This window comes from Dasypus novemcinctus, chromosome 3 (genome assembly GCF_030445035.2).
Source record: "Dasypus novemcinctus isolate mDasNov1 chromosome 3, mDasNov1.1.hap2, whole genome shotgun sequence".
Classification (NCBI taxonomy): domain Eukaryota; kingdom Metazoa; phylum Chordata; class Mammalia; order Cingulata; family Dasypodidae; genus Dasypus; species Dasypus novemcinctus.
The window spans coordinates 123,966,395-124,110,573 of NC_080675.1; the positions used below are offsets into that span (position 1 = coordinate 123,966,395).

Consider the following 144,179-nt stretch of genomic DNA (forward strand, 5'->3'; position numbering starts at 1 on the left):
TGATTGCAAGATGGGGGAAGGAGGAATTGGGATTAACTACTAATAGGGGTGGAGTTTCTTTTTTGGATGATGGAAATGTTCTGGAATTTGTTGTGATAGTTGCACAATATAGTGGATATACTAAAATTGACTGTAGTGTACACTTTGAAGTGGTGACTTTTATGTTATGTGAATTATCTCAGTAAAAATGTTAATATATATTCTAGTCCTCAGAAAGAATGTCAACAATTTCAAATTTACTAACTATAAAATACAACACTGAAGAAGATTGTGGGCAACTTTAAGGAAAAAAATTTGATGACTTTTCCTTAATATTCTTCAGAAAAATACCAGTGACATGGTATAGTGAATTGAAAGAAAATAGGGGTTTTCACACTTTCCTATTATCTCAGCATCTCCAAAGTCAATAGCAATGTAAGGGACTTCTGCACTGTCATAATGCCTCAGGAGCTTAGGCCCTATCATTATGACCCTCAGTGACCACCCCTGACCCTGCTTATACAAGATAAACAGCTTCCCTCTCCTCCCTAGTTCCCACCTAGGCTTCCACCCCATAAAAGTCAAATACAAACTCCCTGATCCCCACTCTTGCTTGACCAACTGCTACAGCTTCATCCATATAACATTATAAAGGCATAGTCCCCAGGTCCACTGTAACGTTTACTCTCCACTTGCTTGGATGAGCCTATGCTCCTAATGTGTTCCCCATGTGACCCTGTGAGCACGCCACTCCTCTGTGTGCTAGGACTTGTGAGTACTAATTAACTTTTCTTTCATACATCTCTGGTGTCACTCATCCTTGCTGCACCTATCCCTGTAAAGATGCTTAGAATTCAGTTGGCGTGGTAGGCAAGATATGCTAAGTCATGGCAGTCGGGAGATTCCAGACATATCTCATACTGCTTCTGATTAAGAAGTCAGCTTTCTCGACTAGGTGAAACTATTTGGGTGGGCTCTCTGTCATGCTGGTGATCACACATGCTGCTTTGTGTTGCCATGACTTTCCACCCTAAACTGTACCATGCAAGTAACATTCCAAGAATTCTCAGCCTCACGTAGTGGAGTTCCTGGCTCGCAAGAGGAGAATCTTAAGTCCTATGGCTCCTCTCCAGAGTTCCTAGGCGCAGGCTGTTTGGCTATTTACTTGACAAGGGCGCCTGCAGTAGGTGGTATTCATCAACACTAGTGGGGTGAGGAGAGGACTACCTTCCCATGCCCACCCCATCCCCATTAGCAAAATGGCACCAGGACAGATGTCGAGTCATGTTCTTAGTGTGAGAGGAGGGCTGGGAGACCTTCTGTACACTGCCCTCCTTGTCTGAGGGTGACACTGGGTCTCAGAAGTTTGAGTTACACTTTCCTTTTAACACCATTCCCCTTCCCAAGCTTTTATCAGTGATGGGGTACCCCCTCCAGAGGAAATGTTATGTCACCTCGATAGGGGTGATACTGCCAGGGTCAGCCACCCTTCCCTTTGCTGTACCTCTTGTGTCTGTTGTTCTTCATCCCCCAACCCTATGGGTTATTGTGGATCCCATCATTGGTGATTGGTGAGCAAGAATTAATGCCCCAGAATGGGTAACAGCACAGCCTCCACAAAGTCCTGGAGGAGGTCAGTCAGTTGCTCTAGAAATAATGTAAGATGCCCTCAAAATGTGCTTGGTTTACTTAAGTGTAGCTTCATACCAACATGCAAAGGCACTCCTCAGATCCAGGGGGCTGAAGGCACCCCCTACAGATGGTCCAACCACCATAGTTCTGGTGCATGCAGACTCTTCTGAGGTCACTTAGGACACCCTAGAACAAGAGGCAGTGCCTACATACAGGGTGCACTGGAAGACACCTCATGACTGCTTCTGGTTACAATGCCCCCTGTTAAGATCACAGGAGACAAGGAGGAACTCCAAACCAAAACATGCAATTTTATAAGGCTGGAGATTAAAACCATTCTCAAAGATTTTTCACAAAAAGATGAGGGGAAGAGGAACAGATTGGTTACTGAGAGTCTTATCCCAGGAAATGAGGCAATTGACCAGTATCACTAAAGACTCCCAGCCCCTTTCCTATAGACCTGGATATTTATGGCATAGAAAAAGTCACACCCATCCATAGTGGTTACCACCACCAAACAGATGATCCACAGAGAGGATAAACCCTTCTCCCACTGCCACGTAACTACATAGGACCACTTCCCATTACCACCATGGCTGCCAGGTATGACTTGACTATAATTGACTCTTTTTTTTTTTAGGAAGAGGTATCTGTTTTTTATTATAAAGTAAAAACTAAAAGAACATTGATTATTAGTACCACCCTCACGATGGCCTTCCCCATGTGATATGCAGCCAGGGAAGCCACAATTCCTGTCCTCATCAATTATACCCTGGTTCCTTTTGGACCTCCTCATATTGTCAACTCAAATGGGAACCTATTTGCACTTCTTATTCTTGCATCAGTGGGGCTAAACAAGAAATCATTTAAAATTTTCACTTGCCCTACCACCCCCAGGTGGCAGGACTTGTCAAACAACACAGCTGCCTCCTCAAAGAACTCTTAAGTTGCTAAGTGGTAAACGAATGCCAAAGTGAGTTAAAGCTTCTTAAAATACCGCTGTTAGTCCTCTTAGGAAACCCAGCCCACTTTAAGGACAAGATGGCTATCTCCTCATCAAAGCAAAGAACACTTCTCCTTTCACTGTAACTTCTCGATTCCCCAACTCAATCAGGGGCGAATAGTGAAATGGGATTCTCTGGTAAATGACAGCCCAACAGGGCCACTGGAGGGGTTCATATTTAGACATATCCACCTAAAGGAAAATTCCCAGCTCCAGAAATCTTACCAGTGTAAGCGGGATGCAAACAAAGGACACTAAACCCTGGTTCTCCCAGTTCTACACAGGAGGTAGAAATTACAGCTACAAGACAGAGCAGATGTCCTGTGTGGATTAAATATGAGGTGAAAAAACTCCCCCTAGTGGAGGTTAGCCATATATGGATATGACACCACCAGGCCAAAGAGAAACGAAGAGTTGGAATGCATGCTCAAGTGGGGCTCCCTCCGTGTTCATTCTCAGCAAGACAGCGCTGGACTGGGAGCTATGGAGGTATTTAAGACCCATTACCTCTCCCTTGGTAGTGGTTCAGCTACGTCAAACTGCAGAGGCAAAGCACCAAAGCTGGTGAAATGTAAATACTTAACCTGGCTATGTCTTACATCCTTCTCAAGCCTGGCCCAGGTTACCGAGTTGCTGACTGACGCAGTGGGCCTAACCATAACAGGAAAAGGCTGCAGCAACCAACACAAGGGGCCCAACATTGTCCTCAGAATTGGACCAGCTGGACATGCTGCAAGCTACAATATATTATCTCAGGGTAGCATGCCACCAGGCATGGATAAATCCCAGCCTTAAGGAGTCTTTATTTAAAAAAAAAAGAAAAAAGATACAATGGCACTGATACCTAAGACACAGCGATCCAAATATTTATCTGATGAAGTGGCTACAGACTGACTACATGCCTACCCCCAACTCAGGCTACCCTGTTAACAAACCCTATGCTTCAGTGCCTCTGATGTTCGCAAGAGCAACCCTAGATTGTTCTTCTCTAAATACATCAAGCCACCATCAATGCAGCTTACAAAGGCACTAAGAAAATATATCAGCTAACATGGAGGTGAAGAAGGTCAACCACCACACCAGGGAGCCAAGAGTGCTTACAACTGAAAGCAAGAGAATTGCATCCAGCATCCATGTGGAATCTAAGCCCCCTCTTGATATAGATGTGGAGTGGATACAACCATTCCAAGGTGCACAGGATGGAGGAATAGAGTATGGAACAGAGTGGACTTACTGATATTATATTCATGAACTATTGTGATTAGTAATCGAAGAAAATGTGGCATTGGTGTGGAGAAAGTGACCATGGTGGCTGCTGGGGGTAGGGAATGGGAGGGAGATGAGATGTGGGGGCGTTTTCAGGACTTGGAGTTGTCCTGCATGGTGCTGCAGGGACAGTTACCGGACATTGTATGTCCTCCCATGGCCCACTGGGTGGAATGTGGGAGAGTGTAGGCTATGATGTGGACCATTGACCATGAGGTGCAGTGGTGCTCAGAGATGTATTCATCAAATGTAATGAATGTCTCATGATGATGGAGGAGATTGTTGTTATGGGGGAAGGAGTGGGTAGGGGGTATATGGGGACCTCATTTTTTTTAATGTAATATTAAAAAAATAAAGGAAAAAAAAAAGTGGCCCAGAGTTTCAATCAACATATCCCTAATTGTCCCAATACCCCAACAGAAATTTGTGAGTAAAGCAGCTACAGGATCTTTTGCAAACAAATCCTGGCCCTTGCAGCCCAAGAGTATGCTACTGGCCCAAACCCTCTTGCCCTTACCTTTCTCTGGTGGATAGTCACCTGGGAAGTCCACCCCCAGTGGGTCTGCCACCTCAGATGACATTGGTCCAGCCCAAGAGCTCATTCATGGAGATGATTAAGCCTCTCACTACGGGACCACCACCAACAGAGACTATACTCTCTCAGAACTTGCTTTTACCAGACAACTCTCACTTGTGCCCTGCTACCCTGATTCCTACCCCAACTCAGGTATCCACCAAGAGCTTCAGAGATGTCTTCACCAATATGATCCCCTGTGTTCCATTTCCCTGATATTGCTGTCTACCTTCAAACAAACAAAAAACCCAGCAGCTAAAATCATATTGCCAAATTGTAAGTGATAAGCCCCTCAGTTGTAACTTCAACCTGAAATGCACACAATCCCTATGGGAGACCAGACAATGCTTACAAAACCACACCATAGAGGGGGTCAGCATCACACAATGCTTTCCTCACTTTCCACCCCAACTCAGGTATCCACCAAGAGCTTCAGAGATGTCTTCACCAATATGATCCCCTGTGTTCCATTTCCCTGATATTGCTGTCTACCTTCAAACAAACAAAAAACCCAGCAGCTAAAATCATATTGCCAAATTGTAAGTGATAAGCCCCTCAGTTGTAACTTCAACCTGAAATGCACACAATCCCTATGGGAGACCAGACAATGCTTACAAAACCACACCATAGAGGGGGTCAGCATCACACAATGCTTTCCTCACTTTCCACCGACTTGTTCGTTCTATGTATTCTTCTACAAATCACCATGACTCCTGTTGGCCAAAACTTCCAGCCAACACACAAACACCCTTTACCTTTAACATCTTCCACAACACAAATAGCCAACATAATCAGTCCTAACATCTCTGATCTCAGGCATCACAGGGTTGATTGTAGTGAATTAAAATAAAATAGGGCTCTTCACAAAGTCATGCTGCCACTGTGGCCCTGTCCTTAGTAAGGTAAGGGGATTTTGCATTGGCAGAATGCTTCAGCATCAGAGCTATTGTTAGGTCCCTCAGTGGCCATCCCTATACAAGATAAACAGCATCTTCCTCTCCTCTTCTTGATCTTACCCAGTTCATGTCCCAGTATGAACTTCCCTATCCCCACTCTTGCTTTACCAACTGCTATGGCTTCACCCATATAACACTATAAAGGCATAGTCCCCAGGTCCACTGTAGCCTCTACTCCCTGCCTACTTGGTTAGGCCTATACTCCTGATGTGTTCCCCATGTGACCCTGTGGGGCATGCCACTCTTCTCCGTGCTAAGACCTGTAAGTACTAATTAACACATCTTTCATATATCTCTGACGTCACTCGTCCTCACCACACCTGAATATCCATGTGAAGATGCTTACAACACACTTGGTTTGGGGGACAAAAATGGCTACAAAATGTGAATATGTCCCAAGAATAATAATTCTGTGTATATTATTTTTAAATGACCAGATAATCAATATAAATTTTGCTTTGATGTAAGCAGATTTAAGTTTACATTCATTCTCAAAAGTGTCTTAGTTTTAACAATAAACTATATGGTCACCCTATTCAGTAAAAGAAGTAGTCCAGAGTAACCTAAATAGCTCCTTTCTACCCTGTTCCCAAATGTGGAAAAAATAAGGCATTACACAACCTTAATGAAGAGACCATCCTGTCTGAACACCCTGTGAGAACAGGGCTCCCACAGTTACCTGTCCCCATTCCTACTAGCAGAAGGTATTATCAGATAGTTCCTCCGAACTCGGAATTCTCCTAGGGCAAGGATCTAGCACTGTTGACTGACCTCCAAAAGGTGCTTAATTAATGGTGAGAGGAATGAAGGGCTAGAGGAAAAGAGGACAAGCAATTTTTCCGTTTGTCCACCGCTCGCTCTGTTCCTGCAGTTCCATCTCCCTGGGGCGTGTCCCCTTTGTTCCCCATTGTTAGGTCCTGGGAGAATGATGGAAAGTTTGATATAATAACTAGCACTTGCCCTTCCTCTCTGGGCTTCTGGGACAGGGCGGCTGCACCTCCCTGGACCAGACAGTAAGGCTGCATCTTGGCCCCACGGCCTGCCTGACCCAACTTCAGACACAGCCTCTAACAGCCAGCCCTGCCCCAGGACGAGGATGCCCTGAATTCCTGGGGCTCCTATCACACTGCGCTTTCTCCCACCACCTCGTGCAGGCGCTGAAGTTCTGATTATTCTACACAGTGCCGTGTTGGAGCCAGTCTTGGCACATTGGCTGGGAACTTTATACTGAGAGAGTCTCAGGTTGACGTGGCTGAAATTTGGAAAGATAATTTCACATATATAAGTAAAAGTTCATTTCAAGCATTATGTTTATTCCATTAAATATACATATGTATTAGATATGGTGGATTTATCTTCTTATCACTCATTTTGGGTGATAATTATTTCTAATACAACATAATAAAAATACTTGTGAATAATCAATCATCAATGATTAACTGGTTGAAAAGTTTTCCTGGCCTTTCAATTATCTGCTTCAATTAAATAAAATAATCACAACATTATTTAATTTAACTACCAAATTCATCTGAAATAAAACAAATTAAAATAACCTCTCAAATTTCTTTAGATTATCTGGACTTTCAGCATTCAGAATGACTTCAAATCTGCAAGTAACCAAAAAAGCAGAACATTTCTCTCTCTCCAGTAGAAAAAGAACCCTCCCTATGACAGGCTGTGACTTGTCAATCTGCTCACAGAAGTCATGGCAGCTTTCCCAAAAGGCCAGCTGCTTCTTAGCAAAGCCAAGAGGTGTGAGGGGAAAAAAGGGAAAATGAAATAAGAAAAAAGGCAGAAGATATTCAGGGAAGATCATAAATCCCAGTCCAAGTCCTGACTCTACAGCTGGATATCTGTGTGACCTTAAGCAAGTCATGTAAGTTCTTGAACCTGTTTCCTTATCAATAAAACAGGAAAATAATATTGGTATTACAGATTAAGCATGATAATGTTTAAAATAACTTCTGACCCAATGGTATTCAATAGATGTTTTCTTATTGGGATGAGGAACTACTTTTCCTTGGAGGCATTTTGGATTTAATTAGAGGTAGAGAGTCATGTAGCTAATGGGCAAATCAAATGGAGACATATCTGAGTTATACTTGCAATCTACAAGTTGGGACCCCTCTAATATGAGGAAGGGTAATGGTTATAAACTTATTATGCACTACTTAAGACAGGGAGGACAAATAGGTTTCATTTTGAGTGGCAACTCGGATTAACTAGTAATGGATACCTGAAGTGCTGGGTTAGGGAGAATTCTGAAGCCAAGTCTCGATCCAGGAGTAGGAGTGACATGCTAGACTGCAATGTCTGTCATTTAGAAAAGGAAGTGATGGCACATCTGCAATGACATTTGTAGCCAACTTCACAAGAGCAAGTAAGGCAACTATAGTTCTTAAACCAAGAATTAATTTAGTTGAGAATTATTCATTTTTAAAAATTGTCTAACAAAGGAAAATGTCATTACTGATAAGTTCCATGGTGTTATATTGACAACTCATGCTCCACTTGAATTCTGAGGAAGAGGAAGGAAGAGACTGTTGGCTGACAACAATTTCCAACACTTGTTAAGGTTGATGTCCATGGAAGGAAGTTTTATTTAAGAAGCAACAATCTTCCCCTACTAACCTCCCCCCCAAAAAAATTATTATGCAAACATTCAAATTATGAAGTTCAGAGCATTCTTCCACAAAGAGTATTTCCAACTCACAATGCCTTGGAGTGCTCCAGCAAAGGCCTCTGCACTGCACCCTCCGAACTCATCTGGCAGAGTCCTTTTTTTTTTAAACAGATTAAAAAAAAATTTAAGATACATAGATCATACAAAATGTTATGTTAAAAAATATAAGAGGATCCCATATACCCCCACTCCCCCCTCCCCAATCCTCCCACATCATCAAATCCTTTCATCAGTGTGGCACATTCATTGCATTTGATGAATACATTTTGGAGCACTGCTACACAGCAACAGTTCACATTGCACTGACAGTGTCCTTGATGGAAATCTTCAGAAGCTTTATTCTGATGGAAAGATTTAAGAATTCTTCTCCTACTCCATTGAGTTCTCTTAACCAACATTTAGCTGATACAATAAGGGGCTCTTCCTTTTGCTGCTAATTGTCTCCCTTAATTGCAGCTTCATTACCTTTAATAAGCTGGCCTAACACAAAACATACTGATGAGGGGTCTCTTGTCTACAGAGAATAACACATGCTTCTTCCTTCCAGATTCTATACTGAATTTGATCAAGTGCCTGTGGAATTCCTAGAATGGAGTCGGGAATGTCTCATTCATGAAATTAAAACCTGGTTAGAGCATTACCTCTTCTGGTAAAGATGGAGTAATAACACAAAACATACTGATGAGGGGTCTCTTGTCTACAGAGAATAACACATGCTTCTTCCTTCCAGATTCTATACTGAATTTGATCAAGTGCCTGTGGAATTCCTAGAATGGAGTCGGGAATGTCTCATTCATGAAATTAAAACCTGGTTAGAGCATTACCTCTTCTGGTAAAGATGGAGTAATAATGATACAATTTACCCTCCCACCTTAAACAACTAGAAAACTGGGCAAATTATATGAAATCATGGTTTTTGTACACCCAAAAACAACCAGCACAGGACTCTGATCTCCCTGAGGAAGGGGAAACAAAATCAAGGTAAGCTCTGAGACTCTCCAAGTTTACTGCCAGGAGGCTGCTTCCAGGCGGCACAGCACAGGGGGAAAAAAATCCTAAAAGAGCTTATTGGAGTTTGAAGATAACTCAGGGAAGTTATGGTGGCTAATATTTGGAAGGGAAACAGTTTATGTTTTCACCAGTCAACATGCTCTCATGATACAAAAGGACATCAGGTAGAATCCTCAGAAGGGTGTTGCCTTAGTGGGGATAAATTAACACTGGACTAAAACATTCTCTGGAACCAGTCTAATAAAGCATAAAAGCAAGTTTTCAAAGAATCTGATCCCACTGTAACAAATGTACCACACTCAGGTAAGACGTTATTAATAGGGGAAAATGTGAGAGGGGGAGGAGTTAGGGTATATGGGAATCCCCTATATTTTCGATGTAACTTTTCTGTAATCTAAAACTTCTTTAAAATAAAATAGGAAGAAAAAAAAAAAGGAATCTGCTTCCAAGAAAGAATCTGATTCAACTGTGCAAAAGAATAAAGTCCAACACTATGTAAAGAAATACAATAAAACCCAGAACTCAACAATTTTCTTATCTGGAAGCTAGTAAAAAATTACTAGCTGTGCAAAAAGCAGGAAAATATGAACAATAAACAGGAGAAAATGAAATCAATAGAAAGAGACACAGAAATGACAGAGATGATGGAGTTAAAACAGCTATTAAAAATGCAGTCCATATGCTTAAGAAAGTAAAGGAAAACAGGAGCATGATGAAAAAATAAATGGAATATATAAAAAAAAGACATACATGGAAGGAACCTCTAGAGAAGAAAAATGTATCTGAAATGAAAAATACACTGGATCAGAACAATATCATATTTGTAATAGATAAGTTAGATATAGAAGGGAGACAAGAAGAAAACAAATAAATATCAAATTCTTGTAGCAGTGGAGGAAAATTCTTTTAAGGCAAATGTGGCACTGGTGTGGCCATGGTGGCTGCTGGGGGTGGGGAATGGGAGGAAGAGATGAGATGTGGAGGTGTTTTCGGGACTTGGAATTGTCCCAGGTGATGCTGTGGGGACAGTTACCAGACATTGTATGTCCTCCCATGGCCCACTGGATGGAACGTGGGAGAGTGTGGGCTATGTGGACCATTGACCATGAGGTGCAGTGGTGCTCAGAGATGTATTCACCAAATGCAATGAATATCTCGTGATGATGGAGGAGATTGTTGCTATGGGGGGAGGAGTGGGGTGAGGGGGGTGGGAGGTATATGGGGACCTCATATTTTTTGAATGTAATATTAAAAAAATAAAGACAAAAAAAAATTCCCTCTGATTGTCATTAAAGTTTAAGGATAGTACATGTTGAAGGTTAGGATTAGCATCAAGGAAGGGACAGAACAGCCACTGATTGTTCTAGGTTTGACCTTTGTAAGACTATAAATTGAGATCTTGATCAAAAGGTATATCTAAACCAGTACTGTTCACTAGAAATATCGGGCAAGGTACATATGTAATTTTAAATGTTCTGGTAGCCACATTAAAAAAGAAAAAGAAACTGATGAAATCAGTTAATTTTTTTTTTTATTAGTTGTGGGTTCAAAAAATCATCATGCATAAAATACAAGATTCCCATATACCACCCTATTATTAACGTTTTGCATTGGTACGGACCATTTCTTAAAATTGGTGACAGCACATTTTTATAATTGATAATAGCACATTTGTACTATAAACTACAGTCCATGGTTCAACTTAAGGTTCACTGTGTTGTGTAATTCCATGGATTTTTTTTCTGTTACCATAATGTACAATCTAACATTTCTCCTTTTAACCAGATTCAAATATATATATTTTAGTACTGTTAATTCTGTTCACAATAATGTGCTACCATCACACCATCTATTAACAAAACATTTCCATCTTTCCAAATAGGAACTCTGTACATTTTAACTCTTAACTTCCCATTCCCCATCCTCACCCCATTCCCTCATAATTATTATGCTGGTTTGAGTCTTATGGACCCCAAAAATCCTGTTCTTAAAGCCAATCCAATCCCGTGGATGTAAACCTATTATACATGGGACATTTTGATTAGATTCCGTTAAGGGACCTTTCTTTTGATTAGATCACTTAAGTTAAGGGCCTTTGCTTAGCCAGGGTGGGTCTTACTCCTCTTACTGGAGTCCTTTTTAAACAGAGGAATAAAAAAAGCCACAGACACAGAAAAAGTGCCAGAGACAGAGAAGAACCACAAAGCTGAGAGAGAAGGCCCCAGGAACCAGAAACTTGAATCAATGGAAGACAACAGAACACAGAGGCTAAGAGGAAGCCACTTTAGCCATAAGCTGAGAGGTGAGGCCCAGAGGAGCAGACACTGCCATGTGCCAGATTGCCCACAGCTGCAACTTGGTGAAACAACATCTTGATGATGCCTTGATTTTGGACACTTCCATGACTCAGAATTGTTAGCTTTTAACCTAAGAAGTCCCACTGTAAAAACCAATTCATTTCTGGTATATTGCTCCCAGCAGCTTTTAGCAAACAAAAATACCTACATTCTAGATTCTGAGTTGCTTATTCTAATTATTTCAAATCCATAAAATCATGCAATAGTTGTCCTGTTGTGTGGGGCTTATTTCACTAAACATGATATCGTCAAGGTTCATCCATATTGTCACATCTCTCAGGACTTCATTCTTTTTTACACCTGAATAATATTCCATTGTGTCTACACATTTTATTTATCCATTCATCTGCTGATGGGCACTTGGGGTGCTTCCATCTTTTGGCAATTGTGAATAATACTGCTATGAACATTGGAGTGCAAATACCTATTCAAGTCCCTGCTTTCAGTTCTTCTGGGTATATACCCAGGAGTGGGATGGCCAGGTCATGGTAGTTCTATATTCACCTTTCTGAGGAACTGTCAAACTATCTTCCACAGTGGCTGCACCATTTTACATTGTCACCAGCAGTGAATGAGTATTCCTATTTCTCCATATCCTCTCCAACACTTATTTTCCACTTTTAAATAGCAGTCATTCTAATCATTGTGAAAAGTATTTCATTGTGGTTTTGATTTGCATTTCCCTGAGGCAAATGATGCTGAGCATTTTTTCATGTGCCTTCTGGCCATTTGTATATCTTTTTTGGAGAAATGTCTATTCAAGTGTTTCTATTCAAGTCTTTTGCCCATTCTATGTTAGGCTGTCTTTTTGTTGTTAAGCTAAAGGATTTTTAAATGTATTTTAGATATTAAACCTTTATCAGATATGTAGTTTCCAAATATTTTCTCCCATTGTGTAGGCTTTTTCACTAGCATGATAAAATCCTTTGATATACAAAAGTTTTTAATTTTGATGAGGTCCTATTCATCTTTTTTTTTTCTGCTGCTGCTTGTGCGTTGGGTGTAAAGTCTAAGAAAGCATTGCCTAACATAAGTTCCTGAAGATGCATCCCTATGTTTTCTTCTAGTAGTTTGATAGTTCTGGTTCTTGTATTTAGGTTTTTGAAACATTTTGAGTTAATTTTTGTATAAGGTGCGAGGTAGGAGTTCTCCTTCTTTTTGCAAATAGAGATCCAGTTTTCCAAGCACCATTTGTTGAAGAGACTATTCTTAGGTGTGGTCTTTGCCCCGTTGTCAAACATTAGTTGGCCATAGATATAAAGGTTGATTTCTGAGGTCTCAATTCTATTCCATTGGTCTATATATCTGTTCTTATGCCAGTACCATGCTTTTTTTAAATATCTGTGGCTTTATAATAAGTTTAAGATTGGGAAATCTGAGTCCTCCAACTTCATTCTTCTTTTTCAAGATGACTTTAGTTATAAAGGGCCCCTTACACTTCCATACAAAATTTTTCCCCCTATCTGGCTGCATCATCTTTTTGGTGTGTCACTTCACTGCATGGGGGCCTGCACCTCTCCACGCAGGTCTGGGATGCGTTTTTGTTTTTTTTTTTTTTCCCAGGAGATCCTGGGGGATTGAACCCAGGTCCTCCATATGGTAAGCAGGAGCTTGATTGCTTGAGCCACAGCTGCTTTCCCAGCCACACAAACTTTATAATTGGCTTTTCCATTTCTGCAAATGTTGTTGGAATTTTATTGGGATTACATTGAATCTATAAATTGCTTTTGGGTAGCATTGACATCTTAATGATAGTCTTCAGATGAATGAACACAGTATCAAATCATATTTTCCTAAAATTTCAGACATGTTTTTAATATTTGTTTGGGGCCCCTGCTTTTATTTTATTCTTTAGGGGCTCTTATAATCTTGCCTAACTTCAGTATTTGTCACTTTTTCTCAAAATTTTACCTTCTTTTTAAAAGTGTATTTAATCTCTTCTTTTTCACCATCTGTTTCTCTTAAGCATTATTTCTGTGTCTATTCACATTCGTGTTCCTGCTAATTTAGTCTTTAGTTCTAAAATTGTTTTTAATTCTCTATTTTTTACCTCAATTGTCACACCCCATTTCTGAATTTACCTAGCACCAACTTACATTGTTCTTTCACATCTGGCATCATTTTCTTAATTTCATTTAGCTTAATTTTCATTTAGCTATTCTGTAGGCATGTCATTCTAGTGTGCCTTTATTTTCTGTGGGGTGTTATTCTACTCCTTAATCTTTTTGCTTATATTTATATAAAATTCGTTTTTCTAAATATTTAGAAGGTGGTGTGATTCAGAATAGCTTTTCTAACTCTGTACAAAGTTCTCCTTTGGGTGTTTCTCTCTACTCACCCACCCCCAGTGTTCAAATGTATAGCAACTTGCTTTCTGATATTTACTGGCTCTGTTGCACTTCCCCTTTTTTTTCTGGACCTCCTCTTTCTTTCATCTTTACTGTCCCAACCTGCTCTTTTTTTTTTCTTTCTTTCTCATAACAGTGTTAATAAATGGATACAAGAAACGGATAGCTCATGGTTATATGAATCATTACATGTATGGTCTCATTTCACAATAATTCTACAAGGCAAGTATTATCATTATCCTCATTATGCAGATGATAAACTGGGGCACAGAGTGGTTAAGTAATCTGTCCAAGGGCACAAAGTAAGCAGTAGAGCCAGAAATAAAAATTTGAACAATCTGACACCAGAGACTACATATCCTACTCGGTTTTGATTCCTCTTCCAGCAGTTCCTCTTCAATGTTTTCCTTTTCTGGAAGGGGATCTTGACTAGTCAGTTTTAAGAATTCATATCAAATAGAAAAAAAAAAGAAAAAAAATTCATATCAGCTATACCATTTCAGATCTTATTGTGCCCCTTGTACTCACTATGGATTGTGCAAAACCCCTCCCAGTTCAGCTGCCACTCTCAAATTGACCCATGGTGCTTCTAGAAAGCTCTTGGCTATTCTGAAGTAGTCCTAGCCTCAGTTCTATTAAGACAATTGTTGCATCCTTTTGCTTCCTTATGCAGACACACAGATAGCATGTACATTATTCTGGCTGTGGTGATTTGTCCTTACCTGCTTGTATTTGATGATTCATGGAGTTATCTTATTGCCTAGTTTTGTTGTAAACATTGTCCATGGGGTTTTGGTTTTGCTCTTTAGTTTCTGTGCCCATTTTTACATAAAGATTGAGGAAAATAAAAGCACCAAGCTGCTACTGCCACCATCTCCCCAGGACTTACAAATTTTTATATACTCACACAAGATTTCTCCCCTATACCCATCCAGTCTTCCCATATAATGCCATTACTTACCTCCCAATCACTCAATAGCTAATCTCAATTGCAGAAAGGACTATGGAGAAAACACAATTACAAACCATTCCACTGAAGAAGAATGGGTGCGATAGTATCTAAAGCAGTGGTTCTCAAACTTGGCGGCACACTGGAATTACCTGTGAACATTTAAAAAGTACTGAAGCCTGGGTCCTCCCCCTCAGATTCTGATTTGTCTCTAGTGTGGGCATTGGGATTCTTAAACAGTTCCCATGTAATTCTAACGTGGTGTTAAGGTTTAGAATCATTTATCTAAATAGAACAATATAGCTGCATGGGCAACTCTCTAAGGAAGTCAAATTTTGTAAAAGATTTGTATAAAAGATGAAAAGAAGGCTTCAATAAGGACAGATTCCTAATACTATTAGGTCATCACGTGGAGGAATAAGCTATGGCTTGTGAAAAATACAAGATGAATAAAAAGAGCTTTTAAGACATTTGTGAGGGAGCTGAGGTGGCGCAAGAGATTGAGCACCTCTCCCCCATTCCAGAAGGTCCCAGGATCAGTTCCTGATGCAGCCTAAAGAGATGACAAGCAGACACAGAAGAACGCACAGCAAATGGACACAAAGAGCAGACAAAAGGGGTGTGTGGGGGAGTGGATAAACAAATCTTAAAAGAAGATTCTATTTGTCTTAAGATGAAGAAAAGAAGAACACAAAAGAATAAATATTTATGGTGTAATATTTTAATAACATAATAGGTCCCCTGGTTGGGGAAGGGCATCTATATATATATATCCTGTTCCAGTAACTTTATCCCTAATAAATATACATACCAATACTGGAGCACTGGCATTCGAAGGTATGGAGAAGCATCTTTATAATTTTAAATGCTTTTTTTTTTTAAGATTTATTTTTTATTTTTTATTTATTTCTCTCCCCTTTCCTCCTGTTGTCTGCTCTCTGTGTCCATTCGCTGTGTGTTCTCCTGCATCTGCTTGCATTATCCGGTGGCACCAGGAAACTGCGTCTCTTTTTTGTTCTGTCATTTTGCTGTGTCAGCTCTCCGTGTGTGCGATGCCACTCCTGGGTGGGCTGTGCTTTTTTCACTTGGGCGACTCTCCTTGCCAGGCGCACTCCTTGTGTGTGGGGCACCCCTACACAGGGGCACCCCTGCGTGGCACAGCACTCCTTGCACACGGCAGCACTGCGCATGGGCAAGCTTACCACACGGGTCGGGAGGCCCTGGGGATCAAACCCTGGACCTTCCATAGGGTAGACGGATGCTCTATCAGTTGAGCCACGTCTGCTTCCCAATGATATACTTTCTAATATATACCAAAAATTATAAAATAATAATGGTCCATTTGACCTCCACTAATAAATAACTCCATAAATACTCCTGCCTCCTACATTTTGGCCAGGAGGGATGGCAGAACTGGCAACAATTAATTGCAAGACAATAGAATATGTATTGTTCTGGGAGAAAATAACAGGGGTTCTACTTCTAAATTGAAGCTCATTTTGGGGATTATCACACGTTAGTATTTTTAAGCTGCAAGTCACAAACCATCACTGGGTCATGAAATCAATCTAATGGGTTGCAATCAGTTCCTTTTAATGGAATTGATCATAAAAGAAAGCATCAGTGTGCATGACACAGAATATGCCTAAGCATTATTTCCTGCAATTTTCATTTCAATAATCTATAATGTGTGAACTGGGACATGATGTACTACATATTTCTTACAGTGGGTTACAGTCAAAAAGTTTGAAAGTCACTGTCCTTTACATTGGTCAGGCTGAATATAATTCCACATATATATGATAAAATTATTTAAAATGGAGGTGGTTTAGTCTGTTACAATTCAATTCAAATAGCTCCCTTTCTTCCTGGCCGTAAATTCCCAGTCTTGTATCTTACTCTCAGTTCTGTTCGTAAATTATTTTCTGTAACTCAATCCTGGTGTTTGGTGTTTGCTCACATGTCATTTTGATTTATTCTAGATGCTGAAGATTGATTAGCTGGTGGGTAGAATATGTGTGAATTCATCAGCATGAAACATCGCAGGCCAAAGAATATCTTACCAACACGTCTCATGTCATATTAACATCATAATTACCTATTTTTGTTTCTGCACCTGCTGTTTGCATATGTTTTTCCATGACAACCGATACATATGGACAAATCTCAGAGATATACCCTGATCAAAAAAAGCTGGACCAGAAGTAAAGCATACATCCTGAATGATTCTATTTATATGAAGTTCTGAAACAATCAAAACTAATCTACAATATAAAAAGAAAAAGACTGAAACAGTAGTAGTTGCCTAGGGGTAAAGGTATCATGGTGCACAAGAATTTACTGGGGGAAGAGGATATGGCTCAACAGATAGAGCTTCCGCCTACCATATAGGAGGTCCTGGGTTTGATACCTAGGGCCTCCTGGCCTATGTGGAGTGCTGCTGCGCACAAGGAGTGTCGCCCCACACAGGGGTGCCCCCATGCAAGGAGTGGCTCCCACACGAGATGTGCAGCCCTGCACAGGAGTGCAGAATGCCCAGGAGTGGTGCTGCCCACACAGAGAGCTGACACAGCAAGATGACACAACAAAAAAGAGACACAGAGAAGAGACAACATGAGACACAGCGAACTACAGAGCTGAGGTGGTCGAGAGAATGATCACCTCTCTCCCACTCTGGAAGGTCCCGGGATCAGTTCCTGGAGCTGCCTAATGAGAATACAACAGACACAGAAGAACACAAAGCAAATGGACACAGAGAGGAGACACCGGGGGGAGAAGGGGGGGACGGGACAAATAAAAAGCAGTGAAATCAATTATAAAATGTCAAAAAAAAAAAAAAAAGGGAAGGAAAAAAAAGAGGAACTTATGGAAGAATGGAAATGTTTCATGGCCTGACAGCATGTAAGTTATATGGTTGTCTCCATTTGATGAAGTTAAGTAATTAAGATTTCTGTATTTCAATACAGGCAAATAAAAGAATTACAAAAAATAATCTAATGGGAGTGGTGAGTGGGAAGGTATAGATGAAACAAGAATGGTAGAATGTAGAATGTTGACAGTTGTTGAAATGGGCTAATGGTACTTGGGGTTCATTATGCTATTGTTTATTTTGTATGTTTTAAATTGTAACACACTTTTAAAAATTATTGCAGCTTAGGTATTTTCAGTTAGACTGTTTTTATTCATGGTGAAAGCTATTATAGGAAGTGAAAATGACATTCAGCATCCTAATCATCTTCAACTTAATTTAGATCCATCTAAGAAAGGGTTTTAGTTTGCTAAAAGCTGCCAAAAGCAACATACCATAAATGGGTTGGCTTTTACAATGGGGGTTTATTGGCTTATAAGCTTACAATTCTGAGGCTGAGAAAAGTGTCCAAATCAAGGTATTTTCAGAGTACAGTCTCTCCCTGAAGACTGGCTGTGGACGATCCTGAACTTCTTTGTTACATGGGCACATTGCAGCTTCTGCCAGTATCTGGCTTTCAGCTTCTGTGAGTTCCTCTCTGAGCTGGTGTGTCCTTTCTTTCTGTATCATCCAGTTTATAAAGGACTCCAGAAAAGGATTAAGACCCACCCTACTGAAATACTCTACTAATCAAAAGAAGGTCCCAGAAGCAGGTTTGGCTCAACTGATAGAGCATCTACCTACCATTACGAGGTCCAGGGTTCAGACCTGTGTGGTGAGCTTGCCCATGCACAGTGCTGATGCGTGCAAGGAGCGCCATGCCACACAGGGGTGTCCCCCGTGTAGGGGAGACGCACACACAAGGAGTGTGCGCCAACAGGAGAGCCACCCCGCACAAAAAAAGTGCAGCATGCCCAGGAGCACACATGGAGGGCTGATGTAGCAAGATGACGCAACAAAATGAGACAGAGATTCCCGGTGCCGCTGACAAGAATGCAAGTGGACACAAAAGAACACACAGCGAATGGACACAGAGAGCAGACAACCGGGGTGGGGGTTGGGGGAAGGGGAGAGAAATAAAAAAAAAAAAGAAGATCCCACCTACAATAGGTTTACATCCACAGGAATGGATTAGCTCTAAGGACAAGATCTGTTCTGGGGGTCATAAAAGTCTCAAACTATCACAGAAAGCAACATCAAAGAAACTATACATTTTCTAATTGAATGCTGATAAGTGATTCTGGCAAGTGGTTTAAAATACTCAATGTTTTTCCCACCACTTTATAAGCAGTAAGAGGCTAAAACCTAGGATCCATACACTCTGGATCCCTCCTGCTTTACCAATAAAAATCCAAGTTCTTCTGTCTTCTAAGATATACTTATTCTATCTCTGTAGATAAAGACTAGTCCAATATTTGGGTTTAAATAATTTCATTTTTCTGAAAACTCTTTCACACATACACACAAAACTGTCCTATTTAATCCAATCGACCATTAATCAATCAACTAAGCTGGGAAAAAAATAAATTCTCATACTTTGATATCTGTTGTCAATGAAGACCAGCTTGTCCTGGCCAATGGTTTTGCCCTTACCTCCATTAAATTATGAAACAGCAATTCCACCAAATTCCTCCCATGAATAATATATATATATGCTGTCACCATTCCTTAAATGTCCAGTTCATCCTTTCTACTTGTCCCATAATATAAGGGATGGAGATTTGCAATTAAATAGATTTCTAAGCATTTTTCTCTCACTGAAACACAAATAATCTCTGGGCTCCAGTCTCTATCCATTTGGAACATATCCTACCAGACCCGATCAGGGGAAAAGTTCCTGAGGTCAGCCATTTAGTATCATTGGCAGTTTGTTTGGGGGAAGGAAAAGTACTCATCCTTTAGCAATAGTTTAAAATAACTAAAGGAAATGATGATCCCCTTGCTTGGAAAGAAGCCCAGTCTAGCTGTAACCACTTAAAAGGCCTATTTTTTCCAGCATTAATGGTACACCAGAAAATTCATGGTGTATGACTATTTGCACTTTCCTCTTATCCAGCACCATCCTTTCTGTATCCAGGCCATACTCCTTAAATTCTCATGGTTCTCTGGGACTCACCGATTGGGTGCCCTCCGACCCTCTATCCATGTTCTACCATAAAAAGTGCCCTTGTGAGGCATATGAAACCCATTTCCTTTTAAGTAACTCAAACTTTCCTACTTTATCCCAGACAGCCTACTCCTTCCCAATTTTCCTGATATTGTTGACCTGATGTTTAGTAGCCCCTTCCCATTAACATACTGCTTAGCTTTCTAAAAAAATAAGGGTTGCGATTGAGCCAGGAAGTCTACCTTTTCAATGTTCATTAGCTCCCTATCTTTAACGTCTCTGATCAAATGTTGCTGCTTTCTGTCCTAACCAGTTCTTTTAGGCCAATAAAACTTTATGGATGAAAATAAATAAATAAATAAATAAATAAATAAATAAATAAATAAATAAATTTTTAAAAAGCCTTTATGGATATATATCATAATAGGAAAAATTCACCCTACCGAAGTAATTTCTATCCAATCACATTATTTGCCTCTTAATTGGCAGGGTATGTTCTTATAAGACTTAGCCTTCAGGCTAGTAGAGGTCTCATCAAACTTTTTCTCTACCATCTGGTACAACTGGAAGCTACTTTCATTTGGAACCCTTTTTGCTGACTCATATCTATAAACCAGACCTAACTGCTTTTATTTACTTCTGGGAGAGCCACAGGATAAATTTATTTATAAAAATCAATCCCTAGGTATAATCTGGTCCCAGATTACTTAAATGGATAGTCCCTCTAGACACTAATTCAATAAATTGAGTACTATTACTAAATACCTATTATGTATCAGGCAAAAACGCCATAAAATATATACATAATTCTTAGCCATAAAAAGCTCAGTCTCTCATGAATAAACATAAACATAACCTTGACCCATTTGCCTGCAGGCTCCCTTCAAATGCCTTCATTTCAATGTAGTGGATGTGGTACACTTAAACCTCCTTTTCCCTCAATCCCCCAAAGATGGGGCTTCAAGTTCCAGTTTTTGTCTAATACATTATAGCTAACAAGAGGCATAAACCAGTGTGATCTAAACTCCATTTCTGATCTGGCACTGTATTTTAGGATACACAATGCAGAGATAGCCAGGTGACTCAGATTCTTTTGGCCACTTAGTTTCCAATTGATTTACCTTGCTTCTTACATTTTGGAGCATCTATAAGGATTGGGCATTCTAGACACAAAACGCTGCACTGAATGCTGTGATCTGGCTAGGATGAAATCAGGGGATATGGACAGGCATACTGACAACTAAGCCACACTCTAACCTGTCTGAAGCCCCAAAGTTCTTTCTAAACATTATACAGAGGCCTAGCAATACCTTTACTTTTATCCAATTAGACCAGATTCTTTGGGGCCATATATGAATAAATTTTTCAGCTAATGCCTATTAAATTATTGATTAAATAGTATTACTTAGTATTCAGCTATTTAGTTAATAAATAATATACAGACCAAAAAATAGTATAGATAACTTTGTATTTATTACATGTTTAATTGAACTTTTCAAATTACAGAATTCAACTCCAAAATAAGGAAATAAATACATATTATTATTCACTTGCATTTTTCCCTCCTAAAATTTGAACACAGCAAAACACCCCAAAGCCATATGAACAGGTTCAGTGCATTTTCTGTGGCTTACAATCATGAGACAAAGACCACATCTATCCATAAAAATATAACACAGCTCAATATTTTAAAATATTAATGACATGAAATGAAAAAATAAAGATAAAACAAAATACTGTACTTTCACCATAACTGCTTTGGTAGACAGAATATTGTTTAAAATAATGTTCCTGTGCAGAGCATATGCTGTGCTGGGCATGCTTGGCACATTAGCACTTGGTAACTGCTCAGTTTCCATCTGTAGTTTCTCTAGCAGGATTCTTTACTTGGGCCCACTTTCCTCTGAGTCCCTGCTCTGCTTTCACAGGAATCATTCCACAGGGAGCCTAGCCCTTCTTCCTCTGCCTGCTCTTAAAGACTTCCCAGGCTTTCCTTTACTGTCCCCCAGATTCACACCTCCTACCATCTCCATTCTCAGCAAGATACCAGGCACAGAACTCACACAACTAAACATCCCCACCATAGCTCTTGCCCCAGATATTGCCCTTCATCTAACACACAAATTATAAGGTAAAGAGAATGAGTCTACACAGACACACAAAAAAATTCTTCTTTATAGTCGTATTTCCTACAATGCAAAAAAGGTTGGTGATGCCTGATTTAGAACTTAAAACCTTCAGTGAGTTTAGGCAGAATATATACTGCTCTGAAGTTCTTTAATATCTAATCATTTTCTATTGTTTGCTTTTTAAATCATAAAAATATAAAAACTGTAAACATTCTACTAAACATTTCAGTAGAAACCCTGTCACCCTGCTTTTTTGAGTTCAGAAAGAACACAGTGACACCATGTTCCGTTTGGCAGACCCAAAATTATGCTCCAGCCCTAACCTATTAAACATCTCCCATCCACGTTAAATGGTTCTATACAGCAAGCATGTCCCTCATGACAACTGCTACTGTCACTCATAATTACACCCTGTAACAAAGCAGCAGCAATAGCCTATTGTAATCTCTCCAAGACAGCTGTCCATCACTTTGCTGGACATCTTACACCTACTGCTCCACAATCATCCAGCCTCAATGACCATGGGAACACTCGGAAGGACATTAAAACATTGGGCACCGACTGTGCCACAACGTTGCATTCCACTGCAAAGAAAGAGGGGGTTTCCTCTTTCTTTGTCAGAGTAATATTAGAAGCAAGTAAAGGGGGGAGGGAAGTCCTGCTGAAAGGGGTAAGGATAAAGAGGAAGCTGTTGTGGCTACTCCACCAGTGTCCACCATATTCCCAGAGTCAGCACATTCCCTTCACTATGACACTGCTGGAAGCTGAGAATGAATCTGATTTTCTATTCAGAAGGAGGAACCTATTATATGCAGGAAATTCTAGTCCTTTATTATTGTTCTTGTAGCAAGGTTTTACTGTATGTTCTTAAAAGAATGACATAAACAAGATGTTACATTTCTTAAAAATAATTTAAAATTAATTTTTAAAAATGCTTTTGTTTTCAGGAAGAAATACTATAGACACAAAAAGACTAAAATCTATCAACTCTGGGGAAACCCCTTAGCATCTTTACCAACTATTAATGAGATAACCTAAAACCAGAATTCCTTACCTAGGTGGTAAACAGTACCAATTAACCAGAGTAATAACTGCAATGACTTAAAACTGAATTACCTGAAGAGTCTCCATGGTGAAGTGTCAGAAAAAGTGATGTAATAAGTATTTTCCACAGCACCATAAGATTTTATAAAATACTATTTCAGTTTTTAATATCAATGTATAATCTCAATAATTTTGGTCCAACATTCATATTAGGCTTAACCTCTTCTTTTATTGATAATAGTTCACAGAGGCCATATAGGCACATTATTATTATCTGAAAATGGCATACTTTACTGAAGAACCTGCATGGTATACTTAAGACAGTCACCACTTTGGTTATATCCATTGGGTACTAGTGGATTCAAAGGCCAGGAAGGATGGTTTTGCCATTTATACTCTAATCCCAAAATTAAACTGGTCAAAGGACCTAAGTGGTAATTGACTAAGATATGTGCCGTAACTAAAAAATCCTTTCATCTGTTTGCGTTGATACTGTATGTTCTTAGGGATTTTGTTTCTATATGATAATATTTTATAAATGACTCTTGAGTTTTTAAAATAAGAATATAGTGATTCCCTCTGAAATTTAAAATAAATGCAGCTGGAAAAGAGACAAATTTTACAGTCGTATTATCTGGAATTATGTGTAACAAATTATCTATAATAAAAAAATACTTTAACAAAGATTGGTTTCCTCCATTATTCAGCATGCGTATGGATATATTACAACTGTTAATTTTGCCAAACTTAGTTCAATACTCATCTAACCAAAACATAATTGAAAATATTGGTTTTCCTACCAAAAAAGTATACACCGCATTCCAAAGCCAAATATGAATTAGGTTTGAGATTATTAATTTCACGTCTCCCATCCATTAATGCAGAGAACTGAGACTTGCTTTACTACAAATCAGCTAGCACTAAAGTAAACTTGCTAGAAAATTATTTATAACAAAATAAATATCTTCAGTTCCCCTACACTAAGTGATATATAAATCATTAGCAGTTTACAACATTAGCTTAGGTCACTTTTTAGGGACCCAAAAATACTGTACAATCCTGAGTAAAAGGTTAGAGATACAGTTTCTTGGGGATATTTTGACCAGGCTCCATAAAGAAAACACAAAATACAATTCCTAATAATCCCCATTTTCATTAAAAGTACCATGAGTTCTTTTTACTTTGGTAAAAAACTTTATCTATGTAAACCTTTTATTTTGATGGAGTAAAATTAAAGCAGAGCTTCTGCTAGGATCCTTCCATCACCTTTTGACATTGATACAGTAAATAGTCAGGAAGAGTAGAGCACGACGATCTGAACCATAGGGCTAATACATCAGCATGACCTCGGAAATGCAGCAGACAGGGGATGGATGGGAGCAGCTGACAGGCCAGCAGCCCTTCATTGCCTACAACAAAATGAAAATTAAAAATTCTTTAATATAGTTTGAATAACACACTCATTTGAATGAGATTCATAATAGGAAATAAAGTTCTAAGAAATGTGATACTTGTAAGAGTTAATTTGTGTTCTGAAAATGAGAAAGCCCATATAAATATAGGACTGCTTTTTCATAACTCTACTAACCTATAATGTCAACAATGTGAAGTCTTAATTTCTGTTGCAGGGTCTTTAGGGCAGAAGGCAGCACAGCTTGGGAGTCAGACACTTTCACATTTTGCTTTACGTCATTTCCAAAGGATAACCAAAGTTTGCCAAAGTCTTCAGTAGAAATTTTTAATGGTCTGGAAATAATTTTTTAAATTAGATTTATATCCAAAAGAATGAAATGATTCTAAACAAATACATTTCAAATAACAAACATGAATAAAACAACATATTCTAAAAATCCTTATAAATGTAAGTCTCACAAAATTTATCTTTTTAAACCAATGATGGTTAAAATGCTTAGCACTGCCCTCCAATATTATATGATGTACTGAATGCAGGAGATGTTATTATATGGTAAATGTCTTTTTCATAAAAATCACTCAGTTCTTTCTCCAAGTATTAGTTATTCTAGTAAGATTTTAACAATTTCTTTAATTCTTAAAAAAAATATAAGCTTTTTGTTCCATGTATACTTTGGATTTGGGGATAATGAAATACTCTATCAGAGTCACATAAAATAATATGATTACAAAGACCCAGTATCTTAATAAATTTAATCAAAAGAAAGTATTTTAACAAATACATAAAAAAATGGCCCCTGACTAAAGGTCAAACAGTTAACATTGGGCGTTTTTGTATGTAAGATTCCAGGGAATTTTTCTGTTCTGCTTATCTTTTTGTATAACATTTGAATCTTAATAGTTATAATATATAGTATATATTAATTTTATAATCAAGAGAAAAGATTTTTTAAATGAAGGATATACGAGAACCATTTATGTTACATATACTGTGCTTCTTCAAGGTTACAAACGCTCACTGCCATGGGATATACCTTCAGTCACAGAATGTAAGTTTTTTGAAGGTCGGATTCTATTTTATACAGCACCATGGGCATATAAACTCTTTGATCAAAAAAAAGACATGTTTTCACTAAAAGATTTTAAAGAGTGGGAAAAAAGTTATCGTAGTATAACAAAAGTAGATTTGTGGAGGTTAAAACATTTTTACAGATATTACTGGTATTCTGCATTTTGAGTTCAGGCAATATTCATTTAAAATAACTATATTTTCCAAACACTATACATTTGTAAAACTAAAAGAGATCAGATTTTGTTAGAAGACTGTTTTCAATTATTTTGGAAACCATACATAGTGTCTGGTATATGCTAAATACTTACTGTATATTAATAAAAGTTTTAATAACTGTGCTCATTAATTTTCTTATAGACCTCAAAAGTTTACTGAGCAGATTTTATGAAAGAATTAATAAAATGAATGAAATACAAATTGTGAAAAACTTTAAAAACTTTAAAAAGTCACAATGAGTCTCTGAAGTTTTATCAGTTTAAATGTTATTTCTCCCAGATGTCTTCCCAGATCACCAATCTACACCAACCTAAACCAGGTCCCATACAATAATCTTTCCTTATATCATTTACTTTCCCTTTATAGCATAACTCATAAGTATGTAATTACTTGACTACTCAATGTATCCCTCCCTAGAGTAGAAGTTCCCTGAACCTAGGGACCATAGCTATTTTTTAACAGTTACTAATCCCTAGCATCTAGCATAGGGCCTCTGTCCAGAGAAGATACCTAATAAGTACATGCTAATGGAATAATTAATTTGAATTAACATCCCCCAAAATATATACCTAATGAAATCTAACAGCGATAAGGTTACTGAAATTTCCAGCTGAACAGAATGATTATCCACCATTTGATAATTTACAAAACCAGAAAGAATGCCCTCTGTACAAGGTTTTTCCATCTGCACACTATGTTGAAAGTTTTTGCTGCTTTCTGCTTCTATTACAGGCAAATAGGATCCAAGTTGCTCAGTGATCTGTAAATAAAGGTAATAGAAGTATTCAATCAATACAGACTATTAAATAAATACCAATTTTCCATTTAATTAAAGTGATACAAAACCATTTTAATGTGAGAAATTAATAACAAACTGCATTACCGAGATGCTTGACAACTTCACTTGAGATATTTAAGAAGTAACAGTATACAGGTCAAAATGATATAACAAATAGCATTACAATGAAATCCTCTATGTAATTTAAAAAAGAGATTATTCAACTCTATTTTTTGGCTCTCAATCCTGGCTGGCATTAGATTTTTTTAAAGTTAGGACTTCAAAAAAAATTATGCAGAGCTCATCCCTTCTCATTCTTCACCTTATTCAAGCTTTGGTGGCAGAACACAGGCAACAGAATTAAAGGCTTTTTTGGGTCTGGTTTTTTAAGTTCCACAGGTGATTCTAACATACATCTAGTGTAAAGAACTGCCCTGGTCAGTAGCTCACAACACAATATCCCATTCAACATATCTCTAGCTCAATGAAGAAATTTATAAAGAAGAAAATCACAATGACATTCTCTTGAAACTAGGCAAGAAAAAGTACTGATGCATGCACACTCAGTATAGGATAATAAATCAATAAGAGAAAAAGGAAATAAACAGTATATACATCTATCCATCAATATTCTTACACCGTGATATTCCTTTGTCTTCACGTTTATGTAAGCTTCATTTTAGTAAATAACTTGAGAATTCTGTTTGGGTGATTATGACGAGTGAATGAGACATTTAAGGAGTACAGGAAAAGAATATAAAATACACCTTGAAAATAATAACACAATAACACCATGTGCAATGCATTTCTGAAAGCATTTTACAGATACGGTCTTATTTAATCCTTCATTTTACAAATGAGAAAACTGAGGCACAAAGCACAAATAACTTGTCCATGGTAACACAGCTAACAAGTAGCAGAAGCAAGATTCAGAGCCAAGCAGTCTGAATCCAGAGCCTTCATTCTTAATTACTATGTTCTATTGAAATTCACTTCATATCTACGGCTTTCCCCAATAAAATCTTTATCATGTTTCCTTCATTTGTCTCTTTGAATAATTCTTCTCTACTAAATTTATTTTAAAATAGTCACACTTTTTTCTCTCTCTCTTTGCTGAAGAGATAAGAAGGCTGTAGAAGAAATTTATAAACCATCAAAAGAGCCAACAGCAGAAACACTAAGGAAGCATTTTCCATTTAAGGCAAAATGATGAACAATTCATAGTCTCACCTTGAAATTTTCTGCAGGAGCAATTTCTAAGTTTGCATTTTTCAATTCTGAACCACTCTTATTAACAACTGACCAGACTATCAATAAACAATCATCTTTCCAAATTTTGTAGGAAGACACTGATATGGTTTCATTATTATAGACCTCCTTGAGATCTGAATGCAAGTGTTCAGAAGATTCTTCCAACAAAGAAGAAACTAAAGATATTTCACCAGCAACTGAGGCTTCAGTAGACTGAGATGGATGAAATATTTCCATGTTGTTATCAGCAAACAAAGAAGGCACAGACAGGCTGCAATTTGAGAGTTTCTCAACCAAGGGCAGTTCTGTGAGTGACTCAGAATCTAAAAGTTCTGAACTGAGGGAAAATTTCTTTAATTCTTTGTCTCCTCTATCTTGCAAAGCATCCAAATAATAATCTTCTTCATATGTTGCATTTGACAAAGAACTAAAGGAAGAACAAGCCATGTTATGAATACTTGTTTCTCCACTTTTGATTTCCTTGACTTTTGACTTCTTTCTGAATTTTTGAGAGACGGTATCTGCTTTTCCCAACTGTGAAAATAAAAACATACCAATAATAGAAAAAGAGATCATTCTACTAGTTATGCTTCTAACATTTCAACTGAGCAATTTACTAACTTGCTAAGTTTCCATCTACACAGCATAGATTAGCAAAGAACCAGAGATGAATAAAATGTTAATAAAAATAAAATTCTGACAGCTATATTACTGAACTATTAGCTAAATCTTCTTTCTCATTAAAAATAGATAAAGTCATCAAAAGAAATAAGGTCAAAAAGTCAGTCATGAACAATTCTAAAAGCCTGTTAGATTTCAGAGTACTAGCTTGAAGAATTTTACAAGATAAAAACAGTGATAAACAGCTATTTTTTTACTTTTCAGAGTTGTCCTATAGAATCCCAAAAGTTACTGTTCTAAGGGTTTGGATGGCCCAAACTGTTGTTTAATAATAATAAAAAAAATGATTTCATGGCCTGTGAGTCAATAAACAGGAAGAAAAATTGGTTTTATCTCAAGAATCAACTGGCAGTGGGTGACTGGAACACTCAGCAGAAAAGAATTCTATAACTGGTGATCTGGATGAATTTGTCTCCTATCTTCCATTTCATAAATCATTAAATCAGAAAAGAATTCTGTAACTGATAGCTGATTAAGATGAATTTGCCTCATATTTTCCAGTTCATAAATCATTAAATCAGAGCTATGCTATTAAAACAAAAATAAGGAAGAGCAGGGTAAAGTAGGGAAACAAAGGACTCAAATTGTCTCGTTTCTTTTTTTTTTTTTTTTTTTTTTGGTCTTTTCTTTCTGTGCTTCATTTTGGTTTCTATGATTTTGTCTTCACATTTACTGATTTTTTTTTTCTCTTTCTGCATTGTCTAATCTGCTGTCAAACAGAAGCTACACAAGTCAGAAGACACCTTTATTAAAATAGTCCAAGGAACAGTCAATCTAGAATATCTTTTAAAAATGAAGGTGAAAACAAAAATGAACCTTGATCCTTACAGTGAACTAGATAAAATATTAAAATGGATCATAGCCTTAAGCACAAAAACTAATTACAATGAAATACATCAACAGAACTTCATCCATGTAACTGAGAAGCTTAAACATCAGAAAAATCAGTAGAGAATAGGATTAAAGGAGAAAAGCAGCCATCCAAAAAGAGCCAGGATCCAGAAAGAGCACATCCAGTCAGGCCCAATCCTGTCCGCTTTGCCCTAGTGACAGAGGAAAAGCTGGGGTTGAGGGGTGAAAGGATACATGCTAATTTTACATATCTCTTGCTTCCACCTGTGCTTGATGCCATTATGAAGAACAATACAGTTGAAATCACCTGATCCTCACAGAATTCAGGGTCCCATAAAACAAAGAAATAAACTTTATTTTTTCTTTTTAACTATTCTAGCAATAGCTGGACCAAAGGGGGCCTACCACAAAAAAATCTGATATTATTTATAGTTTGTCACGTCTATGTCCTCCTGAGAAAAAAATAGCTGAAAGTTATGCACTTTGTTGAGAATACCTTTATGCCAACAGTAAGATCCACAGATGAGGGCTCCAGAACCCTTGGTGTAGTCTGACCTTGTTGCAGTCTGACAACTGAAAACTTGCACCATCAGTGCCAGAGCATACGTTGGCACCCTCTCACCTCAGCCTGCCTTAATAATTGAAACACAAGATCAGTCACTTTGCTGCTAAACCTCAACTGTTGACTGAGACAGCATTAAGTTGATTGTTAATACTTTAAGGCTTCTAAGAAAGAACATGAAGTTTGACAGAAACTGGATCTAGGGTTGGTTAAGTCTGGAAAAGAGAGAGAGAAAGAATGTAGCATGGTATACTCTGGTCTGGTGCTGACAGGGATAGAGGAAACATTGCGCTGAGGGAGAAGGAAAGTAAAAGAACTGGTATGACATAAAGCTGAAGGAAATTCATCTCTAATCACAATTTTTCACTGGTTAGGTTCATCAAGCCCACCAAACACAGGATTACATGGCATTCCCAGATGCTCAAAAATAGCACCAGTGCTTCACTCCAACTTTTCATTCTTTTACTATGAAAATAATGTATCAAAATACACAGTTTTGAAAATCATAATCCTAGTATCTTAATACAATTATCATTTTTGTATAATTCCTTACTCAATACACTTTTACCTTCTTAACAGTTGTAAACAGGGTATAAATGAAACTTTATGCTTTTTTTGTTGAATGTATTTTTTCATCTTGCAATGCAGTATTGATCATTTTTAATGACTCAATAATAATCTGAGTGAATATAATTTATGTAAACTTTTCCTGTTAGACATCTAGATTCCTATTTTTGACTTTTAAAAATCACATTTTACAAAGTACTTTTTCCAGAAATATATATTTTCCAATTACTGCTGTTAACAGTATTTCAATCAAGCCCTCTTTCCTTTGAGAACTGTTCTATCCACCCATAGGGGCAAGTGCCCATGGGCATATTGTACTACATTTCCCCCAGGAAAATGAACTGGAGAAAACACCTGAATCAAGCTGGACCAATTAAATTTTCTCTTTCAGCAATGTAGAAAGTATATTGCTGGTGGCTCTTGAGCTAGGAGGTGATAGATAGCAAGAGCAAAGGAAGTCGATTACCACCAGAAGTACAGATGATAGCCAGCAATTTGTATAGAGCCAGTTTTTTGGTAAAAAACAGGGGACAAAGACACTAAAATAAATGTAACTGATTACTTACCAAATTGATCATACTTTCTGATCCTAGTCCAACAAATAACGATGATGCCAGCAGCTGCTTTTCTTTCTCTTCTTTAGACTGCACGAGGCCCTGGGATTTTTCCTTTTTTGTTACAGTTTGATCTATATTTTCCATTATTACATTCTCTTGAGGAATAGGCTGAGCTTCAGTTTCATCACCCATTTTGCTTTCCTTCTTGGGAAGATAGCCTTCTTTTCCCCACAATTTCTTTATACCTTCTAGCTTCAAACTATTTGTCCTAACAAAATTGATGATGAAATCAGGTCAATTTAAACCTAAATAACACCTTTCTTGAGGCATTTTCCAAAACACATCTTTTTAGAAACTTTTAGAAACAGCTTTCTTATTATACTCTACATGCCAGAAGTAAAACCCAGAACTCAAGATTTTCTTTTTGTTACAATCAATCTCCCCCAGCTTTCCCATTCACAGGACTTAAGGCAACAGTATTGAAGATTGAGTAAAAATTTCAGATCATTTAATTTTTACTTAATTGTTTGAATAACTTATACAAAAATAAAACTACTATAAATCAGTTCCTTTCCCTACTGGCTTTTCAAAAATACCTTATCTTTAATTCTTATGGGTTAAAGATCAAAAATGACTCTTGAGTTTCTTAGTTATAATCACCCAACAAAGGATTAAAACAACACAAATTCACTAAACATCCTGTTGAAAACAAAAAAAAAATCTTTCAAATGTTTTCTTATCTTTAAATTTACTTTTAATCTGAAAGGTTTTATAATATGATCATTAGCTACAGCTCCCCAAATATTATGGATTTTTTTTTAAGATTTATTTTTTTTCTTATTTATTTCTCTCCCCTTTCCCCCCCCGTTGTCTGCTCTCTGTGTCCACTCACTGTGTGTTCTTCTGTGACCGCTTCTATCCTTATCAGCGGCACCAGAAATCTGTGTTTCTTTTTTGTTCTGCCATCTTGCTGCATCAGTTCTCTGTGTGTGCAGTACCATTTCCTGGGCAGGCTGTACTTTCTTTCGCACTGGGCGGCTCTCATTATAGGGTGAACTCCTTGTGCATGGGGCTTCCCTACGCAGGGGACACCCCTGCGTGGGGGACACCCCTGCATGCATGGCACTCTTTGTGCGCATCAGCACTGCACTTGGACCAGCTCCACACGGGTCAAGGAGGCCCGGGGTTTGAACTGTGGACCTCCCACGTGGTAGGTGAACGCCCTATCCCTTGGGCCAAGTCCACTTCCCTGGATCTATTTTTATGAAAAGTGAAATGAGGTTTGTTCTATTAAAAAAATACATCATTCAGATTTTAGATAGAAGCATGAAGGTTGGGAATTATTTATATCTTAATTGAAGAAGAATTAAAGCAGTGATAAAGAGCTAGCTGTCCAGCCCAGGAAGCCTATGGCAAGGCATCTAGGCAAAAAGTTCAGGGCTACATTTAGAATTTGGATGCACTGTTGTTCCAAAAGTTACAGCTGTGAATCTGGACTGAATAATACAACCATAAGTGCAGTATGAAACAGCCAAAGATTGCCTCTATTGCTTTCACATTAGAACTATATGTCCTTAGCACTTGGTTCATTTAAATATCCCTGGTATGGTCTAAAATAGGATTGCATGGTATGTGACCAGATCTCAATAAAACTACTTAAGAAATAATTATGCAAGAATAGTCAGAAACAGCAGCTGTGTATAGCAGGAGAAACATACATTAAGAGGTAAAGAATTTCCTTGTTTTTTATTATTGAATCAATGAAAATGCTCTAATAATGAAGTGATGAAAGTACAACTATGTGGTTATATCAAATACCACTGATTGTACACTTTGGATGAATTGCATGCTTTAAAAATCAATAAAATTGATTTTTTAAAAATTTGTACTACAAGAAAGGTAGATGGTCAAATGAATCTAAAAAGAAGACTCAGAAATTCTGAGTCATACTGATTTTTATTCCCATCTAAATTGCTGAATACGGAATTACGACCAACTTGATTTTCTATACTATGCCAGAAACAAAAATCAGGTAGTCTTCATACTAAGTGAAGAACTAAAGCAGTTAAGTACTAAAGTCGCTGAGGAGGGAAGAAGACTTGGCCCAGTGGTTAGGGCGTTCACCTTCCACATGGGAGGTCCGCAGTTCAAACCCCGGGCCACCTTGACCCGTGTGGAGCTGGTCCACACGCAGTGCGATTCACGCAAGGAGTGTTGTGCCACGCAGGGGTGTCCCCCGCGTAGGGAAGCCCCACGCACAAGGAGTGCGCTCCGTAAGGAGAGCCGCCCAGCATGAAAGAAAGTGCAGGCTGCCCAGGAATGGCGCCGCACGGAGAGCTGACACAGCAAGATGACACAACAAAAGAAACACAGATTCCTGTGCCGCTGACAACAACAGAAGCGGACAAAGAACACACAGCAAATAGACACAGAGAACAGACAACTGGGGTGGGGGAGGGAAGGGGAGAGAAATAAATAAATAAATCTTTAAAAAAATAAAAATAAAATAATAAAGTCACTGAGGAAAAAGCATGATGTTAATAAAGAATGCCCTATAAAGAGTTGGTCTATTCTCCCTCAATGATTTTTACTGCTGAGTGTTCCTTTACAAATATCTTTATTTTGTCCCTTCTTTCAAGAAAATACATTAAAAAAAATTTTTTTTTAATCTTAACTGTTACGTAACAAAACTCATAGAAGAAAAGTAGTTGTCCTTGCCTTAAGTGGATCTATAAGTGGTCACAGGGATCATTAAAATGACCTCCAGCATCTTCAGGATGCTTAAAAGCAGGTACTCTAGGGATTCATGAATGGCCACAGGATTACAGTGTCTCTGTACTCCCTTTAACATAAAATGCATCCTTTATTGTTTTTAAAAGAAACAAATCCCCAAGTTTTACTAATAAAAGAGTCAAGTGTTAGTTTAACAACAACAAAAAGACAGGTATGGTAAACCAGGTATAATGCAATACCCAGATCCCACTTCAAGGAAGGACTTCTTGCCCTAACTATGGGGAGTGCTATCAGCAGACAGGCTTCTACCTTTGGTACCTTCATACTTCAGGGGCTGAGTATGAAGTATGGAATTTGAATCGAAGGGAGCAGCCTCAGCTGAGATCATTTCCCTTCCTGGGATGGCCGATGACCAGAGATTGATGAACAGAAGAATAAAGTCCTGGCCACCCAGTTTGGACCAACTCAGGACAATTCTGAAGGGTCATTTTTTGTTCCAGAGCTCCCTTAAGGTCGGCAGAAGCTATCAGAAAGATTTTACTGCATCTTGACTTCTCCTGCCCAAACCCATTTCCTTTCACTTCCTTCCATAGGTGCTGATCCCAAGGGCACTACTGGATGCTAAACTCCATCTCAGAATGTGCTCCCCAGGAAAGCCAACACACAAAAAAAGGTACAAAAAAAAAAAGGGGGTGGGGGGAGGGAGTAGGGCAAGCAGGGGAGCCTAAAGGGGCAAGATAATTCTCTGGTTTATTTCATCTGCATATACGCCAATCACCAATGTAAGTTTCCCTGTCACATATCACATCTAGATTGTCTAAAAAGGGAAATACATGAGAGAGCAATATGAGAACATTTCATACGAAAGATATAACTCCTTAGGATATGAACTGCATCTTTAACAAGTTTTAACATGAGTCATCTTTGTCTGGATTTTAACACTATTACGTGACATGTGGTTTTATATGGTATACACCTTTATATTGTTTTTAACCAGACGATTCAAATGCGGATATAAAGTCTTACCAAGTAACTTTCAGAAGAGTAGGGGTACCCCTTAACTCAGCTCTAGGAATTCCCATTTGAGGTAGGCGCTGCCTAATGCAAGAGCTTATAGGTAAGTTCTAAACCAAGCTCGCTACTACTTGATTCTCAGTTTGCCAGTGACTGCAGGAGAGCTGTCTTTCCTCTAAAGCTGATTCACCTTGCTATTTACCACAGGTTCCTCATCTAAACTAATGCGTGCACTGTGGTCCTCTTTGGAAAGAAAGTTCAAATCATCCCTCATGTTTCATTTCACAAAAATATAATGTGATAATTTCTTAGTAGCTTTGCCAAATGCCATTTCCTTGAGGGAAGTATATGTATATGTATAGTATTTACAGAGCCTGGCTACTTCCCCCAGACCCTAGCTCAGTACTTAAAAAGAGCACATGTACTCATCTGTTGTGCATGTAAAAGGGATTGTTTAAGTTTCTCCCTGGACCTGCCCCTGCATGCATTGTAGCTGTGGCTGCCGAATCCCAGCTGTAGAGTGGATGACAGAGCAGAAGAGGCACCATCTACAGAGTGCTCTCAGACGGTGAGCCCCCAGAATGCTGGAAGCCTCTGAGCCCCGGCCCCACCCAGGCTCCAAGCTCTCTTCCCCAATCCCCACCCCCAGTGGTGGGCCTTGTTAGTCTGCCCTAAGTGCGGGAGGGGCTCTGGAATGAGGCTCTGTTATGAGGTGCAGTGGGAGGTGATTCTTGATTTAGCTAATGCTAACTGAGGAGACCCATGGTGAGGGCAGGAACCTTGGTAGACATTCACCTAGTGCAGTGCACACAGGACTTAGGGTATGGAGCTTCCCTAGTCCTGTCTGCCAGGGTCTCCTACCCCTCCAGGCCTTGGGTGCAGTGTGGCATCTTTCTAGCCAGACAGGACAGTCTCAGGTGACTTCACACTAGACCAGCTTATGGGCCCAGAAGACAGGAGGCATGGGAGCATTTTGCTGGCTCCTGCCTTGCTGTGCCAGGCCCCGGAGCTATCTGGAAGATACACCCGTGGTGCAGCTCAGAGAATTGGGAATGGCAGCAGTTAGGGAGGTCGTGCCAAGCAAGCAGGATTCTGTCAGAGCTCACAGGGATGTGTGCAGATGGTTCTACAGAAACAAGAGCACTGGGATGGGTGGTTAAGTGGATGGTTATTTGATGGATGGACAGACAGGTGAATGGGTATATGGACAGGTGGATGGACTGGATTTCCTCATAAGGAGCTGGGAAGACAATCTTGCAGAGAAAGCCTGAGTAGTTTAGATACTTTTGTATCACCTTTCAAGACCAGCAGTCATGGTATTTTGAGCTGTACAGTTGGTGTGGCCTGTGATTTGGAAAGGCCTGGGTTTTTCCCACCAGGAGCCAGCACCCAGTGCCTGGGACCTGGCTTAGGACAGGTTGGACAGCGGCCCCTGCCCCCTTTTCTCTCTGTCTCCGGGGGGAGCTCCCCGCCACTCAAGTCTTCACAGTGGCTTTTACCCCACAGTTCAAAGGCCTGGGAGTGCAGTCACCTTAACCCTAAGCCAGTGGCTTATTATCAGTTGACGGTGGCCCCTGCTTGTACTTTCAGAAATGTCTTCTGATGGGGAAGACTATGAAGGTTTTCCAGTGCAGAATGTTAGCACATGAAGACACAATCCTGTGCTCAACCAGCAAACCTCGCGCAAGTTGGGAAGATCCAAAAGTTGGAGCCAGCAAGGCTGAGCAGCAAACACTCATTGGTAAGAAATGTTAGCAAAGATAGTTTTGAACCAAAAAGCCTAAGAATACTAAAGATGACAGAAGTACAGTGAAGAAAAAAAAAGAAATTCGGGAGCCACCACCTCAATTTTAATAGGACAGTAACTTTGCAGTAAGGCATCTGTGTTCCATGCCCAGTTGACCAGCAGGCCAGCACTGGGAGTCCCTGCCTAGTGGCTTCTACGCACTTTCACAGCAGATGTGGCTGCTGGCTGTGACCCATGTCTCCAGAACCATCTGTATGAGGTATGTGCCCAGCAGTGGGGGACACACCCAGTCAGCAGCAGGCCCAGGTGAAGACCAGAACATGCTCTGTCCCTGCCTGCCCTCTGCAAAGGGAATCACGGTTTTGCACTAGGTGGCTTCATACTTCTCAGTCTTTCTCATCAGGGTTGTTGCCTTTGAGGCATCCTGCTGACGACAGTGATCTCTCGGTTAAGTGGTGTCTGGGAGATGCTCAGAATCCAAGATTTTAAACCATATTTTTTAGCATTTGGACTATATTTTTTCTTTTCAAGGGGGAAAAATCTAGATGATTTTAAAGATATTTCAAGTACTATGGATGAGCTTGAACAATTAGCACTTAGAATATAGGCTTCATAGTTGAAATTTTAGAAGGCGTGTTTTAAGCACAGGGTATCAAAGTGAATTGTTTAATGTGCTTCTCTTCAAGGAAAGCATTTCTTTCTTTTGGCAAACCCTGATAATAAACTGATTTTGAAACAAAAGTTTCTCACTGGGTTTGGAGACTTCCTGTTTCTCCTTCCTTTGTCTCTCTATCCGTTTAGGGCACTTAATTGCCATCACCTCCACCATCGCATGCTCTCAAATTCTATCTGCTGCTCTATTTGGAATATTAAAATTAAGAAAGAAATTAAAGATACCAACAGAATAGAAAAAAAATAAAAGGATAAGAGAGAATATGAACTTATGCCATATGACTCGGCTGATCACTCTACAGTCCTCAATCTGTGTCATTCTTCTGATAAATCTTTCTTATAGTCATCTCACTGGAAGACTGACAACCATAGGGATGAACATATAATAAGGTGAATGACTTCTTAACAGACATACAAGAAATCAAAATTCAAATTAATCCTTCAAAGTTGTCACCTTTGGGAGTTTATGACATTTATTCCAACAACGCTGCCATTACTTATAACATTTTTGAACTCTTTTAAAAGAAGCCTCCTTCAAAGACAAGAAAGCCATTTTCGTTATTTTATTGTCACTTCAGGATTTTGACCAAAATTATCCAGACTGATCACTAATTTTCTTTGGTAAAAGCTTGTGGATGATGATGATAATGTTGATGATGACAACTTTATTAATAATAGCAGCTACCATTTATCAATCACATACTATATACTCAATGATACTAAGCACTTCATATACATTATCTCATTTTATTAATTTGTTTCCAAAAACAAAACCTACTTTATCAAAGGATGAAAATTTGGCTCCATGTAAGACAGATAAATAAATCAGTGATTTTCAAGGAGGTTGGAAAGAAGTTCTGAAAACATTTTGAGCAACCTATACAGCCTACTCCTTAGGGAAGAACAATACTTATCTGATATATGAGTTCAATATGCTTGTTTAAAAATAAAAATAAAAAATGTGTTGCTACATATTGCTAAATAAAAAACACATTATCACTATATGTAAAGCTTGTACATATCCTATGCTGTCATGGAAGATAGGCTCTCAAAAATTATAAGGGTATACTGTATAATATCAACACCTTGAAAATATAAATAGAAAACAAATTATAAAATTGACCCACACGGATTTAGCTTTCAGGAATCCCTCCAAGCCATTATATTAAAACACACTGTCATAAATGTACCCTTTCCTTTGAAAAGTATTTGAAGGCCACTGAAATAAAAAACTTCTTGGAAGTCACCCTAAAACAAGCAAAGAACAATAATGAAGATGATACAAAACAGAAGGCAAATGGAGTGATAAAAGACAATTAAGTACTCACATACTCGCAATTTAAATAAGAAAGGAACTTACTCTTTTAGCCCTGTCTCAGCACTATTCCCAGATATATCTGAACCAAGAGAAATGCCAGCAGGAGACTGTCGTCCAGTGAAACCAGATGAAAAAAAGGAGAGTCCATACGGTTCAAAATTGAGAACTAGAATTTTAAAACAATAACAGAGGTTCGTATTTAAAACAAAGCAAAAATGTTTATGAAAGAAAAGCAAAACTTTTTAAAGTTGCTATTCACCACTGAGCTGGACTCCAGTAACAATTTTTAAACTGAAAGGGACTTTGAAGATACTCTAAACAAATATCAGTAATAATAACAAAGCAGCTCTCTATTTATTGTCTACCACAAATCTTCATAATCTTAGGTGATCAAAGAAAAACTGTCCTTCATTTTTATCACCTTTAAAAGCTAAAAAAAGAGTATATGATTAGGAAATAGAACTTATAAACAAAGTCTACTGCAAAGTTGTTGATCTCATGCAAAAATGTCTGAGGAGCTCTGAATGAAGAGATGCCCATGGTTTTGCTTAAAATGCTTAGGCACATTTTTGCAACTAATGGACTAATGAAGCCCTTAATGTGAAATCTTCCTTAATGACAAAGAAAAAGGTTTACTCAGGGTCAGATTTCTTTGAATCTGTATAACCCAAATGAATTAAACCAGAACCTTGAAAATTTATATTTATATTGTTATTGTGGTAGAGCAGATGCCTACCCCCAAAATCCATTCCCCCTTTCTAAGTAATAGAATCTTTAGGTAGGTTCAGGGCCACATATAGAAGAGCTACATTTCCAGACTCCTTTGCCTTGTGATGAATTTTGGCCAATGAAATTATGTACAAATTATGCAGAAAGTGTATAACTTCTGGGAGAAGTCTTTCTGGAAGGCAAAGCTTCTTTCTTCTCTTCCTCCTTCTTTCTTATTGGCTAGATGGAGTACAAGCAGCCATCTTGGGACATGAATTGGCACCCCAAAGACGCCAGAACACTTGAGATATGGAGCCTAGGTTTTTGATAATCATAAAGTCATCACCAACCATAATCTTCCAACACCTCTGGATTTCTCTAATGAGAGAGTAATAACATTCTACCTTGTCTAAAGCACTACTTTGTTCATTTTCTAATATGCTGCTAAACCTACTCCTGACACATTCTTCTTTTTGGACTGTGCAGATTATAACACAAAGGATCTTCTTAAATCATAAAAAATATCTTATAAAATATAAATGTGAACTGGATTATAATCCTCATTTGACAGATGAGAAACCTGGTAGAGTTTGCCACAACTTATCTACCATTACAAAGACAGGAAATGGTAGAGTAAGATACAAAAACAGATTGGTTCCAGAGCTGTACTCTCATCTATCATATTCTACTGCCTTCCCCAAACGATACAGCACCTAATCCAAAGAGTACTAGCACATGCTTGTTTGTTAACTGCATGAATGACAAAAGAAGAGGAATCAAATTGCAGCAGAAAAAAATAATGGGCTAATAATCAGGAGAACTGAGTTCTTGATGCAGGTGTGCTGTTAATGAGGTACATGAACTAGACCAGGGGTTCTTAACCAGGGGTCCATGGACCAAAGATTTCAGGGGGTCTGAGAGCTTGAATTGAAAAAAATCAACTTATATTTATTTTCTCTGACATCTAACTGAAATCTAGCATTTCCTTCACTTATGAATGTATGCAATAAATTAATAAGTATTCTTTTCATATCACATTACGGTTGTTACATATCTCGAAAAGTTGCTTACACTCATCCATACTTCAAAATTACAGTAGTTGTTAGACCCAATGCTAGTTAAATGTCATAAAACTATCTGCCACTACATTCTAAGAAGGAGTCTGTGGTTTTCACCTGACTAGCAAAGGAGTCCGTGGAATAAAAAAGGTTAAAGGTAGGGAAGCAGACTTGGCCCAGTGGATAGGGCGTCTGTCTACCACATGGGAGGTCTGCAGTTCAAACCCCAGGCCTCCTTGACCCGTGTGGAGCTGGCCCACGTGCAGTGCTGATGCACACAAGGAGTGCCCTGCCAGGCAGGAGTGTCCCCACATAGGGGAGCCCCACGCGCAAGGAGTGCACCCTGTAAGGAGAGCCGCCCAGCGCAAAAGAAATTTCAGCTTGCCCAGGAATGGTGCCACACACACGGAGAGCTGACACAACAAGATGACGCAACAAAAAGAAACAGATTCCCGTGCCGCTGACAACAACAGAAGCGGACAAAGAACACACACACAGCAAATGGACACAGAGAACAAACAATGGGGGCGGGGGGGGGGGGGAGAAATAAATACAATAAATCTTTAAAGAAAAAAAAGGTTAAAGGTTAAGAACCCCTGAACAAGACCTTAATTTCTTTATCTATAAAGCGAAGAGTCTGGCCTAGATCAGTAGTTTCCAAACGCTCATTTGATGACCAGAACTAGATTAGTAGTTTCCAAGTACTCATCTGATGACCAGGATTAGGCTAACGTCATGGACTTTCCCAAGGACCCTGTTATACATATGGCCAAGCTTTCAGATATTCAAACAGACATCCGAATAGGGCTCAAAAATCTGTATAGTTTAAGGTTCCTCAAAAAATTAAACCCTTTTTTTGGTGATCTATGTATCTTTAAAAAAAAAAAATTGGATCGGGCAACTCCCAAGATCTATATTCCCAGGCATATATATATATAACTCTCAGTTTTCAGTTGATACTTCCCCTTTAATTATACAGAATTTCCTTTAATAAAATAGCTTATCATTAGATTGGAAAAAAAAAATTAAACCTTGAATTACCATATGACACAGCAATTCCACTCCTATACCCCAAAAAACTGAAAAACAAACAAAAAACACCTCAAACCAACTACATGTACATACATGATCAAAAGAGTACTATTCTTAATTACCAAAAGATAGACGATACCCACATGTCCATTAATGGATGAATGGAGAAAATGTGGTATTATCTATACAGTGGAATATTATTTAGCTACAAAAAGAAATGAAGTACTGATACATGTTATAACATGGGTGAACCTCAAAATCATTATGCTAAACGAAATTAGTCAGACACAAAAGGTCAATATTGTATGGTTACATTTATATAAAATATCCAGAATGGGTATATATATAAAGACAGAACACAGACTGGTGGTTGTCAGGGATATGGCGGTAGGGGGAATGGGGAACAAGTGCTTAACGGGTACAGGGTTTCATTTTGGGGTGATGAAAATATTTTGGAACTAGAGATGGTGGTTGCACAACACTGTGAATGTACTAAATGTCACTGAATTATACAATTTGGTTAATTATATGCTAGGTAAGTTTTAATTTTTTAAAAAAATCAATCATTTTTAAAAAGCTCTCTTTGTGATTCTGATTCGTAATTATGTTTGGAAATCACTTGTCTAAATATCTCGGGTCCTTTTAAGCTAGAATATTCTCTCATTTTAAGGTTTTCAGTCATCTAGTTTAGACTTCTGGCCAATACTGGCCCCTCTTTAATAGCATCTGTGACAGAGAGCATCCAGCCTCTGCATTAACACTTCCAACAACAGTTAATAGCTCAAGAAATGCTTCCTTTGCACAAAAATAAAGAGTTTAAGTCAAAGAAGAAAATGAAGCTAAAAATTAGAGGTAAGGAGTTTTGAGAGTAGATAGGAAAAGTCTAGACATGGGAGAAGACAATACATGAAGAGTAAATAGATGAAACTATAATTCTAAAACATAAGAATACATTTATGTAATCAAAATATCTTTTTAAAAAATTTTAAAGTATATTTTAAAAAATAAATCAAAAGAATTAAAGATTATCATCTAAGAAGGTCTAGAAAGGCTCATGGATGAGAATGAAGTTCAAATCATATTTCCAATCTTTAGTGAAAATCTCCCAAGATCGATAACCATGATGAATTACTAGAAGGACCAGAGATTTTGAATAGTTAACCAAGTGTGCAAGAACTCCTTCATATGCATGTGTGGAATGGCAGGAAAATAAGGGTATGCAGAAAGAATCAGAGTAAGGAAGGAAATAGCTGAATTCCAACTTAATGTGTATGTAGAAGTAAGTCAGATAAAAAATGAGGGGAAAAGGCAATTCACGCAGAAGAAATATGAGCAATGGCAAGGAAGCAAAGAACAGCATATTGGCTATAGAGAACTACAGCAGTTTAGATGAGAAATGATGGAAAAAGATACATGAAAAATTATGCAGCGTCTTAGGCTTTAGTTCTATAGGCAATGATAGGTCTTTGGGAGGCTTTAAGGAGAGGAGAGAATCTCTGTTTTAGATAGGCCATTTAGGTGGCAATACAGAGGATAAATCTGAGAAGATAAGAATGGAGGCAATGAGACTCCTTGGAGTTGGGCGTTATTGAAGTAATCTAGGTGAGAGATAGTAAAGTATAAACTATACTGGGCATAAGTGATTACTTTAATATTTAACCTGTATGCATTGTTCCTGATTTTAGAGGCCTTGATTATATACACATTCCTTTATCTTACCCTTATGCTGTAGTTCTTTTATACTTTGTTCATTTGCCTATACTTCTCTGACCATGCCAAACTGTTATTTTTTTTTTTTTTGAGAGACAGAAAGACAGACAAACACTAACAACCCAACTTGACCTGGTTTTCCAAAAGCAGTAGTTCTATAGAAGACAGATTATACTTTTGTTTCCCCTTACTATTTCTGGTGTTACCCAACATTGGGGCTATAACATATCTGAATAATGTTTGAAAGGAATAATCCAGTTTCCTAAATATTCTTCTTCAGTGCTGTGGTGGCTTGGAGATATGACCCCCTGAAAAACAAGTTCTTAATTCATTCCTGTAGGTGTGACCTCATTGTAAATAGGATCTTTTGATGAGGTTACATCAATTAAGGTGTGGCCCAAAAGAATCAGGATGAGTCTTATTTCCATCACTAGAGGCCTTTTAGAGAAGACAAAGCCATGGGGAACAGCCAGAACCTAGAAGTCAATGGAACTCAGAAGAGGAAAGAAAAGAGGTCATCATGTGCATTGCCAGGAATAAGCCAGCCTTCTAGTTTCTGAAACTGCAAGCCAATAAATCCCATTGTTTAAGTCAATCCATCTTATGGTATTTGTTTTAGCAGGTAGGAAACTAAAACAAGTGGGAAAAGGTAATAGTTTGTTCCCCTCCACTCCATCTATTCTGCCAATTCTTAGTATCTTATCATATTTTCTTGAAGTGTATCCTTCATTTGGCATTTGGATAGAAAATTTGGCATTTTTCTATCCAAGAATGCTATTACCACTTATAAAACTATCCTCTGCAAATGATTTATAAATAAGATCAGATTTAACTACTATCCCCTGCAAATGATCTATAAATAAGATCAGTGTAAGAACTGATCAATACTTGAAGGATTTCAGAATTAACACCTTTTTAGGCAGAAAATGCCAATTTCTCCCATTCTTATTTTCTGTCTTATAGGCAGTCCTGTTTCCAAGTTAAATAATTTCATAATTTATTCCACAAGTATTTATTGAACACTTTCTATATCCTGTCTCATAGCCAATTTCCCTTTCCATGATAAAACAGACATTCTAATCCTATTAAATCTCAATCTTACTTTAAAAATCTTTAGAAAAATAGATTTGGGAAGTGAGGGGGAAGAGCCAAATTTGAAAGCTTAATCCTATTTAAATGATGGTTCTACAATTAAAAACAACAGCTTGGGGGGTACTGGGCTCCTGGCCAGGGGCGGCTCTGTCATGGTTCCTAAGGGAGCAGCGGCAGTCCCCCAGGTGCAACGGTAAGGACCAGGAAGGAATGAGGGTCCAACAGTGAGCCCCTGATACTAATGACTAAGCTTGTGAGCCTATACACCTGAAGTAAGAACAAGGCCTAGAGCAGCACTGTGCCTAAGAGTTCCCTCCTGACAGCCTCCGTGTTACTCAAATGTGGCCAGTCTCAAAGCCAAACTCAGCATGTAAATGCAATGCCTTCCCCCTAGCGTGGGACATGACACCCGGAGATGAGCCTCCCTGGCACCGAGGGATCACTACCAAGTACCAGCTGATGACGTAACTACAAAATAACCTTGAATTAAAGGTTCAATGCGGACCAGCAGAATATCCTTGTCTACATATAATAACAGGAGTTAAAAATGCTGTTTGATCTAAAGTAAGGGGGAAATGGAAAGGACAAATGAGTTCATATGGCTATGAGTCTCTAAAAAAGAGTCTGGAGGTTGTCAGAAGGATTGCCCTTATGCACACCTGAGCAGAGTCTCAGAGACAGATAAAGTAGATACAACCCCAGGTATTGGTCCTTTTGAGGGCTAAAGAGTCTCACAGTTTCTATGGTCATGGCAGATGGAGTTCACTGCCATGTCAGTTGGCCCTTCTTTGGAGCTGGTGTTTCTGCGTGATGGAGTTGGACTCAGATGGGATCTCTTTTCACAAGCCTTTCATGCTACTTTACTGGAATTGTAGTTGGTGCTGGGGTTTAAGATATATCTAGGGGATTTGAATCTCTGGACTGACAATATGATAGCCAGGCCCTGAGCCTCAACAGACTTCAACTCCTACAGTCTGATTTATTGGACTTACCCCACTCAGCTAACACGGAGTTGAAGAATGTCAACCACCACACCATGGAGCCTACAGTGCCTACAACTGAAAGCAGGAGGTTTGCATCCAGTATCCATGTGGAATCTAAGCCCCCTCTTGACATAGATGTGGAATGGACACAACCAAGCCAAGGTCCACAGGAAGGAGGAATACAGTAAGGATTAGAGTGGACTTAATGATATCCTATTCATGAACTATTGTGGTTAATAATCGAGCAAATGTGGCATTGGTGTGGAAAAAGTGGCCATGGTGGCTGCTGGGTGTGGGGAATGGGAGGAAGAGACAAGATGTGGAGGCATTTTCGGGACTTGGAGTTGTCCTGGGTGATGCTCCAGGGACAATTGTCGGACATTGTATGTCCTCCCATGGCCCACTGGATGGAACGTGGGAGAGTATGGGCTATGGTATGGACCACAGGCCATGGGGTGCAGCGATGCCCAGAGATGTACTCACCAGATGCAATGGATGTGTCATGATGATGGGGGAGAGTGTTACTGTGGGGGGAGTGGTGGGGTGGGGGCGGTGGGGGTGAAGGGGGACCTCATATTTTTTGAATGTAGTATTTTTTTAAAAATGAATAAATTGAGTAGAATTTGGGGGAAAAAAAATGATGGTTCTATGGAACAAAATGTACTTGACAGAGAAATACATCAGCTTTGTAAATTCCAGGGTTATTTGACTTATTCTAAGGAAGCGGATTTGGCTCAAGTGATAAACAGTCCACCTACTATATAGGAGGTCCAGGGTTCAAATCCAGGGCCTCCCAACCTGTGTGGTGAGCTGGCCCACACTCAGTGCTGATGCACACAAAGAGTGCCGTGTCACACAGGGGTGTCCCCCGCATAGGGGAGCCCCACGCACAAGGAGTGCACCCCATGTGAAAGAAGCGCAGCCTGTCCAGGAGTGGCACCACACACACAGAAAGCTGAGGCAGCAAGATGATGCAACAAAAAGAGACACAGATTCCCAGTGCCACCTGACAAGAATGCAAGCGGACACAGAAGAAAACACAGTGAATGGACACAGAGAGCAGACAACAAGGGCATGGGGTAGGGGGAAGAGGAAATAAATAAATAATAAATCTTCGAGAAAAAAAAAAAGAAAGAAATTAATTGGGCAGTGCCAAGAATTAGGCTCTCCCCTTACCTTCCCTACTCTATCTCACCCCTGTTGTGCAGTAGTGGCAACTGCCAGGCCTAATCGTTTGAAAACAAGGAAATATAGCACTTCTCCCACTATCTGTAGAGCTCCAGAAGATTTCCACTCCATGCCCTGGATGTTATAAGGCCTTTCTGTAATATGGTCACAGTTGGGCAACTGTAATTCAGAACTTCAAAACTCCTAACAAATTCTATCAATATATAAGAAGTTAATGGGAGGGAAATGGATTACCCTTTGAAAGAGAATTAAATCTTTAGGCCATTAGATATCACTGTGCTAAAAAATATATCAAAAGCCTCAATAGAGCAAATACTTCTACAAAAAGATAAATTCAAGCATTTATAACTTTTTGGTCTTATTGTATCATCAACCTTTTAAGCATACTCATAACTGAATATACCTAACAGAGAACCTGGAAAATAGTAAGTATTCAATAAAATCTTTAAATGATAAAAAGAGAAAAAAAGACTTTTCAGCACTGAATTGTGTCAAAAAACATTCTGAACTCCTAAGCAGATTATATTCACTGGTCTCTCTCTACTAACATGCATACTTTCCAACCACTATGGAAGTATCTCAATGATTTCCCCTTTACCAAAATCAAGTCTTTCTCCAACAGGCTACATTTCTTAAATATAATGTTATTCTTCCCTTTTTTAAACTGTTCCTAACTTCACTGATCAGATATTTTGTTGGAGAAGGTTACCTCAATATACTTTAAAAATAGTAGACATTTTAAAATTCCTGGCACCACTACCACAATTTATGAAGCAATATACTTGATGGAATGAAAAGAAAAAGACGAGATAAAAGACCTGAGGAATATACATGTAACTGACATTACATACTTTAATCAAGCACTGTAACTTTTTGCAAACTGTGACTATGACAGTCCTGAACAAAAAGGATTTCCTATTTAAGCCACACAAAAAAATTAAGGCATTTTTAACTTTAAAAAATAAAAATAAAGGGGAAACGGACTTGGCCCAGTGGTTAGGGCATCCATCTACCACATGGGAGGTCCGCGGTTCAAACCCCGGACCTCCTTGACCCGTGTGGAGCTGGCCCATGCGCAGTGCTGGTGCGCGCAGGGAGTGCCGCGCCATGCAGGGGTGTCCCCCGCGTAGGGGAGCCCCACGCGCAAGGAGTGCATCCCGTAAGGAGAGCCGCCCAGAGCGAAAGAAAGTGCAGCCTGTCCAGGAATGGCGCCACCCACACTTCCTGTGCCACTGACAACAACAGAAGCGGACAAAGAAATAAGACGCAGCAAATAGACACAGAGAACAGACTACCGGGGATGGGAGGGGAATTAAATAAATAAATCTTTTAAAAAAATAAAATAAAATAGAAAAATAAAAAGTAAACTGCTCAGAGTAAAAATGAAACTCACCAGTCTACAGCGACCAAGGAGTTTTCCTGAAACTTTTCTGCAAATACGTTCTAACTAATATCTGTCAGTCTGCTAGAACAGTGACCAATATGAAAATTCTAACGCCAAGTTCTTTCAAAATTCCAGAATGGCTGTCATTCTATCTATGTATACTGAGTCTATTCAGACCTATGACTTTGGAATGCCACTAGACTAACTTATTTTTTCTGGGTATCTAAAGACCTAGACAGAATATACAGATCACAAGCAGATTTAGAGAGATACAATAAAAAGTAAAAGTCCGTATTTTACTTACATAACTATAACAAAAACTGCAAAAAAACATTATTTCTCTTCAATCTAGCTTGCGCCCCCACAAAAAATTACCCTTGTCCTGAGAAAGCTTTTCCTCCTGGCGTTGGTGGTGTGGTTTGTAAGGTGCTGCTCCCTGATTGAGTCCTTCAGCCACAAAACCATCCAGAAAAGATAAAGAAGCATCTACCTACATTAAAAGGAAGCAAAAATTAGGAATTTTTTACATTAAATAATTTAGCCCATATATATTAAAAAACAAAAAATTTAGGTAAAACATCTCAGAAGCTTCAATTCTGAAAGTGCTACCCAGCTCTAGAATCAAAACCTATCATCAAATTAACCTAGTTAAGAAAAATGTGTCACTTTCAGTTAATTTTATTGCACTATGGAACATATTTTTAAGTATCCAATATTTAAGTTATCATGGTAGGTGCTATGGTTGCGACAAAGAAAGACACAGTTTCTACCAAAAGGGGACTTGTAGTCCAATGGTAGAGACAGACACACTAAGAGGTATAAAGGTCTTTATTAGTTTCTGATTGCTGGGAGCTGAAATCAAGGAGCTAGCAATATTGGTTCCTTCTGGAGGCTCCAGGGGAGAATCTTTCTCTCTCTTCCAGCTTTCACAGGCTGCCAGTATTCTCAGCGGTATTAGTCAGTGTAAGTTACTTCCCTCACCAAAGTCTGTTGCCAAGGTTTGGTGCAAGATAGCTGCCGACATCTGCAAGGGTTCTGGCTGCTTCTTCCTCTTAAGGCTCCATGGTCCCAGCTTTTTCCAATATCAGCTGCAGGCTGGGATAAGTCTCGTCTCTCTACCAGGGCTTGTTTCTCCCTGGGCTCAGCTGCTCTGCTCTCTCCACAAAGGCAGCGGCCAACTATCACATGAACAGCTCATCTCTCTTCCCAGGGCCTCTGCCGTGTCTGATGGAGCCTTCTCTGTTTCCTCACCTGTCTGCTTCTCTGTGTGTTTACTTTTCAAGGCTCCATTAATAGTCCAACTTTCTTCTCTGCCATGTCGAGGAGACATGATTGGGCCTATTGGCAGGCCCAATCAAAGACTTAATCATTATTTAATCAAGTAAAAAATGAAACCTCTGAATCCAATCCAATCTAATATGCCCAGAGGCACAGACTAGTTGACAAATATAATCCAATATCTACGTTTGGAATGCATATACAATATCAAACTGCTACACTGGGCTTGTGGCCACACCACTCCAATCACTGCTGTCATCACTTTCCCTTCCCTCTCCCTTTTTCAGAGACACTTGTGATTACACTGAGCTCACCTGGATATTCCAGGATAATCTCCCTATCACAAGATGTTTAACTTAATTGTACATACAAAGTCCATTTTACCATGTAAGGTAACATATTTATAAGTTCCAGGGATTTGGATGTGAACATCTTTGGGGAGAAATTATTTAATCTAGCAGTATCTTTGATATAATCATGCTGTTCCCTTCTACCTGAAAATGCTTTTTCAAAAATTTATGGAAAATGACTTAATTTCAGCAGAAACAAAGATACAAGAGAATGATTAAGATTCTTTAGATATGGGGCTATGTCATTGTTACCTGTTATTGGAAACAAGGGAGAGTGTAGTTAATCACTAAAGTTATCCCTTCCACACAGTAGGGTTTAGGGGCACAGTGTCTCTATGAACTGAAAAATCCATGTAAAATTTTTTGGCCCTCCCTTCATAACATAGGAGAAGTTTGAATTTTTTCTTCTTCTTTTATGGGGTGTTTACAGTACCTTATTGCAAAATTTGGGTTAAGTATTACACAATATTATACATATATTTTATACATTTTTGAGTTTCTAACTTTTTCTATGTCAGCTGCTAGCCTTTGTGTGTCATCTGCAGTTTCTGCAAAACTCCCCAAAAGTTCCTGTCTAATTTCTTATGCCAGCCTACAATATATGAAACCCCAATGGGGAAGTTGCAATGTGGAAGATGTAACTATAGTTTAAATCTATATATCGTAGATTCATTCATGACTTCCAAGGAATACCTACAAATGCTAAGGCAAGGTCTCTGCCCTTGAGGAGTTACTGAATGAACAAATATTCAAAATGAATAACAACTATGAAAATCTGATTCAGAATTAGTGGGCATACTGCCCATCCTCTCCTCTTTCTCAACTACCTAACACCTAAAACATAGCAATTTCTATTTTCCAAATTTGTGACATCTAACATATAGCAGTTTGAACAAGTCTGATTTTTCTTTGGAAGTTTTCTGATCATACAAATCTGAGGGTGAGAATGGTATGAAGTAAGAGGGAGAAAAGTAACCAAGGATTTGGAGTTGAAAAGGCTTGTGGTTAAAGCAGATGGGGGAAGGAAAAGTGAGTGATCAGGTTCCAAAGTGGTAAAGAATTATTTACTAGATAAATAAAATGGAGGGCCATTTTTTCCCATTCTCACAGAAGACAGAGGAAGAATAAAATGATTTATATTATAGAAGTTCAGAGGAAATCAAATAAATTCCTGAATTATTATATATTAAAAGAGACTGTGAGAGAATATAAATCCCTTTATAGCAGTTCTCCAGAAGAGATACTCTCCCACTATTTAGGATCAGGACTGAATGGAAGTTCTCAAACTTCTCAGATTAATCTGAGAAAAACTCCAACCTTCATTTTAAGTACTACAGAAACAATATATATGTACTTTTTTTTTTTTGGTGGGGGGGGAGGGGATACCAGGGGCCCAGGATTGAACCCGCGACCTTGTATGTGGGAAGCCAGTGCTCAACTACTGAGCTACATTGGCTTCCCTGAGTTGGTTTTTGGTATTTTCATTTGTTTTTCTTCTTTCAGGAGGCCCAGGAACTGAACCCAGGACCTCCCATGTGGGAAGCAGGCACTCAACCACTCGAGCCACATCCACTCCCCACTATATTTTGATATATTCCTGATACATCATAAAAGCAAGCATTACTGTACATTAAAGACAATGTAATTTTTGAGAGATGAAGCACAGATGTCTTACCACCATATCTTCACAACTCTTATCAACTGGAAGCAAACTCTTCATAAGTTCCACATTCTCACGCAAATGTTTTAATTCAAAGGCATGCTGTCTCATACAGGTATCCAAAGATATAGTAAATTCCTGGATTAATTTCTCAACCACGTTAGAATAGTGTGCTTGGGGTGTCAACTTGGTCACAGCAGCTATTAACCAGGTTTTGGTTTCCGAAGAAACGGATTTATTCATAAGTAACTTGTAGAGTTTGCTTATAACCTCCTCTGGGATTTCCTTATCTAAAAGATAAGAATACTCTCCTAACACCTACAAATAAAACAAAGAGATGTTTATATACAAGTATGAAGTTATGCTGCAAACTACACTAGGAAATATAAACAAAGTTTACTCCTATTCCTGGAGTAAATTTATTCTAGGTTAAACATACTCTCACAGTGAAGGAATGTTTAAATAAATAATTGTACATTTTAGGTTCAAAATTATACTAAGGGAATTGGATTTGGCTCAACAGATAGAGTGTCTGCCTACCACATGGGAGGTCCAGGGTTCAAACCCAGGGACTCCTGACCTGTGTGATGAGCTGGCCCATGCGCAGTGCTGATGTGCGCATGGAGTGCCCTGCCACAAAGGGGTGTCTACCATGTAGGGGAGCCCCATGTGCAAGGAGTGCGCTCCGTAAGGAGAGCCGCCCCGCATGAAAAAGTGCAGCCTGCCCAGGAGTGGCGCTGCACGCACAGAAAGCTGATGCAGCAAGATTACACAACAAAAAGAGACACAGATTCCCAGTGCTGCTGACAAGAATATAAGCGGACACAGAAGAACACACAGCAAACAGACAGAGAAGAACACACACTGAATGGACACAGAAAGCAGACAACTGGCGGGGGGGGGGGGGGGAGGGGAGGGCTGGGAAAGGGAGAGAAACTTAAAAATATATATATACATACACTAAGAATTGAAACTCAATATGAAAGGTATTCCACGTTTGTCACAGCAATGTATAAAGCAGCCTACTTTTATAAGTTAGCTTTCATTATTTTTTCCAGAGTTATTATTTTCCAAAAAACACTTAAACAAGTGATTCTGATATACTAGTATGCTTAAGAGTTTGTATGTGCTCGGGATCTAGGATATACAGTTTGAACAAGTATCATATAATTCTGATGTAGATGGTTCAAAGACAAGACTTTGAGGAACACTGATCAGTTACATATCCTTTTTCTTACATTTAACTTATTCAGGTGACATCCATGTATAATTCCCCACCCCTTAAATGGGGGTGAAATCTGTGACTTACTCCTAGTCATGTAAAATACACAAAGGTGACAGGATATACACGATCATGTGATTATATTACACAAAATTGTAACCTTTGTCTTGCAAAAAGACTCTCTCCCTTAGTGACTTTGAAGAAGCCAAATGGCCATGCTGAAAGGCTCACATGGCCAAGAAACTAAGGGCGGTCTCTCCAGTAAAACTGCTAGCAAGAAACTGAAACTCTCAATCCTACAACTGCAAGGAAATAAATTCTGCCAAAAACCACATGAGCTTGGAGATGGATCCTCCCTCAGCCAGCACCTTGACTATAGCCTTGTGAGGCCCAAAGCAAGAATCCAACTAAGCCATGTCTGCTCTCCTGATCCACAGAAACTGTGAGATAATAAATGTGTTATTTTAAGCCACTAAGTTTGTGCTAATATTACACAGCAATAGTAAACTAACGTATCACAGATTCATGAGTATTCACATATTCAAGCTTGGATTCACACAGAAAACCCAACAGTGCACTGTAAACACAGATATATAAACAAAGACTCATATTTAAAAGACAAGTAAGATGGCAGAGAGAAAAAATAGACAAGTAAATAGTTAAGTGGCAAAGATAGTCACTGAGGAAGAAGGAAATATATTATGGCAAAATTTGTTTTTTATAGGAAATAGTGCTATAACAAAATCCAGCACCCATTCTTGATAAAAATATTCAGAAAAATAGGAAGAGAGCTTCCCCAACATGACAAAGAACATATATGAAAAATGCACAGCTTAAATATTACTCAGTGGTAAAAGACTGAAAGAAGCTCCCTAAGATCAGGAAAAGGACAAGAATATCACCAGTGCTATACAACATTTTACTGAAAATGCTAGCCAGAGCAATTTTCCAAGACACCCAAAATTGGAAAGGAACAAGGAAAACAACCCCAATTCATAGATGGTAAGATCTGATATACTTAAAATCCAGAAGAATCTACAAGAAGCTAATAAATGAATTCAGAAAGGTGGTAGGGTAAAAAAACCAATAACAAAAATCAGTAGTGTTTCCATACACCAGCAAGGAATAAGCCCAAAAGCAAATCAATAAAACAATTCCATTCAAGACAGCAACTAAAAACATAAAATAGCCAGGAATAAATTTAACCAAAATATGTAAAGGACTTATATACAGAAAACTACAAATCATTACTGAAAGAAATTAAAGACCTAAATAAATGAAAAGTTATTCCATGCTCAGGGATTGGAAGACTTGCTATCATTAAGACGCCAATAGTACCCAAGGCAATCCCAGTGCAATCCCAGACAAAATTCCAACAGCTTTCTTCAAAGAAACGGAAAAGCTAATCATCAAACTCATAAGGAAAGGCAAGGGAACTCAAATGGCCAAAAACATCTTGAAAAAGAAGAACAAAGTTGAAGGAGTCACATTTTCCAATTTCAACATTAAAAGCTACAATGATCAAAACAGTGTGGTATTGGCACAAGGACAGACTTACAGACCAACGGAAAAGAACTGAGAGTACAGAAATAAACCCACACATCCTTGGCTACTTGTTTTCTGACAAGGAATCCAAGTCCACTCAATGGGGAAAGAACAGTTTCTCAACAAATGGTGCTAGGAAAACTGGACATTCACAGGCAAAGTAATGAAAGTGGACCTCTACTTCAACCCGTATGAAAAAATTAACTCATAGTAGATTAATGGCCTAAATATAAGAGCTAAAAATATAGAACTCATAGGGAAACACCTTTAGGATCTTGCATTATACAACAGAGTCTTAGATTTTATACCAAAAGCAGCAACAACAAAAAATAAAATAGGTAAACTAGACTTCATCAAAATTAAAAACTTTTGTGCATCTTTAAGGACATTATGAAGTGAAAAGACATCAGAATGGGAGAACATATTTGGAAACCACATATCTGATAAGGGTTTAGTATCCAGAATTTATAAAGGACTCTTACAATTCAACAACAAAAAGAAAAACAACCCAATTTAAAAATGGGCCAAGGATTTGAATAAACATTTCTCCAAAGAAGACATACAACTGGCAAATAAGCACATTGAAAGATGCCCAACAACATCATTAGCCATTAGGGAAATGCAAATCAAAAGCACAATTAGAGTAAATCACATTCTGCAGCAAGCCCACAGTCCATGCCTGAGACCGTGTACTTTCCTCAATTTTTCTTCCTTAATAAACTCTTTACTCCCTTAAAAAAAACAACAACAACAAAAAAAAACGCAATGAGATACTATCTCACACCACCTAAATGGCTATTATTAAAAATAAACGGAAAATAACAACTGTTGGTGAGGATGCAGAGAAATAGGAACCTCAGAACACTGTTTGGTGGGAATGTAAAGTGGTGAAAATGCTATGAAAAACAGTTTGATGGTTACTCTTAAACAGGGGTTCTTTACCTTTTTTGTTCCACAAACCCCTTTGCCAGTCAGGTGAAAACCACAGACCCCTTCTTAGAATGTAGTGGCAGAGAGTTTTATGACACTCAACTAGCATCAGGTCTAACAACTACTGTAATTTCAAAGTATGAATGAGCATAAGTGATTTTTCAAGATATGCAACTGTAATGTGATATGAAATGACTACTACTGCAATTTATGGTATACATTCATAGTGAAGGAAATACTAGATTTCAGTTAGATGTCAGAGAAAGTAAATGTAAGTTGATTTTTTTTCAATTCAAGCTCAGGGACCCCCTGAAATCTTTCCACAGACCCCTTGGGGGTCCACCCCTGGTTAAAAACTCCTGTTCTAAAAATTAAACAAAGAACTAGCAATTCCACCCCTAGGTATATATTCAAAAGAACTGAAAGCAGGGACTCAAATTATTGTACACCAATAGTCACAGCAGCATTACTCAACAATAGGTAGAAGCAACAAAAGGTACAAGCAACCTAAATGTCCATCAGAAGATGAACAGATAAAATGTGGTGTCCACATAAAAGTAAATATTATTCAGCCTTAAAAAGGAATGAAGATCTGATATATGCCACTACATGAATGAAACTGAAAGATATCATGCTGAGTGAATAAGTCCAAAGGGACTATATTATATGATCCCAATTACATGAAATAGCTAGGATATGCAGATTCATAGAGACAGATTATCAGGGTCAGGGGGGTGGGAAGGAAGAATGGGGAGTTAACAGATGGGCGCATGGTTTCTATTCAGGGAGTTGGGGAAGTACTGGTAATAGGTGGTAGTGACGGTAATGCAACACTGTGAATGTGATTAATCCCAATGAATAGTATGCTTGGGAGTGGCTGACATGGGGAAGTTTAAGTTATACATATGTAAAACAGTGCTATAAAAATTAAGACTTAAGCTTTGCTCACCCAACTCATAACTTGAATAAATCTCTGTGGATAGGACACATTTTCCACATCTAGTAAAGTGAGGTAAGACTGAACTGCATAGCGTTTCAGTTGTTGATCTTCTATTTCATCATCAAAACCTACAAAGAAATTGATACACCATTTTACTTGCCACTACGTTCTCTAAGGACTCTGTAATAAAAACATTTAATTTAAATTTTTTACAGAATGCAATAGTTTACCAACCTTCTGCTAGCAGTCTCAGAAAGTTATTGGAAATATCAGGATGTATTACATCTCCTCCCACTGAAAACACAGCATTCATTGTCTGAATAAACCATGCATTATCAGGAGCATATGTGTCCACAGTGTTAAGAACAAGTACACTTCCAAGAACCACCTATTAAAATTACCCTTTCTACAGCAACCTTTTCATAGCAACCATGTTCATACCAGCCTTATGTACAATTGCCAAAAGATGGAAACAACCCAAGTGTCCATCCACCAATGAATGGATAAACAAAATGTGGTATATACATACAATGGAATACTATGCTGCAGTAAGAAGAAATGAAATTGGGATATGTGATAACATGGATGAGTCTTGAATACATTATATTAAGTGAAGTAAGTCAGACACAAAAGGACAAATATTGCATGGTCTCATTAATATGAACCAAAAATGAATAATAAACACATGGAATTAAAACCTAGAGTATAGGATATTAGGAGGTAAGAGGAGGGTTGAGAAGAACTACTGATGCTTAATATATGTAGAAGTTTTAGTTAACTTGACTGTAAAAGTGTGGAAATGGATAGAGTTGATGGTAACACATTATAGTGAGTAGCAACTGGTTTATAAATGAGATTGTGGCTAAAAAAGGTACTGTGGGAAAGTAAATGTCAATAGAAAGCAAGCTAAAGAATAATCTAATGACTGAATAACACAGTGAACCCAAAGGTGGATGAAGATAGTGGTTAAGGGTACAAATTGAAGAGAGTTCTGTGAGCTAGAGCAGATATACATCACTATTGCAGGGTGATGAGAATATGCAGAAGCATGGGAAAACTATAACTGGTGTGACTTATAGACTGTGGTTAACAGCAATACTATAATATTCTTGCATCAATGCCAAAGTTGTACTGTGTTGTTAATGGACGTGTATGGAAAAAGTGTGCCAAATGTATGCTATGGGCCATAATTGGTGGTAACAGTCTGATGATATTATCTCATAATCTTTAACAAATGTTCTATCATGATGTGGTGTTGTATGGGAAATCTACACATCTGTATGATTGTTTTGCAAGTTCACAACATCTGTCACAAAAATATATATGTATTTTAAATATATATATGGGGGAAAAATACACCCAATATAAGAGAAAGACTATAGTTGGTAGTAATATTTTGATGATGCTCTTGCATAGTTTGTAACAAATGCTTCACAACAATGCAAAGTGTTGGGGGAGGGGTGATGTATGAGACCAATGTGCAATGTTATTATGTTTATTTTTTAAGTTCACAATCTTTACTATATACTTATTGTTTATGCGTGTTCATGTATGAATGATATACTTCAATAAAAAATACATTTTAAAAAAACCAGTTCATCCTAGTATGTACATTTTCACATTTAACTTTTGATAATAATTGTCTATATCCCAGTTTTATTTAACAGATGCTCAGTAAAGGTTTATTTAATTCAACTGAATAAACTGAGTTAATGTCATCTTACTTAGCACCACACCTTGTACATACTATACTATGAAATAAGTGCAAGAAAGGAACCAATTAACTAGGGATTAATAAATACTGGAAAATTATATACATTTCAGAGAGGGTAAATATGGTGTGTCTACCTGAACAAGCTGTTTGACCTCTTTTCTATCTAATTTGTTCCTCTTCAGTTGTAAAATTCTATCACTTTACTGGTCAGTAGTATAACAATGGCTAGGCCAAAACTATACTTTAAAAATTTCCAAGATAATTTGATGAATATTACTCACTTATTTCTTAGATTTAAAGAACAGATATTTTTAAAAGAATGAAATGTTCTTGTGACCTAGTGAAATCTGAGTTTAAAAAAATAAATTTTTTTAAACATGTGAATAGATCCCACTACTTTACTGTGACACTTTCCTTTATCTTCCTGATCATAATACAGACCAACTGAATGAAAACAATCAGGAAAAAAGCCAACCCCTTAGAGGTCTACACAAATTTCTGTTCTTGACAACAAGCTTCAAAATCAGGAATGGAAGTTATTGTATGGTCAAGATGCAAGTGACCATGTCTCTCCAATCTTTTTATAGTTGTTGTGTAATTCAAGTTATTTTATAACTCGTGGTCCCAACAAAGGATATTTCTCAGCCAGCTCAGCTATTTTACCAACCAAACTGATGATGACATATTCTTCTTTGCTCTGATGTAAATATTCAAGCATTTTATGGACAATAACTGTTATATTCTGTGCATTAGTAATTCTGTAAAGAAGTTCCAGAGTCTATTTAAGAGAAATAAAACAGCATTATAAATTTACTCATAATAACACCAACACATTTAGTAATAAATAGGTTTATAATACAGTTTATTCTTCTACTTTCATATAGACGGTCTACTGGGCAGTCAGCTAATAGGCACTCTTTCAAGAAACGCAAATTTTAATATTAACTAAGATAAAATTTAAGAAGGGTAAAACTATTGTCAAAAATGACAGTTGGCGGCGGACTTGGCCCAGTGGTTAGGGCATCCGTCTACCACATAGGAGGTCCACGGTTCAAACCCTGGGCGTCCATGACCCGTGTGGAGCTGGCCCATGTGCAGTGCTGATGCACGCAAGGAATGCCATGCCACGCAGGGGTGTCCCCCACATAGGGGAGCCCCTTGCGCAAAAAGTGTGCCCCGTAAGGAGAGCCGCCCAGCACGAAGGAAAGTGCAGCCTGCCCAGGAATGGTGCTGCACACACAGAGAGCTGACACAACAAGATGACACAACAAAAAGAAACACAGATTCCCATGCCACTGACAACAACAGAAGAAGACAAAGAAGAGGCAGCAAATAGACACAGAGAACAGACAACCGGGGTGGGGGGAGGGAGAGAAATAAATAAATAGATAGATAAATAAATCTTTTTAAAAAATGATAGTTAACAGTAATATTGTAATTTTTTGCAGCAACGGCAAAGAAGATATTATACCAATTCTAGGCAGGTTAAGAGAGTATGGAATTTTTCCTTTGGGACTAATGAAAATGTTCTAAAATTGACTGAGATGATGACAACACAACTCTGCAATGAAAAAGAGAGTCATAGGGTATACATTTTGAATGCACTGCACAAAACATGGGGCTGTGTGGAATCCAATGGTGGTCCATGAACTGTGGTTAACAGAAGAAATATAAGAATGTTCTCTCATGAACTATAACAAATGTATAACACTAATACAGGGTGTTAACAATCAGGTGGGTTGGGGAAAAATTACAACAAATATAAGATATGGGCTAAAATTAGTAGCAATATTTTGATGATGTTACTTTATAGTTTGTAACAAAAGTTTCACACAATGCAAGGTGTTGGTAGTGGAGGTTATGTGTGGAAGCCCTGGATTTTTCCTCTGCCATGTGGCCACACAAGTAACCCTGGGGATTTATAATCTATAATAGGGAATTGCAGCTTATAAATTAGCCCTCTTCACCCCTTTTCATCCTCTTGCTCATTACCTGGGACCCCTGCTATTTTCTGTTGTTTTCTCCCATTTCTCTTCCCTCCCTACCTGAATAAATTACTGGCCTAACTCAAAAAAAAAAAAAAAAAGAAAAAAAAAAGGAAGCCCTGCATGATGATATGCATGTCTGTTGTATAAGTTCACAATTTTTACCATACACTTATTGTTTATGTATGTTCATGTATGGATGATATATACCTCAATAAAATTTTATTTAAAAAGAACGGAAGTTACTTAAATTTTTAAAAAATTGTCAAAAAAATAAATTATCACTTCCAAAGCCTAACAAAAACCTAAAATTACCAAGTTTATAATGTTTTCTAAAACTTTAATACCTTTTGAAACTTATATTACTTGTACTTGTGTATGTTTGTGTGTGGGTATGCATATAAATAAAATCCATTGCGTTTGGCAAGTCTGAATTCTACAGGGAAGGCCACAAGGAAGAAATCTGATGGTGATACTGAATTCCCCAGAAAAAGGCACAAGTTGGGAACTCTGATGAAGGTGATGATGATTTCCCCAGGAGAAGCAGGCTGGTTAAAGTGGAGATAGATGTCCTTCTTTCTGACTGCTGAATCATGGTTCTCCCTGTAAGGCCTTAAGCAGACTGAATGAGACTTCTCTCACTGCTGAGGGCAATCTCTTTTGTTGATCGCAGATGTACTAAGCCACGGATATAATCAACTGGCTAATGATTTAAATCCCAAAATATCCTCTCAGTAACCGTCAGGCCAGTGGTTGCTTGACCAAACCACTGGACCTCATAACTTATCCAGGATGACACAAGAAATTAACCATCACAAAGCCATTTGCCCTTAACTGCCAAATCCACTCAAGTGCTGTTTTCTCTTGTTCAAAGAGTATGGGAAATATAGTTTGTAAGACTACGGCCTCAGATTAAGGTTGTAAAAATATTATAGCTCCCAGAAATCAATATGAAACCTAGGGAAATACTGAGAAAACATCATTTACTGGTATTTTAAGAACAACAGTACTAGCTGCAAGAGAATTTCGACACACCTTATTTGTCAAACTCACTCAAAATATTTTTAGGGCTCTTTCTCAGGTTTCCATCCTTACAGCCAGTACTTCAAGTACAAAAGATAACATATTTTGAAAGATTAAAAAAATTTATTTTAGTTAATCCTTAACTCCTTTTAAAATCAATATATACATAACATCAATAATAGCTTTCATTCATGGAGCTGCTTTAGATATGCTGCTCCCTGGAGACTCCAAATTATGTTATATAGTTTAAAATAATTGGCACCAAATTCATTTCCTACCCTAAGACCATGAAATAGATCATTTCCAGGATTGAATGGGGTATGATATTAGGAAGTGCATAGTTAAGAGGTCTTTTCTATTCAGCTTTTGTAGCTCCTTGTTGCCTACCCTCTCTCCTATATGAAAGAGAGGAAATATGACCAGGTAAAAGGGAATCCAAGCCTTAAGCAACAGGTCACTCCACTGCCCAGGTACTAAAGTTCCTTCCATATTGTCATTGACAGAGATTAGTAGTGTAAATGGCACTGAGGAGACAGAACTACAGCATCTTCTTTGGATACCACTGATATCTACATACCTTCCCTAAAGAAATTAAACTACTTTTCTCACTGCAGGAAATGGACCAAACTGACCGCTCTTGATAATTTTATAAATCATCTGTTTTTCCTTTGACTCTAATTTTTAAATAAGACCAACAATTAAATAGAACAATAAGAAAATTGTACCAAAGTCAGATTCTGTTCAACTTAGTAGTCAGTTATGCAAGAAAATACATGCTTTCTACCTGTTTTTCCTACCTTTCCTCAAAATGGAAGGACCATACAATTATTTTGTTACTGTCCTGTGACCCCTTCTCCTTTTTTCTACAAGGACTACACATACTAATTAGTATATGTGAAAACTTTCCAGGCAGGTGGCAATTTTTCAAATATTAAGTATATGAAGACAAAATAATTATATATGAAGACAATTCCTCAAAAATCTTTATTTCAAAAATAAAATGCTTTTAAATTTTAAAATTGATTTTATCTTTTAAAAATTACAATTGCTTAATGCAATACACTCTTCTCTCAATAAACTCCCCTACTTTTAACTCATTGTTTTTAAAATATTTATGTTTAGTAGATTCTTATTTTTTAATCTTTATTATTTTTTAAATCAGAAATAAAACTTTCAAGCCTCCTAAGTCCCACGTACTATTTTAAATGAAGGTACAGAGTAATTTCTCCACATAACAATTAACAGAAATGTTATACAGAATCCCAAATAGATATTAAAGGAACAGTTTGAAAATTTAAGTAAATTATGCATCTTTCCTTCCAAAGAGTTCAAATCACTTATGGATATTTTCATTAATTCTTTCAACATCCCTATATATTTAATGGGGGAATACATTAACTCATTTTACAAATATTAAAGAATGTAATAGAAAAATATTAATCATCTTAAATTATATCTTAATTGTATAGTAATAAGAATATATCTTAAACTCTATAAATTGACAGATTTGGGAATAGAATTCAGGTCTCCTATCAGTACAATGCTGACCAAAAAGCTATCAAAGAACCCATATAGATAACTGGACATAATCCTTCCAACTCATAATTTAAGAACATTCCTGTGGACATTGACATAATTAATTTTTAGAGAAGTTCTTCAGATTTTATTAAAAATTTAATAAAAAGAACAAAATGCATTCAAGTTAAAACACAGGGAAGCAGATGTGGCTCAACCAGTTGGGCGCCCGCCTACCATATGGGAGGTCCCAGGTTTGGGTCCGAGTACCTCCTACAGAAGAGGAGCAGAAGCTTGACCTGCCACAATAAGCTAGATGCACACCTGCCCAAACGAGCAGATGCCTAAATGAGCATATTCCACAAGTAGCAGATGCTGCAGCCCATGGGGAGTGGATGTGGCTCAGGCTGCTGGGCACTCGCCTCCCATGTGGGAGGTCGTGGGTTTGGTTCCCAGTGTCCCCTGGAGAAGGCAAGTAAACAACGAGCAGACAGACAAGAGAACCATCTGGGGGGTGGGAGGATTTAAAAAAAAGTAAATACATAAATCTTTAAAAAAAAGTTAAAAAACACATATGCATATATACACACATATATACAAACTGCCCATATATACACACTTCTTCATATCAATAAAAGTTTAAAGATTATAACACTTCACATTCACTATTCAAAATAACAGTTACCTCTCTTTTAATAAGGGGATCAGGATGGTCTAAGCATTCAATTATTGTCATCTGATGTTGAAGAGCCAGACTGGGATCCTGTTGGATAACATAGGTAAGAGCCTTCAGTCCTAGAAACAAAGATTATTACTTTATACAAAGCAACCTGAAACATATACCCAGCAAATTTCATAAACTCCCTTCCTAAAATGTTTCCAAAATAACCAATCATCTTACCCAAATATTTCAGATTTATCTTAGGTGACAAAACAAATTTTCCAATGCACTTGGCAGCTTTCTCAAGTAATTCTGATTTTGGATAAATAGAATAAACTGTATGCACACACTCGAACAAAATAGCTAGAGAAAGAAAATATGAAAATGACATGAAACATGTTAAGGTATAATAAAAAAAAAATCTGTGTCAAACTCATAAAACAAACTAATAGGTCAGTTTTAGTCAAAAATCTTACAGAAAATTTTCACAGAAATCAATTTTACTGTTGTCAGGCTTAGAGCTATTAGAATTAGATCATTACAGTACATTTTAAAGAGAATTACATTTACTAATAGATAAAAATGATACATTCATTCATGCAACAAGTATTTACTGAACACCTCCCATGTGCCAGGCATTGTCCTAGTACCATGGATACAGCAATGAACAAAACAGACAAAAAACCTGCCCTTGCAGAGCTCACATTCTAATGGACATATAAATTAATAGTATACGTATTGTTCCTGTGTAAATAGATATTTCTAACTCCTTGAATACTTTAAAATAGCTTATTTATGAACAGTTTCTAGAACTTATACACAGAGATTGATACAATTTATTTCAATAAAATCACCTAAAGATGCACTAACATTTCTTTGAAAAACAAGGCCACTACTCAAAAATATTCAAGCCACCTATTTAAAATGAACTTCAAAGCATACAGAAAGGGAAGCAGATTTGGCTCAACTCCTGGCCCGTGTGGTGAGCTGGCCCACGTGCAGTGCTGATACACACAAGGAGTGCTGTGCCACACAGGGGTGTTCCCCGTGTAGGGGAGCCCCACACGCAAGGAGTATGCCCCTCAAGGAGAGCTGCCCCATGCAAAAAAATAAAGCAAGAATGCCCAGGTGTGGTGCCATACACAAGGAGAGCTGACGCAGCAAAATGACACAACAAAAAGAGACACAGATTCCTGGTACCGCTGACAATAATGCAGGTTGACACAGAAGAACACACAGCGAATGGACACAGAGCAGACAACAATGTGGGGGAGGGAGAGAAATAAAAAATAAATCTTTAAAAAAAAGCATACAGAAAAATATCTGAACACCTCAATAAGTGTTCAAGACTGACTTTCTGGGACACGGTTGTGGCTCAACTGATAAAGCATCCACCTACCATATGGAGGGTCCAGGGTTCGACACTCAGGGCCTCCTAACCCATGTGGTGAGTTGGTCTATACGCAGTGCAGCCACACGCAAGGAGTGCTGTTCCACGCAAGGAATGCTGTGCCACACACGGGTGTCCCCTGCATAGGAGTGCCTCTGCGCAAGGAGTGCACCCCGCAAGGAGAGCTGCCCCACACAAAAAAAGCACAGCCCACCCAGGATTGGCACCACACACACTGAGAGCTGATACAAGATGATACAACACAAAAAGCGACACAGTTTTCCAGTGCACATGACAGCTTGCACATGACAAGAATGCAAGCGGACACAGAACAACACACAGCGAATGGACACAGAGAGCAGACAACAGGGGGAAGGGGAGAGAAATACATCTTTAAAAAAAAAGTGACTTTCTGATATAATCAAATTTCTGAAAACATAACAGATGATCAAAGTGGGCACTAAAATTTTTTCCTCAAACTATTGTAAAAAGCATGAGTCAGAGTTGGAGCTTTGCCATGATAAAGCATCACTGAGACATCATTAACTCCTGCACGTCCTTTGCAATCACAATATAATAAGTGAAATACAGCAAAGACCTAGAGTCAGCAGGCTCAAAAACAGTTCCATGCATATTAAAGCATATCAAATATCTTTGATAAAATCACTCCTTCTCTCTTTCCAAAAGCTTAAAAAAACCAGACTTCTTTATGTACAAGATATATCCTGAATATTCCACTAGCCATGTTTTACACTGTTGTTAGTTGCCCATCAATTAATGCACAGATAAATTTTGTGGAAAAATCTTTATGTAAATCCCATTCATGAGAAAGAGAAGGAAAAAAAAAATTCAGAAATGATTTCCCTTGAAGAAGGCAACTCACTTTAATTAAAGGAAAACTACAAAGTTCGTTAATTGGACGTAAAGGTACTTTGCATATTCAAATGTGCTGCAAAATGTCTTTACTATGTGCTATCAATAAAGTTTACTTCAAGACTTGGTGAACTAAATAAACTAAACAAAAAGCTTTAGTCAATCAACTATCAACTAAGGCAGGAATAAGCAAACTACAGCCAAATCCAGCCTATGAAGTTGTTTTGTATAGCCTTGTAAAATAAGAATGATTTTCTACATTTTTAAAAGGTCATAAAACAAAACAAAAAAGAATATGCAACATAGATATATGAGGCCCACAAAGCCTAAACTATTTATTATCTGGCTCTCTTTCAACAACAAAAAAAAATTGCTGAATCCTGAACAAAACAGTCATAAGAATATAGGGGGACTGGATGTGGCTCAAATGGGTGAGTGCCTGCTTCCCACATGGGAGGTCCCAGATTAGGACTCTAGTGCCTCCTAAAAACAAAAACAAACAAACAAACAACAAGCAAACAAAAGAGAAAACCAACTCAGGGGAGCCAATGTGGCTTAGTGGTTGAGCACTAGCTTCCTACATACAAGGTTCCAGGTTCAATCCCTGGCCCCTATACTTTAAAAAAAAAAAATGAACTGAAAATGAATTTATTGGATTTTTAAATTATTCACCTGTCTAAAACTGAGTCCCTTTATTTCTCAACTCTACAAAAATCTAAGTATAATTCCATAACTGAAATAGTAGCCACTCTATCTTTTCTGCAGCTTTTAAAATAAAAGTGCTATGATGATTTCTAAACTAGTAGCTGCAACGTGGAGCTTTATTCACTGTTCAGGTCGCCAAAATATCATCAAGTAAAAATTGCTAAACTAATAACCAATAATGTCCTAACATTCATGATACCGTAAATTTTATCAATGGTATTTTGGGTTGGATTTATACTCAAACAAAACTTGAGGAAATATATGCTTAGTTTTTCAAGGAATTGCCAAGCCGTTCAAGAGTGGCTGGACATCCTACATTCCCACCAGCAAAGTGTGAGATCTGGTTTCTCCGCATCCTTGTCAACATTAACTGATGTCTTTATTTTTTATTTTAGTGGTTCAAATATGTGTATAGTACTCAGCTAAGATGGAGTTGAAGAAGGACAACCACCACACCATGGAGCCTAGAGTGATTACAACTGAAAGTGGGAGGATTGCATCCAGCATCCATGTGGAATCTGAGCCTCCTCTTGACATAGAGGTGCAATGGACACAACCAATCCAATGTCCACATAGAAAAGGTGGCATTGGATTGAGAAAAGTGGACATGATGGCTGATGGGTATGGGGAAAGGCAGGAAGAGATGAGAGGTGGAGGCGTCTTTGGGACATGGAGCTGCCCTGGATGGTGCTTCAGGGGCAATCACCGGACATTGTAAATCCTCACAGGGCCCACTGGATGGAATGGGGCAGAGTATGGGCCATGATGTGGACCATTGACCATGAGGTGCAGAGGTGCCCAAAGATGTACTTGCCAAATGCAATGGATGTGTCATGATGATGGGAAGGAGTGTTGCTGGGGGGGGGAGAGGTGGGGTGGGGGTGGTAGGGTTCAATGGGACCTCATATATATATATATATTTAATGTAATATTATTACAAAGTCAATAAAAAAAAATTCAAACTAAAAAAAAAAATATGTGTATAGTGATTATCTTGTGGCTTTAATTTGCATTTCCTAATGACTAATGATGATCAACATCTTTTCACTTGCTTATTTGCCATCCGTATACCCTTTGCAGTGATTTATCTGTTCCTTTTTTCCATTTTCAAATTGGATTTTTTTTTTTTTTTTTTACAGTTGAGTTTTAGGAATTCTTTATTCTATATATGAGTCCATGGTCAGATATACGGTTTGTAAATATTTTTCTCCTAGTCTGCAGTTTGCCTTTTCATCTTCTCAGGTCTTTCACAGACCAGGAGTTTTAATTTTGATGAAGACCAATTTCATTTCTTTCTTTTAGAGATTGTCCTTTTGCTATATCTAAGAACTCTTTGCCCAACTCTGGGTCCTGATGATTTTCTCCTATGTTATCTTATAAAAGTTTTATGGTTTGGTTTTCCTTTAAATTTATGATTCTTTTAACTTCTGAATAAGGTGTGAAGTTTACAAAGGCTGGTTTATTTTTTTTTTTTTTGCTTATAGATATAAAATTGCTCTAGCACCATTTGTTGAAACAACTATCTATCCTTCCACCGCTGAATCGTTTTTGCACATCTGTCAAAAATAAGTTGGCTGTACTTGTAAGGGGCTTTTTCTGGATCCTCTATTCTAGTATGTTGGTATATGTGTCTATCCCTTCACCATTATCACAGTTTTAATAACTATAGCTATATAGTAAGTCTTGAAAACAGGTAGACTGATTCCTCCCAATTTATACTTCTTCAAAACTGTTCTAACTACTCTAGTTTGCTTTTCTAGAATAGTCTTGTCTATATCTACAAAAAGTCTTGCTGGGATTTTAATAGAAATCACATTAAAGTTATATATCAATTTGGGGAGAACTGACATCTTGACTAAATCATGTCTTCCAATCCATGAACACAGTATGACTCCTAACCTATTTACATCTTCTTTGCTTTTGTGGTTTTTAAACTTTTAGGCATACAAATCTGATATAAGTATTGGTAGATTTACACTAAGTATTTTGTTTTTCTGGTTTGCTTGTTGCTTTGAATAATTAATTACAATTTGTATTTTAATTTCACTTTGCTGGTAGGTAGAAATGCAAATGAATTTTGTATGCTGATCTTGCATCCTGCAACCTTGGTAATTCACGTCCTTCGGATTTTCTACATTTTTTTCTATTCAATCTATGTCCCTTTTCATTTCTTTTCTTGCCAGTACTCTATTGAATAACAGTGGTGAGAGTGGACATTCTTGCCTTGTTCCCAGTCTTCGAGGGAAAGCATTCAGCCTTTCACCATGATTGCCAGTACTCTATTGAATGACAGTGGTGAGAGTGGACATTCTTGCCTTGTTCCCAGTCTTAGAGGGAAAGCATTCAGCCTTTCACCATGATGTATAATATTAGCTGTAGGTAACTTGTAGATATTCTTTCTCCAATTGAGGAAGTTCCCCCTCTAATCCTACTTTGCTCAGAGTTTTATCATGAATAGGTACTGAATTCTGTCAAATGATTTTTTTGCATCAACTGAGCTATGTGTCAATGTGAATTTTCCTTCTTTTGCTCTTTAATATGGCAGAAGACATGCTTGATTTTTGAATATTGAACCAGATGAAATAAACTCCATTTGTTCATGGCGTATAATTCTGTTTGCTAATTGTCTCAGTTTGCCAAGCTGCCATGACAAATACCACATAATGGATTGGCTTAAACAACAGGAACTTATTTAATTTGTTTTCAGAAGCTAAAAGGCTTTCTTCCTTCTAAGGTTGGCAGAATTCTGGCTGGCTGGAAGCCTTGGGTTCCTTGGCTTCCCCATCACATGGCAACATCCTCACCTTTCTATTCTTGGTTACACTGACTTGCTTTTCCCCATGGTTTTCTCTTTATAAGGGCACCAGTAATAGGACTAAGACGCATCCTGATTCAAGTGGCCACACCTTAACTAAAAATAACATCTTCAAAAGGTCCTGTTTGCATAGGTTTGAATCCACATGAATGGGACTAAGATTAAGAATATGCTTTTTCTGGGGGTACATAACTTAATCTACCTTACCATTATTTTGTTAAGAATTTTCGTATCTATATATAAATGAGGAACATTGGTCTCTAGTTTTCTATTTTTGTACTATCTCTATCTGGTATTGATATTAAGGTAATACTGGGTGCATAAAATGAGTTGGGAAGTGTTCCCACCACTTCTATTTTTTGGAGTAATTTGTAGAATTGCTATTCTTCTTTAAATGTTTGATAGACTTCTTTACTGAAATCACTGGGTTCCACAGATTCCTTTTTGGGAGTCTTTAAATTATAAATTCAAGTTCTATAATAGCTATAGGGCTATTTAAATTATCTATTTCATATTGGGTGAGTTGCAATAGTGTGTACTTTTTGAGGAAACAGTCCATTTCCTCTAAGTTGTTAAATTTATGTGTATAGAGTTGATCACCATATTCCCTTATCTTTTTGATGTCTACAGTTGTAGTGATATGCCGTTTCATTCCTAATAATAGTAATTAGTGTCTTCTCTCTTTTCTTCTTCATTAGTATTGCTAAAGGTTTTTCAATTGTATGATCTTTTCAAAGAACCAGTTTCTGACTGATTTTTTCAATTGTTTTATTTTCAGTTTTGTTGATTTCTGCTCTTTATTACTTCCTTTCTACTGTTTGCTTTGGGGTTATTTTGCTTTTCTTTTCCTATGTTCTTGATGCAGCAGCTTAGATTATTCATTTGGGACTTTTCCTCTTTCCTAATGTAAGCATTTAGTGCCATAAAGTTCCCTCTCAGCTAAAAGTGAATGCCACACATTTTGATTATTTTCATTTTCATTCAATTCTATGTATTCTTTTCTTTACCTTGAGAAACCCCCTTTAACCCATGAATTTATTTAGAAGAGTGTGGTTGAGTTTTCAAGTGTTTGGAAATTTTCTCATTATCTTTCAGATATTGGTTCCATTATGGTCAGAGAACATATTCTGTATGACTTAAACTCTTAAATTTGTCGACGTGTGTTTTATGGGCCAATATATGGTCTGTTTTGGTATATGTTTCATGGGCATTAGAAAAAAGTGCATATTCTGTTGTTGCTTTTGGATGATGTATTGCTGTTTTGTGGTACTGTGTCCCATAAATGTCAATGGGATTCTGATGTTGATGGTGTTACTGTAATCTTCTATAGTCTTGCTGATTTTCTCTCTAGCTGTTCTACCATTCAGAGAAGGATGTTTAAGTTTCCAACTATAATTGTTGATCTATTTCCCCTTTCAGTTCTATCCATTTTTTTTAATAAGTTCAGCTCTTTAGTGAACATTTTACAAAAGAGGGATCTAGTCGAAAAGACCAAAGTCCATGTCATCATCCAATTTCTCAGATTCTTCTTTCTTTGCTTCCACTTTCTTCTCCTCAGCTGGGTCAGTAGTGGTGGTGGGGGCAGGACCTCCCACTGGTGCAGGTCCACCAGCTCCTACATTGCAGATGAGGCTCCCAATGCTGACGTCGGCCAGGGCTTTTGCAAACAAGCCAGACCAGAAAGGTTCAACATTCATACCAGGTGCTTTAATGAGGGCACCGATCTTATCCTCCATGTCGGTGACTTCATCATCATGGAGTATGAGGGCCAAGTAGATGCAGGCAAGCTCGGAGATGGAGGCGATTGTGTGGGCGAGTGCTGGGCGCAGTGCTAGTTGCCGGATAAAGTGAGGGCCTCACCCCAACGCCGCCTTAGCTTCCTTGGAAGAACCGAGCACCTTCAGCAACAGCCGAGGAAAGGGCAGTTCTATCCATTTTGACTCACTTATTATGCAGCTCTGTAATCTGATATATATGCATTTAAAATTGCTGTGTCTTTTTGGTGGACTGGCCCTTTTATCCCTAAGTAATGTTCCTCTCCATTCCAGGTTAAGTTTCTTTGCTCTTAAGTCTATTTTCTCTGATATTAATAGAGCCACTCCTGCTTTCTGTTGACTAATGTTTGTATGATATATCTTTTTCCACTCTTTTACTTTCAATCTGCCAAATCATTATATTTGAAATGAGTTCCCTATAGACAGCATATAGTTGGATCATTTTAAAAAAAAACATTCTGCCAATCTCCATCTTTTCATATGCATATTTAAAACTATTTACATTTAATGTAATTACTGATATCTTAGGGTTTAAGTCTGCCATTTTACTTTTTGCTGTTTGTTCTCTCAGTTTTTCAATTCTGTTTTCTTTTTCCTACTTTCCTGTCAGTTACTTGAACATTTTTTAGGTGTTCTATATATTACCTTATATATATATAATTTATCAGTCTATACTGGTGTCTACATTTTCCCAGTTCAAGAGAAGTATAGAAATACTATTTGCCTTTACATCATTTTACCCTCCCCCAATTAAATATAAAATCATGTTAAATATTTCCTCAATATACCTGAGAACCATACTAGAGATGTTAGAAACTTTGCTTCAACAATAAAACATAACCTAGAAAATTCAAGAGGATAAAAAAGTCCATTGCATTTTCCCTTTTTTTCTAAACATTTATTTTTATTTATTTCCTGGCCTGCCTCCCCGTTGTCTGCTCTGTGTCCATTTGCTGTGTATTCTCCTGTGTCCGCCTGTATTCTTGTCAGTGGCACCCGGAATCTGTGTCTCTTTTTGTTGCGTCACCTTGCTGCGTAAGCTCTCGGTGTGTGCGGCACCACTCCTGGGCAGGCTGCACTTCTTTCGCACTGGGTGGCTCTCCTTACAGGGCGCAGTCCTTGTGCGTGGAGCTCCCCTATGTGGGGGACACCCCTGCGTGGCAGGGCACTCCTTGAGCGCATCAGCGCTGCACGTGGGCCAGCTCATCACATGGGTCAGGAGGCCCTGGGTTTGAACCCTGGACCTCCCTTGTGGTAGGCGGATGCTCTATCTGTTGAGCCAAACCCATTTTCCTACCCATTTTTTTTGTTATTCCTATTGTTCTTTCTTCCTTCCTAATAGTCCAAAATTCCTTCTTTTATCATTTCCTTTTTGTTTAGAGAACTTCCTTTTGCCTTTCACTTTCAAACAAAAATAATTTATTGTAATTAAACAATTTCTTTGCATTGTTCAAAACATTAATCAAGCCATTATCTATTAAGACTTATTTTCTTTACAAAGGAATATATCCAATCTTGGTTTTTAAAAAAGCACACCAGTAAGCTAAAGAGAGAGTAGATTTAATATACAGCCTATGCAGCCACATGGGAAATGGTTTCCACTACTGTTATTATATAGGTAATTGCATCTTTCAGTTGAAGCCTGGAGTCTTATATTTGTTTTATGCATGTTGGGTTTTGTTCTATTACTTGGCAGGAGATTGTATTCCCTTGAGCCAGCTATGTTCATTGGTCAGAATAAATTCCATCATCTGACACCAATCCCATTAATCACAGCCTAACGTGAGTAAGATAATAGAAGACAAAAATACCTGAAGAGTGAACACTGTTTATGTATATGCTTTAAATAATATAAGATGTGATTTGAGATACTTAGTTCAAGATATTGAAACTTTTATCAAAAAGAATAAAACTCTCCTACATGAAACACTTTCCCCAGGCAAAAGGTATGTGATCAAGTAATACATCTAAGACGCCATCTTTGTTATTTGTTATCTTACAATGAAAGACTTCTGGCACATTTCATGATTGTATTATATAAATACAGCACAAAATTTGGTTTCTAGAATTAAAATTCTTAATCCAATGAACTAAAAATCACTTTTTCCATTAATAAAATGTTAAATTTCAAATCAAAACCTAACAGTTTATATAATCTGCTCTACATAATAAGCAGCTAGTTGCAGTCCTTTTGAGGAAAATTACTTTATACATTGATGTACATATATTTAGATTTTCATTAAGGACCACTGAAGGGACAGATTAGATTGAAACCTTTGTGATGTTCTTTCTATTTATTTCTAATTGGATGATATATAGGGTTGTAACTGTCCACAATTTACAACTATTTCCATATCTTTTGTCCAACTAAGACTTGAGGGATGTACTGAGACAAAGTTGGCTTCAATGATCAGATTATTCCAGGTGCTGGAATTCAAATTGCTACTCTAAAATTTTATTAAACAAATACTATGATTAAAAAAGTGATTTTAAACCTGAAACTCTGAAACAACAGCACATAGAAACAGTATAACCTAGATTATTTCTGAGTAGTATTTTTCATGACTTAAACATCATAAGGTTAACAGAAATATAAACTATTCACAGTGCCATTCACTATTTCTGCAATTTGAAGCAATTTACATGGTTTTAATCCTATGCTAATAGTCTCTTCTTTTATTTTTATCTTTATGAATGGAAATATTTAGGCATTTTACATGCTTTGTAAAACCAAGCCTAAAAACTTTCAATTCCATTCTTTATCTGAGAGGCAAAATTTACAATTGTCATCAAACATAGAAATGTCATTTTGAAACGCTTTAAGTATTAAATTAATTACCAGCATATATCTGACTCTTAGCTAGAATATGGAGCTGGAGGCCACTTTTTCTTCATACTGGAAAACCAACTGCATATTATGATATAGTATGTGCAAATGTATATACTGAAGAACTGCAAATTTTTAATCAAAATCCACTTTCAGTTTACTAAATAGTTTCTTGGTGGAACCACGAGGGAGATACAGCATCCTCCTAACCAAATCATGAATCTCTTCAGAATTATTACAATAATTCTTACAAAGGCAGTTTTGATTATGGTGATCCAAGTAATGCAATGGTGGCAAATTGGGTAAAGGCAAAGTTTTACTTTTAGTTTACCCAAATGCTGTCTCATTTGATTTAGGAGGTCTTGGGAACTACCAAAAATTATTTTCCAGGGAATTTCCACCATAGGAATTATGCTCCTGAAAGTCCGCACCATCATTAGGAATGGATTTCTCATTATCTGTCCACGATTGCAGAATTGGTTTCTCAGGTAATATCTTTACATCTACTGGTAACAGGCAAGATGTGGTACGACAAAGTGCTTTGCCATTTGGTTGGAGAGGGGTGTATCTTTTGTATGTTGCAGTAAAATTCATCAAATGCAGTTTTGTGTTCTTTCCCAAGGTCTTCAACACATCCTCTTGGGGCACAGGCTTTCATGGTTGCAATGGGGATTTTCAGTTTTCAGCTTGTACTTGGGTCACCAAATGTAAATTAGACATTTCTCTCCTTAGTTCCCAGTATGCCTGTTGTATATTATCACTTGAAATACTTAGTCACTGAAGACTTCTGCTTTTCAGATTGTCTTTCTGAGACAGATCCATTTGTTTGGACTTTTGTAGCTGTATTTTGAGATCATTACATTCTTTCCTCATCAGTTCCAGCTCTTGTTTCAAACCATGGATCTTCGAGTCACAGCTCAACTTTTCCACCTCCCAGCCAGATGAAGGGGGGTTTAAATTGCTCATCACCTGCTGAGTTTCCACTTCTGTCCTTAGCTGGAGGAGTTCTACCTCTTTAGATTGTAGCTGTTCATTCAATACTTTCAAAGATTCAGAGTTGTCTTTATTCCTTTTATCCAATTTGCTCTTCAAATTATCTCTATCAATGCAGACCACTCAATATGTATAGTACACCTTATTTACTCTGTTCTCGTCCCACAGAACTTGTTTCTTCATCTAATCAAGATCCTATAAGATTTTCTTCCAAAAATCTTATTCTTTTTTTAAAGAGTTCTCTTTTTCTGAATCTTTAGTCATTTTTTTAAAGATTTTAATTTTTTAAATTTCTCTCCCCTTCCCCACCCCTCCGCACCCCCCCAGTTGTCTGCTCTCTGTGTCCATTTGCTGTGTGTTCTGTGTCCACTTGTATTCTTGTCAGCAGCACCCAGAATCTGTATCTCTTTTTGTTGCATCATTTTCTGCGTTAGCTCTCCGTGTATGTGGCACCACTCCTGGGCAGGCTGCACATTTTTTACCTGAGAGGCTCTCCATACTGGGTGTACTCCTTGAACTTGAGGCTCCCCTATGCAGGGGACACACCTGCTTGGCACGGCACTCCTTGCACACATCAGCACTGTGCACGGGCCAGCTCATGTTGGGTTTGAACTTTGGACCTCCCATGTGGTAGTGGACACCCTATCCATTGGGCCAAATCTGCTTCTCTTAAGTGGTTTTTTGATGTCTTCATATGTAGTAACAAGGGCAAAATGTGAAGTCACAGACTTATCTCCTGAGTATACTGAGACTGGAGTCACTGTATCTCTCCGATGGGCTTTTTCATGATTCCAAATGCAGGTATCATCTTCTACCAGTTCATCCATGACAATCCAGAGCTGGGTTACGCAGGGCTGCCCCCACTGGATTTCAATTTCCCAGTGCCTGGAAAGGGACCAAAAACACACAGAGGTCACCACAGGCTTCCAATTTCCTCGAAGACACCACCAGTTCCCCAGCCAAGGCAAATGCTCCAGAAGCACCAGGGAGAGATTTCCATTTCTTTTGTTTTGGCTGTGCTGGGCCTGATGAGGTTCTGCCCCTCGACAGGGACCCAGGAGTTTTTGCCTTTCATTTATGATAGATCTGCTGGCAACAAAGTCTTTTAGCTTTCCTTCATCTGAGATTTGTCTTGATTTTCCTGTCATTACTGAAGGATTTTTCTGAGTTGATAGTTCTTTCCTTTCAGGACTTAGAAAATGTGCCACGTTCGCCTGGCCTCCATGATTTCTCATGCAAAATCCACTGTTACTCAAATGGGTTTTCTCTAAAGGTAATGTGTTGTTTCACTCCAGCTGCTTTCAAGAATTTTTCTTTGTTTTTAGTTTGCAGAAATAAACTGATTATATGTCTTCACATGGATTTCTTGGGTTTATCCTGTTTGGGCTTTACTCAGTTTTTCAATCTGCAGGCTTAAATCTTCGTCCAAATTTGGTAAATTTTCAACTCTTTTTTCTCTGAATACTTTTCAACACCATCCTTTTTTTCCAATGACATAAATATTAGAACTTTTGTTACAGTCACACAGGTCCCTAAGCACTGATCTTTCCCCCAATCCCCTATTTTCTCTCTGTTGTTCAGGTTGGTGGTGATTCTTTCCTCTGTCCTCTCCATTCTTCTGTTGAACCCATCCTTTGAGCTGTTTTTATTTTGGTTATTTTGTTATTCAGAGACAAAATATTGATTAGGCTCCCTTAAATCTTTCATTTCTTTGCTGAGACTTTCTCAGTTTTCCTTTGTTCCAAGCATATTCATAACTGCCCATTGAATCATTTTTATTTTTTTTAATTCACAGACACACTCGAGGCCAGTCCAAACTGGACTATTTATTTTGAGACCCAGCCCTTTTACCACCTACCCCAGAGAAAACAGAGCTGGGAGTCCATGCCCCATCCATCAAGTCTGAACATAACAGATAAATTAGTGAACTCTTACATAAAAATATTGCACAGGAAAAATACACACACCTGTAGAGAGCCAGTGCTGACGTTAGGGTGGTGCATCTTGAACACAGGTAACCAGAAACTCCCTCCATATTGTCAGATAATTCTAACATCTGTATTATCTCAGTGTGGGTGTCTTTCCTTATTCAGTTTGATTCAGGTTCTTGGTATAATAAATGATTTTTTATTGAAGCATATGGGGTATTGTTTTGAGACTCCACCTAAATCTTGTTTTAGCAGGCCTCCACTGACACAACTCTGGAGAGTAATGGTGTGTGTGTGTGTGGGAAGACCACTTGATTACTGTCGGGTGGGAATAGAAGCCTAAGTTCTCATATTAACTCCTTTGACACCTCAGCCAAGGGTAGAGAGGAGGGATGCTCCTTGTTACTGCTGCGTAGAGGGGTGGGAGGCTTTTGCTGATACTACCCTGTCTAAAAGAACAAAGGTTACCCGGTGACTGCTCCCTACATGATACTACAAGGGGGAGGGGTCCTCATTATCACTGATCAGCGATAAAAGTCCTGAATCTTCACTTGTTGTTTCTATTTTTTTCAGAAAGCACCAGAATCAAACTCAGGACCTCCCATGTGGGAGGTCGGAGCTCAACTGCTTGATCACCTCTGCTCTCTCTATCTACTTTTGATAATTCTGTTCATTGTACTTCAATCCCAATTTACTTTACTAAAAATGACATTCTCGTCTTATAAGTCCCCTGCCCAAAAATCTTCCAGGACTTTGGAATTTATGCAGCATAAAGTCCAAAGTCCTTTGACTGTCATCAAAGTGCCTCTGCAATATGGCCTTTCCATTGCTCCTCATCATGAATCCTCCACTGTTCTCTGAAACTGTTTAAACATCCCCACTTCTGCATCATCTCTGAAGTTTCCTCTGCCTAGCTCCCTTTCAACCTTCCCTTCTATCTATCTAAACCCTACTGATTTTTCAGGGTTCAATTTTATCAATAAATCCTTATCTGTACTCTCTAATGATCTCTATCTCCTCTGAACTCTTAAGATAATTATTCCTTGTACCACCCCTTTGCATTGTCTTATATTGTTATTGAACAAGTTATCTCCTCTACTATATTGCAAACTCCTGTAGTAAAATAAAGAACTTGGCTAGTCTTTGCCCCTGGTTCCAGGGGGATAACTTTTAAATTTCAGGTGATAGGATGACTTTTATTATTCATGGAGAGCCCTAGAGCAGACCTCAACAGTTTGTGCCAGGACTTTGAATCAGGTCATATCAGAAAGACCTCCCCCAAAGTTGTACTCAGTTGGTGAGAAATGAGGGTGGCCAAGAGAACCCTTGAGCTTGCAGCTTGTGTCTAAAGGGCAATCTTATAGACTACATTATAAGCTGTGGAGACTAGATAGGGTCAGAACTGGTGTAGCTGGTGTTGGAAGATATGATGCAATTATTATAACTCCTTAAAGATGAAGATTACATTTTATACTTCTTCATTTCCTCTACACCACTTATACAATGCCTCGCACATGGCAAATACTCAATAAATAACTTTCATGTGATTTATTTCTTGATTTAACTCTAAGGTAAGTTATAATAATGGGCTTTTTAAGAAAATATGGTTGATAAAATATTAAGACTAAAACCCAATTAGATAACTAATAAACTAGCTTTCTCTTCCTTTAATTCAATTAAAATGTATCAATCATCAATTTAACTCAGTGCCAGATAGTGAGGATATAATGACCAAATAAGACAATACAGTCCCTGCCCTTAGGAAGCTTAAAATTTAAAATTCACATTCTTAAACAATAAAATAAAGATTTATAAGTTTATTAGAGAATACTCTACTAGTGACCTAATCAATATAAACTCTAAACTATAAATACAAATGTGAAAAAAGCATAATGAAAAGATAAAATAAAAAACAACAGAAGTTATAAGGTATGTGTAGTAGTTGAAATACTAGACTGACAGCGTACAAAGAAATAAATTGTTGGTGTTCATTTCAAGCAATCTTAATAAAAGAAGAGTGTTCTAGTGGAGAACATAAAAAAATATTTCCTCAGGTATACACTATTCTCCAAATCAAAAGGAACAGATAAACAATGGTTGTCTCCAGAAGGGGAACTGGGTGGGTGGTGGGTGATAAAGGTGGAAGGGAGACTTACTGTTCATTGTATATACCCTTTTGTACCTTTTGAATTTTGAACCATGTGCATATATTACCTATTCAAAAAAATACAAAAATTAAAGCTGAAATGTCAATTATAAAAAGAAAAATATTAACTTTCTGCAAACAACAAAAACAGATTTCTAACTAATTTTAAACAGAATTTCTTGAGATCCTTTCAAATCCTTATCCTGAACACTGATTATATCCCAATGTTATTTTACTTTAGCTGCCTAAAAAGATTCTGACACTTTTCAGGATTTTCTAAACAGCTCATAGGCAAACCACCAGCCTCAATACAGGTTATCCTTATCCCTGGCCTCTCGTTCTTCTCAATATATACCAGGAACCTAGATAATACCAACCGTGAATTACACCACACAGTCATAACGGCAGTCTGTGTCTACTTTAAACTCCTTTTATCTTCTACACCTGGCATGGAAAAATACATACATCCAGTAACTCCTCAATCTGTACCTAGTTTACAAATCCAGGTTTTTTTTCATAGGCATTCAACAAACTGTAATTGAACCCATGAATAAACCACTCTTAATGCCTTAATAACCATTTATACATGCAAAACATAAACCTATCCTTCAAATTTACTATCCCAATTCACTTCCATGTGCATAACTTTTTCTGCATGAAAATCATGAATACAATCCTTTCTCCTTACTCCTATTGGGTCTTTTTTAAGCACTTTTTATTTCTGCTAAACTAATTCAATTTCTGCCCTCTAGTCTATACTACATTTCAACAATCCTTATTCTTAAAGATCCACAGTGGTTTATCATTATCTGAAAGAACAAGTAATGCTGTTCATCCCCTACTTCATGGCATTTTACCACACTGAGAAATAATTTTCTCTAATGAATTATAGCTCTCAACGCTTCTTCTACTACTTTTCTTCAAAGCATGCAAAATTCAAAATGCTTCACTTTCATCTTTACATATCTCCAAAAAAATCTTACTGTTTTCCACTGAGCTTTTCCAGCCTGATCAGAAAGAACTAATAGTTCCTTCTCTGGCTATTTAAACTTGGGCTTCTTTTTTTGGGGGGGGGGTTACTTTCTCACCTCTCTACCCTCCACCTCCTACTTAATCTTGTTACCTATCACTAACTTACTTTTCTAAATTGTATATATAACATTAAAAATTTGTTTCTTCACAAAATAGTATGTTATTATTCTACATCTATATATCCTTATTTATATCCTACTTATCCTTCAGATGTCTTCTTAAATATTATGTTAGGAAAACCTTTCTTGTTCTCCCCCCTCACCTAAAACTAGCTGCTATATTCTCAGTACCCTGTGATTCTCTTTCGTAACACTTACAATACCTGTCCCTTCTATCTACCTAGTCTATGAACCCCATGACAATATTGTTTTATTCACAGCTGTATTCCAAACACTTTGCACAGCACCTGGCAAATAACAGAAATGCAATAAATATTTGACAACTAGTTGATTATTTAAGAGTTACTTCAAATACAAAACAAAGATCTATCAGATTAACTTCATGTCAATTAGATGCTGGATAAATATTTTCAATAAGGAGGCAATTATGGTAAACTTATGTTTACATTTAGAAAAACGCCATAATTTCAAATTATTTCTATGTTACTCAATGTTCATATTAAAAGAAGTAGCAATAACCCAAAGCATCACCTTAAAAATTAATGTATAAAACTCAATCAGAACTTATAGCATTTTAACACAGATTAAGCTGTGGTACTAAAAAATATCATTAGTCATTAGAGTACCATTTACATTTTACCTACCATAAGTGACATTGTGATTTAACTCGGCTCTTCGTAAGGATTCATCGAGAACATCATACATTAATTCACTTGTCCTGTTCAAAAGATATTTTATTTGCAGTAGAATTATAGTATTCTAACCCAATAAAACTTAGCTTTTCAAACTTCTCTCTCTTTAAAACTGAGGATCTACAGAAGAGAAGTGAAAGAAATTCATTTTATAGTGAAGTTATGCAAATTTCATTTCCTGAAGATTTCATTTGCTCTTTTTCATGAGTTGGACTTCCTTTTTTATCAAAGTTGACTAGTCAATGAACTATACATGTCAATCAACTCCTTCCTCAATCCATACCTAATTTACAAATCAGGTTTTTGTTTGATTGAACACACTACCTTTCATAATTTTTTTTGCAGTAAAAAAATTAATGAAGTTAATGCAGTAATATCTCCTATATCCAATTATTCCAAACAGTATATGATCTGCCTTTTAACCAGACAGTTTTTTCAAAGTACTAAAATTGTAGTCTTTTCCTAAACAGCAACTAGGTTCTTTAGTAAATGAAAAAAAAAAGTTCCTTACATTTATATTAAATAAAAAGAAATTACGTTTCGTGGAATTAATATATTATATCATTTATATTCATTATCATCAATGATTACAGTAATGGGTTGAGGTAGAGACCATAAAAAAATGCAGTGAAACCTTCACACTTTGCCTCTAAGCCTAGACGAGAAAAGTCCTCTCCAAAAAGCCAATGTGAAAATTATGGCTTCTTTGCTGGTATTTTTTTATGTTCTAAATGTTAAAGGGCACTAACAGAAAAAAATTACTAGGAACATAGGATATATATATAGCGGTTCTGCAGTGAAACTAAGTTGCAAAACAAATAAAAAGATCAAAATAACCCAGGACTATATAAATCAGCTATCATGTATTACAACTCTTTCAGAATATTTCCATTTTTTCAAAAACAGAAAATTCAATTTGAATGGCATACAATTTGAATGGCATATACTTTTATTTTGTCTTGACTGAAGTGAAATATCCAGTAATGAGAATCTAGAACTTGAACCATATTCTACAATCCCTTTTCTATTGTGTAAGCATTTTTTCTGCAAGAGATAATTATACTATAGACATAATCATTCTTCCCCCTAAAAAAGGTGGCAACACTACCCCTAGATTTTAATCTAGTTTCTCTATCTAAAAGCCAATGTCTGGCATAAGACAGTCAAAATTAACCACATGGAATGTGGAAATGTTTGAGGACATGATCAAGCTAAATGTTAGTCACCTAAGAAGCATGTACCTATAAAACACAAGAAAATATTCAAACAATGGATATAAAAGACAAAAAAGATCTAAAAAAACTACTTTTCCAGTAAATTCTTTCAGCTAAATACTTTAGAAACCTGTTATAAAGTAACTTATTTTTACTTTGCCACATTGAGTTAATCATGTCCTAAGAAGAATGAGATGTTAATATAAAATCTCATTAAAGACTTGGACAACAAAAAAGGAAACAATCTAATGTTCTACAACATTAAAAAAAGAGTCCATTCTAGTCATTTAATTGAGTGGTTAAGGCTATTTTACTCAGCTTTGTATGTATTTTCAAAATTGATCTATAAGGAAAGATTAATGAATTTAGTAAATAAATTCACTAAATACCCCCCAATTTCCTGCTACAGAATCATCTAGGAACTGAATAGCACAGTAAACCAAGAGCTGGATGAGAAATTTGGTTGATGGTACAGATGCAAGAGTGTCCTGTGTGAGCTAGAGCAAATGTACATCTCTACTGCACAGTGATGGGAATGTGGAGAGGCATGGGAAAAATACTACTGGAGTGTGCACTGTGATTAGCAGTAATAACATAATATTCTTGCATCTATGCCAAACATGTACTGTGTTGATAATGGGGCAGTATGGAAAATGTGTGCCAAATGTACACTATGGATGTGGTAATAATCAGATGATATTATCTTATCTGTTAACAAACATTCCACCAGTGTGGTATGTTGACAGTGGAGTGTTTGGGAATTCTGCACATGTGCATGATTGTTTTATAAGTTTACAACTTCTGTCATTAAAAAAATATATTTAAAAAATAATAATAGGGTGGGTTGGGGGAAATGTACACCAAATGGAAGAGAAGGACTATAACTGGTAATAAGATTTTGACAATATTCTTTCATAATTTGTAACAAACGTCTCACGACAATGCAAGGTGTTGGTGGAGGATTAATGTATGGGGCTCCTGTATGAGTTATGCATGTCTGCTTTGTAAGTTCACAACTTTTACTATAAATTTATTGTTTATTTATGTTCATATATAAATGATATAAAGATAATAACAGTAGGGTGGGTTGGAGGAAAAATACTTTGGTTAGTAGTAACATTTTGACAATGCTCTTTAATCATTAAAAATGTTTAACAGGGAAGCAGCCCTGGCTCAATCAGATGAGCTCCCATCTACCATATGGGAGTCTCTCGGTTTGCATCCCAGGGCTTCCTTGTGAAAGCAGGCTCGCCTGCACGCTGCAGTGCGCCACTGGGCCAGCAGACACCGCGGAGAGCTGACTCAGCAAAGGTGACGCAACAAAAAGAAGAGAGACAAGCAAGAACACAGAAGAGCCCACAGCCAATGAACACAGAGAGCAGACAGCACATAGAAAAAGTCGCAGGGAGTGGGGACAATTAAAAAAAAGTTTAACAACAAACAACACAAGGTATTGGTGGTAGGGAAAGTTATGAGAGTCCTGTATGAAGTTATATATATTTGTTTTGTAAGTTCACAACTATTACTATACACTTACTGTTTATGTATGTTTAAGTATGAGTGATATACATCAATAAATTTTTTTAAAGTGAAAAAATATATATATATATATATATATATATAGTTGGAAACATACTCATAAAGAATTTAATATAACTTTTGACCAAAACAGTAATTCAGACAAATGACTTAAGAAGGTGAAGTGCTCACATCCGACTACATGCCTAATCTGGATCAACCTCCGTTTTTATATGGCTGTCTGCAAGCTAAAAATCATTTTGACATTTTAAATGATTGGGGAAAAATTTTTTTAAAGAATAGTATTTCATGATGTGAAGACTGTATGAAATTCATGTTTGAGTGCTCATGGAGAGTTTATTTGGAATACAGACATGCTCATTTGTTTTCATGTGATCACAGCTGTTCTAACACTAGAACAACATAGTTGAATGGATGCAAAAGACAATATATGGCCCATGGAGCCGAGAATATTTATTATCTAACCCTTTAAAAAAAGTGTGAATCCCTAAACTAAAACATAGTAGAGATAGAGCATCAGAGGTAAAATTAACAACAGGTAGGATTTGGATAAGCAGAGGGCCAGGATTATTCCAGCAACCTGGAAGAATTTATTAACTTCTTACAACTCACTTAAATCACTATTAAGTCAATTAAGCATTGGGAGAATGTGGCCATCATGAAACCTCTAAATGACTAAAGCCTTAGGCTACCATGAGGTCATAAAATAAAATATTTAAAATAGTTTACCTTTGATCATCTTTTCCTAGAAGTCCAAGTATTCTTAGGAGTTGAATTTGTAACCATGGTGCAGGCACACTGTGATAATTGAAATCTATGGGGAGTTTTCCTCCAACTACTTGCTTCAAAATTGTCACAAAACTCCCAGTCAAGTCTTTATATCCAGATGAATTCTCCTACATCCAAAAAAACAAACAAAAATTATTAATACTAATTTCTTATCAAATATAAAATAGACCTGGTCGAAACACTTTAATTTACTTACTATAAAGAGCCTCACTTAATAACATGTTCACTTACAAGTTTCATTTTCACATTTAATGAAACAGTGCTCTAATTTGTACAATTTCTTCCATAATGAAACTCTTCCAGCTACCTAATACAAAGCAGAATCATCACCAGAAAAGCTTTACTACTAGCCCCCTTACACATTTCAAAAGTTCTTATAATGTCTCAGAACCCTCAACAGCCAATAACCAGCAATTAAAACAAAAAGTAAAAAGAACCAGCATACTGAAAAACAGCAACAGTATCTCTACTTTTGAGGAAAATCAAAGCCTGTTTGAAATCTCTGAAATTTCCTTGCAAAAGACTTTTCATGTAAATGAAGTAAATACTTTAATGGTGGAAGGGCACAGCCAAGACTAATTAAACTGCCTACTAAAAATAAATTAACCATAAGGTATTAAAACACACTTGTATTTCTGAATAAGTTGCCTCTTGCAATGGGAAAATTAAATTCATATTCCTCAAGCTCAACATCAAGATTCTTCTTTGTAATTTTTATTATGTATTAAGGGCAAAATTTTAGAAAGGAAATAATAGCCTGTGATAGTCTGAAATTCTTTTGTGAATCCCAGCAAAGATTTTGTTTTTGAACAAATCCATTCCTGTGGATGTTGGGTCCTTTGACTGTATTAGACTCAGCTAAGGGACCTTGATTCAATCACTTGATTAGATCAATTTTGATTGGACTACGCAGCTCAGGGTGGGTCTCCACCCTCTTGCTGGGTTTTATATAAACTGAGAACATAAAGAAAGACATAAAAAAAGGAAACCATTTTGACTCTGCCATGTGGGAGAGGACTCTAGGATCCCAACACCTGAAGCTGAAATACAAAGTCCTCATGAAGCTGGTCCCACAGAGCAGCACAAGGCTAAAGAGAAAAGGCATTTGGCTGATGACTCATAGTTGGGCTTTGGGAGAAAGCAGAGCTGCCGAAGCCAGGAGAAGAGGCCTGGAAGAAGACAAGCCATATGCCTGAGAGCCCACAATTGAGCTCCAGGAGATGGTGAGCCTTGAAGAGAAGGCAAGGACCTAGGCAGAGATCAGCTGCCATCTTGCCATGCCACATGGCAGGGTGCCAGGATTACCAGTAGCTGACTTTGGCGAGAAAGCATCCCTGATGATGCCTTGATTTGGGTATTTTCACAACCTTGGAACTGTAAGCTTTTATCCTAATAAATTTCTCATTTTAAAGCCAGCCCAGGGAAGCGGACTTGGCCCAATGGTTAGGGTGTCTGCCTACCACATGGGAGGTTTGCAATTCAAACCCCGGGCCTCCTAGACCCATGTGAAACCGGCCCATGTGCAGTGCTGATGAGCGCAAGGAGTGCCGTGCCACGCAGGGGTATCCCCGGCGTAGAGAAGCCCCATGTGCAAGGAGTGCACCCCGTAAGGGGAGCCGCCCAGCACGAAAGAAAGTGCAGCCTGCCTAAGAATGGCGCCACCCACACGGAGAGCTGATACAACAAGATGACGCAACAAAAAGAAACACAGATTCCCAGTGCCGCTGATAAGGATAGAAGAGGTAACAGAAGAACACACAGCAAATGGACACAGAAAGCAGACAACTGGGGGTGGGGTGGGGGGGAAGGGGAGAGAAATAAAAAATTTTTTTTAAAAAGCCAACCCATTTCTGATACCTTGTACTAGCAGTCTTTGGAGAACTAAGACACAGTTTTTTCAAAGTTTAGTAAATATTAGATGGAAAATAAAATTTAATATATTTATTTATACCATGCTATTTTGGAACACAATGGATAAAAATGATAACAACCTTCAGTTTTATAATTTGAGTTGAGTAACATATCCATTTCATTATAATATGTGTTCATGAAATCCCTCACAAATACATAATCCCAGATATGTAGGGTTTCAGGCAATAAAATGAGACTGAATTACTATAAATTCATCCCCATTTAGAAAAATAATTCAAAATGTTATTTTATAAGAATGATTAATTTTACACAATTTGGTATGAAAAAAAAACGTTTTAATTTGCATCCCCCTGATCATTACTGAGGTAGAGCAGGGGTTAGCAAAGTACATAGGGAAAATCAAGTCTGCCACCTTTTTTTATAAAGTTTTAGTGGAACACAGCCACACTCATTTACATAACTTCTCTGCCTGCTTCTGCACCACAACACCATAGTTAAGTTATTACAAAAGATAACGTACGATCTACAAAGACTAAAATATTTACCATCTGGACCTTTACATAAGGTTTGCTGATGCCTGAAGTAGAGTATCTTTTCATCCCTTTATTAGCTATTTGCATTTTCTCTTCAGGTTTACCTTTCCATGTCCTTTGACCATTTTTCTCTTAAGTTTTTTATCTTTTCTTACTGATTTACAGAAGTTCTTTATATAGTAAGGATATTAACCTTTTGTCTATTATACAGGTTGCAAATATTTGGGCCAAATTGACAAAAATGTAGGAAAAGGAACAACCAGCAAGATGGCGCAGAGTAAGAAGCTCCTAGAGTCAGCTCCTACTATAGGGCAGTTAGTAAACACCCAGAGCTCTCTGGAGTTAGCTGAAGTAACTGTTTGGGGTCTCCAAGAGACCAGAAGAGCATCCTGCCTCAACCTTGAAGGAATGGAAGGACGCCCTGATGGGTATTTCTGCCTACCTGAAGAGAAGATTTCTTAAATAGAGCACTCCACACCATGGAAGCCGGTGCCCATCCTTCACTGGAGGACAATCGCCTCAGGAGATGTTCCGTGGCTGTAATTTAAAGCACCAATTTCCAAAAAAGGGGAAGGAAGAGACAGTAGGGCACCAACTTCAGCTACTGATGAGTAAATGCAGCAGGATAAAGTATAATCCTGAGGACAGCTGAAGTTTGAGCCTGTCCAAGTCAGAAAGAGGCCAGTAGCTGTCATCTTAACTCCATGCCTGGCACAAGGGCAGGCTGAAAATGACAGTGCTGGTAGGGACGAGCTTCTTTGCATTCAGATCAGACTGCAGGCCTAGCCTAAGCCCCAGCCCTACCTCCAACAGGGAGGAAGCTGGGGGAACCTGCACCAGATATTCTGGGAAATTATTGGCCAAGTCACAGAGGCTGGTGATTTTCCTACTTTGGCAGCACAACCGGCCCCAGGAGCTATTCTGTGGCTGGAATTCTAAGCTCCATTTCCCTAAAAGTGGGGAGGAGTAGACGGTTGGCCACTGAGTTTGTCTACTGATTAGCAGACTCCGCTGGCTAATGTATAACCCTAGGAACAGTTAGATGGTGACTCTATCAAAGTCAGAAAGAGGCTGGTGGCCACCATTTTGACTCTGCTCCCACCATGACAGGAAGCCAGGACCGAAAATGACAGTGACGGTAGGAACTAGTTTCCTTCACCCAGATCAGCCTAAAGCCTTGGCCTAGGCTTCAGCTCCACCTCTGGCAGGAAGGAGGCTGGCAGACCCTGCACCAGCCTATCCAGGTAACTGCAGATACCTTTGGCAGGCACAGACTGAATAATCAGAAGTCTACCAGGACGACTGCAGTCATCGTGGACCCACGTTGCATAGATTGCTGCCCACATCTGCAACTCCATACCCACACCAGCAGGGAAGAAAGGAGCACGAAGCTTCATCAGTATCTCTGGGAAACTACAGTCTAGGCCTGCAAGACTTGGATTATTACACACAGTTGTGACTCTTTCCCTACCTGTGGCAAAGGAGAAAGTTGGGAGAAGCTTCTCTGGTCCCTGCTGCAATGAGGGCAGCTTAAGCCCCCAAAGCTTATAGCACCACCTACATCCTTGGCTCCTACTGTACAACCAGCAAAGGAGAAAGGGCAGGAAGCCCTAAACTAAGGAGAAAAACTGCACCCAGGATAAATACTCTAGTAAATCAGATGCCAAGACACCAACAAAAACTACAATCCACACCAAGAAACAGGAAGATATGGTCAAGTTAAAGGAACAAGATAAGCCTCCAGATGACATAAAGGAGTTGAGACAACTTATCACAGATGTTCAAACAAATCTCCTTGATAAATTCAGTGAGATGGCTAAAAAGATTAAGGATATTAAGAAGACACTGAATGAGCACAAAAAAGAATTTGAAAACATACATAGAAAAACAGCAGATTTACGAGAATGAAAGGCGCAATAAATGAAATTTTTAAAAGAATGGAATCGTATAATAGATTTGAGGAGGCAGAAGAAAGGATTGGTGAGTTTGAAGAAATGCCCTCTCAAAGTGAGCATACAAAAGAACAGATGAAGAAAAGAATGGAAAACATTGAACAAGGTCTCAGGGAACTAAATGAGAGCAAAACACATGCAAACATACATATCATGGGTGTCCTAGAAGAAGAGAAGGGAAAAGGGGCAGAAGGAATATTCAAAGAAATAATGGTAAAAAATTTCCCAACCCTACTGAAGGACAGAAAGGCCCATGTCCAAGAAGCAAAACATATTCCCATCTGAAAATATCTGAGTAGACCAACTCTGAGACACATACTAATCAGAATCTCAAATGCCAAAGACAAAAAGAGAATTCTGAGAACAGCAAGAGAAAAGCAATGCATAACATATAAGGGATACCCAATAAGATTAAGTGCTGATTTCTCACCAGAAACCATGGAGGCAAGAAGACAGTGGTACAATATATTTAAGATACTACAAGAGAAAAACTTCCAGCTAAGAATCTTATATCCAGCAAGATTGTCTTTCAAAAATGAGGGCAAGATTAGAATATTCACAGATAAACAGAAACAGAGAATTTCTAACCAAGAGACCAGATTTTCAGGAAATACTAAAGGGTGTGCTAGAGCCTGAAAAGAAAAGACAGGAGAGAGAGGCCTGGAAGAGAGTCTAGAAATGAAGATTCTATCAATAAAAGTAACAAAGTGTCAAAAGAGTGGTGAAAATAAAAGATGACAGATAAAACTCAAATAGTCAGGAATAAATTTATCCTACGATGTAAAGCACTTGTATTCAGAAAACTGCAACTCAGTGTTAAAATAAATCAAAAAAGGCCTAAATAACCAGAAGAATATTCCATGCTCATCGACTGGAAGACTAAATATCATTAAGATGTCAATTCCACTCAAATTGATATACAGAGTAATGCAATCCAGATAAAAAGTCCACCAGCATTTTTTTCTTAAGTTGAAAACATGATTATCTAATTTATTTGGAAGGGTAAGGAGTCCTGAATAGTCAGAAACATCTTAAAAAAAAAAAAAAAAAGCAAACCTCATCTCCAGACTTTAAATCACATCACCTAGCTACAGTGGTAAAAACAGCATGGTACTGGCATAAAGACAGACACAGAGAAAATGGAACCAAACTGATGGTTCAGAAACAGACTCTCACATATACAGTGAAGTGATTTTTGACTAGCCTGTAAAACCCACACAGCTCAGTCTGAACAGTTCTTCAACTGAAAGAATTGGCTATCCATAGCCAAAAGAAGGAAAGAGGACCCCTATCTCACACCTTATCCAAAAATTAACTCAAAATGGATCAAAAACCTAAAAATAAAAGCGAAAACCATAAAGCTTCTAAAAGAACTTATAGGAAAATATCTTCAAGACCTGGTGGTAGACGGTGGATTCTTAAAGGAGGTAAGAGGAAGACTAAGATGGACTACTGATGTATAATGTACGTAGAGGTTTTAATTAGCTTTACTGTAAAAGTGTGGAAATGTATAGTGTGGATGGTAACAAATGGTGAGTAACAGCTAGTTTATTAATGGGGATGTGGCTGAAAATGGTAGTCTAGGTATATAAATGCCACTTGGCAGAAAGCTAGAGAATCATCTAGGAACTGAATAGCACAGTAAACCAAGAGCTGGATGAGAAATTTGGTTGATGGTACAGATGCAAGAGTGTCCTGTGTGAGCTAGAGCAAACGTACATCTCTACTGCACAGTGATGGGAATGTGCAGAGGCATGGGAAAAATACAACTGGAGTGACTTATGCACTGTGATTAGCAGTAATAACATAATATTCTTGCATCTATGCCAAAGATGTACTGTGTTGATAATGGGGAAGTATGGAAAATGTGTGCCAAATGTACACTATGGATGTGGTAACGATCAGATGATATTATCTTATCTGTAACAAACATTCCACCACAGTGTGGTATGCTGACAGTGGAGTGTTGTTTGGGAATTCTGCACATGTGCATGATTGTTTTATAAGTTTACAACTTCTGTCATAAAAAAATATATTTAAAAAATAATAATAGGGTGGGTTGGGGGGAAAGTACACCAAATGGAAGAGAAGGACTATAACTGGTAATAAGATTTTGACAATATTCTTTCATAATTTGTAACAAACGTCTCACGACAATGCAAGGTGTTGGTGAAGGATTAATGCACAGGACTCCTAAATAAGTTACGTATGTCTGCTTTGTAAGTTCACAACTTTCACTATACATTTATTGTTTATTTATGTTCATATATAAACGATATAAAGATAATAACAGTAGAGTGGGTTGGGGGAAAATACTTTGGTTAGTAGTAATATTTTGACAATGTTCTTTAATCGCTAGTTAAAAATGTTTAACAACAATGCAAGGTATTGGTGGTAGGGTGAGTTATGAGAGTCCTGTATGATGTTATATAAGTTTGTTTTGTAAGTTCACAACTATTACGATACACTTATTGTTTATGTATGTTTAAGTATGAGTGATATACTTCAATAATTTTTTTTTAAAATGCACATTTAAGCATCACCAGACAGTCAAGGTAATATTACACCATTAAAAAGAGGACTAAAACAGAAAAAAAGGAACACATAAGAAAATTAAGACACATAGGGAACAGAAGAAAACTACAAATCATCAGTATTTAATATCCTCAGAGAAACAGAGAAGAAAGTGTATCCCTGAAATAAGAGGGTGCTATTAAAAGTAAAAAACAAAAAAAGAAATATTCAGAATACCAAAAAAAGTGCTCTCAGAAAATAAAAATAATATAAAATTAAAAATTCATACCAAATATTGAAAGGTTAAAACTGAAGAAAACTCACAGAAGTAGAAAAAAAGATGAATACTAGAAGAGAAAAAATAAGAAAATTAAAGGAAGGATTCAGGAGGGTCTTGTAGCAGTGACCAAAAGAAGGAAAAAGAAAAAAGAAGGAAAAAAAAGAGAGGGAGAAATTATCCAAGAAATAATACAAGAACCTTTCCCCAAAATGAAGTACATGAGTTTCAGAATGAAAGGGCTCGAGTGCCAAGCTCTATGAATGGATATTACCAAGATAAAAGGAAAAACTCCTTTAAGCTTTCAAAGACAAAAAGGCAGGTTTATATAAAAGATCGAAAATCAGAATGTCATAAAAACTTCTTAATGACAACATTTGAAACTATAAAAGAATAGTGCAATGTCTTCAAAATCCAGAAGTAATATGACTTTACATAGAATTCTAGTCAAATTACCAGTCAAGAATAAGAGAAGAATAAAAGATATTTTCACAGGTGCAAGGATTCAAAAAATGCACCTTCAAGAATCTTTTCTTAGGAAACCTTTTTTAGGAAACTTAAATTCTTTCTTAGGATATACTTTAGCAAAATGAGGGAGTAAGCCAGGAAACAGGAAATTAAAGAATTAAGGAAACCAGGAATTCAACACAAGAAAACGGTGATGTCCCAGAATAAGGCAATGTACCACCCAGCCTAGAAAGCAATGATGAGACTAGGTCAGAAGCCAAGGGATGTGAGGGATGGGGGGAAGAACACAGATTATCCAACGTAGAAAAAATAATTACTAGGTCCTGCACAGATCTGTTGGAACATCTAGGAAAAAATAAGTCAGTAACAGGTATACAGAAAACTAAACAAAACAAAACACTTATAAACAACAGGAAAAAAAAAATCTTTTGAAGAAGGAACCATAATAATAGGGTATTGCATGGCTCATAGTACTTCAAAATTACATAGATTTAACAACACAAAGGCTGACTTAACTCTGACTACCAACAATAGTGATATAACTATTTCAGGAAGGTAGGGAGAAGGATGGAGTTTTTTAATAGTGAAATCCTCAACTACCATATCAGAATATCAACAAATATCTAAAAGTAATAAGTCAATAACTATGAGAAGAAGTATGTTATTTGGAAATATAGAGATAAATACTAGAAGTATGGCTAAATACAATGAAAGGTAGCTGTCTATGGGAAAAGAACTGTGACTGAGAATGTTGATGTGGGGAGTGGGTAGATACAGGGGATTACTGTTCTTCAACGAGCCTTCTAGTATTTTTCCTAACATCTGCCAATATTTATGATATAAACAAATTATTTTTAAACTTACAAAACAAGTTTATTAATTAAAATTAATTTTCAATTGGTGGAATATTATGAGCACCTTTCAGGTACTGTTTACCTACTCCTAACCATACAATGTATCTTTCCTTGACTTTATGGAGTCAACACTGCAGTCTATATCCTGCACAACCTCTACCACCTCTCCTCCTCTCTACAAGTTGTTATGCATCCCATGAAGCTGCATAAAGCAGAATCACTGCTTTGAAAACTGCAAAGCACTAAACTACATATTTAAACCATCTTCTATAGCTAATATTTTTCCACACTTCTTTAATAACATGAAAAAATTTTAAATGTTTAAAATAAAAATGATTCTGCATTGTCTATAACTCATATACTATCAACAATTTGCAAAAATCACTCTAAAAAGTCAATCAAATTGAAAATGTTAACAGAGAGCATTTTACTGAAAGAGCTAAGTTTTTAAAAAATTTCTTAACTATATTTTTCTAATGGCTACTCAATACCTGCTGAAATTTCCAACTTACCTTAATCATCCTAAGGTATATGTGCAAGGAAGCAGCCATGACTCCAACATCTCTATCACAAAGTGCCTTCCGAAACTTAATATGAATATGCTGTACTTGATTGGGAGCAATGAGATGGAATTTGTATAGTGCCAGAACAGCTTTTCTTCTTATGATTTCCCTAAAGATAAAATATGAAATCTAAACAAAACCACGTGAATTATCAGACATTTAATTTTAAAAGATCACAGGCCATACATCTAGGGCCAATTAAGTGATTTTCAACAACGGTGCCAAAACCGGCTATCTACATGCAAATGAATGAAAGTGGATACCTACCTCAAACCATATATAAAAATTAATTCAAAATGCATCAACCACCAAAATATAAGAGCTAAAACTATAAAACACTTAAAAGAAAACATAGGGAAGTATCTTCAGGATCTCATTTCAGGGCATGGATTCTTAGACTTTATACCTAAAGCGGAGCACAAAAGAAAAAAATAAATACATGGAACAACATCAAAATTTAAAACTTTTGTGAATCAAAGGGCATTAGCAAGAAAATGAAAAGATGACCAAGAGAATGGAGAAAATATCTGGAAACCTTGTATCTGATAAGAGTTTAATATCTAAAATACATACGTAACTCTTATACCTCACCAATAAAAAGACAAACAATCCAATTAAAAATTGGGCAGGAAACAGATGTGGCTCAAGTGATTGAGCTCCCACCTACCACATGGGAGGTCCCAGATTCAGTCCCCAGTGCCTCCTAAACAATACAAGCAAGACAGCAAGCTGGCATGATGGGCTGGCACAGCAAGCTGATGCAGCAAGATGATGCAACAAGATGATGCAACAAGGGACACAATGAGGAAAACATAATGAGAGACATAATAAAGCAGAGAGCAGAAGTGACTCAAGTGATTAGGCGCCTCTGTCCCACATGGGAGGTCGCAAGTTCGGCTCCTGGTGCCTCCTAAGAAAAATAAGACAAGCACACAGCAAGTGCAAACAACAAGGTAGTGGGGAGAAATAAAATAAATCTAAAAAAAAAAAAAAAAGGTAAATGGAATAGACATGTTTCCAAAGAAGATATACAAATGGCCAATAAACACATGAAAAGATATGCAACAGTATTAGTCATTAGTCATTAGGGAAATGCAAATTTAAATCACAATGAGATTATACTTCTTACACTCTAGAATGGCCATTACTGAAAAATAGAAAATAACGAGCACTGGTGAGAATCATAATAAATTGCAGGTGGGAATGTAAAATGGTACAGTTGCAATGGGAGTTCCTTAAAAAGTTAAAAATGTAACTACCATATGATCCAGTAATCCCACTGCTAGGTATATACCCAAAAGAACTGAAAGCAGGGACTCAAATAGGTATTTATACACCAACATTCATAGCAGCACTATTAACAATAGCCAACAAGTGAAAGCAGCAGTTGAATGGATAAATTGTGATATATACATACAATGAAATATTATTCAACTATAAAAAATAATGAAGTTCTTTTTTTTAGAGATTTCTTTTATTTACTTATTTCTCCCCACCCCTCATTGTCTGCATTTGCTGTGTCTGTTTGTTGCACCCTGGTCTTCTTTTTAGGAGGCATCAGGACCGAATGTGGGACCTCTGATACGGGAGGGAGGCACCTAATGGTTTGAGCCACCTCCAACTCCTGCTTTGTTGTGCCTCTCATTATGTTTTCCTTGTGTCATTTGTTGTGTCATCTTGTTGTATCAGCTCGCCGCACCTGCCCACGTGTCTTGCTGTCTTGTTCATCTTCTTTAAGAGACACTGGGAACTGAACCTGGGACCTACATGTGGTGGTAGGAGCTCAATCACTTGAACCACATCCACTTCCCAGGAATGAAGTTCTGACACATAGTACAACATGGACACATGGTACAACCTTGAAGACTTCATGCTGAGTGAAATAAGCCAGGCACAAAAGGGCTGATATTGTATAATTCCATTTACATGAAATAACTGGAATGTGTAATATCATAGAGACAAAAAAGTACAGTATAGGTTACCAGGGGCAGGGGGAACAGGAGGAAGAGGGAGTTAATGCATAATGGACGCAGCATTTCTGTTTGCTGGGAGGGAAAAGTTTTGGTAATGGATGGTAATGAGAACAGGACAACACTGTGACTGTGATTAAACCCTCTGAATTGTAGGCTTGAGAGTGGATGAGGTGCAAAATTTTATGTTGTATATATATTTCTACAATTAACAAAAAAAAAGGAGAGAGAGACTAAAAAGAATGATGGAAGCAGATGTGGCTCAAGCATCTGGGCACCTACCTAGCTTTCGGTTCCCGGTGTCTCCTAGAGAAGACAAGCAAGACAGCAAACTGGCGCAATGGGCTGGCATGGCGAGCTAATGCAACAAAATGATGCAATAAGCAGACACAAAGAAGAAACACAATGAGAGACACAAAAAATTAGGGGGCAGAGGTGGCTCAAGCAATTAAGTGCCTCCTTTCCACATGGGAGGTCCTGGGTTCAGTTCCCAGTGCCTCCTAAAAGAGAAGACAAATAGACACAGAGAGCGCACAACAAATAGACATAGAGAGCAGACAGCGAGCACAAACAACAAAGGGGGAGAAATAAATAAAATAAATCTTCTAAAATATTGTTATGAATATTTAAAAGAAAAAAAGAGACAATGACAATTAAATGCAATACATGATCCTGAACTGGATCTAATAAAGGAAGAGAAAATGCCAACTGAAAAAATGAGAATACAGACTATATGTATGCTTTATATCAATGCTAAATTTCTTAAACCTGATAACTGTAATTAATGTGGTTACATAAGTGAATATCTTTGTTTTCAGGATATACACATAGAAGTATTAACTTTTCAAGGATGTATACATTAAATATTAAGATGTATGCAACCTACTCTCAAATATTTAGGTGACAGAGGAAGGAAGGGAGGGAAAGAGAAAAAAGGGAGGTATAACAAACATGGCAAAAGATATTAAAAGTTGGTAAATCTGAGTATCTGAGTAGGGAGTATATTGAATTTCTCTGTACTGGTTTTCCATTATTTTCACAAGAGTCCTGTAAGTTTGAAAGTATGCCAATAAAAACTTTTTTTAAAAAAAGATTGTGGGCCACATGATTTCAATACATCAGCTATTACCTTACAATCTTTAAAAAAAGCTACACATTGATTATTATTTTCTTTATTCTAATACATCAAACTGTAAAAGTGATTATCTCTAGGAGGTAAGATGCCAAGAGACTTTTAACTGTCCATGTTATAAATATGGCAATAAAAATGCCATTGGATAATAACTAGTATTAGTTCTAAGGGAAAGTATGTAAACAAAGTGAGGAAAAAAGAATATAAATTCTGAACAGGCTCAGAAGTCTCTAGGTATGACCTGTGATATCTACACATCAAAAGACTTGGAATCTGGCTCTGGTTCTGGCTTGCTGAAATAACAGCCAGGAATTTAAACGTCAAGTCAGATCCTTGTCTCACATCTTTGTGACATCTACTGCCCTACCTGTAGCTCATCCCATATTCTTTCTTTTTTTTTTTCTTGCATATTACAGTATTTAGAATTTTTTTTTGTCTTTATTTTTTAATGTTACATTCAAAAAATATGAGGTCCCCATATACCCCCCACCCCCTTCACCCTACTCCTCCCCCCATAACAACAATCTCTTCGATCATCATGAGACATTCATTGCACTTGGTGACTACATCTCTGAGCACCGCTGCACCTCATGGTCAATGATCCACACCATAGCTCACAATCTCCCACAGTCCACCCAGTGGGCCACGGGAGGACATACAATGTCCGGGAACTGTCCCTGCAGCACCACACAGGACAACTCCAACCCCCAAAAATGCCCCATATTCTTTAGCTGTTTACTCCATAAGCATGGAGTTGGGTATGGATATAACTGCAGAAGCAGAGTTTCAAAAAGTCTAATTCTAGTTGGGAGAAATCATGAGAGGCCAGGATGCAATTAGAATAGACAGGAAGCAGTAAAGAAAGAAAAAAGAATTTTAAGTGTTTTTCAGAAGGATTTCATACAAATTTCATAGTCAATGACTATGATTATCACAAAAGAGTGGTGGTAAGGAAAAATCACATTAAAATATGCTGCTGCTATGATCAGATAAACCTATAATTAAGAAAAGTTATTTTATTTCCAATAATTCTGTCCATACCCAAAATTTGTTCTAAACACAGATAACAACATAAACAAAACATAACAAAAAGTCTGAATAGTAAAAGCTATCATTTTAGTTAGGTAATTCATATTCCAAAATTCTTAAAGGACACAAGTTAAAAAAAAAAACACAAGTTATAAGAAGATATTTTAGAGTTTTAGAACATTAAAAACACTGACTTAAAGAGCAAATGAAATAAAGAAATGTGGTTTTTAAAAAGTCTGTATCAAGAATGTATATCCAGGGAAGTGGATGTGGCTCATGCAACTGGGCTCCTGTCTACCAATTAGGAGGTCCAGGATTCACTTCCCAAGGCCTCCTCATGAAGGCAAGCTGGCCCATGCAGAGAGCTGGTGGAGCAAGATGATGCAACAAAATATAGAAGAGAGACAATAAGAGATGCAGCAGACCAGGGAGCTGAGTGGCGCAAGAGACTGAGCATCTCTCTCCCACTCCAGAACGTCCAAGGATCGGTTCCCAGCACCAACTAAAGAGAAGACAAGCAGACACAGAAGAACACACAGCAAATGACACAGAAAGCAGAAAGCAAGCACAAAACAACAAGGGGTGGGGAGAAATAAATAAATCTTTAAAAAATTAAGAATGTATATCTAAAATACTGTAATCAGAGAGGAAAAAAGGAAAATGATTACAAAGTTTTTCCTTGCTTTAAAGATTATGAAGCTGGGAAGCAGATGTGGTTCAACTGATAGAGAATCTCCCTACCATATTGAAGGTCCAGGGTTCAATACCCAGGGCCTCCTGACCCGTGTGGTAAACTGGCCCACATGCAGTGCTGCTGTGCCCAAGGAGAGCCATGCCACTCAGGGGTGCTCCCGTGTAGGGGAGCCCTACACACAAGGAGTGCACCCCGCAAGGAGAGCCACCCCACGTGAAAAAAGCACAACCCGCCCAGGAGTGGCGCCACATACACGGAGAACTGATGCAGCAAGATGATGCAACAAAAAAAAAAGAGACACAGTTTCCCAGAGCAGCCAGACAATGCAAGCAGACGCAGAACACAGAGCGAATGAACAGAGAGAGTAGACAACAGGGGGCAAGGGGAGATAAATAAATAAATCTTTAAAAAAAAAAAAAGATTATGTAGCTAAGGGGCTTGGTCAAAAAATAATTCCAAGTATGATGAGAAAGCTCATCAAGCTGGTAACGAGAGAAGATTAGCAAAGATATTTCCAGTTAATGTTCATTTGGATACATTCTACTACAAAACAGAATTTGAATACTGTAGTTTTGATATAAAAGCATATTCCCAATACATCAAACCTTTGCACTTAAACCATTTTCAAACATTTTCCATTAATTCATTTTATCCTAGAAACAATTTCGTGAGAACTAAGGAGCTTAAACCAACCCCATATAGCCAAGGGAAAACTAGGACCACTGCTCATTAGTGGTAAAACTGGAAGGAAAGCCAGGATTACTAAAAATACTAAGACTCACTGTCAATTTAATTTTTGAAAGCTGCATAACATTTTTCTAAACCCATATAAAGGACAATCCTACTGGGAATATTTGCATTACATCTATTAAAGATTATTCTCTACTCTGGTAGTATTAAGTCAAAGTTACAATAAATTTTCAAGTATAAATTTTTGTTTTGAAATAGATGGTAAGAGACACTTACCCAAAAATAATTTACTTACTTAGAATGTTGCAGTTTATCTTCTATTAATGGAAGAACAGCTGGAATCATTTCTCGGGGGAAGATCTGGCTGACAATTGTAAGTGCCATACATACTTCTACCAGGTTAGTACTCTGCAAGTCCTGAAATAATTATTAAGCAAAGAAAACATTCCGTGCAAAATTTGGACCAGGGATGATGAGCTCAATATTACAACAGTTCTACTTAGTTTTCCACTAACTTTGCTTAATTTCTATATTTAGGCTTTTTGTTTTATAGGAATGTTCTGTCCCTATTTATTTCATTTGTGTTAATAAGTCAATACAGCCAAATAGCAACTGAAAAAAAAAGAAACTGTATTTCTGATCTGATATTGGTCAATGTAGTTTCCTTTTTTATATATATCCTTTAAAACTTATGTAAACCAGTAACATAATTTTATGAATTTTTCTTATTAATCAGCAATAGTATGAATGGAGTTTAAGAGGAAGTTATTCTACAATAAATGCAAAAAAATGCATGCATCCATATATACATAGATATGGACAGTTTATAAATAATTCTAATAGAACCCAAAAATATGTTAAGAGTATGGAAAAAATTTGAGTAACAATACCTTAATATGGCATATTGACTTAAAAGTCAGAAAATATACATACATACACATCAAAAAGGTGTCACAAACAGGAAAAAGTGTAACCATCCAATTGTGCTTTATTATTAATTTTGGTAAAAACTTTACCAGGAAAAAATACTGTGAGTGTGGTTTAATTATGTTTTTATCTGTCCATTTCAGTTATCCAATTATATTCTATTTCCTTTCAAAATGCCTCTTTAGAATTTAGACTTCTATTGTTCAATTTACATATATATCTCACTAGAATAGTTCCTAGAGAAAAACTGTACCTAACAAAGAACCTGGAGATCTGGTTATAATTCTGTTTTCTTAAATGCAAGATTAATAAATAATAATAATAGCAGCTATAGCTTTACAGTCATTCAACATAAACAACTCTATAAATTCTATTAGCTCCATTTTATAGATATAAAAACTGATCTAAAAGATGTTTCTAACCACCACACCTGGGAACCGAGAGTGCCTACAACTCCAAGCAAGAGAATCGCATCCATCAACCACGTGGGATCTAAGCCCCCTCTTGATATAGAGGTGGAGTGGACATCACCAACCCAGGGTCCACAGGATGAAGGAATAAAATATAGATTAGAGTAAACATACTGGTATTCTACTATAGAACTATTGCGACTAGTAATGGAAGAAACTGTAGCATTGATCTGAAGAAAGTGGCCATGGTAGTTGCTGAGGGCAGGGAGAGGGAAGAAGAGATGAGATGTGGGGGCATTTTGGGGACTTGGAGTAGTCCTAAATGATATGCAGAGACAGATGCTGGGTCATTACATATCCTGCCATAACCCACTGAATGTACTGGAAGAGTGTGTAAACTACAATGTGAACTATAATCCAAGTGGTGTAGCAGTGCTCCAAAATGTATTCACCAAATGCAATGAATGTGCCACAATGATGAAAGAGGCTGTTGATGTTGGAAGAGTGGGGTGGGGGGTAGGGTATATGGGAACCTCTTACATTTTTTAATATAACATTTTCTGTGATCTATGTACCTTAAAAAAAAGACAATTTAATAAAATAAATAAATAAAAATAAAAGATGTTTCTAAGCCTATGTTCTTCCAAAATTATCTAATTCAATATGATTGAGGAGAAATGTCAGATCCCTACAGGAATAATTTGAGATTTCATATTAACCAATACACAATACAGTACCTTTACAACTGTGTTCACAAGGAGAAGCAGCAGTTCATGATTTTCATGTAAAAACAAAGAAACAGCCAAATAACCTAAAAAAGTTAAGGGGAAAAGTCTCATAACTACCTGCCAAAAAACAGATCTTTCCAAAGAAGGTACACAAAGCAATATATATTCCAAATTTAAGAGACAAGATATCAGTTAAAGATAAATTGTCTGGAATGATACTGCAATGACAGATACAGGTCATTATATATCTAGCCATAACTTATAAAATTGTGTGGAAGAGAGTGTAAACTACAATGTGAACTACAATCCATGCTTAGTGGCAATGCTACAAAACGTGTTCATCAAATATAACAAATGTCCACACTAATGAAAGATGTTGTTAATGTGGGAAAATGTGGGAGGTATAGGGAGTGGTGCATATGGGACTTCCCTATATTTTTTATGTAACATTTATGTAATCTAAATAGCTTTCTTTAAAAAATTAAAAGTATATGTTTTAAAAAAGGTAAATGTAAAAACAAATTTCGAAATATGAGGTTCAGAAATCTTCAGTAAAGAAGATTTCAGGGGCTTTTCTTCCTGAAATCTTTAGAATTTAGTATTTCACAAGACATACCTGAAATGGAAAAGTGGCTGAGACACCAGAAGTCCTAAAAATGACATTAGGAATATTTACTTGCTACTGTCTCTACAGATGTCTATACTATCAATCGAAACATTCTCTATCTTACAGGCAAAAAAATAAGTATATAAAAATTAAAAGCTATTGTAGTTAATAGTGAGTTACTGGCTATTTGTATTGTTGAGTAAGCTTTTTAATACCAACCTATATAATGTAAATCATATATTAAGCCATAAACAATACTTATTTTCTCATTTTAGAGACACACTGTTATACAAATAACAGCTTTTGAGGAAAGAAACACGTTACATTTAAATGCACTCGTTGCCTTAAATATGCATTCTTATTTTAATAATATTAAAATATGAAAATGTACAGCTTAGAATTAAGGAAACCCATAAATACTACAGTAAATGTCATATATATGGGATCTAGATAGTCCACGTAATTTCCTCTGTTGTGTGTAACATTAGTCAGTTACTATGGGTCAAGTACTTTACAAGTATTATCTCATTTAAACTACCAACAAGTCTATGTGGTAGGTACTATTATTAACCCTCAGTATAACTGTGAGGGCCCCAAATGGTAATGTCCAAGGTGCATAGCTATTACATGGTAGAACCAAGACTCAAACCCAGAGAGTCTGAGTCCAGGGCATGTTTTTTATGCTCCAATGCATCTCCATACATTCTACCTTGAGGCCTTATTCTCTGACTCCCATTCTTCTCAATTCCTTCAGCCCTGTGGTTAAGGATACTGGTGTTAACTATCCCCATCATGACGGCTGGGTTGCATGAGAAAACAGTAACTTCCTAGTTTCAACACCAACACAGAAGTAGCAGTACGACCCTCTGCAGTATCTTCACTAAAACTCAGAGGAACAGAGATATTTCCTCATAAGAGAGGAAAAAATGTGAGCAGGGCCAAGGAAGAAATGAGGAAACCACCCAAAGAACATTTAAAAGGAGAGATTCGGTCTTATCAGACTGCTGAGAACTCACCTGTTCAGCCAAGGTACCACTCACACCCAAATCACCAATACCAAGTGTGATGGTTAATTTCATCTGTCAACTTGACTAGGTTATATATGCAGTTGTTTAGTCAAGCAAGTCCTAGCCTGACTGTAACTGTAAGAGTATTTCATGGATTTAAATTATTAGTCAGGTGACTGGCTGATCAATAAAGGAGACTGCCTTCAGTAATGAGAGAAGTCTCATCCAATCAGCTGAGGGCCTACAATGCAGAACTAATGATTTCAGCAGACAGAAAGAAAAACATCTATCTCTATTTCAGTCAGCCAGCTTCGCCTGGGGAATTTAACATCACTATCAAGTTTCCAACTTGAGAAGCAGATGTGGCGCAACTGATATAGAGCGTCCATCTACCATACGGAGGGTCCAGGGTTCAACACCCAGGGCCTCCTGACCCATGTGGTAAGCTGGCCCATGCACAGTGCTGCCACAAGGAGTGCCTTGCCACACAGGGACGCCCCCACGTAGGGGCATCCCATGCACAAGGAGTGCACCCGGAAAGAGAGTCGCCCCGTGTGAAAAAAGCACAGCCCACCCAGGAGTGGTGCCACACACACAGAGAGCTGACACAGCAAGATGACACACAAAAAAAGAGACAGTTTCCCAGTGCCACCAGATAACGCAAGCAGACGCAGAACACACAGCTAATGGACACAGAGAGCAGACAATGGGGGCTGGGGGAAGAGGAGGAGAGAAATAAATAAATCTTTTTTTAAAAAAAAGTTCCCAGCTTGTGGCCTGCTCTACAGACTTCCTAGTCCTCATGGTCACATGAGCCAATTCCTATAATAAACATGTTAAAACTGACTTAATATTTCCATATGTGTCTATGTGTATGCATATATATATATGTATATGTGTGTGTGTCTGTGTATCCTGTTGGTTCTGTTTCTCTGGAGAACCCTAATACACCAAGGTACAAAAAGATAAACTAATTCAAAGATTATATCAATGAAACTTTAATTCTACCTGTTACCAAGAACATCCTAACTCTCCTTATAATCAGAACACAGGGAAAAAGATATTCTGTGTTTCAAAAAATAGAAAATGTTTCTAGGCAATAAAGAATAACAACTATGATTACAAAGAATATTTACTACAACCAAGAATGAGGAATAGGATAAGAATACCGGCTTCAACTCACATTCTGGCCCCACGATTTATTAGCTTCAGTGAGTTGACTTTCTGAGCCTGTTTTCTCAGCTGTAGAATGAAGATAAATACGAGCTCACAGAATAAAGCCTGACTTAAAGGGTAATAAAATATACTTATTCAGCAAATTCAAACAAAAAATAAGTAGGCATTCTCCATTGAAGAAAGCACCAAAGCTGGCTTTAGAAATGTTGGGTGAGAGAAGAGGCAATATCAGAATGAAGGCAAATAGAAAGATTAGAGAAATGGATGTAGCTCAGTGGCTGAGTGCCTGCTTCCCATGTACGAGGTCCCAGGTTCGATACCTGGTCCTCCTGGGAAAAAAAAAAGGAAAAGAAAGAGTAAACGTCATCTTAAAAGAACATTTCTATTCATTAGCATACATTAAGAATACCTGGGGGAGCAGCTGTGGCTCAAGCAGTTGAGCTCCTGCTTCCCACATGGGAGATCTCAACAAAGAGACAGAAATTTTAAAAAGGAACCAAACAGAAATACTGGAGTTGAAGATGACAATAACTGAAATGAAAAATCTAGAGGATTTCAACAGCAGACTGGAGTCAGGGGAAGAAAGAAATCAGTGAACCCGAAGGCAAGGCATTGAAATAATTCTGGCTGAAGAGCAAAAAGAAAACAGAATTTTAAAAGTGAGCAGAGCTTAAGAGACATATTAGACATAAACAAGCATACCAATATATCCATTATGGAAGTCCCAGAAGGAGAAGAGAAAAGGGAGCAAAAGGAATATTCAAAGAAATATTGGCAGAAAACGTCTAAAATTTAGCAAAAGACTTGAATATGCCCATTCAAGAACTCAAAGGATCCCCAAAAAGAACTACACCCACACTCATGGTAATCAAACTGTCCAATGCCAAGAATAAGGAGTTACAAAAGCTGCAAGAGAAAAGCAACATGTTACATATAAGGGAGTCCCAATAAGATTAAATGCAAATTTCTCATCAGAAACCACGGAAGCAAGAAGGGAGTGGGACGAAATGTTTAAAGTGATGAAAGACAACTGCCAACTAAGAATTTCATATCCAGCAAGACTTTCTTTCAATAAATGAGGGAAAGATTAAGACATTCCCAGATAAACATAAATTGAGGAAGTTCATTTCTTCAAACAACCCAAAAGGGAGTACTTCAGAATGTAAGGAATGGATGCTAAACAGTGAATCAAAGCAGTAGAAAAAAATAAAGACCTCCAGTAAAGGAAACCATACAGTAAATGCCAGTACTGTTGTATTTTTTCTTTTTTCTTTTTTTTGGTATGTGACTCCACTTTTTACTTCTTGCAGGTTTTAAAAAGCAAATGCATAAAAAAGTAACAATAAATCTATGGTTTAGAACGTTTAATATATAAAGATATAATTTGTAAGAAGTAAAACAAAAAGGTGGGGGGTCAGAGGGGTACAGGAAGAGTGTAGGTGTATCCTACTGTAGTTAAGTTGGTAGCAAATCAAACATGTTTGTTATATATTTAGGATGTTAAATTTCAGCCTCATGATAACCACAAAGGAACTATATGAAAAATATATAAAGAAAGAAAGGAGAAGGGACTCAAAATAGTACACTACAAAAAAAATCAAATGAATAGGAAAGTAGGCATTAATGGAAGAACTGAGGGCCAAAAAAGGTGTAAGAGTTACAAACATCGAAAAGTACAATGGCAGAAGAAGGTTCTGCATCATCAGCAGTTACCTTAAATGTTAAGTGGACTAAACTCGTCAGTCAAAAGGCAGAGACTGACAGAATGGATTAAAAAGCATGACCCAACTATATGCTGTTTACAAAAGAATTAACTGAAATTCATAAACATAAGGTGTCTGAAAAGATAGAAAAAAATATACTATGCAAATAACTTAAAAAGAGAGCTGGGTTAGTTTAATAATACCAGATAAAACAGACATGAAGTCAAAACTGTCAAGAGGGACAAGAAGGTCACTATATACTGATAAAGAGGTCAATTCAACGAGAAAACATACAACTGTAGGTACATAACACCTAATGGTAGAGCACCAATACATAAAGCATATATTGACTGATTTGAAGGGAGAAATATATAGTTCTACATTAATAGTAGGAGACTTCATTATACCACTTTCAATAATGGATAGAGCATCTATACAGAAGATGAATTAGGAAACAGAAAACTTGAACAATACTCTAAACCAACTATATCTAACAGATTTATCTCGAACACTTCAGCCAATACCAGGAGAATTATACACGCTTCTTTACTGTACAAGGATCATTTTCCAGGTGAGACCAGAGGTTAGATCACAAAATAAATCAATAAATACTGAAATCATACACTGTATCTTCTCTGACCACAATAGAATGAAGCTAGAAATCAATAGCAGTGGGAGATATGGAAAATTCAAAAATTTATAGAAATTAAATAATACAATCAAATAACCAATGGGTGAAAGAATAAATCACAAGGGAAATTAGGAAATATCTTGAGATAAATGAAAACAAAAACACAACATGCTTATGGGATGCAGCAAATGCAGAGCTGAGAGGGAAATTTATAGCTCTAAATGCTTACAATAAAAAAGAAGAAATACCTCAAATCAAAAACCCGCCCTCACAAGTGGAGGATCTAGAAACAGAACTAACTGAACAAACCCAAGTGAGCAGAAGGAAAGAAATAACAAAGATAGAGTGGAGATAAATGAAATAGAGAATTTAAAAATTGATAGAAAATCAACAAAACCAAGAGTTGTTTCTTTGAAAAAATGAAAAAATTGACAAACCTTTAGCTAGACTGACAAAAAAATAAAAGGAGGAAGAACCAAATAACTAAAATCAGAAAAAAAAGGCGGAAAATAACTACCAACACAAAATATAAAAGGATTTTAAGAAGATACTATGGTATAGTGTGAGACTAAAACTACATTTAAAAAAAAGGATACCATGAACAACTGTACACCAATAAACTAAGTAACCCAAATGAAATGGACAAATACCCAAAAACACACAAACTACCTACACTGATTCAAGAAGAACTAGAAGATCTCAAGAGAACAACTAGTAAAGAGATTGAATCATTAATCAAAAACACCCCAACAAGGAAAAGTCCAGGACCAGATGGCTTCATAGGGGAATTCTACCAAATATTCCAAGAAGTATCACCAATCCTACACAAACTTTTCAAAATATTGAGGAAGAGGGAATACTCCCTAACTCAGTTGATGAGGCCAGTATCACTCTAATACCAAAGTCAGACAGATACCATAAGTAGAGAAAACTTCTTCAGACCAACATAGATACAAAACTCCTTATCAAAATGCAGCAAACCAAATCCAACAACATATTAAAAGAATTATAAAAAAAAAAAACGAATTATACATTGTGATCAAGTGGGACTTATCTCACTAGGCAAAAATGTTTCAACATAAGAATATCAATTAATAACATACACATTAATAGAACAAAGGGGAAAAAAAATACAATCATCTCAATTGACACAGAAAAGGCATGGGACAAAATCCAGCAGCACTTCTTGACAAAATCACTTAGAAAACTAGGGATACAGGGAAACTTCCTCAACATGACAAAGGGCATATATGAAAAACCCACAATTAGCATCAAACTCAAAGGTGAAATATTAAAGTTTCCAGGAACAAGACAAGGATGCCCACTGTCATCCCTGTTATTTAACACTGTACTGTAAGTTCTAGCAAGAGCAATTAGGCAAGAAAAAGAAATAAAAGGGATCCAAATAAGAAAGGAAGAAATAAAATTTCCCCTATTTGCAGATGACATGATCTTATAAGAAAAACCCTGAAAAATCCACAGCAAAACTTCTAGTACTAGATCTAATAAATGAATTTAGCAAAATGACAGGATACAGTATCAAGATGCAAAAATCAGTAGTGTTTTTATACATGGGTAGTGAACAATCTGAAGAGTAAATTAAGAAAAAAATTCCATTTACAATACCAACTAAAAGAATCAAATATCTAGCAATAAATTTAACCAACGATGTAAGGGATTTATACACAGAAAACTACAAAACGTTGCTAAATCATAAAAGACCTAAATCAATGGAAGGTCAGTTCATGTTCAGCAATTAGGAAACTAAATATCATTAAGATGTCAATTCTATCCTAAGCAACATAAAAATTCAATCAAAATTGATGATGGGAAAAGCCCATCATCAAATTTATATGGAAAGGTAGGGATCCCCAAATAGCAAAAAATATATATATGTATATTGAAAAAGAAGAATGAAGCTGTAGGACTCACACTTTGCAATTTTAAAACTGATTACAAATCTTCAGTGGTCAAAACAGCATGATACTGACACAAGGACAGACATACAGACCAATGGAACCAAATTCAGAGTTCAGAAATAGAGGCTCACATTTATGGCTAATTGATTTTTCACAAGGGTGACAAGACCACTCAATGGGGAAAGAATAATCTCTTCAGCAAATGGTGCTGGAAAAACTGGATATCAACATACAAAAGAATTTAAGAGGACCCCCTGCATCACACCACATACAAAAATCAACTCAAAATGGATCAAAGAACTGAATACAAGAACCAAAACCATAAAACATAGGGAAGCAGTTTTAATACCTCGTGTTAGACAACGGTTTCTTAGACTTTACACCAAAAGGAGAAGCAACAAGAGAAAAAATACATAAACTGGACCTTTTCAAAATTAAAAAGTTTTGGCCTCAAAGGACTTAATCATGAAAGTAAAAAGACAACTACAGAATGGGAGAAAATATTTGGAAACTACATATCCACATATCTGGATAAGACTTTAATATCCAGAATATATAAAGAAATCCTTCAACTCAATAAGAAAAAAATAACACAATTTAAAAATGAGTGTAATACTTGAATAGATATTTCCCCCAAAGAAGATCTACAAATGGCCAAAACACGCATGAAAAGATGCTCAACATTAGCCCCAGGGTAAATGTAAATCAAAACCACAATGAGACACCATTTCACACACCCTAGCATGGCTACTATTCAAAAAACAAAAAATAACAAGTATTGGAAAGGATGTGGAGAAATAGAAACACTCTTCATTGTTGGTGGGAATGTATAACGGTACAGCTACTGTGGAAAATAGTTTGATGTTAAGTATAGAATTATACTTAAAAGTTAATTATAAAATCACCATATGACCTGCCATTCCCACTTTTAGATATATATCCAAAAGAACTGAAAGCAGGGACTCAGATATTTGCACACTGATGTTCACAGCAGCATTGGTCACAATAGCCAAAAGAAAGAAGCAACCCACATGTCCACCAACACATGAATGGATAAACAAAATAAAGTATATATATGCAATAGAATATTATTCAGGTATGAAAAGGAATGAAATTCTGATACATGAAACAACATAGATGAACCCTAAAGACAACATGTTGAGTGAAATAAGCAAGATACAAGGACAACTATTGTATGATCTCCCTGTGATGAAATAATCAGAATAAACAAATTCATAGAGTCAGAAACTAGAACACAGTTTACCAGGGAGGGGGTAGGAACAGGGAATGGGGAGTTAATATTTAATTGGGACAGAATTTCTGTTTGGGATGATTTTTCTGTAAATCTCTAACTTCTCTAAGAATATTTGATACCTATAGATATAGAGTTCTCCAGCTGGCAATAAAATATTTTCCTAAGAAAGAAACTGAATCTCAATAAAAATTACTTTGTAAATCTCCCTTAAGATAAGCCTCCATAAATATAAAATAATACATGTACAAGATTATTCACTGCAACATTATTTATGAGAACCAAAGATCAAAACAACCTATATGTCAACCAACGAGGAAAGGTTGAACTATGGTACACCCCCCAATGGAATATTACACAACTGTATAAAAGAATGAAAATGGGGAAGCAGATGTGCATCAAGCAATTGGGTTCCCATCTACCAAATAGGAGGTCCAGGGTTTGATGCCCAGGGCCTCCTGGTGAAGGCAAGCTGGCCCGTGTGGTGAGCTGGGCCATGCAGAGTGCTGGCCTGCGTGAACTGCTGCCCCACACAGGAGTGCTGCCCCACGCAGGAGTGCTGACCCACATGGAGAGCTGGCACAGCAAGATGACGCAACAAAAAGAGACACAGGAGAGATAATAATAGACGCAGGAGACCAGGGAGATGAGGTGGCACAAGACAATGACCACCTCTCTCCTACTCCGGAAGGTCCCAGGATCGGTTCCTAGAGCCACCTAATGAGAATACAAACACAGAAGAACACACAGTGAATGTACACAGAGAGCAGAAATTGGAGGGAGGAGGAATAAATAAATAAATAAATAAATAAATCTTTTTAAAAAAAAGAATGAAGATGTTAAAACAAAGTACAGAAGAGGCTATATAGCTATAATATATATGTACTATCTTTTGCATAAAAGAGAGTATATAAAATACTACCTTTTGTAGAAGACAGAGTGTGTGGAGTGGGTATGCATAAATTTGCTTGACTTTTCAAAAAAAAAATGGAAAATGAATCAGAAACTAATGAAAATAGTTACCTATAGGTGGAGGGTAAACTGGATAAAGGGGATAGAGATGAATGTGAGACTTTTTTGATTACACCTTTTTATAAGGTCTTAATTTTTGACTAATATAACATTTTACACATTTTTAAAATAAAATGGAAAAACTACATGTTTAAGTCTAAGACACAGAAAATAGCAACAGTTGTACAAAATAACAATACCATCTATCATTCAATATTTATTGACTATTGTTTTCAAATTTTCCTGCCTTTAGATATCTTAGAATTAGTTTAGTAGTTAAAACAATAATAAATGAATACATAACACCCTAAGATAAAAATGATAGGAGCCACTTGAATGCTCACAGAAGAGTTAAAATTTGATATGAAATAAGGAAAGGATGCCAAAGGACTCTATTTGGAGGAAAGAACATAACATATCCTGAAGACAGAAAAGCATTTTGGGTAGAATGAGGCTGAATAAGCACAATATTGTATAAATAAAGTCTCGAATCTTTACCAAGACATTTCACATCCCACCCCATCATTCGACAGCACAGGTCAACAGAATTTGTGGAAGAATACTGGTCCTTGACAACATGACACTATCAACCTCTGGCTTTAAATAAAGAGCAAGTTCTGTTCCTTTACTATCTGAGTATATAGTTCTTGTGCTTCTAATATAAGGTTGAACCTATATGAATAAATTTAAGTCCCTGAAAGGATTTTTCCTGACAGCACTAAAGGTAGACTACAGAAACAAAATTTTTAAAAAGATACTTCTAATCCTCACAGCATTTCTTTCATTGAGAACAGACTAAAATTATTCAAGTCAATTTCAGTTTTAGTCCATAAAGAAACATTCCTGACCTTTAAACTGAGGTTAAACAGACTTTTTATTTTACTTACAAGAAAACCCACCTATTTTAAGTGTATAGTTCAATCAGTTGTGGCAAATTTATATAGTCATGTAACCCTTATTACAAGATCAGGTAATTTTTAATCTTCTGTATAACTCTAAAATGCTTTGAATGAAGAAAAACTTACAGACTTTGAGTTTTTGAAGTATTATCTTTTAAAACTCTGGAAATTACAAAGCAAGTATTCTGAAAACATATTGTACACTTGTCTTTGTTCATTTTATTTAGTGCTTAGAACTTTAAGGACAGTATCAGAGCGTGAAAGTATGTATGCATATACATACCTACTCTCTTTTCAAAGAGGTTTCCTTGTTGTGCCAACTTGATTGCATGTATGTAGCCAAACGAAGCATCATATCCAAGCATTTCACAATATATTAGCCTCACCATGCATTCCTTCATCATTTTCTGAAAAGTGAAATATCCATCAACTGTATAAAAAAGTAGAATGTTTTGATTTTTTAAATTATTTTTAAGCATTTTGCAGGGGAATCCTTTAATTCCGGCACCGAAGGGATAATGTTCATCTTATGAATTAATCACCAGATATTAATCGCCAAATATGAGACTTTATAAATAAAAGTGGCTCCTAAACTTAATTACTAATAGTATTAATTTTAGTAAAACTATTTCACTGGTAGTTAAATATTTTGTTAGTGGCAACACTACAAAATAAATCAACTGTAGCTATTTATAATTCTATATGCCCCTAATATAAAATTTGTCTATTATGTGAGATACATGGTCCTCAGGCAAAATTTTATCCATAGTGATCTTATTTGGCTTCTAAAATTTAGCACAACATTTTGATATACTTTATCAAATAAAACATCCATAAAATTCCCACAAGTTGGTAATAATTTCTGCAACAGAAATACTTTTCACATTTAAAAGTCAAATTTTACCTGGACTTTCTTCAGAATTATTATGCTATAACTATTACACAATAGTTTGTTTTATAAGCATTCTTTTTGAATAACCCTCACAATTACAAACTGTAGGACACAATTTCATTAATGGTATAGCCAGTCTGATAATATTCATTTTTTAACTGGATCTTTCATTATTTACAACATAAGCTAAAATTTTCTAAAGAGATTCTACACATTTGTTTTATTTACATGAAAATATTAGTATTCTCTATATCCACAACAAATTTTAATCAGAAATAAAAATATAAATGTTTCAAACTAAAGTTCACAGACTATTTTAATATCTAAAATTAATTAGAATTAACATTTTACAGGATTACAAAATCATGAAATGCTTAGGAAAGAGTAAAAATATTTTAAAGCAGGATAATAATGTCTAATATTTCATAAATATATTTAGTTTATAAAGAGAATCCATAGGAAAATCTTAGGGGAATAAAATTTAATTCAGGTCACTTGTGTTTAAAGCAATAAAATTTACTTCATTAGCACATTAATTAAGACTATTAAATACTGAGGAAAAAAACTTAAAATGATACTGGAAGTCCTCTTCAAAGGCCTTCTACATTAATTGGCAGAGAAAATGCTAATTTAAATCATTAAGTTTCAACCGATTTTGCAATGTTTTAACCTAACAGTTTTTCAAAAGTCATCATGAACTCTAAGTAAAATTACATTGTATACATTATTATTCTCTTATTTTTAGAGTACATTTCCCAATGTACATTCCCCCTTTACAATTTCTCTAACAAACTGTGTCCAGCCTCTACAGGACCACCTCAGAGACATGATTATTATGAAATCTTTCTTCCAAACTGTGGCTCCCTAAAGACTATCTATTTATCTTAATCCAATACCGGGTTTATGCCTTATAGCAAAAAAATTACATCTACAAATGCCAACTGCAGAAAACAAAAATCTAACAAAGTAAAAAGAAAAAAACTATTTCTGGTTGACATTTCTCTCAAGGACCATAAAACACAATGACTTTATACACACATAGAAACACACCTAACATATATGAATACACAAACACATATAAATATATGAGGTTAACTACGTTTTTAAGTTTTGTTTCACCATATGATTATGACCACAAAAGAAAATATATATATTCTCTTTGATCTCTCAAGTGTTATTCACATACATGATCGTATACTCATGCAAACTGATTACCCCAATATTTGTCTTAAATGAAAGGAAGAATACTCCCACAGTGACTTATACACAGAAGGCACTCTAAATATTTGCTGAATGAATGCTGCGTGGAAAAATCTCATTATATGAAATCATATTAAAAACAAAATAAAACAAAACTGGGTCTTAATCTAGGTATAGGGACAACCCCACCATGGCCCACTCATAGTACACACTCATTAAATAGGTGCTGAATATTGTTCAGAAAATCAAATTATATGGAACCAAGTTTAAAAACAATTGGGTCCTAATTTAGTTGCTATGCAATATCCTCAGTTATACAATAAGAAAATGATTATTCCACCTTGTCAACCAACTCATACTCAAAAACGGTATTAATAGCAGTATTAGAGATCTACAATATATTGATTCAAGTCTGAAAATATTATGTTAAGTGATACATCCAAACCTTTGCCTAGTGCACATTAAAACAGTAAGATCATCGGCACTAGGGTTCCATGAGTTTTGCTATTTTGATGTAATTATCAGCATGCTGGCATTAACATGACACCAACCAAACAAGTCCTTCTGCTCCTGTGCTATCAATCATTAATAAAAGGCTAAAGTTAAAGTCTGACTTACTACAATTTATAGCTGATTTTGACTATGATAAGTTTTTTGTACCTGCTCTCTTAGATGCCACATGAGTTGCCTGAGTCCACAGTGGCCCAGATTTCAAATTCGAATGATACTGTGATGTAAACTTACCAGTGTTGTAGTAGGAGCAGAAACAGTAGCTTTCAGACTACTCAGTTCCTGCTGGATTAATTTCTCTTCCTCCTGAAAAAGTAAAAATATTTAAATGGGTGATTAAGTCTTTTTAATCTGTAACAGTATTTTTCAGAAAGTGAAAAATATAATCTATGATTCTTTCAATAAAAAATAAATGTTATTGTAAAGGCAAGTTATAAAAATCGCACACTTAAGATATACCTAAAAGCATCTCTCCACCATCAGAATCCATCCATGAAGAGATGATTTTCAGGCTAACCTATCATTCCCTTTACCGTCGCTCATTGTCCCCCTAATGCAGGGGTTCTTAACTTTTTTTGTTCCACGGATCCCTTTGCCAGTCTGGTGAAAACCACAGACCCCTTGCTAGGTTCACATTATACTGTGTATTAACACACCTACACCAACTGTCCCCACAAGAATACTGTTTTTTTGAATTTCAATTCAAGTTCATGGACCCTGTTAAAAACCCCTACTTTAATGACTATTTGGCAGAAAATGGTTAAGAGAAATTAAAGGTGCAAAGAGTTACAGAGAAATTCTCTATTGACTCAAATTAACATTCACACACCTTCTCCTTAGAAGTGAAGAGTCTTCAAATACAAACAGAATAGAGGCAGAAACAGAAATTAGTCTTTTCTTCCTTAAACTATATTCTTCTTCCCAATCTTTTCCTCCTTATTCCACATATCCTTTACCTCACTTCCCATCTTTTTCTCTCCCTCTCTCTCTCTCTCACACACAGGGCAATAAATACATCCTGTGTGGTCACGGCTACTTTCTGCATTGTAGTTCACCCCCTTAAGCACTTGAAAATTGACTCCATTTTTTATAATATAATGCTATCTTTAAATCACACACTGAATTAGCAGGTACTCATCAGGTGGCTAACCAAAATCTACTGGTGCAGTATTGCCACATTTGGATATCTTATGTAGCATTTCAAACTGCAATTTAATCTGCAATTTAAAATTCTTTCTTAAAATATCATTCAACACCTCATAAAAGTTAGCAAAGGACAAAGCTTTAACACAGTGTTCCTGGACTACAGTTAATAGCACAATTATACTACTATTCTTCCATCAATTTGTAACTAATATACCACACTATTGCATGATGCTAATAATGTGGGGATACATTGGAACTCTATTTTCTACATGATTTTTCTGTAAACCAACAACACCTCTAAATTAAAAATACTAATGACAGAAAGAAAAAAAACACAATATTAAGTCCACAAATAATGGTTTTGGAATGTGAAACCCTCTCCAGTACAGAATCAACTTATTTCAGTTTAAAAATAACATTTTAAACACTCTGAGCAATTTTTCTTCTCATCTGCCATTTATATTGCATTAAATTCAAGATGGATGACAAATTTCTTGGGAGAAGGGAACATATTTTATTTTTTCCCTTAATGTTTACACACAACCTTCTTCCACAGATACCTTTTGAACAAATTATGACAAAACACCGGATCCTTTAAAATATAGTCTTTGAAGCTTTGAGTCAGTATCTTACACAAGCCGTGGAACTACCAAAAGTCTGTGGAAACTTAACTATAACTGCTCATTTTCAAAGCCTGTCTTAGGCATGGACTTAGTAAATTTTACATTTTGAAAGAATTATGCTTTTTCTTTGCCCAACCTATTGTTCTAAACTAAGAACTTAAGCAACCCAGAGATGTTCACCAGCAAGTCCAGGTGTCAGGATCAGTGTTCCAATGTGTGACATCTAGCAGTTGAAGGGACTGGGAGAGAGAAAAAATTGAGTAAGGAAAGAAACTTTGTATAAGGTGAATGCCTGACACATGATCGTACTTGATATTTTCACTCGCCTTACATGTCATCTAATCCTCAAAACAAACTATGTATTGTGTATTTTCACTTTTTCAAGTCACGGTTCAGGGATCACATCGGATTTGCCCCCTCAAACAATGAGTCGGTGCCAGCGCCAAGTGTGGAAATCCGGCCTCGCTGTCCCCCACGGACCGGCACAAACACAGATCCGGAGTCCTGCCGGGGGGCCGGATCCCAAGTCTCGCCGCAGGCCAGGGCCTCCCGGAGCGGGGACCACGCCCAGTCCCCTGACCGACCCCGCGGGCCCGGCGGGCACCTACGTGCTTGGAGGTGAGCGCGGTGATGCCGCGAATAAGGCCGCCCAGCCGCGAGGAGAACGAGGGCTTGGCTGCCGCGGACCCGCCGCCCGGAGGGTTCTGCAGGAAGAGTCCCGGCAGCGCCGTCAGCGTCTTCTCCACTATGTCGCTCATCGCCGCCGCCCGCACTCGCGTCGCCACCCAGCCTCATGCCCGGCCCCCCACGGCCGACGCCGCCGCCGCCGCCGTCGGCTTCCGTAGGCACTTCCTGTTTGTTTGAAAAAGAAATCTTTATTCGCATCCCTCGTGAACAAACACCATGTCTCTCTCCAGCGGCCGCTGGAGGGCGCAAGAGACCGCCGTGGGGGGAAGTTGTTTGCCCAGCCACACCTACAGAGACTGGCTCCTGTGGAGGGGTAGCGGGACCAGAAACTCCTAGTTTCGAGCGCCACCCCGGCATCTGTTGCACCGCTGAGTCCTCAAGGAAGCGGCTTGGGCCCCGTCCGTCTTATTCTTGGCACCCTCTTTCCCACTAGCCGCCTTTACGCTGCCCGAGACAGCGTTAGAAGGTGCGCGTTCCTGAACTCTCCGTTTTTAGGGAAGTCCGCCCCTCAGCCATCCCGGTCTAAGAGACCACAAGCAGTCCACCCTCCTCCCTCTGCCGCGAGTTAGCCGCGGGTTCCCAGGCTTTCAGAAGCTGTAGCCCTGGCAGTGCTGGGGACACGTTTCTTAAATGATGAACTGCTCAGCTGTCCTGGGCATTCATCGTGCGGACTCAGAACCCGCCGCAAACTGGAGATTCGTGCCCCTGTAGCTTCTTGTCCACCCCTCTTTTCCGTGCGATTTTGGTGGAGCAGACAGAAAAGAGAATTGTTCCCCTCAACCCCCAAAGTCCCAGCCACCAACCCACCTGTCCTCCTCAGCAGGTCGCAGCTACTTTCCTGGGAAGCCTTCCCTGACCAGCCAGCCAAAGAGGGATCTCCTGATCCTACCCTCCTTCCATCCCATTTTAGAACTTACCACGTTGCCACTACAAAAATAATTCTCTCTCTTAGAAAACATATTTATTCCTTGCTATATACCCTTGCTATATATTCCTTGCTATATACTCCTAGCTACAGGAGAATCTAGGACAGTAGTTCTCAAAATGTGGTCCAATCAACTTCCAGGAAGATGGAGGATTAGAAAGGCAGAGAACTCACTCTCCCAGAAAAAAATAGCTAGAGGACAGGCAGAAACTGGAAACTTGTTTTAGGGCTTAGGACACCAGGGAAAGGCTAGACACAACCCAGAAAAGAGAGGAATGAAGAAAAGGAGTCTCCATTGGCTGGAAACAATCCTGGGAGTAAAGCTGCAGCAGTAGCTGCTGGCGCCCATCCCACACTTTAGAGCAAACAGCTCAGGTACCCAGGAGCTAGGGACTGAGGGGGTTGCAGGGGTCCTCTGCCCCAAGAAAGGGAAGAGGGAGGGACACAGCCTATGACAATACTGATTTTGGCCAGTGAACTTGGTCTGCTGTATTGGAAAGGTTGCGCACTTCCAGGCCCCATGGGGCCACCATTGCTTGCCCTAAGAGCCAGCTAGGAACTAAAGATAATTTGCCTTCTCAAATATCCTCCCTGTTGCCCTGGGTTGGTTGCTGAGGACTCAGAGGGAGGGAGGGTGTGCCAGCCAAAGGAAGAAAGCAGCTTCTGAGACAGTTTATTTGCAAGACTTAGCCTGCCCTGAGGACTTTGCTTCTGCACTGCGCATCCAGTCAGGGTTACAGTGAAGGTATTCCCCACTACTGTCTGCGGCCTGAGCTGAGAAGAGAGCCATCTGCTGGCATACCAGGAAAGTGCATTCAAAGAAGGAATAAAGTAAGAAATAAAAGAGCTAGTCGGGTGTCTTTACTGCCCTTATCTCCAAGGCCCTTGGAAACTGGCCTGTACACCACTACTGGGTCTGTAGCCCTGATTTGAGCAATTAAACAGGGGCAATCAAGAATCAAAGAACAGTGGTAGCACACAGATACTTAATAGTAAATCCCTAGGTAAGAGAAACTAAACATCAGAGTAACTCAGCATCAAAACCACATGCCTATATATCAGCAAAAAATTACAAGCCATACTAAGAAAAAGGAAGGTATGACTTAGGCAAAGGAACAAATCAAAGCTCAGACAAGACTTAGAACTTGAAACAATCAATGATGTTCATACAAATGTGCTAAATCAAATCAAGGAGTTGAAGGACCATGTGGCTAAATAAATAAAAGTCTTTAAGAAGGGAAGCAGATGTGACTCAAGCAATTGGGCTCCCATCTACCTCCTGGTGAAGGCAAACTGGCCCAAGCTGACACAACAAGTTGATGCAACAAGAAAGAGAGACAGAGGAAAGACAACAAGACACACAACAAAACCAGAGAGCTGAGGTGACTCAAGCGATAAAATGCCTCTCTCCTATGTTAGAGGTCCCAGGACCAGTGCCTCCTAAAGAGATGAGAAGAGAGTACATGTAGACACTGAAGAACGCGCAGTGAATGGACGCAGAGAGCAGACAGTGCGAGAGGTGGTGGAGGTCGGGGGAAAGAACAGATAAAAATAAAATAATCTTTTTTTAAAAAGGCATTAGGAAGATACTGGGCTAGCACAAAGAAAACTTCGAAACTTGGATAGAAAAAATAACAGCTTAAGGGAATGAAAGGCACAATAAGTAAGATTAGAATATAGTAGAGGCATAAAAATATTTGAGATCATAGAAGAAAGCAACAGAGAACAGAATAGCTGAAATTGAAAGAGAAGAACAGAGAGAGAAAAGAATGGAAAAAATTGCAGGGGCTTGGGAGATGAATAATAGCATGAAGTGTACCAATACATATGTTACAGGAGTTCCTGAAGGAAAAGAGAAGGGAAAAGGGGCAGAAAGAATGTAGCAGTTTGATATTATTTATGAATTCCAAAAAAGAAGGATTATGTTTGTAAACTGGTCTCTTCCTCTGGGAGTGATCTCCTTTGTATTAGATTCAGCTGAGATATCTTTGATTAAATTATGTTAAGATAAGGGCTTTGATTTGACCATGTCAGTAGGGTATAACTCAAATTAAGTCTCTGCCCCCTAGGTGGGCTGATATAAATGGGTGCTTACTCAAGAACACAGAGAAGAAGATACACAAAAAAAAAGAGGAAAAGCTCCATAGATACCAGAGGAGAGAACTTTGATCCTGCAGCTCCAGGGAGAGATGAGCCATTCGCCTGATAGTTGTAGCCAAAGAGAACAGAGTAGCTGAGCAGCTAAATCCTGTGAGAACAGGCAGAGACCACCTACCATCTTACTTCAACACATGGCAACTGAATTTTGTGAGAAACAAACCTTGAGTTGGACTCTTAAGGGACTTGTAACTATAAGCTTTTACCCCAAATAAATACCCTTTATAAAAACCAACAAATTTCTGTTACTGTGCATCAGCACCCCATTGACTGACTATCTGAGGAAATAATGGGTGAAAACTTCCCATCTCTAATGAAAGACATGAGTATACAAGACTAGGAAGAACAGCATACTCCAATTAGAATAAATCCATATAGAGCTATACCAAGACACATAATATTTAGAATGCCTAAAGCCAAAGATAAAGAGAAAATTTGGAAAGCATCAAGGGGCAAGCAAAACATCACATATAAGATACATCCAATAAGACTTAGTGCAGATTTCTCTTCAGAACCATGGAGGTGAGAAGGCAGTGGTATGATATAATTAAGGTACTGCCAGCCAACAATTCTTTATCTGGCAAAGCTGTCCTTCAAATATATAAGGTGAGTTTAAAATATTCACAAATAAACAGAAACTAAAAGAGTTTGTAAACAAGAATCCAGCTCTGTAGGAAACATTAAAGGGAGTTCTGCAAACAGGAAAGAAAAGAGAGAGAGACTTGGGGGAGAGTACAAAAGTGAGGACTATCAGAAAGGTTAACCAAAAGGTATAAAAAGACAGACAAAAATAAGATACGGCATATAAAAGCCAAAGGATAAAATGGTTGAAGTAATGCCTTTTCAGTAATAACATTGTTAATGGATTAAACTCCCTAATCAAAAGATATAGGCCGGGAGCGGATGTGGCTCAAGTGGTTGAGTGCCCACCTCCCAAACAGGAGGTCCCAGTTCAGTTCCCAGTGCCTCCTGAAAAAAGCAAAAACAAACAACGAGCAAAACAAAAGAAAAACCCAACTCAGGGAAGCCAATGTGACTCAGTGGCTGAGCACAGGCTTCCCATATATGAGGTCCCAGGTTCAATCCCTGGCCCCCATTACCTCAAAAAAAACAAACAAAAACAAAAAAGAAGGCATAGGCTGACAGAATGGATGAGACAATATGAACCATCCATATGCAGTCTTCAGGAGACTTGCCTTAGACCCAGGGTGCAAATAGAATGAAAATGAAAGGTTGGAAAATATTTCATGCAAACAATAACCAAAAGAGAGTGGGGGTAACTATACTGGTGTCAGACAAAACAGGCTTTAAATTTTAAAAAAGTGATAAGAAATGCAGAAGGCCATTATATATTGATAAAAGGACACTCCACCAGGAAGGAGTAACAGTCATAAATATCTATGCACCTAACTACAGTGCCCCAAAATACATGAGGCAAACTCTGGCAAAACTGAAAGGAGAAAATGGATGCCCCTACAATATTAGTTGGAGACTTCAACATGCCACTCACAAAATAGAACTACTAGACAGAAGATCATCAAAGAAACAGAGAACTTGAACAATCTGATAAACAAGCTGGACTTGACAAACATATATAGAACATTGCACCCCAGATCAGCAAGTTATACATGCTTTTCAAGTGCTCATCGATCTTTCTCCAGGATAGACCACATGTGGGGGCACAAAACAATCCTCAATAAACTTAAGAAGAATGAAATTATACAAAGCACCTTCTCTGATCATAATGGAATGAAGCTGAAAACAAATAATAGGTGGGAAATGAGAAAATTTGCAGATATAGGGGGCTAAACAGCACACTCCTAAACAATCAGTGGGTCAAAGAAAAAATTAAGAGAAATTAGTAGATATTTTGAGATGAATTAAAATGAAAACACAATTTATCAAAACTTATGGGATACAGTGAAGGCAGTGCTGAGAGGGAAATTTATAGCCCTAAATGTTTATATTTAGAAAGAAAGAAAGAAAGAAAGAAAGAAAGAAAGAAAGAAAGAAAGAAAGAAAGAAAGAAAGAAAGAAAGAAAGAAAGAAAGAAAGAAAGAAAGAAAGAAAGAAAGAAAGAAAGAAAGAAAGAAAGAAAGAAAGAAAGAAAGAAAGAAAGAAAGAAAGAGACCTAACTGAATACCTAGTTTCTGAAGAAACTGAAAAAGAACAGCAAATCAATCCCAACACAAACAGAAAAAAAGAAGAAAAAAGGAAAAAGCAAATATTAAAGCAGATATAAATGAAATTGAGAACATAACAGAAAAGAATCAACAAAGCCAATAGCTGGTTCTTTGAAAAGATCAATAAAATGAACAAACCTGTAGCTAGACTGACAAAGAAAAAGGTAGAAGATGCAAATAAGTTAAGTCAGGAAAAAGAGGGGGTATTACTACTGACCACAATGAAATAAAAAGAATCAGGAGGATATTTATGAGTAACTGTACTCCAATAAATTAGACAACCTAGATAAAATGGACAAATTCCTAGAAATACACAACCTACATTGACTCTACAAGAAATACAGGAATTCAACAAACCAATCACAAGTAAAGAGATTAAATTAGTCATCAAAAATCTTCCAACAAAGAAAAGTCCAGCATCGGATAGATTCAGGTTAATTCTACCAAACATTTTGAGAAGAATTAATACCAATCCTGTTTAAACCCTTCCAAAGGGAAGTGAATTTGGTTCAACATAGAGCATCCGCCTACCTAATGGGAGGCCCATGATTCAAACCTAGGGCCTCCTGACCTGTGTGATGAGCTGGCCCATGCACAGTTCTGATGCATGCAAGGAGTACGATGCCATGCAGGGGTGTCCCCACTTAGGGGAGTCCCACGTGCAAGGAGTACACCCTGTAAGGAGAGGAGCCCAGCATGAAAAAAAGTGCAGCCTGCCCAGGAGTGGCACTGCACACACAGAGAGCTAATGCAGCAAAATGACGCAACAAAAAGAGTCACAGATTCCTGGTGCTGCTGACAAGAATACAAGCAGACACAGAAGAATACACAGAGAATGGACACAGAGAGCTGGGGGAGGGAAGGGGAGAGAAATAAATAAAAAATAAATCTTTAAAAAATAAATAAACTCTTCCAAAAAATTGAAAAGGAGGGGAAAATATTACCCAACACATTTTCTGAAGCCAATGTCACCCTAATACCAAAACCAGGTAAAGATACAAGAAAAGAAAATTGCAGACCAATCTTTCTAATGAGCATAGATGCAAAAATTCTCAGCAAAATACTTACAAATTGAATCCAAAACCATATTAAAAGAATTATACACCACAATCAAGTGGGTTTTATTTCTAGTATGCAAGAGTGGTTCAATATAAGAAAATCAATTTACTGAATACACTACATTAACAAATCAAAGGAAAAAACACATGATACTCTCAATTGATATAGAAAAGGTATTTGACAAACTCCAGCACCCTTTCTTGATAAAAACACACTTCAAAAGATAGGTGTAGAAGAAAAGTCCCTCGACATAATAAAGGCATATATGAAAATTCCACAACCAATATTATATTCAATGGGAAAGGATTGAAAGCTTTCCCTCTGAGATCAGGGACAAAAGAAGGATGCCTACTGTCATCACTGTCATTCAACATTGTGCTAGATGTTCTAACTAGAGCAATTAGGCAAGAAAAAGAAATAAAAGACATCCAAATTGGAAAAGAGTAACATGGATGAATCTTGAGAACCTTATGTTGAGTGAAGCAACCCAGGCGAATACTACATGACCTCAATGATATGAAATAAGCAAGCTGCCTCAGAGAGCTAGAGACTGGAAGATAGGCTTACAGGAAATCGGGGGGCGGAGGAAGGATGTGAGCCGACGTCTGCAGGGGTGGAATCTATGATGAGCTGGCGGTAAGTATGAGCACAAAGAAGAGATAAAATGGGGACAAGGGGTTGCCTTTGGGTGGGGCTTTGCGGTTTTGAGGGGGGGGTGGGGATGGGCGGATGGGTAATATTGCCCAAAAATTGGGGGGAGGAGGGACAACATACAAACATAGGAGAGTGTCAGGTGTTGGTTGAGAGTAAAATGCTGAGAAAATCATATCAAAATATAATTAGGAGGGTTACCTCTTTAGGATGCTCGGAGGGGATGGTCTGATGCTGGACGGACTCCTGGAGAATGTCTGAATGCTCATTTTACCAGGGTGGGTTGTACCATTGGGTAGAGACCCAAGTATTGAGAGTGGGGGTGGGCCCACATCCTGGGGAGGACTAATGCCATCAAATAGAGGGAACTGTATCTCTCGAGAGAAAGGGTGGCTCCCAGGGCAGTTGAGCAAGTCAGGCCCTGAACACTGTTGCAAGTATCTCTGGACATGGCCTTCAGGAAATGGAGGTTGGCTGTTACTGTGGGCCCCAAGGGGAGGGGAAAATGGATGTTGAATGGATGGAACCAAGGTAAATGTGGGGGTAAGAGAGGAGTTTCGTGAGAGTACACAAGGATGGATATAAAACATGTAATATTACACCATAAACATATAGGGGACGACAGACTAATAATGTAAACCATAATGTAAAACATAGGATAACTAAAAATTTAGAAAACTGTATATCCTAAAGTATGGACCACAATGTAAGCACAGATGTCACCTTGTTTGAAAGCTATTGTCTCAGAGTCTGTACATCAGTTTAAGTAAATATGAATAAGTTATAAGAATATCGCTGTGGAAGGGAAAAGGTTTTATGGTGGATGTGTGGGAGTACTGTATATTGTAGATATGAATTACTGTGATCTAGGGCTCTTGTGAAGAGAAGCTCAATAATTAGGAAAAAAGAAAAGAAAAAGATAGGATGTAGAATTTTTCCAAATCAATATGTATTCTATATCTAACCTTTAAACCCTATATTCCATTTTACTAGTAAGGGATCCTGACATTATATTGGGCTTCACTTTTCAGGAAGTTTTGGATCACAAATTGGTTCAACAATGGCAGCAGAGGAATACTGGTATAGGATGTTATTGACAGGTGATATATGGTTGACAGGGAGTTATACAGGGCATATGTCCAGGGTGCATGGTAATGTTCGGATATACTCATAGTAGCAACAATTAAAAACAACAGCTGGAGGGGTACTGGGTTCCTGGCCGGGGGTGCTCTGTCATGGTCCCTAGGGGAGCAGCAGCAGTCCCCCAGGTGCAACGGTAAGGACCAGGAAGGAATGAGGGTCCAACAGTGAGCCCCTGATACTAATGACTATGTTTGTGAGCCTATATGCCTGAAATAAGAACAAGGCCTAGAGTAGCATTGTGCCTAGGAGTTTCCTGACAGCCTTCATGTTACTCAAATGTGGCCAGTCTCGAAGCCAAACTCAGCATGTAAATGCAATGCCTTCCCCCTAGCATGGGACATGACACCTGGGGATGAGCCTCCCTGGCACCGAGGGATCACTACCAAATACTAACTGATGATGCAACTAGAAAATGACCTTGAATTAAAGGTTCAACGCGGACCAGCATAATATCCCTGTCTACATATAATAACAGGAGTTAAAAATGCTGTTTGCCCTAATTAAAGGGGAAAATGAGTTTATATGGCTATGAGTCTCTAAAAAAGAGTCTGGAGGATGTCAGAAGGATTGCCCTTATGCACACCTGAGCAGAGTCTCAGAGACAGATAAAGTAGATACAACCCCAGGTATTGGTCCTTTTGAGGGCTAAAGAGACCCACAGGTTCTATGGTCATGGCAGATGGGGTTCACTGCCATGTCAGTTGGCCCTTCTTTGGAGCTGGTGTTTCTGCGTGATGGAGCTGGACACAGATGGGATCTCTTTTCCCAAGGCTTTCATGCTACTTTACTGGAACTGTAGTTGGTGCTGGGGTTTAAGGTATAGCTAGGGGATTTGAATCTCTGGACTGACAATATGATAGCCAGGCCCTGAGCCTCAACAGACTTCAACTCCTACACTCTGATTTATTGGACTTACCCCACTCAGCTAACATGGAGTTAAAGAATGTCAACCACCACACCATGGAGCCTAGAGTGCATACAACTGAAAGCAGGAGGATTGCATCCAGTATCCATGTGGAATCTAAGCCTCCTCTTGACATAGATGTGCAATGGACACAACCAATCCAAGGTCCACAGAGAAAATGTGGCATTGGTGTGGGAAAAGTGGCCATGGTGGCTGATGGGTGCAGGGAATGGGAGGAAGAGATGAGATGTGGAGGCATTTTTGGGACTTGGAGTTGTCCTGGGTGGTGCTTCAGGGACAATTACCAGACATTGTAGATCCTCCCAGGGCCCACTGGATGGAACATGGGAGAGTATGGGCTATGATGTGGACCATTGAACATGAGGTGCAGCGATGCACAGAGATATACTTACCAAATGCAATGGATATGTCATGATGATGGGAGAGAGTGTTGCTGGGGAGGGGAGTGGAGGGGTGGGGGTGGTGGGGTTGAATTGGACCTCATATTTTTTTAATGTAATATTTTTACAAAATGAATTTAAAAATTTTTTTAAAAATTGGAAAAGAGGAAGTAAAACTCTACTTTCAGATGACATTATCCATTATTTAGAAAATTCCAAAATATCTACAACAAAACTGTTAGAACTAATGAGTTCAGCAAAGTGGCAGTATAGCATATATGGCTTTGCATTTTCCCCACAACACTTCCAATTCTTTCCCCTTTTGGTCAGCATTTTATTTCTTAATAGTTACACAGCAAGCCTTGAGAAATAACTGTTTGTGAGCTCGTGACTAATAAGTAAAAACTTGTATGCTTAGACTTCTCTCCCAGGAAGCTTGAAGAAATCTATTCTATGAACTGCTTGACCACTTTTGTACCAATAGATCCCTTATGTAATTACTGTAAAAGTGTAACTTTTGCCCTGCTGGGAAACACTGTGAATGTCCAGTCCTTGATTATCTATACTGAGCATTTCACTTTTTTTTTTTTTTTTTTTTTTTGAGGTACCTGGGGCCAGGGATTGAATCCAGGACCTCATATGTGGGAAGCTGGTGCTCAGCCACTGAGCCACATCGGCTCCCCTGAATTGGCTTTCTCATTTGTTTGTTGTTGTTGTTGTTGTTTGCTCTTGTTTTTTCAGAGAGAACCAAACCTGGGGCCTCCCATGTGGGAGACAGGAGCTCAACCACTCATAGTACTTCACTTTTTAATCATGCTTCCCCCTCACGTGCCTTCCCAACTGCATGTAGACATGTAGTGTAAAAAACCCCTTTTGCTTTGTGGCTAGTGCAGACTCAAGCCTTGGAGGTTCCACACTCTCCATCCACTACCTTGGATGAGAATTTAGGCTGCAAGGCTTAGACTCTCCCAGAGAGAGGATCTCCCCTCCAGACCATTGAGGGTGAAGCTGTCCATAGCCCCATATTAAATGCTCTTTGTTTGCCAAGTTGAACTTGTCTGAATCTTTCTTTGGTCTGATGAATCCCTCTCAGTTTGGTGGAAAGCTGTCATTTTACAAAGCTCCCTGCTGTACTCAGAACAGGCAATATACAAGATGAACATGTAAAAATCAGTAGACTTTCTATACACTAGTAATAAGCAAGCTGAGAAGGAAATCGGGGGGAGAGGGGGAAGTCCTTTTAAAATAGCAACAAAAAGATTCAAACATCTAAGAATTAGTTTAACCAGGGAAGTAAAGGATCTGTATTCAGAAAACTACAAAACACTGCTAAAAGAAATCAAAGAAGACCTAAACAAATGGAAGGACATTCTGTGTTCATGAATTGGAAGACTAAACACTGTGAAGATGTCAACTCTACCCAAACTTATTTATAGATTCAGTGCAATACCAATCAAAATTCCAACAGCCTACTTTACAGGAAAAAAAAGTCAATTACTAAATTTATTTGGAAGGGAAAGGAGTCCTGAATAGCTGGAAAAAAATTCTTAAAAAAAAGAGCAAGGTCAGAGAATTCAGGCTTCCTGACCTTGAAGTGTATTATAAAGCTACAGTGGTCAAAATAGCATAGTATTGGCATAAAGATAGACACATTGATCAATGGAATTGAATTGAGAGTTCAGAAATAGCCCTCACCTCTATGGTCAACTGACTTTTGATAAGCCTACCAAGTCCACTTTTCTGGGACAGAAGAGTTCTTCAACAAATGAAACTGGGAGAACAGGATACCCAAAACCAAAGGAATGAAAGAGGACCCCTATCTCATTCCCTATATAAGAATCAACTCAAAATGGATCAAAGACCTAAACATAAAAGATAGGACCATAAAACTCCTAGAAGACAACATAGGAAAACATATACAAGAAATTGTAATAGATGGGGTCTCTTAAACCTTACACCCAAAGTACAAGCAAAAAAAGAAAAAATAGATAAATGGGACCTCCTCAAAATTAAACACTTCTGCACCTGAAAGGACTTTGTGAAGAGGGTAAAAGGCAGCATAATCAATGGAAGAAAATATTTGGAAACCACACATCAAAAAGGGTCTATTCTCTTCCCATAAGTTGCCTGAGGTATTATGGACAGGATTGTGCTGTGTTCCCTTTCAGGTGATCTCTGAAAATCCTTAACCCAGAAAACCCCACAAAACCCATACAGTGGGATTGGACACAGGGTTGGTAGCCCAAAAAGTGTGCTGAATTTTTGTTGCACATGCTTAAAAATGCAGAGAGTAATGCTAAACTTAAGGGTTTAGATGTAGATACTCTGGTCATTGAGCACATCCATGTGAACAAAGCCCCTAAGAGGCACCAGTACTTACAGAGCTCATGGTCAGATTAACCCATACATGAGCTCCCCCTGCCACATTGAGATGATCCTTACTGAAAAAGAACAAATTGTTCCTAAACCAGAAGAGGAGGTTGTACAGAAGAAAAAGATTTCCTAGTAGAAACTGAAGAAACAAAAACTTATGATTCGGGAATAACTTCAGTGTACAATAAATGCAAATAAAAGATTTTTTTAAAAAGGGTCTAATATCCGTGATTTATAAAGGGATTGTACAACTCAACAATAAAAACACAAATGACCTGATTTTTAAAATGGGCAAAAGACCTGAAAAGATATTTTTTTAAAAGAAATACAAATGGCAAAAAATACATAAAAAATATTCAACATCACTGGCTATTAGGGAAATGCAAATCAAAGCTCAGTGAGATAGCATTTCATACCTACTAGAATGGTAATATTTAAAAAACAGAAAACTACATGTGTTGGAGAGGATGGGACTCTTATTGTTGTGGCAGAGAGAAGTCAGGTGATCATGGTATTGAAGGCCAGGATGTGAGAAATCTCTGAGAAGGAAAATTTATTGTGACTGCCCGGGCCCAGTGGACTCCTGTCCAAAAAGCTGAGCCTGGCATAGGATTTCTGGGTCCCTTTTATACAGAGGTTGTAGGAGCAGGGAGTCAAATGGTACTTTTATGCAAAAAGGACTTTCTTTGTTAGTTTCTTAGAGTTTTAAGTATTTGAGTACCAGATAGGTTTTGAATTAACATATCCAGGTAAGCTTGAATTAATGTATCCCCCACATTCTGTCTGAATGTAAGTTCAAATACACAGTCAGTCTGCATCCTCCCTGAATATCCAAAACTTATAGAGCCTATATCACTTAATTGGCTTTCCAGAAACTGGGCATACTTGGATATAGAATAAGATAAGTTTAAATTCATGCACAGGCCATATTATTTTCCCCCCCCCCCCTTGATACCTGCTTAAGGTTGTTAAGCTTCAACATCACTATTGTCAGAGTCTCTCTGGACTGACTGGTATGTATATAGAGCCATGAGATGGGCAGCTGTCTATGTCTTTATTATACCACTTATTAGGGCCCATATCCTGCTTATGACAAAAGGAAAGAGGCAAGGAAGTATGGTGCATCCTCCTATGAGGAAGGCAATTATTCCCACCAGAAGCTTGAAATTGTCTGCTATCAACTGCCAGTTTCCAAAGGGATTACTAAATTCCAACCATTCCAGCTTTGCACTGGTACATGAGCAATTTTTACCATTATGTTTGTAATTTCATCAATAACCTTTGCAGTGCTGTCTAGTTCAAACAGCAATTAGAGAGATTGAACTTTCCACAAACTCCCCCTTCAGCTGCCGGGAGATAGTCTAGGGAGAGACAGTTTTGATAGATAGCATTTCTGAATTTAGTTTGCTGTTGGGCTAGTATGTTTAGAGCATGGTCGGTTTCATTAGTTATTATTTCTACCATGGCTTATAAGTCACCTGGGCCACCAGGTTTAGCATATAGAGGTTTGATAACACCACATGCCATCCTCTGCCCAAGTTACTGGCCCATAGTACTGGATTATACACTCAGGGGACCATTCTTCATCTCCCCAGGTAGTGACAGCCCTTTTTTCTCTTATGTTTTGATATACTGGTTGGCTCAGCTCTTTCCCTTCTTCTAAGGGAAAGAGGAAGAAGGAGGGTTTTATTGTACTGAGCATACAAGTACCACACCAATTTTGGGGAAGTTCTCAGAATGCAACTTACCCACAAATCCAGTACAGACCATTTGGGGCAGTAAAGGGGCCTTTTGCGGTGGAGTTCCATACTGTGATTAATTTGGGGAAAGTACAATTTATGAGAATGAGGTCAGATTCATTCCATGTTCCCCAAGGCTCTGTGGTATTGGCGGTGTGATTTTGGAATCATCCCCTGTACATACTAGGTTTCCAACAGATATAGAGGAGTTTAGGCATACCCTTGAAGCACAATATTTTCCTATGACAGGAGTTTGCAAGGGCCACATACCATCTCAGGGGATGGCCAGGAGGTCAGTTTCATCATATGGTTGGCTGTAATTGCATTCTGTAGTTTCCAGGGCCATTGGTCCCCCAAATTAGTACCTCCACATACATAGCATGAGGAGACATTTAAGGCTGCCCCTACTACCTCAGCTAGGTTTATAAAGAGGATTTTTGCTACTTGCAGAATGGAAAAGGGTCTTTCCATTTCTTCGTAGAAGGAGTAGAACACAGAGTGGACTTTACTTATGAGTGGGTGTTCCTGATACCCAAACCAGATGTAGGCTCCTGGGTCTACTCCAATGCAGAAGTCCATTTGGACTTCCTGGGTCTGCCAGGATTCAGGGTTAAGGATGGTGAAGTTTAAGAGGTTACATTGACCATGGGGACAGTTAGTCGGGGCCATTCCTTTGGGGAGGACAGTTGTTTGTCTAGTTGTGTCTGTGTCCCAGGTGGCCCAGTTGACACAGGACCAGTAGGGGCAGTAGTATGCACCTATGTATTTGCACCAGAAGCCCCCCTTGGGCTGCTTTTCATTTCTGGAACACACATATACTTATTGTTATGAATATATTCCTGCCCCTAGCTGAGCCCTCTACAGTCATAACCTGGAGTCTATAACCTGGCATGCATCAAATAGGAGGAACACTCATTGGTTCTGGCTAGTGACTGGGGTGGAGTTAAGTAGCTCCCCATCTTGATTAAATTCTCTTATTTCCCATTTATGGGAGACTATTGGAGGTTTGGGGTCATAGCAGGTTATTTGGCCAGATATGTTACAGACACTATAGGAGATTCCCTGAAACTGGCAGGTGGTTATATGACCCTTGCAGGTATAATGGCTGTGATACATTAATGTGGTTTTGACAAGGGCCCCCATTTGCACTTCTTCTTGGCTTACACTCTGTGGTGCTGACCTGGGACCAGGGGAGGGTCAGGGCTAGGAGTAGGGAAAATAACTGAAGGGGAATTGTAACTGGGATTAAACTGGATTCCTACTCTTTGGCTATGCGTAGAGCAATCAGCTTCTGGGGTATGACTGGAGCAGGGTTTGGTGTTCCATCCTCAATCTTCAGCCGTGTGTGGACCAGTTAGCTTCCAGGTTGTGACTGGAGCAGGGCTTGGTGTTTTGTTTTCTCGCAAGATGAGTTTGGTTGAGCTGTGGCTATCTGGAATATAGGTCCAGGACTCTGGGGCAGCTCACTTGACCCAGCTATGGTGTACCCACAGGGTGATTTCAGCTACTTTAACTGCAGGGGGGTTGGATGAAATGACTAGATAGATAGGGTCATCACCATTGAGGGGTTAGTGGAGCTGATTTCCAGTCTTTGACCTAGACTGCATCTCCCAGCTTGTACAGGTGTATGGAGCTGCTTAAGCTAATGGGGGCCCTTTCTTGGACCCAATGGTGCAGATTTTGTAGGGTTTTTCCTAAGCTGATCATTTGCTGAGCTATTGATAAGTTTCCTCTTTCTGTGAGATCCCCTTCTATATCTTGGATTAAGGTGGGGGGGGGGGGAGGGCTCCCAAAGAGGATTTCATAAGGGATTAGGCTTAGCTTTCAGCTTGGACTGGCTTGACCTTGGAGAGGAGGGCACTCAGGAGTACTTGCACCCATGTTAGCCCAGTTTCTTGGCAAATCTTGGCAATATAAGTCTTCATTGTATGGTGCATTTGCTCTACTTTCCCTGAGCTTTGAGGATGGTAAGCAATGTGCAGTTTCCATCAGAGATGCAGTGCTTTAGCAATATTTTCAGTGATTTCAGAAACGAAGGCGGGTCCGTTGTCAGAGCCAATTGAGAGGGGTAGCCCATATGGAAGAATGATTTCCCTGAACAGAACTTTGGCTACTTCTTCAGCCTTTTTGGTCCAAGTAGGGAAGGCTTCCACTCAGCCTGAAAAGGTGCAATTGAGGACTAGGAGGTATTTATAGCCTCTGGCTTGTGGCATTTCAGTGACATCAACTAGTACATCTTCAAGAGGCATATTGCTGATTTGTTGGACTCCTGGGGTTCCTGTGGGTCCCCGGTGAGGGTTATTCTTTGCACATGTCACGCACCACTGGCATACAGCATGGGTGATAGCAGCTAGACTTGGGATATAGAAGAATCTTTCTAACACTTCTTTAAGATGGGTTTTTCCCAATTGTGTGTTTTCGTGGTAGTCCTGAATTATGGCTGCAGCTAATATTCGAGGCACAACTATTCTGTGATTGGGCAATCTCCACCACCCCTTTGCTCCTTGTGTCCTGCTCTCAGAGAGTATCCACTCTCTCTCAGCTTGAGTACATTGTGGCCCCTGGTGATTCAGAGGCAGCAGGATGAGAGCAGGCAGTGTATACTAGAGTTGCTGATAATCCAGAGGTTGGAAATGAGGGCAGCAGCCAGGTCCTCTGATAGGGATCCCTCCCGTGCTGCTCTTTTTGCTTCAGCATCTCCCTCCAATTTCCTTGAGCCAGGGAGCTGTGGCTTGTCTGGTGTCCTTTGCAGTGCATCACGGCCACTTCGATGGGCTCCCAAACTGCCTCTAGTAGTCCCAGAATCTAAGTGCCATATTTAATGTCCTTTCCTCCCAATTTAATGAGTCCTTTTTTTTGTATAAGGCTCCATGTGCATGCAGGGTAAGGAAGGCATATTTCGAGTCTGTGTAGATGTTAACCTTGGCCCCAGCCACAAGCTGTAGGGCTCAGGTGAGGGCAATGAGTTTGTTTTTTTGTGCTGATGTGTTATCCAGGAGATGCTGGGCCTCCACTGTGGTTTTGGAGGTCACCAGAGCATATCCCACTCTATGGTCACTGCCCTGAACAAAGCTACTCCCATCTGTGAAGAACTCCATGGTGGGATTTGGGAGCGGCTGGTCTTGGAGGTCTGGCCTGCTAGAATACACCTCTTGCAATGTCTTCAGACAGTTATGGGTTGAAACCCCCAACTCGATGGGTAGCAGGGTAGCAGGATTCAGGCTTTTTTATGTGTCCCAGTTGGATGGATGGATTTTCACATAACAGGGTTTGATATTTAACAAGGTGGCTGTTAGTAAGCCAGTGTGTTCCTTTGGCTTCTAAGATTGTGACTACTGCATGTGGAACCCAATCATAGGCTGCCCAAGAGTTAATTTTATGGCTTCTAGTGTTAGCCTTGCTGCAGCTACTACAACTTGCAGGCATGAGGGCCACCCCTTGGGCTGCAGTGTCCAGTTGTCTGGATAATATGTTAAAAGTATTTGCCAGGAACCCAGGTACTGAGTGAATAATACTACTGCGATGCCTTGGAGATTATGGGCATAGTGGTAGAACAGTTTACTGAGATCTGGAAGCCCAAGCCTCAGCGCTTCCATCAGAGCCTGCTTGAGAATGGTGAAAGCATCTTTCTTTGGGCTTTCACAGAGCAGGGGATCATGATCTCCCCCCTTTGTGGCTTCACACAAAGGGCACATGAGGACCCCAAAATTGGAGATCCAAATGCAGCAGAATCCAGTCTCTCTGAGGAATTCTCACAACTTTCAGTGAGTGCTGGGTTCAGGGAGGCTACAGATTGCTTCTTTTCTTTCAGGTCCTAATTCACAGAGCCCCTGTGCTATTTTATAACCTAGATATTTGACCTGAGGTAAGCAGATTTGGACTTTCCTTTTAGACACCTTATAACCCTTCTGTTGCAGATATTTGTAGAGGGCATGAGTTCCTCTAGCACAGTCTTGGTAGGTGGGACTTCTGAGATGAGGTCATCTACATATTGGAGGAGAAAACAATTATAGCTTTCTGGTTTAAAGGATTTGAGATCACTGGCCAGGGCTTGTCCAAAATTAGTGGGCACATTTTTTAATACCTGAGGGAGCTGCATCCAGGTTAGTTGTTGCTTTTCCCTGGAGCTCGGATTGTCCCACGTAAAGATGAAAATCGACTGACTCCGGGTTGCTATCCAAATGCAGAAGGCATTTTTAAGATCCAGGCATGAAAAGCAGATTGTCAGGAAGCAGACTTGGCCCAGTGGTTAGGGCGTCCGTCTACCACATGGGAGGTCCACGGTTCAAACTCTGGGCCTCCTTGACCCGTGTGGAGCTGGCACACATGCAGTGCTGATGCACACAAGGAGTACCCTGTCACGCAGGGGTGTCCCTTGCATAGGGGAGCCCCATGTGCAAGGAGTACATCCCATAAGGAGAGCTGTCCAGCGCGAAAGAAAGTGCAGCCTGACTAAGAATGATGCAGCCCACATGGAGAGCTGACACAACAAGATGACACAACAAAAAGAAACACAGATTCCTGTGCTGCTGACAACAGAAGCAGACAAAAGAAGAAGATGCAGCAAATAGACACAGAGAACAGACAACCAGGGTGGGGCGGGGGGAAGAGGAGATAAATAAATAAATCTTTAAAAAAAAAAAAAAAGAAAAAGAAAAGTAGACTGCCGATGAGGGTATCAAGGTGAGGAGAGTGTAAGGGTTGGGGACCACCAGGTGTAGGGTCGCTACTGCTGAGCTGACTGCTCACAAGTCAGGGACCAGGCAGTAATCCTCGTTGGCCTTTTAACAGGGAAGAATGGGGTATTCCATGGAGACCGGCATGGCTTTAGTATGCCTTTATTCAGCAATCTCTGAATATGTAACCAGACTTTTTCTTGCACTTCATGTGGAAATGGATATTGCTTTATGCTCACTGGGCTGGCTGTGGGCTTTATTTCAACAATAATTGGAGGAATATCATGTGTCATCCCCATTGGGATGCCCTCTGTCCATACTTTGGGTACATCTTTGAAGGGGAGCAGTGGGACCATAGATTGGCTGGCTTCGCTGAGGCAGAACAGTCTCCATTCCTCCTGCAGAGGGAGGGCTAGCACTATTTTCAGAGGGTTTGGTGGTCCCAGTGTTAATGTGCATTGCCCCATGGTGTCAAAGGTAATCTGAACTTGTAGTTTAGACAGCAGGTCCCAACCCAGGAAGGGGACTGGGCATTCCAGGAGATACAGGAACTTGTGAGTAACTTCTTTACCCTCAATGTTACAGGTCCTGGCTTGAAGGAAGGGCTGCTGGGTGCTTTTACCAGTTGCCCCTACGATAATGGCTTGTCTTTTTTATAATGGTCTGACTGGCCTGGTCATTACAGAGTGTTGAGCCCCAGTGTCAACCATCATATGTATGGTGCGGCCCCCAATTTGGACTCTGACCATAGGCTCCACGGGGCCGAGAAAATAGGAGCCCTGTCCATCCTATTAATCCTCATCAGAGCCCTCTATTCCCACAAATCCAATGAGCTGATTTGCAGGTTTTTCTTCTAAATTTTTGCAAACCCAGGGTTTTGTTTGCCATGCTCTGCTTGTTTTCCTGGCTAATGCTTTGGCTGCTTTCTTGGGGGCAATGGGGTTGAGTGGCCTGTTGGGGCACTCCTGCTTCCAGTGTCCTTCATCCTTGCAGTACACATACTGATTTTCCCTAGGGGTGGGACCCCTCTCTTTGAGGCAGGGGTGTCCCAGTTTACTTTCTTTGACACAGGATTACTTCTTTCTACTATTGCTGCTGCGAGAAGGTCTGCTTTCTTTTCCATTTTCTGGTTTTCCTCTCTCCTGGTTTCTACATCGCAGTTGACGTAAACCTTAGTGGCTACCTCCATGAGCTGGGAAATATTCATACCAGTGAACCCATCTAACTTCTGTAGCTTTCTTTGGATGTCAGCCTATGATTGGACAATGAACGCTGAATTGACCGTTGTTTTGCTTTCAGGAGCAACAGGGTTAAAGGACGTGTATATAAGAAATGCCTCTCACAGTTGCTCATAGAATTGAGCTGGACTTTCACTGAGAGTCTGTAGGACTTGGGTCATGTTTACTGCTTGGTCACTTGGCCACGTTTACTGCCTTTCAGCTCTCAGCTCTGAACCCTTCAACTAAGGCCCTATGGAAAGTTTCTAGTCGGTTGAGCCCGGTTATGTCATTGGGATCCCATTGGGGGTCCTCATCTGGGAACTGTGTGTGGGCATATTGGTCACTGGCCAGGGTTTCCTCAGGTGGGTGCTCTTTGAGCCAGGTTAGAGCCCCTTGTATGACTCGCGTTCTCTCCTCAAAGTTGAGTAAGGTCATGAAGAGTTGTTTGCAGTCAACCCAGGTGGGTTTGTGGTTCTGTATCATGAACTGGAAGAGGTCCATCATGGCCTGAGGCTTCTCCGAGTATGGTGAGGTATGACTTTTCCAGTTAAAGAGGTCAGTGGTAGTGAAGGGTTGGTACATGAATGTTCGGTTTCCTCCTTGAATCTGGCCATTGGCATCATAATAAATTGGACGTTGGGCTTCATGGAGAGGTAGCTGTAGGGCGGCCCTTCTCCCTGCTCCACCTGTCCCTGGGGCTCCCCGTGGTCTGAGTTGTCATCTTTAAGGGACTCCTTCCTGACTGATGGTTGAACTATGCTGCCAGGGGCCAAGATTGGTGGAGACAGTGGTTGCGGAGGTGAAGAGGCTGCATTGTTTGGAGAAAGCAGCTGCGGAAGTGGCTGTGGGAGCCACTGGGCCATATTGCTTGGAGAAAGTGGCTGCAGAACTGGCTGCAGGAATGGCTGCTGGAGTGGCTGCACCATGTTGCTTGGAGAATGTGGCGGTGGACCAGCTGCAGGAATGGCTGTGGGGACGGCTGCGAGGTAGCACTGCTCAGGGAGGATGGCGGTGGAGACGGCTGCAGGGATGGTGATATTGTGTTGCTCGGGAAAATTGGCTCATCCCCACTCCTCGGCACTGGTGCGGTAGGAGCAATCGCATAAGGTAGCAGGAGGTCATTTTCATTTGGCCCTTCTAGAATGGGTGGGTCGGCACTAGATTTGGGGCTCGCTTCCTCTGGACCCTTTGCACAGTGTTTGTTTGGCCTGGTTCCTGGGACAACACTTCTGGGCTTTTGTATCAGGCAAATCCTGGCTTCTTTAGTTGTACATTTCCTTCACCAGGATGGACTTTGACTCACAGTGTCCTGCCAGGCATCGATGTAGGGGAACTGGTCAGGGTGCCCTGGTTTTCCAGTAACCATGTCATGGACTTTATGGATGATCCAGGGGTCAAAGTTGCCCTCACCAGCCAGCCCAAGCCAAAAGTCAGCCATTCTAATTCACAAAGCATTCTAAGCTTTCCTGGCTAGAACTTTATGCCATATACATCTCCATGGAACACTCGGGGAAAGGTTTTCAACATACAACCTAACGGGGTCCAACTTTGTGCATTTCCCATGTTTCCACCCTGCGTCGGCCCTGCCCAACACTCATTCAGCCTTTCACTTTGTCCGTCTCCGGCCACATCCCTCATGAGAACTTACAGCGCCTCTTAGCCTTAGCGGGTCGGTATAAGACCCCAACTTGTAAAAGGGTCCCTTTGCAGGGAGGCCCTCCAGACCACCCTTGACCAGATGAGGTCACCACGGAACCATGGATTGGGACTCCACACCCACCCCACAGAAGTGTGTCTCTGTGTCTCACTCAGTCTCCACAATCACACACATACAACCACCCTCCTTCCTTTCCGTTCTTGGACCTAGAGAAGACAGCTTCCTCCCTTCCACTCAGGAGTACTAGGGTCTTCTTCGAGAGCTGATCAGGCTCCCCTCCTTGCTTTTCAGAATTAGACTTTTCCTGCACTATGCTCCCGGGGGTCTTACCTGTCTGGCTTGTAGAACCCCTTGCCTCATTCTCAGGGTCTCTTTTGGACCCTCCGTTGCCCCTGGTTTCTCCAGGAGGGCTCTGGTGGAGTCCACAACCTCTTCCTGGACTAAAAGGAGTCCAGGGGCACCCAGGCTGGGGTTCACCTGGGCCCTCCTGGCCTTCTTGGAGGTGTCTGAGAGGGGCAATCAACTGTTCCCGCATCTGGCCTTATCAGCAAATCCCAGATGAGCCCCCAGAGATGTTGTGGCAGACAGAAGTTGGGTGATCATGGTATTGAAGGCCAGGATGCAAGAAATCTCTGAGAAGGAAGATTTATTATGATTGGCCGGGCCCTGCAGACTCCTGTCCAAAAAGCTGAGCCCAGAATAGGATTTCTGAGTCCCTTTTATACAGAGGATGTAGGAGCAGGGAGTCAAGCAGTGCTTTTATACAAAAAAGACTTTCTTTGTTAGATTCTTAGAGTTTTAAGTATTTGATTGAGTACCAGATAGGTTTTTGGGTTTTTTTTAAAGATTTATTTTTTATTTATTTCTCTCCCTCCCCACCCCCCACCCAGTTGTCTCTGTCACCATTTGCTGTGGGTTCTTCTGTGACCGCTTCTATTCTTATCAGCAGCACCAGGAATCTGTTTCTTTTTTTGTTGCTTTTTTTTGTTGCGTCATCTTGCTGTGTTAGCTCTCCGTGTGTGCAGCGCCACACGGAAAATACAGGTTGTATTTTCTTTCGTGCTGGGCGGTTCTCCTTACGGGGTGCACTCCTTACACGTGGGGCTTCCCTACGCAGGGACACCCCTGCGTGGCATGGCACTCCTTGTGCACATCAGCACTGCGCATGGGCCAGCTCCACACGGGTCAAGGAGGCCTGGGGTTGAACTGTGGACCTCCTATATGGTAGGCAGATGCCCTATTCATTGGGCCAAGTCCGCTTCCCCCAGATTCCCCCACATTCTGTCTGGATGTAAGTTCGAATACAGATTCAGTCTGCATCCACCCTGAATATCCAAAGCCTATAGAGCCTATATCAATTAACTGGCTTTCCGGGAACTAGGTATACTTGGATATAGAATAAGATAAGTTTGAATTCATTCACAGGCCATATTATTATTGCTGTGTATGTTCCTGTATGAATGATAAACTCAATAAAATCTGTTCTAAATGAAAAAAAAATGTGATCCAATGACCTCGGGGGATTCCTGAGACCTTTTCAGGAGATCAGAGATGTCAAAACTCTATTACAGGGAAGCAGATTTGGCGCAATGGATAGGGCAACCGCCTACCCCATGGGAGGTCCAAGGTTCAAACCCAGGGCCTCCTGACCCGTGTGATGACCTGGCCCATGCGCAGTGCTGATGTGCACAAGGAGTGCTGTGCCATGCAGGGGTGTCCCCCGTGTAGGGGAGCCCCACACGCAAAGAGTGCACCCTGTAAGGAGAGCTGCTCAGCGCGAAAAAAGTGCAGCCTGCCCAGGAATGGCACCACACACACAGAGAGCTAACGCAAAGATGACACAACAAGAAAGAGACGCAGTTTCCCACTGCCACTGGATAATGCAAGCGGCCACCACAGAACAAACAGCAAATGGACACAGAGAGCAGACAACGAGGGGAAGAAGAGAGAAATAGATAAAATAAATCTTTAAAAAAAAATACAAAAAACTCTATTTACAATAACATTTAAATATTTTTGGCCATTTTCACCCTCATTCTCTCAGGAGTATATAGAGGAGTTCTCCATAGGCTATATGATGTTTTATCACCCTGCTGGCTGGTGAAATTTGTGCTTGTATATTCTTGTATTTTCTAGAATTTTCTAAGGTAGTAGGTTAAGGGTATAAATATGTGTGTATTCAGAGATTGACTCAGTTTGTTCTCCGTACTTCTATGTTCTTACAATATCTTGGGTTATACCTGCTCTAATCTCTGTAGCCTCATTATCCTTCAATAAATGCATCTATTTTTTAAATCCTGAGGTTGTCCTTGTACTTATAAGAAACACAAAATGTAAGTACACTTTGATGACTTGTTTTAAAAAAATACATTTAATTAATTGAAAACTTTTCTTAATATTTTAATTTACTTAAAACTCTTATTTAAGGTTTCAAGTGAAAATTAGAGTTTGGAAAAGGTATATCCACCACCAGCAGTTGATCATTTCCCAAAACTTAAGGACAGTTCTGATAAAATTGGTGGTGATATTAATGAATGTTAGTTTTTGATATTGTATAATGAAATGTGTCAACATTTGAGAGATCTTTACAACTCAATAAATCAAAATTTTCCTAATGATTAATGTATGATATTATGTGTGGGCAAAATATCCATTTGGTGTGCATGATAGACTAGTGATTTTAGTGTGGTCTATTACAAAAAGTTCACTGCATGATTTCAGTTTCCACATTGCAACTAACCTTTAAGAAACTACTTCTTGTCAAGTTTTGATGTTGTATCAGAGAAAAATACCCACTATTATTTGAAAAGGCTCTTAAAATACATCTTTTTTCCAACTAAATATTTGAGTGAGGTCATGTTTTCTTCATAAATTTCAGCCAAAATCATAGCCCTGTGGTAGGCTGGTCATGGCTCTTAAAGATATGCTGATATACTAATGTCTCGAGTTTGTGAATATTACTTTATATGGTAATGTTTGTGTAGATATGATTAAGTTAAGGATTTTGAGATGAAGAAATTTTGTTGGATTATCCTGATAGGATCTACATGCTATCACTAGTGTCCTTATAAGAGAAAGGCAAAGGGAATATTAGCCGGCACTCAGAGAAGACGAGAAGCTTATGAAAACAGAGGCAGAGATTGTAGTGATGCAGCCACAAGTCAAAGAATGCCAGTAGCTACCAGAAGCTGGAAGGCGCAAGGAGCAGTCTCTCCTCTAGGGCCTCCAGGGAGAGAGCAGCCCTGCTAACACCATGGTTTCAGCCCAGTGAAACCATGGCCTCCAGAACTGTGCCAGAATAAATTTCTATTGTTTTAAGCCACCAAGTTTGTGGTAATGTGTCACATTAGCCACAGGAAACTAATACAAACCTAAAGCAAGAGACTGAATGCAGAAGAAGACATGAGAATCCAATTGTCTTATATTAAGTCTGATTGTAAAGAGATTTGCAAAATTGTAAGCCAAAGCCAGTCTCCTTACTATATTACTTGGTTTTGAAAATATAGCTACTTTTCACAAAATAATAAAAAATATTTTATGTTAGCATGCAAGGAGTTTATTGTTATTATTTTTTAATGAATTTAAAATATATTAATATTTTTTCAGTTTTACATTCTTTTTTTTTCTCTCCCCGTCTCCCCCTCCCCCCAGTTGTCTGCTCTCTGTGTCCATTCACTGTGTGTTCTTCTGTGTCCACTTGTATTCCTGTCAGCGGCACCCGGAATCTGCGTCTCGTTTTTTTTTTTTCTGTTGCGTCACCTTGCTGGATCAGCTCTCCGTGTGTGCGGCACCATTCCTGGGCAGGCTACACTTTTTTAGTGCTGGGCGGCTCTCCTTATGGGGCACACTCCTTGCGCGTGGGGCTCCCCTACGCAGGGGACACACCTGCATGGCACGGCACGGCACTCCTTGCGCACATCAGCACTGCACATGGGCCAGCTCATCACACGGGTCAGGAGGCCCTGGGTTTGAACCCTGGACCTTCCATGTGGTAGGCAGACACCCTATCCATTGGGCCAAATCCACTTCCCTCAGTTTTACTTTCTAATCCAGTAAATATCAATAGCTATAACCCAAATAAAACTCTTGAGGTCCTCAGTAATTTTTAAGAGTGTAAAGGGATGCCGAGATCAAAAAGTTTGAAGACTGGTTATCTAAACATGATAGAAGCACAATACTTATTGAATAACTGTATTAATAATTCAATCACATCAGTCAATAGATGACTGTAGACCAGTGAAGAGAAAAAGAATCTAGAGGTAAGGTAAATCAAGGGACAAGGACAGAAGAGATATTGGAAAAGAAAAATTGGGGGAAAATACAAAATTATCTCCAACTGACCACATTAAGAAGGGGAAGTTGCTGGAATAACTTCCAGAGCTTCCTACCCTGTGATCTAGGCACAAAGATTATTGAATTCCCACCAATTTCTGTCATTTTGCCTCTGGCTCCCAATTCTTAAAGCTAAAATTTGAAAGTAGAACAAAAAGACAAATGTTTAAATCCCAGTGGTTTTATATATCAAAGGATATTATCAAGAGAGTGTAAAGACAACCTACAGAATGGGAGTTGCAAATCATATATCTGATAAAGGGTTTAATATCCAGAATATATGAAATGATTCCTACAATTCATTGACAAAAAAGGTAAACACCCCAGTTTTTAAAATGGGCAAATGATTTCAACAGACATACAGACATTTCTCCACAGAAGATACTCATATGGCCAAAAAGCACATTAACAGATGCTCAACATCATTAGCCATTAGGGAAATGCAAATTGAAACTGCAATGAGATACCACTTCATACCCACTAGAATGGCTATTATTTAATAAAACAGACTCATAATAGGTTTTGGGGGAAAGGTAGAATGTTTGTGAAATTTAAATAAAGCAGTGTTTTGATAGGGTCAAAACAAAACAGAGCCTATGTAAAGGAGTCAGCATTGTTCTGGACTGCTGAGGAGACCCAATTTTACAAATTTTTTAAAGGAGGTACCAGGAATTGAACCCAGGACCTCGTACATGGGAAGCAGGCACTCAACCACTGAGCCACATCTGCTCCCCTATAATTTTAAAAATTAGATTCATAGGGATTTTGCATAAGCTCGGGAAAATCTTACATAATCTAATGTTTAGTTACAAAAAATAGAATATAAAGTATTTATATTGTAGTTGCAATTACATAGCTTAAGTTGTACATAAAAAATAAAAACTGCAAGGGAATTAGTGGGTTTTTTTTAAACTGAGATTTGGATGACTTTTAAATTTTATTTAATTGTTATATTTTAATTTCTGTAATTGCAAAAAAATAGTCTTTGTATTTCCCATTGTTCTTAGCACAGAACCTTTCATGTAGCTGGTAATTATACTTATTAAATTCTACAAATGAAAATAATTTGCTATCATGCTCATAAGTTTGGTTAACATTTTTAAACATGCATGGGAAGATCCACAGTTCTTTATTACTAAAAGGACCAGCACTCCAAGTTTGAATTAAATAATGTATTAAAAATGCATCCTACAGGGAAGCGGACTTGACCCAGTGGTTAGGGCGTTCGTCTACCACATGGGAGGTCCGCGGTTCAAACCCCGGGCCTTCTTGACCCGTGTGGAGCTGGCCCATGCGCAGTGCTGATGCACACAAGGAGTGCCGTGCCACACAGGGGTGTCCCCGCGTAGGGGAGCCCCATGCGCAAGGAGTGCGCCCCATAAGGAGAGCCGCCCAGCACGAAAAAAAGTACAGCCTGCCCAGGAATGGTGCTGCACACATGGAGAGCTGACACAAGACGACTCAACAAAAAGAAACACAGATTCCTGTGCCGCTGACAACAACAGAAGCAGACAAAGAAGAACACACAGCAAATAGACACAGAGAACAGACAACTGGGGTGGGAGGGGGGAAGGGAAGAGAAATAAATAAAATAAATCTTTTTAAAAATTGCATCCCACAATGATAGTAACTGCTTTGTGGCATAACACAATTTGGAGGGGAGCAGAGGAGAAATAGAGAATACATTATTTATAATATTGACCTATCTCATGTACTTGAATCAAAGAAACCTAAAGAATGAACCTGAATAACAGTTCTTATTTCAGTGTGAGAAACGTACCTACTTTATTTAGCAACTGACCAATATATCCCTGGAAGCACTCAGATTTGAAAGTACTGTCATTTTTTAAAAAACCTTCCCAAAGAGCTGCCCTCTGTTCTCCATAATCTATGGGAATATACACAAGTACTCACTGATGACTATCTTTGCCAATTCCTATACTTTGGTCAAAGTCTAATTTATTTGTCCCAGCATTTCCTAAATGATGCTTCTTTAGTTGTTAATAAATATTATTGTGGTTAAATTAAACTGGAAAATGCTGCATACTTGTAATCTACCCCCAATCCTGTTCTTAGAAATATGCAGTGTATTTTGGCACATATTAATGACCCCAAAGATCTGTAAATAATTTAAACATCTAAACAAATACAAAAGTATTTCATAGAAACAGCTTGGAAAACCTAATTTTATCAAAACAAAAATGGATTTCAGGGTAAGACTTTTGCATGATAGAGTGAGGAGATCAGAAAATCCTCTCTGTGGAAAACAAATATAAAATGGGGCAAATTTATCAAAAGTACCCATTTCAGATGCTGGAAATCAAGTCCCTCCTTCCCCCCAGCTTGGGTTATGCTAAATGCTATCAGGGTGGGGTAAGCCATGAAAACCAGCAGCCTCAAGGATGTGGAGAAACTGGAACCTGCATATATTGCTGGTGGGAATGTAAAAGCACCCACACTGTAAAAGCTTATCAGATTCTTACTATGTTAAACACAAATTTGCCATATAACCCAGCAATTCCATTCCCACCTATGAGAAACAAAAAGGTATGTTCACACAAAGACTTGTACTCAAATGTTCATAGCAACTTTATTCATAACAGCCAAAAAGATGGAAATAACACAAATGTCCATCAACTAATGGATGTTATAAATGAATAAACAAAATGTGGTATAGCCATACAATGGAATACTCTTCAGCCATAAAAGGGAATTAAGTTTGATACATATTACAACGTGGCTAAACCTCAAAAATAGTATGCTAAGTAAAAGAAGCCAATCACAAAATTTCACATATTATATGATTCATTCATGTGAAATGGCCGGAAAAGGCCAATCTATGGTGACAAACAGAAAGCAGATTAGTTGCCTAGGACTGGGGTTTGGACTAACTATAAATACTCACAAGGGAACTCTCTGGCATTTCTAAAATGCTCTGCATCTTGATTTTGGTCTTGGTTGAACGGCACTGTAATTTTACTAAAAATCATTGCTTGTAGACTTATTAAGAGTGCAAATTATATTTATATAATTTTTACAGTTTACAAATTATATTCAATAAAGCTGGAAAAATTTAATGAATTTCAAAAATTCTCATTTATTTATTGATTAACAGTTTGCTACGGGACCTTTCTGGCACTTAGTGACCAGAGATACATGCAGAAATGGAAAAAGAAAGAATTTGTTTGGCAAAGCTATTCTCAAGAAGAAAAATTAATACATTGGGGAGGGTCTTTAGAGGGTTGCCAGAGAAAAATTTCAAGAGAAAATCCTTGGAAACAGCTAGAAGTTGGTCAGGAAACTCTCCAGGCTGAGAGCCCTCGGCCTGCAATGATCAGATTTAGGTGACTTTAAAGAACACAATATCACCGTCATGCCCAAGAGGGCGCCAGAGGAGCAAGCCCCCGCTGGGCCTACCAACACTGCCAGCCAGCCGTGACCCCAGGATACCGTCCTGGGTTCATTCCAGACCTGACCTAGTTTCTCCAGGGACCTCTGTTTCTTTTTTATTTTCTGTCTTGAGAGGAAAAGGAAATTTGTGTTAAGGTGGCTTTCTTTTAAGTCTGAAAATGCTGCAGGAAGAGCCGAGTAAAACCTTGTGACGCTCTCCAGGGGAGAAGCATCAGTTACAGCCAAAAGAAACTGCCTGAAGGACTTTTTCAGAATGACACATGCTATTTTCTTCCTCT

At 38.4% G+C, this 144,179-nt stretch overlaps 1 protein-coding gene and 1 pseudogene across 1 annotated transcript; both read right to left on the reverse strand.

Moving 5' to 3' along the window:
• Positions 1 to 21,224: 21,224 nt before the first annotated feature.
• On the reverse strand, positions 21,225 to 115,241 carry AP4E1 (adaptor related protein complex 4 subunit epsilon 1). Its single transcript, XM_058294199.2, has 21 exons — positions 114,992 to 115,241; positions 112,849 to 112,920; positions 110,296 to 110,419; positions 99,817 to 99,890; positions 98,038 to 98,159; positions 92,177 to 92,336; positions 83,135 to 83,301; positions 79,605 to 79,678; positions 62,598 to 62,720; positions 62,382 to 62,491; positions 57,812 to 57,951; positions 55,694 to 55,806; positions 55,469 to 55,587; positions 50,838 to 51,140; positions 47,910 to 48,024; positions 38,422 to 38,545; positions 30,905 to 31,163; positions 27,656 to 28,210; positions 26,217 to 26,407; positions 24,535 to 24,692; positions 21,225 to 24,355 (listed from the first exon to the last, which is right to left on the reverse strand). Exons 1-21 carry the CDS (start codon positions 115,139 to 115,141, stop codon positions 24,195 to 24,197), a joined length of 3,414 nt encoding a protein of 1,137 aa, XP_058150182.1. The 5' UTR covers positions 115,142 to 115,241; the 3' UTR covers positions 21,225 to 24,194.
• LOC105747393 (5-azacytidine-induced protein 2 pseudogene) lies at positions 72,790 to 74,562 on the reverse strand (annotated as a pseudogene).
• Positions 115,242 to 144,179: the final 28,938 nt, after the last annotated feature.

Coding starts and splice junctions, on each gene's coding strand:
- AP4E1 (XM_058294199.2), bottom strand. CDS start 115,141: ATGAGCGACATAGTGGAGAAGACGCTGACGGCGCTGCCGGGACTCTTC. Junction 62,721..79,604: donor AAATCACAATGTCACTTATG/GTAGGTAAAATG, acceptor TTCTTTCTCTAG/CTATTTTGTTCGAGTGTGTG. Junction 28,211..30,904: donor CAGAAAGTATGATCAATTTG/GTAAGTAATCAG, acceptor TTATTTTCACAG/TTGGGAAAAGCAGATACCGT.